Genomic DNA, 144,179 nt, shown 5'->3' with positions numbered 1-144,179 from the left:
CACCATCATCAGTGCCTGAGCTTCTGCCATGATGAACCCTGATGAGGTCAAAGATAAATTTTATGAAAACCTGGAGACCTTCATCATCAATGGGTCAAAAGAGGACAAGCTGAAAATTCTTGGTGACTTTAATGCTAGAGTAGGTTCAGGCTACCAGACATGACAAGGAGTCCTTGGGAGGAATGGAATTGGAAACACCAACAACAATGTTCACTTACTACTGAAGACCTGTGCATCTCATGACCTCATCACTAACATTGTCTTCCATTTACCTAAATGCAATAAAAATTCATGGATGCACACTCAGCAAACATTGGCATTTAATAGACTATGTGGGGGCAGCTAGGTGGCGCAGTGGATAAAGCACTGACCCTGGAGTCAGGAGTACCTGAGTTCAAATCCGGCCTCAGGCACTTAACACTTACTAGCTGTGTGACCCTGGGCAAGTCACTTAACCCCAATTGCCTCACTTAAAAAAACAAAAAAACAAAAAACAAAAAAACAAAAAAAAATAGACTATGTGATTGTAAGGGGAAGAGACAGACTGAATGTGAGAGTGACAAAGGCAATGTGGGGTGCAGAGTACTGCAGTCATCAAAGACATCCTCTCCAAGCTAAATATTCACATTCAACAAAAGCAGTGGTACCAGTCAACAATGACTACCAGAAAACAATGCCAACAGATTAGAGCCCTTCTGTGAGAGGGAACAGTTTGTTGCTAACTGGGAGGGTGAGTTGAGCCAACACACAGTTGGCAACGGTGGAGCAGAAAAGGAGTGGGCGCTGTTCAGAGATTTGGTGTCCAGCACTGCATTTGCTCATCTGGGTCACAAACACTAAGTCTGGTTTGATGAAAATGATGGGGAAATTCAGACGCTGCTGAATGAAAAATGAGAACTCCAGCTCCATAAGGAATTGCTGCCCTTTGAATTGTCTTAGGATGCTTCTGAAGATCATCTGGCAGGATTTCCACTCTCAAACTAAACTGTCAATCACTCAGACTCTACTGAACAGAACACAACTCTGATAGGCCAGCCACAGTGTTTGAGTGCCAAAGGTAAGCTTACCTAAAAGCCTATTTTATGGAGAACTCACACAGGACAAATGCTGACATGGTGGTCAGAAAAAGTGATACAAGGACACTTTCAAGGTCTCTCTTAAGAACTTTGTAATTGATTGCATGACATGGGAGATGCTGGCACAGGGCTGCCCAGCATGGCATGCTCTCATCAGAGAAGGTGCTGTGCTCTGTTAACCAAGCAGAATGGAAGTAGCTCAAAATAAATGTGAAATGTACAAATTTAGAGAATGCAACCCAAATGTGCACATGGATTATTTGTGCCCAAACTGTGGTAGAGCACTCCAAGTTCACATTGGTCTTATGAGCCTCAGTTAGATACACTGTAACTTGACTCTCACATAGTGATGTCATTTTGGTCCTCTTCAAGAATGAAGGACAACAGGGGCAACTAGGTGGTGCAGTGGATAAAGCACCCATCCTGGATTCAGGAGAACCTGAGTTCAAATCTGACTTCAGACACTTGACACTTACTAGCTGTGTGACCCTGGGCAAGTCACTTAACCCTTGTTGCCCTGAAAAAAAAAAGAATGAAGGATAACAACTAACCATCTGCACCCAAACTGTTGTTCTTTCACTTCCTTTTCCCTCTTCCCAGCAAAGCAGGACTGACCCATATCACCATTCTCATGGGGTGTGGCTTAGGAGATAGAGGGAAAGGAAAGTCAAGAAGCTACAATGTGCTGAAAGCCAATGACCCAAGTAAGTAAGAGCTACACAAATAATAATCCAAATCCTGATTTGTGTGGTGTTTGACAAAGCAATTTCCTTAACCCAAGATCACAGAGTAGGTGGGATAGTATTTTGTCCCCATCTTACACAGGAGGAAAGGAAACCTTAGAGAGGTGGTGACTTGCTGAGAGTCACAGCTACTACTCTGTTCCCTCTATTATGTTGCCTCCAGGGATGGAGTCTGACCATGGACAAGATTTAGAACTGGAAGGGGCTATAAAGAGATTCTCTAGGCATAGTCTTCCTCATTTTACAGAGGAAGAAACTGAGGCCAGAAAGGGAAAAGAACTTTCCTATGGTCATAGAAGTAGCAAGTCAGGATTTAAATCTATTCTTCTTTTGCTTGCATCATGCACCTCCAACCTTAGGGCTGTTTGGATCAGGGAAGCTTGGACACAACTGGGGGAAATCACAATTTCCCCCATAAACCTCTGAGTGCCTGTTCAGCTCCAATCCCTTTTTCCTTTCCCAGGGGCACCTTGGAGAAGAGCAAGGGAGAATAACTAACTCCTGGCTTTGGGATTTTCTGCTGGTATCTACATTCTCACCTCATCTACCTAGCCAAAAGAACCTCATTGGCTGGTCCCACCTTAGAGTGTGGCCCTACCAGAACCTATTCCTCACGATTTCCTCCTCTGAACCGACTGCCCACACATCCTGCTTGCCTTCAGTGTTACAGGACTTGGCAGGGCAGAGGCCAAAGAGAAGGCATCAGGGGCTAGTTATAGGAAAACAGGTAGAGGCTGGAAGGGGCTAAGAGAGGGTGGCAGATGGAGGGAGAGGGGGACAGGTACACAGAGGAATAGAGGGAGGACAAAAGATGACACACAGAGGGAGGAGGGAACAGAGTGGTACCCAGGGGGATAGAGGCAGGAGAGAAGGTGGCAGACAGGGATGGAGGCTGGAGTGACAGATGGGGCAAGAGGCATGCTGAATGGGTTGTAGAGGAGAGTACAGATGACGGAGGTCCTCAAGGGTCAGAAGGCAGAAGGCTGTAAGCCATGGGACAAAAGAGAGAACATGAGGGAACCCTACTCAGAAGCCCCTACTGCTGGGGGCAGCATCCCCATGTGCCTTAGATTGTTGGTTCCCTACCCCAGTGGAGCCCAAGGGCAGCCAAGAGCTGATTGATATCTCACCCAGAAAGAGGCCTCGGGGCAGAGTTGGCAGGACTGGTCTATTGCCAGGGAGGGTTAGGGACGGGATGGTCTCTTGATGGCTCTGAGAGGCGGGATCTGGATGTCCTCAGCAGGGGCAGCAGAAGCAAAAACAACAGGAAGTCAGAGTAAGTGATCTGAGGGGCAGGGCTCCCACTGACTGAGCCTTTATGTGGGGGCGGCGCCTAGGCAGGGCCCTCCCCTGCCCTAGTCCAATGGGGCTAGCCTCAATAGGGAACAAGACTCCCAGAAACCTGCTTGTCACCTAGCCCAGCACAAAGTACATACTCATCACCCTATGGACACAGAAACACCACATGGCACCAAATAGGGCACACACAGAGCAGCACATGTCATACAAAGACACAAGAGAGCACAAACCCATACATATCAACATACGCAAACTCTCTTTTCCTCTCTCCTCTTCTCTTTCACTGCCACAGACAGATAAACACAGGACACGCTCTCAAACAGAGACAAGCACAAGTCCCTGCCCATAGAAGAATGCCCATGAAAACACACAAGCGAGGACAGAAACAAGATATGTATTTAAGATTCTTGTTTTTCTCCAACAATTAAACATACACGAAGACACCCAGGAGAGGCAGACCTTTTCCAGATTGAGGAGCCCAACCTCACGATGCTTAATGCTTTCCTCACAATGCTTAACGCCCCCAAATTGGTGCTATAGCCTCTAATTTCTAAGTAACAAATCTATGATAAACCCCTGCTAATTTTCCCTAAAACTTGGGAAAATTAGAGGGTACCCCATAAATTTTTATTCGCCACATTGTGAACTACTCAGAGTTTGAATCTGGCATTGGAATGTAAATTCTCTGCTAGGCATTCATAGTCTTAGATGAACATTGTGAAAGCTGGGTTTGTTTGTTTTTTTAAGTAATTAGTGTTGGTGAAGGATCTCTTAATCTGTAAATTAACCCTTTAAATCCTACAAGGATGAGCTGCAGGACAACTAGCAAGGTGAGTTATTGTAGAACATCTTAGACATCTCCTAGTGCTATTCCAATTGAGGATTATTGAACTCTGAAACGTGCCCCTCCCTCTCAGCAGTAAGCCTTAAGTGTCTGCTTTCAAGGACTGCAGGAAAAGGGGAAAAAGCCTGCACAATTTGAACCCCAACTTACTCTGTATAAAGTATAAAAGCAAAAGCTCATGCAACTAAATTAAGAACATGTGGTTGGTAATTGATTGGTTTTGTTTCAAGTTTTTAAAAATTCCTAATTTTGTTTTTTTGTTTTTTTTTTAGGCAATGGGGGTTAAGTGACTTGCTCACGGTCACACAGCTAGTGTCAAGTGTCTGAGGCCGGATTTGAACTCAGTTCCTCCTGAATCCAGGGCCGGTGCTTTAACCACTGCGCCATCTAGCTGCCCCCCTAATTTCGTTTTAAGGTGCAATGTTTCTAAGTTTTCTTATAGTGTATAATGTGGTTATTGTTACAAAAGGTAATTAATGGGTTAGGAAGCTGTTGGTCTGCTGACCACGTGTTCTGTAGTGCTATAATTAAGAACTGAAACTGTTAACTAAAATCTTTGGAGTTACAGAAATATGTTTTGTTTTGTTTTTTTTGGGGGGTAGAAATACATTTTAAAAAGGGAAAAAAATCAGTCTTTCTTTTTCTTCTTTCTCTCCCTTCTTTTCTCAATGATGCTGACTCCAGCAGTATTAGGGGGTGGGTGAGAGAGAGAATAAGTGCAGAGAATTTTATGTCATTGGTAAAAAAGCATGTAGAAAGAAAGTGGTACCCTGTTTGCACTGACAGTGTGAACAGAGAACTTTAAATTATAGTAAAGGAGATATGAATGAATGAATGAATGAAAAGATAATTATTACTTCTGTATGGAGCAAACTGCCTCAGTTTACCCAAATAACTCGAGACCACCAAGTCAAGCAGAGACAGGTTTATTACATTCCCATAGGAATGGGCAAGCTCAATACCTGAACCTCGCCAGCTAATACATGCCTTGACCTTATATAGGAATGTTGGTCAGAGGGGAAGTCCCCACGCACACTAGGTCGAGCTCACAATCTAACATCCAATCCTGTCTCACCCAGGGTGCCTGTTCAGCTCGTGATCAATGTATGGAGACATGCATACGTGTTCCAGGAACAAGGGGGAAAAGGGGAGGGGGAACAAGGTCAAACCAAAGGAAGAGGAAACAGGGGAGTGACAGTCAGATGTTTCAGATCTCACAGTTCCCACTGACTCCCCTCTCCTGGCCCCTGTCTCTAAAGATATTCAACCTGAATAACAGGAAGAGTCACTCAGGTGCTTCAGCATTGTTCTGTAGTCGTGTTAATTCTAGAAGGATGACAGGTTAAAATTTATCTTCGGTTATGTTGGGAAGAAAAGAATAATCCATTGTTGGGACCCCAGGGCCAAGGGGATTCTGCTCTGGTCTCAACTCAATTGCTGCATCCTGTGCCGAGCCCCGTCCTTTCTTCTTGAGTCCCGAGTATTGAATTGGTGGGCAAACTCCCTGACCCACTGACTGGGGTTCTGACACATGATGGATTGCAGACAAAACTAATATGTAGCTGACAAGTGGGGAGACTGAGCAGAAGTAAAAATACTGTTAATTGGCAATAAAACTTAAAGGAGGGGGCGGCTAGGTGGCGCAATGGATAGAGCACCAGCCCTGGATTCAGGAGTCCCTGAGTTCAAATCTGGCCTCAGACACTTGACACTTACTAGCTGTGTGACCCTGGGCAAGTCACTTAACCCCCATTGCCCTGCAAAAAAAAAAAACAAAAAACCAAACCCCAAAAAACTTAAAGGAGACAGTGAGAATTTGACAAGCAATAAACTTCTAAACGAACTATACTGGGGCAGGGCTGGGTACCTTCCAGACCCCATCTTCAGAGTTTAATCTGACTCAAATCCATAATCATATCATACACTTCTATTCCAGGAACTGGGCTAAGGGTTGGGGATAGGATAACAAGCCAGCAGACAATCCCTTTCCTAAACTAGCTCACGTTCTAATTGGGAAAGACAACAGACAGAAAGGAGTGGTGATTAGGGAGGAGTGTTCTGGACTGGCAAGTCAGAGGGAATGGTGATTGGAGATATTGCCAAATGATTGACATGGTTTCCAGGAATAATTGTGTTGATTTGAGGGCAGCTAGGTACTTAGTGGATAAAGCACCTGGCCTGGAGACAGGAAGACCTTACTTCACACCTGAGTTTGATGTAGGAGATAAAGAAGGGGTTAACAGACAAACCTAAGACTCAAGATCTAATTTAGATCTGAGTTCTGAAAGGGATTAATGGATAATTTAAGACTTAGGCCCACATCAAAGTCAGGGCTTAGGTTCTTTTTAACTGGTACCTGGAGGTCTGGCTCCTATTAATTACCTCCATTAATCACCACTCATAACAAAAACATAAAGAGGCAGGTCATGGAGACTTTAACTACAACAAAAACATAAAGAGAAAGGTTATATAAATCCTAACTGATAAATGTTAATACACAGAAACTAGGCCTAAGAATGAAAAACACAGGGACACTCTGACTGTGGCAAGTTGAGGTAACATGCACAGAAGAAGCCAAATTTGTCCCCAGTTCACCTTATGACATGTAAACCAGGGGAAAAGGTATTGCCTCAGGGGTTGGCTTAGGACCCCAGGAAGTACAAATTAGAATAGGCCCTCCCCTGTACCTCCCCAAGGTGGAGACAATTTATCCATATTATAAATATAACTGTCTTCTCTTTCCTTATTTGAGAGATACCTTTCCATTTTTCTGGTACAGAAAATGTTGACTATGGTCAACAGTCAGTCTTTCAATAAAACTTGGGAAACTGAGTCATTGAGTCTTGTAATTCTTTTGGGATGACTCCCAATCAATTTGATCACCTTAATTCCATCCTACATGAAGTTCACACCTTAGTAAACTTATTAGCTGTGTGACCCTGGGCAAGTCATTTCACCCTGTTTGCCTCAGTTTCCTCATCTCTAAAATGATCTTGAGAGGAACATAGGGATATGACCCTCCACTGAGATGGAAAGTGCCCCTCCCTTCGGCCTAGTGATCTGATCTCAAAGTCTTAAAGCCCCTTAGAGCCCCCTATTTCTCTCTCTCTCTCTGTTTTTTCTCTAGAGAGAGGCAATAATGGGAAGCTACTATCCCCCTTTCTAAATATAGGCATATCATCTTAAAAATTGCTTCATAGGGTCTGCACTGAGATATTATATAGATATGATAGATTGTTGCTGAAACAGAAAACTTTGCAAAATAACCTACGGCTGAACCCCTGAGGATGGGGCACTCTGACCCAGGAGAGAGACTTATCACTGAACAGCCCAGGAGAGAGAGTCTTATCGCTGAACATCCCAGGAGAAAGATTTATTGCTGAACATATAGTATTAATCCAATTACCGCATTTTGCTCAAATTAGATGTCTGTAAAGAGTATAAGAACTGCTTGGTTTCCTAACCTCGGTGTGTCACACCTCCTGGTTATCCCAGTGAGTGTGGTACACCTTTCTTTTGGAAGAAATAAAATCAGTGCTTTGGCCTCCTTTCTCCTTGAGTCTCTATTACAGGGGTCAGTGGGTGTACTTCCCATCCCACTCAATCTGGAGAAGGAAGTGGGTTATCATTCCAGTATCATTTAAAAATAATAACCAAAAAAAACCTCAAACCCAAACAGGTTCATAGAAGAGTTGAATATGACAACACCAACAACACCAACAGTGTTGATTTGATTGCCTTTCTCAGAGATGGAGTTGGAAAAGGGAAAACAGCTGAAAAATCTGCATTAGCTGGCCTACCTGAAGAGAGAGGTGACTAAGGAGTTGTGTGGTTGCTAAAGCCCCGGTGAAATAAGGCAAAGGCTCACCAATCTGAGGACAGTCCCAGGATGAGCACCCAAGTTCTAGTGGGAGGCAGAGGCTTTGTAACAAAAAGGACCTACGTAGCTGTAGAACTGAAAGGAATTGACAGCTGGATCAACTTACCAAATCCGAAGAAGACTCTGACCCCTGAATGGCCAGCCAGACACACTACCAGGTATACCAAGGTTCATCTGACCAGGAAAAAGAAGTAGCCAACAGCAGGGCAGACCATTTTCCCAAGATGCCAGACGTGGCCTGAGAATCCTGTTTCATGCCCCAACACTATTTTTGCTCATCTACGAATTCCAGAATTTGTCTTGACCAAGAGGAGGAAATGATAATCACAAATTTACTGAGAACTGATCCCCAGTTTCAAATACATTGCCCTGATGTCAATCATATCTGGAGGCTAAAGACAGTTCTCCTAAAATAGCTTTAAGTGGCTCATTAATTAACTTTATTTGAGATAATGGGGTTTAGCCTTCCCATTTTACATGCTAAAACTGAGGCTCTAAGAGGGCAAGTGACTTTCCTGCAGTTACTTGAGTAGTAAACTTCCAAGCCTAGATTCAGGCTGGCTCCCCTGCTTCTAATCTCATTCCTTTTCTACAGAACCTCAATATCTCCCATCTCTTTTCTCTAGGCCCCTTTCCACTACAGAAGCAAGGATAGCATGAAGGCACTCCACCTTGCATCTTCTCTCAGATAGAGGCCTGAGCTGAGGGCCAAGAAAACTCAGATTCAAATCCTGGCTCTTCTGATTAGCTGTCTCACCTTAAGCAACTCTTATTCCCCTCCCTGGACCTCAGTTTGCTCATCTATAAAATGGTGGGGTTGGACTAGATAGGTCCTGGAACCCTGTGCTAAGTCCTTTTCCTATCCTCCCCAGGCTCTCCCCAGGCCTGCCCCAGTCCCCAGCCCTAGCAGAATTTTTCTAGCAGACAGATGAATGGGGAAGAGTTGGACAGGAGAGACCCAAGGGGCAGGAAACACCAAACACAGTTTATTCTATAGCTGAGCCCTGCAGAGTTTCCTGTTTGCTATTAACCCTGCTCAGGACTTCCCCAGCCTCCCCTCCTTGTCCCCCTCTCCCCTGCAAGGCTCTTTCCCTCTCTCCCTGCTCCCTCTCTCTTCTCTCCCCTCAATTTCCCCCACCTCTAACCAGGCCTGCACTCTCTATCCCCCAGCTGAGAACAGAAGCTCGGGCTGCTAGATTCCCAGCCTCCAGACAGACCTAGGTTGGCTGCCTCTTGTCCTCCCTCTATTTCATCCCTAGGAGAAACACTAAAATCCATAAAGTTTAGAACAAGAAGGGACCGCCTGGGTCAACTAATCCAACCCCATCATTTTGACCTTGGTCAAATCATTTGAGGATAATAAAAATAGCTCTCATTCACATAGCACATTAAGGTTTGCAAAGTGCTTTTGATATATTTTGCTCCTCAGGCAGCTAGGTGGCTCAGTGGATAAAGCACTGACCCTGGATTCAGGAGGGCCTGAGTTCAGATCCGACCTCAGACATTTGATATTTACTAGCTGTGTGACCCTGGGCAAGTCACTTAACCCTCACTGCCCGAAAAAGAAAAACAAAGAGGTAATTTGTTCCTCACACCAACACTGTAAGGTAGATGCCATTATTCCCATTTTACAGATGAGGAAACTGAAGCTGAAAAAGACTAGATGGATTGTTCTGGAACATAAAGCCAGACTCCAGGTCTTGACTTCAGGTCTTCCTGACTCCAAGGCAAGGCCAGAACTCTATCCACTGTACTACCTTGCCACCTGAACCTCAGTTTCTTCATCTGTCAAAGAAGGGGTTTGAACTAGATAATTTCCAAAGTTTCTTCCAGGCCTATAGCCTATATTCCTATGACCTGGATTCAAACCCCAGGTCTGCCACTAACTATTTAACCCAAGACAAATCATTACCTTTCTCTAGGCCTTAAGTTTCCCCAGTAAAATGGAATTAGACTAGTTGGTCTCATGGATCCCTGCCAGCTCTGATATCTTTTGATCTGGGATTATTCATCTCTCTAATTTGAGAAGTTCCTAATAATCTCATCATATATTCCAAGTGAAGAAAACAGAGCAGGGCTGGGGATGGGGACCCTAAATTCCTTGATGGCAGGGGCGATCTCATGTTCATCTTTGCATTGCCCTCATCTAGCATGGTGCATGGCACATAGTAGTGAGAAAGATGATTCAGTGAGGACCCCTACTCAAATTCTAATCAGCGTTAGTCAGTTCATTATGATTCTATAAGGGGCAAGGATTATTAGCAATTATTTCAATATATTCATCTAGTCCTACATATTTAGTCAGTAATAGAATCATAGGTATAAGAGCAAGCAATGTATTCATCCATGTTTTGTATAAGTTACATAGGAATATTGATTCTAATAGAAGGGGCCTATATTTGGCCACAAACTTTAAAGTAATGTTCACTACTTGTTTTCCATCTATGGAGCTTACTTGCATAACAACAAGAATGCTGAAACCAATATCTCCATCCTGTTTTGTTCAAATGCCATGAAATTGATTGCTTATATTAGCTTATGCATCATATGTCAACCAAAGGCATTCTGTATTTTGTATAGCCACCTTAGTATATTCAAGTAATAAGTCTGGGATTAAGCCTTATAAAAATAAGGCACTGGAAGGAAGTGGTATCTCAGGCCATGAGGAATGTCTGGGGTCCACTTCATTAGAGGGGGCCAGGTCCCTTTTTTTCCATAAAAGTATTTTATTATTTTCCAGTTACGTGTAGAGATAGTTTTCAACATTTGTTTTTATAAGATTTCTAGTTTCGAATTTTTCTCCCTCCCCCCTCCCCAAGACAGCAAGTAATCTGATATAGGTTATACATGTACAATCACATTAAACATATTTCTGCATTATTCATGCTGTGAAAGAAGAATCAGAGCAAAAAGAAAAACAATAACAACAAAAACAAAAACAATAGAAATAGCATGGTTCAATCTGCATCTAGCTTCCACAATTCTTTTTTTTTTTCTGGATTTGGAGAATATTTTCCATCATGAGTCCTTTGGAACTATCTTGGACCATTGTATTGCTGAGAAGAATCAAGTCTATCACAGTTGATCGACCCATAATGTAGATGATTGTGTGTACAATGTTCTCCTGGTTCTGCTCATCTCACTCAGCATCAGTTCATGTAAATCCTTCCAGGTTTCTCTGAAATCCACCAGATCCCTTTAATAAAGGGCTTTGGCTCAAAGTTCTGCCTCAGTTACTCTTTTAGTTGTTTGTATTCATTTTTGTCCCCACAGTAGGTGCTTAATAAATGCTTGGAGATTGATTTATTCTCTCCTTGACTGAGGGGGAATCAGAGGGGGCATCAGGTGTGCAGAAGGCACCAAGAGTACAAAATAGAAGTTGGTTAAGAAACCAGAATGCTGGGAAGCCAGGAGCAGGACACTTGGGTCTAAACACCCTTCCACACTCTTACCTACACTTGCTCAAAGCTTCACAACATTTCTTCTGCACTTGATTATAAATAGGCCTATTTACACCTGAGCTATTCCCCCCCAGGCTTTGTCCATTGCCTTCCCTCCCTTTCCTCAAGTCCCTCCGCACCATCAACAACTCCCCACCACCTCCCTGCCTGCTGCCCACATCACCTCAGCTCTAGGAACAAATAAGCTAAGACCTGTGAAAAAGGATAAGTGAGTTTCCAAGTGCTTGAGTTTGAGGAAAAGAGACCCTTGTCCTAATTTTGACCTGGTTTCTTAGAACATTGGCGGGTAAAAGTTCTGTTTATCTTAGCCACAGACCTATGGGGTGAGGGAGGGGTTGGGGAAGATGAGGTAGGTATGTAGTATTGTAATGAAACTCCCTGGAACTGGAAGACACCAGTTCAAATACTCTTCAGGCAGGGCAGCTAGGTGGCACAATGGATAAAGCACCCACCAACCCTGGATTCAGGAGGACCTGAGTTCAAGTCTGGCCTCAGACACTTGGCTGAGGGCTGTGTGACCTTGGGCAAGTCACTTAACCCTCACTGCCCCACAAAACATTTTTTAAAAAATACTCTTCACATATGAACTAGTGGACCTTGAGAAAGTTAATAAGTTTTCTGAGATACCATCGGCTCTACCAAAGATCACCCTGTGTGACCATGGGCACTTCTCCAGCCCTAACCCTCCCAGACTAGAGGCAGTTCCCTTGAAGAGGAAATGATAGGTCCTTGGCTTGTAGCATTTCTAAAGGTGCAAAGTAGAGAGTTTTGTAAAGTCCTTACTCACTAAGCAGCGCCAAGGGTGTCCAGGGTGTCCAGGGTGTCCAGGGTGTTGGGGGACAGTCAGGGAAGGTTTTCTGAAAGAGATGGCCTGGGACTTGGGCTTTAAAGGGGGAAGTAGGAGGATTTCATCAGGTGAAGGGACCAAGGGCACATTCCAGGCACAGAGTACAGCATAAGTAAAGGCAGGGAGGTAGGAGAACACAAAGGCCAGTTCCCCGAGAGTGGAGAGTTTGGGGAGGAGAGCTCTTACTCCAAGTTACATACATCTTGGGACATATGAACTAGCTCCTTGGTGTTATGTTTAAAAATCTAACTGTTATGACTAAAATCTAACGCGTGGTTGCCTTAAATTAGAAGCTTATAGCACCAGTCTTATACAAAATGACTAACACAGCAGTGTTTTACAGAATTGCACTTGTATTACCTGTATCTGACTGCTCACCACCTCAGGGAGGAGGCAGGGGAGGGAGGCAATAAGGGATAGAATTTACAACTCAAAACTTTAAAAATAAAAATGTTTATTATTATTATTATTAAGAACCAAGACAATTCAACCTTCCAAAAGAATGTTTCTTTGTAACAAATAAGTTCATTCAAGAAAAAATAAATCACCACATTGGTCATGTGTGGGGGAAAAAAGGTTTGTTCCTACCTTTATGACCCAAGCAGGCAGAAATGTGTTGGTATCTGTTTCATAAGGACCCTTCAGAAAAAGAAAATGCATTTGTGACACACTGCCCTCCACTGGGGCAGAGGTTGAGTGACCCAACCAGGGTCACTTCAGACCAGGGTACTTAAGACCAGATGTGAACTCAGATTTTTCTGATTCCAAGCCCAGCGCTCTACCTGCTGCTCACCCAACTGCTTAGCTCCTGCTGAGCTCCTTTAGCTACGTAGGTCCTTTTTGTTACAAAGCCTCTGCCTCCCACTAGAACTTGGGTGCTCATCCTGGGACTGTCCTCAGATTGGTGAGCCTTTGCCTTATTTCACCGGGGCTTTAGCAACCACACAACTCCTTAGTCACCTCTCTCTTCAGGTAGGCCAGCTAATGCAGATTTTTCAGCTGTTTTCCCTTTTCCAACTCCATCTCTGATAAAGGCAATCAAATCAACACTGTTGGTGTTGTTGGTGTTGTCATATTCAACTCTTCTATGAACCTGTTTGGGTTTGAGGGTTTTTTTGTTGTTATTTTTAAATGATACTGGAATGATAACCCACATACATGACCAATGTGGTGATTTATTTTTTCTTGAATGAACTTATTTATTACAAAGAAACATTCTTTTGGAAGGTTAAATAGTCTTGGTCCTTTAAAATAATAATAATGATAATAAACATTTTTATTTAAAGTTTCGAGTGGCAAATTCTATCCCTTATTGCCTCCCTCCCCTGCCTCCTCCCTGAGGTGGTGAGCAGTCAGATACAGGTTATACATGTGAAGTTCGGTAAAACACTGCCATGTTAGACATTTTGTATAAGAAAACTTGAATGAAAGAAAAAAATGAAATAAAGTGGAAAAATAGCATGCTTCTGTGGGTGTTCAATCACTATCAGCTCTTTCTTTGGAGGTGGATAGTATGCTTGATCATTAGTCCTTTGGGATTGTCATGGATCATTATATTGCTGAGAATAGTTAAGTCATTCACAGTTCTTCATGAAACAATATTGTTGTCACTGTGCACAATGTTCTCCTTCCTGTTTCTGCTCACTTCACTCTACAGCAGTTCACAAAAGTTTTTCCAGGCCTTTCTAAAATCATCCTATTTGTCCTTTCTCATAGCACAACACTATTCCATTACCATCCCATACCAGAGCTTGTTTAGCCATTCCCCTTTGATTTCCAATACAAATAAACTTCTAAAAACCTTTCTTTCTTTTCTGGTGGATAAAAAAATGGACCTAGAATTAGAAAGGTCTGAGTGAAAATCTGACCTCAGACACTTGCTAGCTGTGTGATGCTGGGCAAGTCATTTGACTGCTGCCCCACTTTCATCATATGTAAAATAGAGACAATAATAACATGTCTCCCAGGATGTTTTCCGGATCAAATGAGATAATACCTGCAAAGCACTTTGGCAACCTTCAATCAGTATAGTAAAGCTATTAGGGTCCTCATGATTATTATTATTCACTGCCTACCTCCTATTGTCATGGAAATGGATGGCAAGGGAGAGGGGAGTGGTTCTCTCCAGTGGGAACACCAAGTCCTTGCCCAGAGCTGGGGAAATCCAGGGGGCATTCTGAACAAGACAGAGCATGCCATGAGGCCTGGAACAGGAACAGCCCCAACCCCCAAATCACAGACAATGGCAGAGGAAGGGTCTCCAGGCTGGGAGGGCCAGCACCATCACAGGCTGCAGGAGGAATCGCTGCCCACTATTGTGAGTCCTGACAGGCATCCCAAGCCATAAAGAGAGAGAAGGAGGCTTGGTATGGTGGCCTTGGATTCTGAGGTTTGGAGTCCCAGATCCCCTACTGACCTGGAGGAGGTCACTTTTCTCTGAGCCTCAGTTTAGCTATGTGTAAAATAGAGGGGGTGTAAAACATGGGTCTCTTCCAGCTCTAACATTCCAGAACTTGCGTCCAGAGGCTGTGCCCCAGCACCATGTTGCATCCTCATTGCCCTGCTCCTCACCTGTGTTTTGGCACACAGATTCACTCCCTTAACCAGCTATTGTTTCCTTAAGTGTGGTGTTAATTCATCACAAATAGTTAACACCTCTAGACTACTCCCTTGGTACCTGCCTTCAGAAGTCTTCCATTGGGAGGCTGAAGTTCTCAAGTCAAGAAGCATTGAAGTATCTATTGTGTGTCAGGCAAGGTGTGAACTTATGACCAAGAGGAAAAAGGAAGAGTTGACAGGTGGGACCAGGGAAGTCAGATATATAAGGGCTTTTCTCCTTGGAGAGAAGCCTGCTCAGCTCAAGGGAACCAAGCTCCAGTGGAGAAGTTCCTCAAATAAGGCTCAGTGGAGGAGTTTTTGAATCAAGTCAGAGATAGAGCTGACAAGAGATAGAGGAGAAGAAACCTGATCTTCCACTTGACTGGTACACTGTGAGTTATAGGCAGTGTGCAGTCCCAAGGAAAGTTGGGGCAGCAACTACCATCAGAGAGGGGTCCTGGACTCCAGCAGTCCTAAAGTCTTGCCCTTTAAGGGGAAGAACACAGCCTGAAGACAGTATTATACATCTAGAGGACTGCATAGACCCTTGGGGAAGCTACAGCTCATTGAAAAGGTAAGGAGAACCCCTTTCTCAGTCCCTCTGTTACAACTCTTACCTCCCTCCCATTTCTCCTAACATCCATCTCTCCTCCCCTTTGGTCACCCTACTTGGTTCCTTTCTCTGGGTCTTCTCCAAAGTGTCTCTTTCATTTTTTCCTCTTCTCTCATCCAAAGCCTTCTGTCATCCCCCACCCTGCCTCCATATTCTAGGTTGGCTCTGCTTCCTTTCCCCCAGATCTCTCAGCCTCTTCTCTCCCTCTCCATTTCACATGTTCAATTCTTCAGCATTTTCCCTAGTTTCTTCCTTTCCCCTCATTCTCTTGTAGCAGTTGTCTCCCCCTTTCTGGTCTTCTCATCTTTCCCTCCTCCCAGGGGGTTATGTCTTTTATCTTCTTCCTTGCCTTCCCTCACAAGCCCTATAACACAATTCCTCTCTCCCTCTCTGACCCACACTTGCTGTCATCTTATGACTCTCTCCCACTTTCTTCTCTTTGACAACACTCTCTCATGGCTCTCTGTCTTCCCTTCCAGTTCTTTTGCCTCACTGGGACCATGTCTGTTACACCAGGTTGGAAGCAGCTCCTACCAGCCAGGATAAGAGAGGATGAGGATGCTGCTGGGGATGCAGAGCTGGCTGAGAGGGACCAAGTGGCCCAGAAACCAGTCCAGAAAAAGGGATTGTGGGATAGATTCCATAACTCGCCAGAAGTGCCAAGTGGGACAGCAGTCAGTGGCAGAACCAGATCTCTGGAACGAGGCTCTAGGTTTTCATGAGCATCTCTTCATCCACCAGGAGTGGCAGCAGCAGCAGCATTGGAAGGAGCAGCAGTGTGCAGACAAGCAGCTCACTGATCAGAGGCCACCTGTGGGTCAGGGACATATTTCAGGGGGAGTGGAAACCCAAGAGAAGAGACCTGTCCCAGCAGAGCCTGAGGAACAGTCATCTAGGAAGAGAGTCAAGAGAACAGAGGCTGAAACTAGAGGAGCCTGGCAAGAGGAGACTGGCAAGAGGAGACTGGCAAGAGGAGACTGGCAAGAGGAGACTGGCAAGAGGAGACTGGCAAGAGGAGACTGGCAAGAGGAGACTGGCAAGAGGAGACTGGCAAGAGGAGACTGGCAAGAGGAGACTGGCGGTAGGAGAAGTTGGAGAGTGTGAGAATCAGAGTGCCACCCCCCACCCCTGCTGAGAAAGCATGTGACTAGTGTTGGGAAATTACATCTATTCATAGAACCATTAGATCTATTCATAGAACCATCACATATATTCATAGAACTGCCTGTAAATCATGTTAATCAATGCTACCAGCCAATTAGCTTGGAGTTCTGTGTGTGGGCACTGTGCCTGGGTGGGTTGGCAGGGATCTTCTGCTTGGGGAGTATGAGGTGGGGTTTGGGGAGGGGTGTGAGGCGTGGTGGGTGCTCTCTCTGTTTTTGACTGGAGGTCCAGCTGGTGGCTGCAGTGTTAGAGGATCTAGGCTCTTTCTTTCTCCACCTGTTCTCTTTACTAACCCTTAATATACTTAGTAAATAATTAATGCCCAACGATTGGTGCTATATGCTTCTTTTTATAATAGTTTTAAAATTTTGTTTTATTATTTTATTTTATTTTTTGGTGAGGCAATTGGTGTTAAGTGACTTGCCCAGGGTCACTCAGCTAGTAAGTGTTAAATGTCTGAGGCTGTATTTGAACTCAGGTCCTCCTGACTCCAGGGCCAGTGCTCTATCCACTGGGCCACTTACCTGCCTGGGTGCTATAAGTTTCTAATTTAAGGTGACCACTCATTAGATTTTAAACATCGCAGTTAGATTTTAGACATCACAGTCATCCCTAGTTCTATTAATCTCACTTGTGTTTTAAATTTGTTCCCATTAACAAACCTGTTGTGCTTTTGAAACTGTCTGTTTCTTTTCTTACCCCAATACTGAGCTCTCAGTTAACCCTTCTCATATGAAATTTTGTCCTTACAAAAGGCAACACATTTTCAAACATCCAAATAAATAAAGCAAGAAATTTTGAACATCTAAGAAGAGAGAAAACTGAAAAAGCCATCATCCAATAAAGAAAATTAGATCTTTTTTTTTTGAAGAAACCCCAACATTCTAATAAAATGGACAGACTACTAGGTAATGTGATAAAAATGAGAGGAAAACCAAATTATCATTACTCACAAATGTAAAAGGATTCAAAACAGATGAAAAGAAAATGTAGTAAGAAATTATTTTGCTCAATTATATGCCAATAAAACTGATAATTTAAATGAAATGGTTGAATATTTGTAAAAATATAAAGAATAAGTTTATCAAAATAAGAAATAAAAAATAGAAATAAGCCATTTACACAAAAAGAAATGGAATAGGTTAGAAACAAATGCGTAAAGGGAAAAAACCCCACACTGGTCTATGAAAAATATGAAGAAAGATTAAATTCAATAATATAAAGTCTTTGCCAGAGATGAATGGATAGATAGATAGCTCTGTAAACAGACAGGTAGACAGACAGACAGATAGGTAGATAGATAGATAGATAGATTGATTGCTTGAAAGAAGACATTCTACCAAATTGCTTCTATGAGAAAAGTCTGCTTCTAATACATAAAACCTAAAGAGAAAGAAGAGAAATAAAATAAGTAGACCTCTAACAAGTATTGAGACAAAAATTTTACATAAAACAATGGCCAAGAATCCATGGCAACATAGTTTTAAAAATTATATACCATGGTCAGAAGGCATTTATCCTAGAAATACAAGCTTAATTCAATATTACAAAAACCACAAACAATTAGAAATTAAAATAGTAAAAATATATTATTTCAATACATGTAGAAAAAACTTCTGATTCATTGACATGGAAATCTTTATATACAAAAAACTATTTACAACAATCTTCTGTTATGATTCCAAAGATTTGGAAGCAAAGAAGAAGCACATTGATTGGAGTATGGCTGAGGAAAGTGTAGTACATGAATCTGATATGAACCGGTGCAGAGTGAGGTAAGCAGAGCCAAGGAAACAAGTCAACAACTACAACAATGGAAACAGAAAGGTAACAACAAAACAAAAGGGAATAGTACAATATTGCAGAGAACAAGCATGATTCCAAAGAAGACATTTGAGAAGATATTAAAATCTTTGGAATTCTTATCTCAATTCTTTGAATATCTAGGAGCTTGATGGGTGTGGCACATTGCCCATTATCTCAGACTTTATCTGTGTATGAGTTTTGTTGATTTTTCCCATCTCTTTAAAAATATTATTTGTTATATGGGATGTGTTAAGGGTTAAAATTCTAGCTAAACTGTCTAAAATATCTAATGAGTGGTCGCCAATAAATTATAAGCTTTAGCAAGAGTTAGACTTTTAAGCATTTATTAAGGAGAATAAGAATTTGGTAAAGAGAGAGAAAGGCCTAGATTCCTATCTATTAAAGGGAGAGCACATTTCTAGCTCCGCTCTCCACCAGAGTCCAAAGGAAAGAGCCCGAGACCGAGCGCCAGTCTCTTCCTTCCTCCTCCCACTCGTCTGCATCACTTCCTGATGCCTGGTCTTGCCCTCAAAGACCTTCGCTTCATGGGCAGAACTCCTCCACAGCAAGTCTCCAGCAGGTGGCGTCATTCCAATCGTTACAGTACCCCCTGTTGTTCCTCAAGAAACAAAATGTTTCCTTGACGGAACAGTAAAAACAATATAATAACTATTGCTAACTAATAATATGTGAACAACAATATAGAAAAGGAAGAGAGGAAAGTTTTGTCCAGAGGGGCGATTTTTTTTTTGTCCTCATGAACCGATGCTTTGACATTGGTCTTGCAAAGGGAGGGCCTCTGCAGAGAATACATGTTACAGATGGTGTATATTATAACAGAAAGAGAAAAAAAAACAACAAAAACAACAAATCAAAACTGTTCATTTAAAGTCTCTGAAAGTCTTTTCTTAGATGTCCTCTAGGTGTAGTCGTGGAATGGAAGTCTTTTCAGGGGTTGAGGTGTGGATGCTGGTAATCAGCCAGGAAAACTTCCTACAAAATTGAGCTTAACAGAACTTTAAAATAGCTTTGTCAATAATCAAATCAAACAATGAAAGTTCTCAAAAACATGTCTAAGGGAATTCAGAATCTTGGTTGTTACACATGAAACATATAATAAAACAAAAATTGAAACATTCTTTAAAATTATAATATTACTATAGTCCCCCCTTATGGAGGGTAATTGAGAAGACAATTGCTGCGATATTAATTATTAAAAATAATTTTTTATCTTTGTTTCATCACTTTTTGCATCATCTGCCTAATTATCCTCATGCCATTATGAGAAATTAAAAAATCTAATATAATTGGTAACAGGTGTCAAGGCCAAATTCAACACTGTATTTATCATGACACCTGAGATAATTATGGGGGTTACCATAAAAGAACAGAGAAATGATGGGATATGAGCATTCCCACACTTGAGCAATATATATTGCCCATACAGTATGCCAGGCTTAAAATAGGTGGATGGAATATACGTCCATGCCACCAAACATATTGGAGGAAACTGAGTCAGACTTAATTAGATCCATGGGATTAAGATGTCCATGGCATCAGGCATATAGGAGGGAGCATAGAAGCCAGGTGTAGAAGTGAGATGGGTGGGATGAATACTTCCAGCCATCTGTACAATATTGTGGGGAAAAATAAAATAGAATATTAAACCAAGAGAATCCAACCTCAACATTTGTCAAAAGCCGTTCTCTCGGCCATACCTTGACTTCATGCATGTCTCCCCTCATGTGACATTTCAGTGTCTGCTCTTGCATGTATTCCTCTTGTGACTGGATGGCACCTTGGACAACTGGCATCTGATAACTCAGAATAAAGGCAATTAATGTCTTAAATGATAAGTTCCCATAATCCAAGTCTCATATGGATTTAAAAATTGAGGATAATAAATGATTGCAAAAAATGTGAATACATCTTGACTCAGAACACAATATATAATTATGCAACAATTTCAAATAATACCCCCTTTTTTTTACTTAGTATACAATTACTTTTGTGAAAAATCTGAACATATTTAAATACAAGTTAAAGCACAACAGAATCTCAAAGAAAACTTTTTTTAAAAAAAGAAAACTTTTACAAATGTTCCCCTCTTTTTTTTTTTTTTTGGAATATACTTATCAAAAATAATACTTCTAGAATCAATTTACACTTGCCATGGCAAACAATTTGCTAGGGAAATGCTTTAAAGAGTTTGATCAAATAATCAGTTGAGAAAAATAACAAAAACAAATAACTCAGAATATGGGAGCACAATACTCCTAGAATTAACATTGTATTATGAAATCAAAACCATCTTGCAATGTTTCAAAATTAGATAGATGAATGAATAGAAGAAAATACACGTGGAACAATAAAAGACAATTAAATTCAAACTAAGGAAATCTAAATGAATATGAACTTAATATTAATAAGAGTATTATAAAATATAAACTTGATCGCATGACTATAAAAAGCTTTTACAAATATTCTCCTTGTTTTAGAAACTAAGTATAAGACACAATCTCAAAAGCATTAAAATCTCTATGAAAATAAACCTATACCATTAATTCCAAAATGTATATGTAATAGCATAGAAATCCTATGTAACCTCTGAACTGACATTAATAATCTGAGTGAAGTTAGAACACTTTTGATTCCGATATCTAAAATCCCCAATACTCATATCAATACCTTGCTGCTTACTTCTACATTTCTGTAAAATATATACCCTTCCATGGCAAAAGAAGCGGAGTCTTGAACTATGGTGATGATTGTCATTCTTATTCAGCTTAAGTTTTTCTTCTTTAACCCCTCTATATTGTCTGTCGGGCTTTTCACCATACAAATGCTTTATAAGATTACTAATTAAAGACAAAAGCAGGTTAGCAAAATTATGAACAAAACGAGCATATCTGGAATTTAAAGAGTTTTCTAAGATTGTTTCAAAAGCACAGTCAGGCCGGGGAAGGGCTGAGCCTGAAGCTGCAAATGAAGGTAGAAAAAGTTGAGCATGTGCATCAGATCTCTGGACTTCCCAGGCAGGGGAAGCTATGGGCTTGGCCATAGGAGGAGTAGAGGGTGGGGTCTGGAGAGGAGGGGAGGGACTAGAGCAATTTGAATGAGACTTGATTTTGAACTCAGGCCTGGATTCCTCTTCCCCCACTTTGCCTCCAGGTGCTAGGGGAGTAAAAGCTTCTAGAGGGTGGGTCATTGCCTCCAGGCATGCAAAATTAAAGCAACAATTACTGTTAGAACTGGGAAAAGCTGCGGGAATCTCTTCAGGTTTTTCTGAAAAAGCATGCTTGGGAGAGGGAGAGATATTTCCTTGTGTGAGTAAGTTGCTGGCTCTTTTAACAAAAATAAAAAGAAAAATAGAAAATCCACAAAAACAAAGCATTAACATGATCTTATCTCCCATTTGTCTGGTTAAACAGACTAAAATCAAAAATAGGATAATTAGGGAGTTTAAAAGGTCCATTCGAAAAAATTTAAAGGAAAACACAGCCAGTACACCAGTACTTAGCAGTTAAAGGGAGAGGGAGGGGAAATTTCTTACCCAACTAGAAGATCAGAAGAAGACTGAGGGTTAGCTTTCCTCTTCGTGGTCAGCCATCTGTTAAGGGTTAAAATTCTAGCTAAACTGTCTAAAATATCTAATGAGTGGTCGCCAATAAATTATAAGCTTTAGCAAGAGTTAGACTTTTAAGCATTTATTAAGGAGAATAAGAATTTGGTAAAGAGAGAGAAAGGCCTAGATTCCTATCTATTAAAGGGAGAGCACATTTCTAGCTCCGCTCTCCACCAGAGTCCAAAGGAACGAGCCCGAGACCGAGCGCCAGTCTCTTCCTTCCTCCTCCCACTCGTCCGCGTCACTTCCTGATGCCTGGTCTTGCCCTCAAAGACCTTCGCTTCATGGGCAGAACTCCTCCACAGCAAGTCTCCAGCAGGTGGCGTCATTCCAATCGTTACAGATGGCTCTTTGTGATGGGGAGGGGGAGAGATATTGAGAGAAATTTTGGCAATGTAAAAAAGAGAAAACAGTTATACAGAGACACATGTGGATATTATTTTATGAAAAGCCTTAGAGAAATACAATGTAAATTTACATGAAATAATTAAAAATGTAAGAATATAGTAAAATAATATCTCTTTGCAACCAATAGATGTTATATAGTGCTAGAAGACTTTCCATTATCATGATCTGATATGTAACTTCTTCCATGTTCCAGTCATTTCCTTAATTAAGCTTATATTTACCATTTATATCTAAACCATGGACCCATTTTGACCTATCTTGGAATATGGGGTGAGATGTTGGTCTCTGCCTACTTTGTACTGAACTGATTTCCACCTTTCCCAGAAATTTTTGTCATACAATGACATTTTTGCCCCCAAAGCTTGGATTTTGGGGTTTATTGAACACTAGATTACTATTGTCATTTGCTATTGTGTATTGTCCACCTAATCTGATCTAGCACACTATTTCTTAGCCAGTACCAGATTATTTTGCTGATCAATACTTTGTAATATAGTTTAAAATCAGGTGCTACTAGGTTTCCTTGCTTCACATTTTTCTTCAGTGATTCCATTGATATTCTTAACCTTTTGTTCTTCCAGAGTAATTTTGTTATTATTTTTTTTCTAGATCTATAATATAATTATTTGGTAGTTTGTTATGGCACTGAATAAGTAATTTAGATAGAATTCTCATTGTTATATTGGCTTGGCCTACCCAAGAGCACTTAATATTTTCCCAGTTGTTTATCATTGTGTTTTTTTGTTTTGTTTTGTTTTGGTTTGTGAGGCAATTGGGGTTAAGTGACTTGCCCGGGGTCACACAGCTAGTAAGTGTTAAGTGTCTGAGGCCTGTTTTGAAATCAGGTCCTCCTGAATCCAGGGCTGGTGCTCTATCCACTGCGCCACTTAGCTGCCCCTATCATTGTGTTTTTATACTTCCTGGGTTTGTCTTGGCAAATGTATTCTCATTTTATATTGTCTAAGATATTTCAAAGGGAATTTCCCTTTCTTCTCTTGCTGCTGTTTTGTTACTAAATATATAGAAATGTTCATGATTTATGTGGGTTTATTTTATACCCTGCAACTTTGCTAAAGTTATTATTTCTTTCAACTTGTTTTTTAGTTGATTTTGTAGGGTTCTCTAAGTATACCACTCTATCTTCTACAGAGTGATGTTTTTGTTTCTTCTTAGTTTATTTTTATTCCTTCATTTTTTCCTGTCTTGTTGCTATAGCTACCATTTCTAGTACAATATTGAACAATAGTGGTGATAATGGACATCCTTGCTTAAGATCAGGCTCTTATAGGGAAGGCTTCTAGGTTATCCTCATTATATAAATAATGCTTGCCCTTGGTCAACTTTTGACTTGTCAGTGTACTTTGCTAACTCAGGAGGAGAGAACAAGACAAATGACTACACAGCTCTGCCTCACTTAAATCCAATTCACAAGCAAGTCCAGACATCACTCTCACAATATTATTGTTCCTCTTCAAGAATGGATGAACAACAACAACAACAATAGATAGATACAACTTATCATTTTAAGAAAGTTTACATTCATTCCTATGATTCTTAGTGCTTTTAATAAGAATGGGTATTCTGACACCTATCAGATTGGCTAAAATGACAAAAAAGGAAAATAATAAATGTTGGAGAAGCTGTGGGAAAATTGGAACACTAATTCATTGTTGGTGGAGCTGTGAACTGATCCAACCATTCTGGAGAGCAATTTGGAATTATGCCCAAAGGGCAATAAAGCTGTGCATACCCTTTGACCCAGCAATACCACTTTGTGGTCTTTTTCCCAAGGAAATCATGGAAAGGGGAAAGGGACCCACGTGTCCAAAAATGTTTATAGCTGCTCTTTGCGTGGTGGGAGGGAATTGGAAGTTGAGGGGGTGCCCATCAATTGGGGAGTGGCTGGACAAGTTGTGGTATATGAATACAATGGAATACTATTGTGCTGTAAGAAATGATGAGCAGGAGGAGTTCAGAGAAACCTGGAGGGTCTTACGCGAGCCGATGATGAGTGAGATGAGCAGAACCAGAAGAACATTGTACACAGTATCATCAACATTGAGTGTTGACCTACTGTGATGGACTATATTCTTCTCACCAATGCAATGGTACAGAAGAGTTCCAGGGAACTCATGATAGAAGAGGATCTCCAAATCCAAGGAAAAAAAAAAAGGAACTGTGGAGTATAGATGCTGTATGAACCATACTATTTCTTTTGTTTTTGGTGCTGTTTTTTTTTTTTTTCTATTTTGAGGTTTTTCATCATTGCTCTGATTTTTTCTCTTATAACAGGACTAATGCAGAAATAGGATTAATGTTATTATGTGTATATATATCTATATGTATATGTATATGTATATAGATATATAGATATAACCTATATCAGATTACCTGCTGTCTAGGGGAGGGGGGAGGGAGGGAAGGGAGGGAGAAAAATCTGAAATTGTAAAGTTTGTATAAACAAAAGTTGAGAACTATCTTTACATGTAATGGAAAAAATAAAATACCTTATATGTAAAAAAAAAATAAGAATGGGTGTTGTATTTTGTCAAAAGCTTTCCAGCATTGATTGAGATAATCATATGAGAAGGGGCAGAGCTGAGATGGTGGAGGAAAGGCTGTGACTCCTCCAGTTCCCAACTAACCTGTCCACACACTCCAAAAATAATGCCACAAGACAACTCCCAGAGCAGCTTAACCCACTTAAGAACAGAGTGAGACTATTTTCCAGCCAAAGACAGCTTAGTTAGGTGACTGGGGTCACCTACTGTTTGGGCTGAGAGAGGAGCTTGGCACATGGTATGGACCCAGCCTAGGACAGACAGCGCCTCCAGGGCCTTGGAGTCTTCAGGGCCAGCAGCTTCTTCTGAGGCTCTGCTTGTGGACCTGTGATGGAGTTAAGTAGTTGGCCAGAGTGAAGTGTCTGTGGTCTCTGCTGGAGTTGGGGCAAAATGCCCAGTTTCTGAACCAGTGGGCTGACTTCAGTGGTGGCAGCTCAGTGGGTGATGGGTACAGGTATGCCAAGCTTCCAACCATAAAGAATCATATTTCAATCAGATGTCTACTTCTGGGTTGAGATGAGTAATCAAAGAATGCAGCAGACCATAGAAAGCTTTTTTTGGGCGGAAAGTGGACCAGAATACACCCTCTGAAGAAGGTAATAACAAAGTCAAAGCTCCAACATCCAAAGTTTCTACGAAAAATATGAATTGGTCTCAGGCCATGGAAGCATTCAAAAGGGACTTTGAAGAGAAAGTAGGAAAAATAGAAGGAAGATTTAGAGAGGTGGAGGAAAGAATGGAAAGGGAAATGATAGTAATGCAGGAAAGTTATGAGAAAAAAATCAACAAATTGAAAACCAAATGGAAAAGGAGATATACAAGCTCTCTGAAGAAAATAATTGCATAAGAATTAGGATTGAACAAATGTAAGATGGTGACTTTATGAGAAACCAAGATACAGTAACACAAATACAAATGAATAAAGAAATAAAGGACAATATGAAATTTCTCCTTGGAAAAACAGCTGACCTGTAACATAGATCCAGGAGAGATAATTTGAAAATCATTGGACTACCTGAAAATCATGATCAAAATAAGAGTTTAGACATAGTCTTCCAAGAAATTGTCAGGGAAAATTGCCCTGATATTATAGAAGCAGAAGGTAAAATAGAAATTGAAAGAATCTATTGATTACCTCCTGAAAGACATCTCAAAATGAAAACCTCTAGGAATATTATAGCCAAATTCCAGAGCTCCCAGGTTAAGGGGAAAATATTGCAAGCAGCTAGAAAAAAGGCATTCAAATACTGTGGAGCTACAGTAAGGATAATACAAGATCTAGCAGCATCTACATTAAAGAACTAGAGGGCATAGCATATGATATTCTGGAGGGTAAAGGAACTGGGACTACAACCAAAAATCACCTACGCAGCAGAACTGTGTATAATCTTTCAGAGGGAAAAATGGGACTTCAATGAAAAAGAGGACTTTTAGGCATTTGTGATGAAAACACCTGAACTGAATAGAAAATTAGAATTTCAAATAGAAGACCCTAGAGAAGCATAAAAAGGTAAACAGGAAAAAGAAACTATGCAGGATATCAAAAGATTAAACTGTTTATACTCCTACATAGGAAGATAATACTCCAACTCATAAGAACTTTCTCAGTATTAGGAATGCTGAAAGTAATATATTTAGACAGAGGGCACAGGCATGAATTGAATATGAAGGGATGATATCTGTAAAGCATTTATTTTTTGTTTATCCTTGTTTTTTTGTGGGGCAGGCAGGGTGGGGTGGTTTGTGTCTGGGGTCGGGTTTAGGCTCAGGGCCTCCTGGGTACAGGGCTGGTCCTTTGTCCACTGTGTCAACTAGCTGACTCCTGATGACATCTTTAAAATAAAATTAATGGGTAAGAGAAATGCACTGGAAGAAAGGGAAAGGGTGAGATGGAATGGGGAAAAGTAGCTCACATAAAAGAAACAAGAAAAGGCTTATGGAGTGGAGGGGAAGATGGGGAAGGAGTAGGGGAATAAGTGAACTTTGCTCTCATCATAATTGGCTCGAAGAGGGAATAATATGCAGTCAAGTGGGTATAGTAATATATTTTGCCCTGAAGGAAAGTGGGAGGGCAAGGAGATGGGGGTGGGTAGGGGAGGCAAAGGAAGGAAGGGCAGATTGGGGGAGGGGACAGTACAAAGCAAAAGACTTTTGAGGAGGGATAGAGTGAAGGAAGATAGAAAATAGAGTAAATATCAAGGGGAGGGAAGAGGATGGAGGATAATACAGTTAGCAATAGTAATTGTGAAAGAAATGATGAGCAGGATGAAGTCAGAAGGATGTATGAAAAAATACAAACCATCAAAAGAGGAAGAACTGATGGTATCTGAATACAGATTGAAGTAGAATTTTACTTGTTAGCTCCTCTTTATAAAGTTATTTTGTCTATTTTCTTTCACAACCTGACTAATGTAAAGATGTTTTGCATAACTACACTTGTATGACTTATATTGAATTGCTTGATTTCATAGGGAGGATTTTGGAGGGAGGGAGGAAGAAAATTTAGAACACAAAGTTTTGAAAAATAAATGTGAAAAAAAGATAATAATATGATTGTTTTGGGTCATTTTCCCTTCTGATATGGTCAACTATGCTTACTGTTTTTCTAACATGGTTCTGCACTTCTCTTATAAATCCCATTTGGTCATAGGGTATGATCTTTGTGATATATTGCTGTAATCCTCTTGCTAATATTCATTTAAAATGTTTGCACCAATATTTATTAGAGAAATTGGCCTATAGTTTTCTTTCTCAGTTTTTCCTCTCCCTGGTTTAGGTACCAAAACCAACAAATTTATTAGGACTCCTTTATCTGTGATTTCAGATAGTTTGTATAATATTGGAATTGTTCTTTAAATGCTTGGTACAATTCACTTGTAGGGGCAGCGAGGTGGTGCAGTGGATAAAGCACCGGCCCTGGATTCTGGAGGACCTGAGTTCAAATCCGGCCTCAGATACTTGATATTTACTAGCTGGGTGACCCTGGGCAAGTCCTCTGGTCCTGTGGATTTTTTCTCAGAGTTCAGTTATGGTTTGTTCAATTTATTTTTCTAAAACATGATTATTTAAATATTTTATTTCCTTTTCTGTTAATCTGGGAAATTTATATTTTTATAAATATTCATCCATTTCACTTAGAGCGTCAGGTTTTTTTGGGCACAGAACTGGGCAAAATTGCTCCCAATTTCTTTAATTTCATCTTCATTAGTAGTATAGTCACCATTTTAATTTTTGATACTGGCAGTTTTCTTTTTTCCTTTTTAATAAAATTAATCAATGGTTTATGTGTTTTATTGTTTTTTCATATAACCAGCTTCTAGTTTTATATTTTAGCTTGGTGGTTCATATTTTTTCCTTCCATCCTTCTTTTCTTCCTTCCTTCCTTCCTTCCTCTTAATTTTATTACCCCCCCCCCCTTTTTAGGATTTCTATTTTGTTGTTTATTTGGAGATTATAAATTAATTCTTTTTCTAATTTTTACCAAGTGCATGTCCAAATCATTGATTTCCTCTTTTTGTTTTTAAAAACTAATGCAACAGCATTGCCTACCACTCCCACCACCATTTCCCATTCCACTATAAATGTTCTTCTTTTCATGCCTCTTTTCTATAAGATAATTTCTCCCTTTTGTTCTTTCCCTTCCCCATTCTCCCAGTGTGTTCCTTAATTTTTTTGAGATTATCCCAACACAATTGACTCATACTCATGTCCTTTTCTATGTAGACTCCTTTTAATTGCTATAATAATGATAAAATACTTATAAATATAAAAAGTTTAACCTTTCTAAGTCCTTTATGATTTTTCTTTCTTGTTTACCTTTTTATGATTCTCTTGAGTCTTGCATTTGAATGCCCAAATTTCTATTCAGTTTTGGTCCTTTTATCAGGAATACTTGAAAGTCTCCTATTTCATGAAAATCCAATTATCCCCTTGAAGGATGATAATCAGTTTTATTGGGTCAGTTATTCTTGGTTGTAATACTAACTCCTTTACCTTTTGGAATATTATCTACCAAGGCCTCTGCTCCTTTAATGTGAAAGTTGCTAAATCTTGTGTAATCCTGAGTGTGGCTCCATGGGATTTAAATAATTGTTTTTGGGTTTCTTGCAATATTTTCTTCTTGACCTGAGAGCTCTGGATTTTGACTATAATATTCCTGGAAGTTTCCATTTCAGAATTATTTTCGGGAGGTGATCAGTGGATTCTTTTAATCTATCTTCAAAGATATTGGGGCTATTTTCCTTCATAATTTCTTCAAAAATAATAAGGTTCTAAGAAGACATAATAGGCATGGAACAAATGCTTGTTGGTTCAGTGAATGAATAGTGAATATAAAGAATCTCCTGGTGTATGTACTTTATTTTCTCTGAAAAAAAAATATGAAGGAAAAGGTCCTGCTGAGTTGGAGTGTGAAATACATCATGTAGGAGGATAGAGGAGAGGAAAGAAGGCCTGGAACAGACCTTTAGGAAGCACAACATTGAGTAAATCAGAAAAAAATAATTAGCAATTTGGCAAGCAGCAACCTGGGCCCACTAGAGATTAGATGACTGAAATCTATAGGAGAATCAGGATGGGTTGGCACATTTGCGTGACTTACTGCAGCAGTGCTAGGCACTATGCAAATGCTACTAAGGAGGGCTTGATTTATTGTCTGATTTTATTTTTCATTGTCTAGATTTGAGAAAATGTTAACTCTGCAGATTAAATTTAACATTCATTTTTTTTTTGGTGAGGCAATTGGGGTTAAGTGACTTGCCCAGGGTCACACAGCTAGTGATTGTCAAGCATCTGAAGCCGGATTTGAACTCAGGTACTCCTGACTCCAGGGCTGGTGCTTTATCCACTGTGCCACCTAGCTGTCCCTCGGATTAAATTTAAAATGTTCCCAGCAGACATTTCCAACCCCTGTCTAAATCTAGTTATTAAATAATTATCATCACACTGCTTGTTATACTCCTACTTCATTCTTATAATGTGAAGATCCATCCTATGAGACTCAGAAGATATAGCTGGATAAGTAGGAGAATGAAGAAAGAGCAGGGTCATAAAACCTCAAAGATGAGAGGTCATTTAGAAGCACCAGTACTGAGTCAGTGTTTGGGTTTGGCAAGGTGTGATCCTTTTGACTTCACTACCATGCCCAAGCTGCCTCTTCCTTCTGCCTCTTCTTCCATTGGTAGATTCTTCCCATAACCTTCTGTTCGAGGAAGGGCACAGAAGGATAAGAATACTTGTTACTCTTCTTCATGCCCCTTCTTCCTGAGGCCAGGCTGAAGGTAGTCCTGGGGTTCTATAGCTATCCTGCCCATAGCGACTGGGAAGTTTTCATATTTGATGCTTTCTTCTTGGTTCTCCTGGAAGAGATAAACAAAAAAAACCCCCAGAGATTGAAAGATGTAGGGATTTTGGGGAGAAAAGCCTAGAGCTGAGAGAATGAATAGCCCTCCAGTCTTAGCCAGACTGTAAGAATGGGTGAAATAACGCACTGCAGGAAGCATATCAGGAATTCTCTTGTCTAGCCCTGGTCTTATAGGAGGAGAAGGTCTAAAATAACAGAGATAATTAGATGGGACAGCTGAGGGAGCACTGGTCAGGAAGACCTGAGTCCAAGTACAGCTTCAGACACTTAATGTGTGACCCTGGGCAAGGCACTTAATCTCTCTGTTACAAGTTTCTTATCTTTTCTTGTTCAGTCGTTTTAGTCATTTCTGAATCTTTGTGACACCAGTTGGGGTTTTCTTGGCAAAGATATTGGAGTGGTTTGCCATTTCCTTCTCAGATAAGGAAACCGAGGTGAAAAAGTTAAAGTAACTTGCCCATGGTAATATATCTAGTGTCTGAGGCCAGATTTGAACTCACAAAGATGAGTCTTCCTGACTCCAGCCCTGGCACTCTAACCACTGTACCACCCTGCAATGGAGATCATAATAGTAGGTACCTATCAAGGAAAGTACTATGTGAAACTTGAACTGTGATATAAATACTAGTCATTATAATTCTTAGGCACAGAGATATAAGCCAGGATTTTAGGGATGGTGTTGCCTGCCCCAAAGCTGTCTTTTATCTCCACTCAGGATAGTGGAGGGAAGGAAGAGAGAAAATGGTGCCCATAAGGCCCTTTCTGAAGTACAGAGCTATTAGGAGAATAGCCAATGGCCACATGGCATGGTGAAGCCAGCCATGTGATCCTTACCATAGTTTGTCCTATGAGAAGACAGAGAGAATGCAAGGGATTAAGCAGCAAAGGCATAATGATAAGCAGGTATTACAAGGGCAGTGTATTTTCTTACTGAGTGGGTCTGGCTGGAGCCAGAGACAACCTTGCTTGAGAGCATGAGTGACTCAGAGTCAGATTTTTTTTGCCTGATTGTCATGAACCATCTTTTGTACTGTTCCCGAACCTGGAAAGCCAAAGGAGTCTCTGGGTGAGTTCACTGGGTGCAATGGGGGGGGGAGGGGGAGAAGAACTGAAAAAAGAACTCACCTGATAATTGAAGAGACAGTACACCAGGAAGATGAAGACTCCCTGCAGGCTGTTGATGATAGTGAAGAGATAGGCCATGATCTGAGCAGCTGAGCCAATCTGCAGAATGCCCAGACACCAGGTGCAGCCCAGGATGCACAACTGAGCCAGGGCTTTAAATGTCAGCAACCTACATAGGAGTGCAAGGAGACAATCTGTCATGTGCTCAGAGAGCATCTGCTTCTCAGCCCCCTGGACAGAAGTCCAAGCTTCTGCCTGAGTCTTATGAGAAGTTCCCTAGACTGAGTTCCATACACATAAATTCCTTGGTCTGAGTCTTCAGATGGAGGTTTGAGTTTTAGTCTTCATTCTCAGTGGCAGCTAGGTGGTGACATAGTGCTGGTCCTGGAGTCAGGAAGACTCACCTTCCTGAGTTCAAATCTGGCCTCAGACACTTCCTGGCTGTGTGACTCTTGGCAAGTCCCTTAAGCCCATTTGCCTCAGTTTCCTCAACTGCAAAACTTTGTTGGAGGAGGAAATGGCAAACCACTCTACTGTAAGAATACTCCAAATGGGTTCATAAAGAGTTGGACATGACTTAAAAACAATTCAGTGTCTTTGTTATAAAAGGAAATGGCAAACACTTTAGTATCTTTGCCAAGAAAACCCCAAATGGATTCACATAGAGTCAGATGTGATTGAAAAATAAATAACAAAAATGAAATCTCTGCAAATGAGACTCCCTTCCCCCCAAACCCTGGACAAAACCTAGAAGAACTTCAGCAAGATAGGGGAGAGGATGAAGAGAATAAAACTTCCTGAGTCTCTTGCCATTTAGATAGGCAAAGTATCTCCTTCTTAAGCCTAACTTCAGAGATAGGATTAAATCCTTCTTTTTATGAAGATCCAGCTCCAGTGTTTCAGGTGGGTTGAAGACCATAATTTTTATTTTGCTATCTTTACATAGTTAACACAGTGCTGATTTGGAGTCAGAGAGACTCAATTTGAGTCTTCTTTCTATCATTTACTACCTGTGTGTCCTTGGGCAAGTCACTTATTCTCTGGGTATTAATTTCCACCTAAGAGGGGATTTGGACTATTTGGCCTACAAGCTCCCTTCCAGGTCTAAATGTTTGATCCCACGAGCCTCTGAGGTACATGTAGACATGACATTAGAACCAATCAGGGAACATGGTTTTGACCACCAGAGACTGCCCAGGAAGGAAGCCTCTTTTGCTTTAGCTCACCTTGTGTCCTGGATAGTGGACACCTCACTGTTGAGGGAGGAAAGTTTGCTATGCAAAATCCAAAGAGCCAGAAGAATAAAAGTGAAGTTTACCTATGGGAACAATACAAAAGTCATTGGCTCAAGTGTTTCACCAGGAGCCTGAGTCCCACCTTGGTCATCTCCTTCCAAACCTGGTTGTTCTGAGTTTGGATTTAGCATTAATCACTGCATTGTGCACATGTGTACATGCACACACACATGCAAACAATACATGTCTCCACCACCACCAACCTGACCACCAGGATCACTGTTTCTTACTCCTGTTTCCTTGCTCAGCCCCTCTGGCTTCCTGGCAATTCTTTTATCTGGTGGCTAGAATTATAGTGTAATATATTCACTTACACAGAATATGGTACAGACTGGTCCAAGGAAAGCCCAGAGAAATCCCTTATCCGGCTTGAGCCAGCAGCTAAGATAAAGAAGGAAGAACAACCAGTAAGCCCTGGTGGCTGAGCACATCAACATGGATGGGTATGAAATCTTTCTTAATCCAGGGTGAGATGCAGACTTCCCCAACTTGGGTTTTGGATGATGTGAAAGGAATCCTGGGCTAGGTTGTCAGGTTTACCTAGTGACCTAAAAACTCTCATGTATATATCCATACCCATAGTCCCATAATACTACTCTGAGACTCAGTTTCTTCATCTGTACAATGGAGATAATGTCAGTGGTAGACACCTCACTGGGCTGTGAAGCTCAAATGAGATGATTCATGGAAAGTCTTTTACAAACTTGAAAATGCTACATAAACACATATTTGTTGCTATGATTTTGTCACTGTGGGTGCTGCTGGTATGGGATTTTAAGTGGTAGCTATTAATAATTATTGTTCTTGTCATTGTCTTAGGGAGTTGTTAGAGGCCATTAAAGAGAAGTTACTTCCCCTAATTATGGGGTTGGTAACTGACAGATTTTGATTCCAGGTCTTCTTATTCAATGTCCAGTATTCCATCCACTAGGTGATGCTACCCTTGCACCCAGGGGTTCCTACACTAGTTAAATGTGCAAAACAGGATCTGGTTGGTACCCAGAATTTCACTGGTGTAGGGAACTCTGAAGCAATGACATTCCCTCTCACAGGGCAGATTGAACTTTCTCAGGAAGTGATGCTCTTGGAGAGTAGCTTAGGACATCATGAAGTTTAATCATTTGTCCAGGGACATGGAATCAGTCTGTGTCAGGCAGGATTCAAATTCAGGTTTCTCTGGCTTCACGGTCAGTTGTCTATATAGTCTGCCAGATTCTTTTGTGTATAATAAAGACAGGAATTAGGACTAGCTTGATGAGAACATTCACCATGTCTTCCTAGTCTATGTTGTTGTTGTTCTGGATTAAATTGTTTTTTTTTAGCTGAGGCTAGGAAGATCTCAAGAATAAATAATTCTAAACTCTAAATTAGTCATCAGCAACAGAAGGATTTGATGTGTTATGCAGACATAAACATAAAAAGGGAAAGGCCTAATCTTAGACTAAGGGCACTCTTTCTGGCTTTTGTTAAGTAGATGTGGTGGTTATAATTATAGAACCATCAGCCTGTTTTCATTAGGGAGAGAGTTTGGCCACTATACCCTAGCTGACTGAAGTACAGGTGGCTTGGCTGGTCCTGAAGTGATGTGTAAGGAAGATAATAGCAAGGAGCAATATCTGATAGGGAGACATCGAGACAAGCAGAGCCACATGCCAATGAAGACTATGTATCTTGAGACCAGCATGGTGTTACAGAGCAGATGTATTGTGCCCAGAGAGCCCATGTAGGAAAGGTGAAACCATTAAGAAGCAAGCCCAGTATGTGCCCAGCAAAGTCACCAGACCCAGAGAAGAGCAGGCCAAGGGAGAGAGTCTTGATAATATCACCAGAAGATATCAAGGATTCTGTAACATTGGAGGTGTAAGTTCTTCCCATTCCCCAGCACATGTTCTTTAGTAGTGGAAAATCCCATTTTCTGTAGGAAGCTTTTCTCAGCCCCTCTTAATTCTAGTGCCTTCCTTCTCTTAATTATTTCCCATTTATCATGTATAGCTTGTTTATATATGTATATGTATATGTGTATATATATATATATATATATATATATATGTATATCTTCATTTGCATGTTGTAATCCTCCATTAGAATGAAAGCTCTTTGAGTGTAGGGATTGTCCTTTGTCTATTTTTGTAACCTCAGTGCTTACCACAGTTGCTGAGATGAAGCAAATGCTTAATAAAAGTTTATTGATTGATCCCTATTCCAAGACATTCCACATTGATGAAATGTATATTTGTATGATGGTATGCCCTATATTTATAGGGCAAAAGTTCTATTTCAAATCTTCTTCCAATGTGATTTCATCAACTGTTCTCTTTGAACCAGTTGTGTCCTCTGACTGACTGGAGAAAAAGTAACGATTGATGGAGTTTGTGAGCTATCTTTTTGCACAGATAAGGAATAACTTGAACCTGTGGCTACTATTTTTTAGGAATTCATGTGTGAGGTAGGGATGCCACAGCTGTTATATCTGGGTGTATGTATATATTTTTCTTATTTATCCAATTTGTATTATATGCATATATACTTATTTATATATTCATACACATAATATATGTTAATGCATATAAAGACCCCAGATTTGTGATAACTGACCCATTGATATGTCCAAGCTAACAGAAGTAACCCCATGTCAACCACAAATTAACCTGCCTACTTCCCAGGAAGTTCCTATGTACCCAATATTGGTTTGCTCTGCTACATTTAGACAAGGAATGTAAAGCCCTCCTGATCATAATAGATTCAGCAAATTTCATCTAATTTGGGTGTGCAAAATTAGCAAACTTTCCTAATTACAATGCCCTTCTGGTTGATAAGTGTGTGTATATGGGTCATAGTGCAGACCACCTGCTGATTGATGCCCTCCCCCCAAGATTCCCCTTCCACTCAGTCTCTGTGAATCTTTCCAGCAGCAATAATTAGATATAAAGTCAGAGACCCAAAGATCTGCTTCCCCTAGGCCTGTAGGAGTGAGGAACAGCCTGCTTATTTGCCAGTGAGTAATAAGCCAGCTGAATCATGATCCCTTGAGCACTTACTGGGAAGAAGTTCCATAGAGGCCTGCTCTTGATGCTGCAGAAATAGCCACAATCCCAGCTGGAATTCCATAGCCCAGAGGATACATGACCTTCTTCAGGGATTGGCTCACTCTGGAGTAATTGACAACCATCAGGTTCCGTGCAGTAAGAAAGAGATGCAGGCCTTCCAGCAGCATCCAGGTGAAAGAGGCCAGGTAGAAGTAATGTAATAACCCTGCAATGATGGAACACAGGACCTGGAGGGGTAGGGGGACAATGTCATTCAGAAGAGATTTGGGGCCCAGAGTGAAGTCCTTGGATAATCTTCCTTATTCAGTCATTCGACAAAGTGTCTGACTTGAAACTAAAGAGGCTGTTTGTTCAGAAGCAAGTACTGGCCTCCATGGATAATGCCCTCCCTCAGGAACCCGGGTCATTAACAAAACAGAGAACAGGACATTGCAATATCACAGGTAACAAGAATTCCACAATCCACTAGTTGCTCCCATTTCCTGGCAGGTGTATCTGGGATGGGGCAGGCAGGGGCCTTTGGGATGCCATTAATACCTGATTCTTGCTGTGCTTAATTCCTGTGAGGAAGATGAGGTTTGCCAGGAAGAGGCACAGAGAGAGCTGCAGGTGGAGGGAGGTGCTGGTGTTCTGAATGGTGCGGCATAGGAGGAAGGTGAGGGCAGCCAGAAAGAGACACAGCAGGGAGAGGCTCAGCCCCACATAAGTGATCACTGTCAGCACACAATCTTCTTCCTCCTAGGTTCCCAGAAAGGTGAAATGACGATCATATTTTCAGGTTCTTTGATTCTGGGATTGGAGAGGCTTCATGCCCATCTCATAATAAGTACTTGCTGACTTTACTTGATTTTGGTTTAAGGGAATGGGAAAATCCATCAGTCTGTATGCCTTAATTTCAATTGTGGCTTAATCACTTATGAGCTGTGTGAGTATTGGAAAATCACTAACCTCTCTGAGCTTTCATTTTCTCATCTAAAAACAGGTATTTCCAACACAACATGCCTGAGAAGTAGCCATCTAGCTTTTTTTTTGGAGGGGGGGCAATGAGGGTTAAGTGACTTGCCCAGGGTCACACAGCTAGTAAGTGTTAAGTGTCTGAGGCCGGATTTGAACTCTGGTCTTCCTGAATCCAAGTCCGGGGCTTTATCCACTGTACCACCTAGCTGCCCCAGCCATATAGCTTTTGATTGAAGACCTCCAATGACTGAGAGAGCCTTCTCTCTCCTTCACTCCCAATAACTAATCTTACTACGTCTTGTCAATTCAGTCTCTCATCTATCTTTGGTCCCATCATCTCTAACCCCATCTATACCTGGTTCTGTTCCCAGTGCACTGCCTAGATGGAGACAATAGCCCATCTTTTCACCATCCTTAAAAGATCCTCAACAGATCTCACCATTCCCACTAGGTACCATGCTAGATTTCTCATCCATTTCTGAGACAAACTACTTCAAAAAGTGCTCTGTACTTATTTTCTTCCTCTCCTTTCACTCTCTTCTAAAACCTCTGCAATCTGGCTTCTGACCTCATGAGTCAAATGGGACTGCCTTCTCCAAAAGGATTTCTTAGTTGCTAAATCCATTGGCCTTTTCATAATGTTGATCCTTCTGACACTGCTGACCACCCTCTCCTCTCCGTCCACTCTTAGTTCCTCTCCTGTGCATTGGCCCACTGCTTCTCATTCTCATCTCCCATATCATCATCTATGGCATGTCTCTAACTGTGATTGCCCCCTGCCTCTCTCTTGGATCCTATTTTCCTCTGTTTGTACACTATTACATGGTGACCTCATTAACACACAGAGGTTTGATCGTCATATCTCTATAAAAGGCTCCCAGATCAGCATATCCAGCCTTAATCTCCCCAAGCTACAGTCTTGTATACCTAATTGCCTATTGGGCATCTTGAACTGGATATCTTGTAGGTATCTCAAACTCAAGATGTCTAAAAGAGACCTCATTGTATTATCCCTCAAACTCACCCCTCTTCTGAATTTTGCTATTATTTTTGAGGGAACTGCCTTCCAGTCCCCTAGGTTTGTAATATTGCTATCATCCTTGAGCCCTTATTCTCCTTCAACCCATTCATCTAATCAGTTGCCAAATCTGTCCATTTTACCTTAATGACATTTTCAACATCCATCTGACTTTTTCTACCTCCTAGATCTCATTTAAACCCTCATCATCTCTTGCCTGGATGGTTTCAATGGCCTTCTAACTAGACTACCTGAATTCAAGTTTCCCCCCATTCCAATCTACCCTACACATGGCTTCTTAAGTGATTTTTTTCTAAGGGATATATTAAAATTTTTTTTTTATTTTTGCAGGGCAATGAGGGTTAAGTGACTTGTCCAGGGTCACACAGCTAGTGTCAGGTGTCTGAGGCTGGATTTGAACTCAGGTCCTCCTGAAGCCAGGGCTGGTGCTTTATCCACTGTGCCACCTAGCTGCCCCACTAAGGGATATATTTGACAGTAACATCTGCCTAGTATAAGAAGTCAATGTAAATGTGTCCACTTGTCATTCAAAGCTCTTTACATTACACAGCACTCCTCAGTCCAGCCAAACTGGGTCTTCTTGCTTTTGCTCATCTTTGTATCTTTCACTGGCTGTCCCTCTTCCCCCATTTCATGCCTCCGTCCCACTCATTCTTCTCTTGTCCCTCTTGAAATCTCTACTTTCCTTTAAGACTTAGCTCAAGGGGGCAGCTAGGTGGCACAGTGGATAAAGCACCGGCCCTGGATTCAGAAGGACCTGAGTTCAAATCTGGCCTCAGACACTTGACACTTACTAGCTGTGTGACCTTGGGCAATAAAAAGACTTAGCTCAAGTTCAACCTTGTGCATGTGGTTTTTCTGAGACACTCCAACTGCCCATGTTTTATGTGTCTTTTATCTAGGTTGTCTCCCTGATTAAAATGTAAATTCCCTGAGGGCAAGGCTTATTTTATTTCTGCTTTGTATCCACAATGGCTAGCACAGTGCCTGGGACTTAGTCAATGCATCTTGGTTTGATTGATTGATCTGTATCCAGATTGCACTAGAGATCTTTAAGCAAGAGTTTAATGAGCATGTATTGGCAATGTTGTGGTTGGGATTCTTTCTCAAGTGTAGGTAGGACTAAACCAGATGGTCTCATTCAACTCTGAGCTTCTGTGATTCTCTGAGATGACCCTGGGTCCCTGAAGTCCATGCTAGCAGAACTATCACTAGAGTGGGGTAAATGGGACTTTGACCTAGGGTGACAGCATTGATGTGTGTGGTTTTTTTGGGGGAATGGGGGGCATTTTTGCCACAAGGCTACTCTGCTTACTTTGATTCATTGTCCTTTGGTGGCTCAGGGCACAAGTACTCTCATGAGATTTTATGGTGGGGACATTGGGCAATACCTTTTTGGTACCCTGCACTGTGAAATCCTTGAGAGCAGGGGTAATTTTTTCCCCTTTCTTTGCCCCCCCACCCCAGCACTTAGACCAGTAGCTAGCATACAGTAATTGCTTCATAAATGCTTGCTGACTGGCTCTACTTCCCCCTCTAAATTACTGAACTCCTCTTCTAGTTCAACTGAATTTACCTCAAGTATAATTTTAGCTAGATATAACTACAGCAACAGAAAACATCTGGAAGTCAGTGCTACATTAGAAAGGCTTCGTGGGTGACTCAGTAATAGGCAATTTTTCTATCGTCAAGGGACTAGTCTTTTTTTTTTTCCTGGACTAGTCTTACTAAAGGAAGACAGTGCAACTCAGTGACTAGGTAATTAATCTTTTCTATTATAGCAGCTAGTAAAGTGTATCTGCTAAGTTACAGAGGAGTTATCAGCTTCATTGGTGCAGCATAATGGAAAGAGCAGTCTATCTAGACTCAGAAGATCCAGGTTCAAATCCTGCCTATGACAGTTACTATGTGTGTGTTTGGTTAAGTCATTGAACCTTCTCAGGCCTCATTTTCCTCACCTGTAAAATAGTTGGACTATGCTATCCCTATATTATCAATGTCAGATTGATTCTATGATCTCCATAGTTGAGGTCAGATCTTTGAAGAGCTCAAGTATTAGTAAGGTAAGCTGTCCAGTGGCCATATCCCTAAGTCATTTAGAACAGAGATTCTTAATCTTTTTTTTGAGTCTTGAACCCCTTTGGTGGTATGGTGAAGTGTATGGACCCCTTCTCAGAATGGTGTCTTGTTGCCGGCATTTATAATGGAAGTAAATGCTAAATTTCAGTTAGAGAGTATAAAATAATGTCACATTTTCCCCCTCATCCAAGTTCATGGACCCCTGAGACCTATGCTCTATATACACCAGATTAAGAATCCCTGGTTTAGATGGGAATGGAGATTTGGGGAGAAGCATCTGAAATACTGGGATGTTTGAAAAACAATATGGAAAAGTGATTGAAATTTTGATGATTCACCCAGGAGAAAAAAATGTAGGGATAATTTAATTACTGTTTTACCAGAAGTAGAAGAAGGCCATATATATTCTCTCAGTAGAATGATTATAAGTTCCTTAAAAGAAGCTAGTGTTTCATGTTTGTCCTTGCATCCCCAGCAATTAGAATAAAGACTGGAATGCTTGTTGCATTGGATTGAATCAAGACACCCAGAGGATGTTGATCAGTCATTCTTAATCTAGTAAAACTGGAGAAAGTATTAATGTTTAGCTTGAGATATTCAGTTTGGTTACACACACAGTGGGAATGGTTAAGTTTGGCATAGATTATTAAGGGAAAGCACAGAATCACCTTCACTTAAGAAACAGGGACATTTTTCACTTGTTAGAAACAGTGTCATCCCAGGGTTACCTGGTGACAGAGGGAAAGAACACAGGATCTCACTTTCCATGGACTTTCCCCATTAGGAGTCCATGATTCTGCCTCTATTAGATTTATTGGGAGGCTTTGGTTTGAATGGACATGCCATACGCACCTGAGGAATGGGAGCCATCAGGACAGCAAATGTAGACATGTGGGTGCAGTTGCAGCTGGTGTGCATTTCATTGGATTTTATGAGGTTGCAGCCTTTTGTGGACCATACACCTCCCTCCTCTAACTGTGCTTCCCAGTAAACACAGAGGGACATTTCTTCTTCTCTCTTTTTCTATAAGAGTGAGAGGATTTCATTTTACAGGTTTTGATTTGACAAATATTTCCAAGATCCCATATGAAATATTAAAATAAACTGATTTGAATGTATCAGCATTGAACCAAATTCATGTGTAGTCCCAGGCCCACTTGGTCATTTCTTCCTTTTTTTCCTCCTCTTCCTCTTTCATCTTGGTCACTACCATTGATTTGAACTCTCTTGCTACTTAATACATAGGAAATGGGGACTGGGTGGGTGGGATAGCTTGCCTTTAGCTATTGTGAGATTAAAATTGGATATTAGATCATAAATCTACCCTACTTAACCTTTCTCTTAATTTATCTCCCAGACTAGTAAATAGAAGAAGCTTCTGGTTTTCTAGATAGAGCCTTTATTGTATGGTAGTCACAAGGTGATGTTGATTAGAAGGATAGGAAAGTAGAAATACAATACAAATCGTCTTAAGTCTAGGCTTAGTCTATATTCTGTATAAAACTCACTGAAACCCAAGGCCACCTTTGGGGAGAGAGACCGAGTCAAGTGCGTGCTGTTAACCGAGAGCCGGGCCGAGTCAAACTCCAGTCCGCGTCCGTCTGTGCAGCACAGCCAGGAGACCAACGGAGCAGGAAAAAAAGCCCCACTTCCGTTCTCTCCTTGCCTTTTAAGCTCGCACCCTGGAAGTCGAGTGCTCAGCAGGCAATCTGGTGTGCGTCGAAGGTGGACTGGTGTGCGTAGCTCATGCTGTTGGTCTCCTCCCCAAAAGGGTGGTCTTAAAAAAAAACTGGCATCTCTCCATTATCTAACCGACTGTTAAAACTTTACCACATTATGTATCACCATTTAAAAAAATTTCTAATATTTGGTTACTTATATGTTTCTTTCTCTAGAGTTCTCTCATATCTTATTAGGTGTAGAGGTAACTATTGGTAATAAATTTGCAGAAAGAGAAGCATGAGCTCTTGGAGGTCCAACCAAGTTAGAAAAAACATTTGAGTATTGTCTCCATATGGTTAATGAAAGAAACAGTAGACCAGTAACAAAATAAGAGAGAACAACTGATGGGTGGCCAGTACACTCTACTGGTGTCCACACAATGTGAAGAGAACATGAGGAAGGTTCATAATTTATTGGATGGAACTTCTATAGTAAATTTATGGGAGGACATAGATGAGAATAATATAGAATGGTCAGGAATGGAAAGTTTGTTATCTCCATCCCTGAAAGAACTACCCACACCAGGGAGATTTCAGATGCACTGTGGGTATTGGCATGAGGCTATGATACTCTTTTATTTTTTCAAATATTTTATCTTATGCAATTATAAGTAAAATTTTTTAACATTTGCTTTTTAAAATCTTGAGTTACAAATTCTCTTACTCCCTCCCTTTCCTCTACCCTCATTGAAAAGATAAGTAATTTGATAGAATTTATACATGTGCAGTCACACAAAACATATTTCCTTATTAGTCATATTGTAAAAGAAAACACAGACCAAAAACCATCTTAAAAAAATAAAGTTAAAAAATATGCTTCAATCTGCATTCAGACTTTATCAGTTTTTTCTTTGGAGGTGGATTGCATTATTCATCATAATTCCTTTAGAATTGTCTTAGGTCATTGTATTGCTAAGAATAGCTAAGTCATTCACAGTTGATTATCATACAATAGTGTAGTTACTATGTACAATGCTCTCCTGGATCTACTCATTTCACTTTGTATCAGTTGATGTCTTTCTAGGTTTTTCTGAGAGCATCATGATTATCTTTTCTTATAGCACAACAGTATTCCATCACAATCACATACCACAACAACTTTTTCAGCCATTCTCCTTATATCTAAACAGAGAAATATTAATTGCTCGTGGGTAGACTGAGGTAATGTAATATAAAATGATAATTCTATATAAATTAATCTACTTCTTCAGTGCCATACTAATCAAACTACCAAAGAATTATATTATAGAGCTAAAAATATAATAATAAAATTTATTAGACTAAGCCTAGACTTAAGATGATTTGTATTGTATTTCTACTTTCCTATCCTTCTAATCAACATCACCTTGTGACTACCATACAATAAAGGCTCTATCTAGAAAACCAGAAGCTTCTTCTATTTACTAGTCTGGGAGATAAATTAAGAGAAAGGTTAAGTAGGGTAGATTTATGATCTAATATCCAATTTTAATCCAATTTATCTAATAAGGACATGCCTCAAATTTACAATTCTTTGCCACCACAAAAAAGTTGTTTTAAATATTTTTATATAAATAGATCATTTCCCTTTAAAAAATTTATTTGGTATGCAGACTTACTAGTATATTTACTGAGTCAAAGGGTATGCAGGGATTTATAGATTTTTGGGCATAGTTCCAATTTGTTTTCCAGAATGGCTGGATCAGTTCATAATTCCACCTACATTGCATTAGTGTTCTATTTTTTCCATATCCCCTACAACATTTGTCATTTTCCCTTTCTTTCATATTATCCAATGTGATAGGTTTGGGATGGTACTTCAAAGTTGTTTTGGTGTTCATTCTCTAATCTATAGTTATTAAGAGCCTTTTAAATATGATTATAGATAGTTTTGATTTCTTCACCTGAAAACTGCCTGTTCATATATTATTTGACCATTTTTTAATTAGGAAATGACTTGTATTCTTAAAATTTTACTCCATTCTCTTTATACTTGAGAAATGAGACCCTTATCAGAGAATCATGCTGTAAAATTCCTTAATCCCCCCGGTTTTCTTCTTTTCTTCTAATTTTGGCTGCATTGCTTTTGTTTGTACAAAAGCATATTAATTTAATGTAATAAAATTACCCATTTTAATTTTTAATGCTCTATATTTCTTGTTTGGTAATAAATTCTTCACTTATCAATAGATCTGACAGGTAAACTATTTCATGCTACTCTGATTTGCTTATGCTATCAACCTTCATGTCTAACTCATGTACCCATTTTGACCTTATCTTGTCAGGTGGTGTGAGATCTTGGTCTATATGTGGTTTCTGCCAAACATTTTTCCAGTTATCCCAGCAGTTTTTGTCAAATAGTGAGTTCTTTTCCCTAAAGTTTGGATCTTTGGGTTTATCAAACACTTGATTACTATAGATAGTCATTTATTCCTGTATATTGTTTATTTAATCTATTCCACTGATCGACCACTCTATTTCTTAGCCAGTACCAGATTGCTTTGATCATTCTCACTTGCAATACAGTTGGAGATCTGGTACAGCTAAGCCACCTTCCTTTCCATTTTTTTTGGCGGGGCAATGAGGATTAAGTGACTTGCCCAGGGTCACACAGCTAGTAAGTGTCAAGTGTCTGAGGCCAGATTTGAACTCAGGTTCTCCTGAATCTAGGGTGGTGCTTTATCCACTATGCCACATAGCTGCCCCCCACCCCTTTGCCATTTTTATTGATTCCCTTGATTTTCTTAACCTTTTGTTATTCCAGATAAATTTTATTATTATATTTTTAGCTCTATAATATAATTCTTTGGTAGTTTGATTAGTATGGCACTGAAGAAGTAGATTAATTTATATAGAATTATCATTTTATATTACATTACCTCAGTCTACCCACGAGCAATTAATATTTCTCTGTTTAGATATGACTTTCTTAGTATGAAAAGTGTATTCTCATTTTGTTTGTATAGTTCCATGGTTTGTCATGGCAGGTAGACTATGGTACTCTCTTTTTTAATGATTGTGAAAGTTGGTTGTAGTGTCACTATGATCATTTACCTGTCCAAATCAATTATTCAATCAGCAATCACTTATTTAGTACCTGCTGTGTTCTTGTTCTATGCTAGTTTCTAGAAATACCAATATAAAAGTGAAATAAGTTCAGTCTTGAGGTGTTTACAGTCTAGTTGGGGAAGACATATAGTACATATATGATTTTGTATGAAGGCACTAGTAGCTGGGATTCTGAGGATGGCCTTATAAGGAAGGCACTTAAGCCAGTCCTTCCTTGAAAGAAACTGAAGGGGCCCTTGGATGGAATTGAGGAAAGAATTTATTGTAGGCAAAGAGGACAGTAAATGCAAAGACACAAAGATTAGAGATGGAGGGTTGTGTTTGAGGAGCAGGAAGAGGTTCAGTTTGGTTGGGTTGTAGGACATGGGAAGTGGTGTGATATGTAATAAACCTGGGAAGGTATGTTGGGTCCAGGTTGTGAAGGCTTTAAAAGCTCAAAAGAGGAATTCATATTTTATTTTACACTTAATAGGGAACTACTAGTGTTTATTGAGGATGGAAGTGACATCATCAGACCCACACTTGAGGAAAATTTCCTTAATAACTCTGTGGGGGATGGATTTCCACAGAGAAAGATTTGAGGTAAGGACACCAAATAGGAAGTTATGCTGATGGTCCAGGTAAGAGTTAATTAGGGCTTAAATTAGGATTGAAGCTGAGTGGAGAAAGGGGAACAGATACAAGGTGTGCCTGGAGGTAGAATTGAAAAGATTCATCAACTGAGTGGATAACGTGGGATAAGGGATAGTGAAGAGAATGTTATTGAGGTCTCTACTATTGATAATGGTGGCGCTTTTGATAGGAACGGGGAAGTTTGAAAGAGTGGATGGGTTTCAGGGTTGGACACATTGGGTTTGAGATGCCTATGGGACATTATGGTTGAAATAGCAGTTGGTGATATAGGACTGGAGTCTAGAGAGAGGCTAGCGCTAGATATCTAGACCTGAAGATACATTCCCTGAAACTTATAAATAATTTTCATTTTTTCAAACAACCAGTACATTCCAGAAGCAGGGTTTAAATTCATTTTTTTTTATTCTGAGGGCAGCTTCATATCCAGTAAAACTCACGGTTTCTCTAATTAAATTCTTGTGTGCTGATGAGAGAGAGGCAGACAGACAGACAGAAAGAAAGAGAGAGAGGCAGAGACAGAGGCAGAGAGAGACACACACAGAGACACAGAGAGAGACAAGAGAGAGAGCAAGAGTGAGAGTGAGAGACAGAGAGACAGAGAGAGACAGAGAGAGAAGAAAAAAAGGATCCAGGGCAGAACTTTGGGGTGTATCCATAATTAGGAAGTATGATACAAATAACAAGCCAGGAAAGGAGAATGGGAAAGATCAGTCAGAAGATAGTAAGATTGGGCTTAGTACTAAAGCATAGGGAATGAAGTAATGATAGGAGATTATGATCAGAAACACTCATTCTTCTAAGAAATGTAGAGACCAACAGACCCTTAATTAGGAATTCTTGTGCCTGGACCTGTGGCCTGAAAATTATTTTCAGATGGTGAACAGGCTGGATTTGGGGAAGAATTCAAGAGGATGTTTGCCATTTGGTGTTAGCCTATTTATTTATTTATCTATTCACTCATTCATCCATCCATTCATTTTTTATTTATCCATTTGTTCATTTATTCATTCATTTATCTATCATATATTTATTTATTCATTCTTTACTCACCTATCAACCAATCAATCAACTAATTAGTTTGTTCATTTGGTTATTTATCTATTTATTATTTACCTATTCATTCATTCATCCATACATCATTTATTCATTTATTTGTTCATCTATCTGTTTGTTCATTCATTTATTTCTTTGTTTGTTTATCCATCCATCCATCCATTAATCCATTTATTTATTTATTTACCCACCCATTTATTTGTTTGTTTATTAATTTATCTATCTATCTATACTATTTTTCATAACTAACCAGGTTTTAAGTTCCAATGTTTCTGAAATATTGTCAGTACTCTATAAATTTCAGACCCAAGGGGAAAGTGTCTGTGGTCATTTCTTAGTTTTAATTCTGATGATAAGGATGTTATTTAAACTTGAATTTTATGGAAAATGTAGAAAGGAGGATAAACAGAGATTAATTTCTTGGTTGACTCATGAGAAGGAGAAAGTGAATGGTTCTATGATCCTGCTCTTGTGCTATCACACAAATCATTACTATGAACCAGGTAACTAGGTGGTACAGTGGTTAGAGTCCTGGGCCTGGAGTTAGGAAGACCTGAGTTCAAATCCAGAGTCAGACACTTAGTAGCTGTGTGACTCTGGGTAAATCATTTAATCTTTCTCAGTCTTACTTTCCATAAGTATAAACATAAGGAAAGTAGGAGTATCTACATGGCAGGGTTGTTGTGAAGATCAAATGAAATATTATATACAAGCACTTAGTACAGTGCCTGGCACATAGCAGGTATATACAAGGGCTTATTCCTTTTTTTTCCCAAGAATTGATCAAGAATTCTATCATGTGGGAGCATGGAAAGTTTTTCTCAAGGGAGGAGCCAAGATGGTAGATTAGAGGCAGCCACCCAGCTGAGCTCTGTCAACATTCTTCTCCAAACAACTTTAAAGTAAGACCTCAAATCAAAATTTGAAGTGGCAGAATCAACTAAAGGTCAGAATGAGACTTTTTCCAGCCTGAGGAATCATAGGAGGTCTACAGGCTATGTCTGTGACACTAGGGTGGAGGTCTGCTTTGAGTACATGTACATGGTGTCTGCAACAGCAATCATGGCAGCACTGCTCTCAGAGCCCCAAGATGGTAAGGGGTGTCAGATAAATGGGTAACAGCTGGCACTGATTGGCAAGTCTATTGCCCATATTTAGTTCTAGGTTGGAGTTCCAGGGAAGAGAGGAATACTTGTACTCAGTTATAAGGGACTAGGAGCCCTGGTCAAAGTCCCAGGGTCAAGAGGGATGTTGGTGCTTTCAGCTGAGGGAGAGAAAGGGCCATTCAAGGGTAAAGAGCAGAGAACAGACTGAGGAGAGCCATGACCACATCTCTCCCTTGTGAGAAAAATATTAATAATAGGGTATTTTGGGGTTCTATGAGACCTAGAGAGCCTGGCCAGATCTTTCTTGGGGCCAGCCCAGAGTCAGGAGAATTTCAAAGGAGATGTGGCTGGAACTTGGATTGAGAATAAGGGTTAAAACCACACCTACCTGAAGGCTTTTTCCCCTCAGAGGATCTCTGTACTCTGAGATCAGCCTCAAACCCAGCAAACCAATAGACTTGAATGATGCTGGCCAAGTAGCTTTGAGCAATGTGTAAGGATAGGCTCTCCTCCTGCCCTCAGCAAGCTTATATAGTGACTCGCTCTCTTGGCTCTGGGACACTCAAGGAGGCAGGACATGTCCATTTTGCTCTCTCTTCTCTTTCCTAGCTAGGCTTTCCTAACTTTCTGAGCCATGTGCTCTCTTTATTAATATTTAATATGCTTTAATAAATGCTTAATGCCCCCAAACTGGTGCAGTAGACTCTAATTTCTAAGTAACAAATATATAATAAACCCCAGCTACGTTCCCTAAACTTGGGACAATTATAGGGCAACCACATTTAATTTTACTCACCACACCCCATATTATACCACCTTTGTAGCACCAAAACTTGTAGGCTAGCTCTGAAAACAGTAGCATAAGAAAGCATGAAGTTTGGCACAGTGTTTGCCCATCTCTAGAAATAAGTTGGAAAATGAGCAAACAACAAAAGAGGACTTAATCATAAAAAGCTACCATAGGACAGAGTCATTACACACAGCAGCAGAAACAGCAGCAGAGGCACCACCGGCAGCAGCATGGCCAAGATGTGTGACTTCATGGAGGATCAGACTGCTGAGTTCAAGGAGGCCTTCCGACTGTTTGACTGAATGGGGCATGGAAAGATCTTATACAGCCAGTGTGGGGATGTGATGAGGGCCCTGGGCCAGAACCCCACCAATTCTGAGGTGCTCAAGGTCTTAGGGAATCCCAAAAGTGATGAGATGAATGTGAAGGCGCTGGACTTTGAACACTTTCTGCCAATGTTGCAGACTTTAGCAAAGAATAAAGACCAGGGCACCCATGAAGACTATGTAGAGGGACTTTGGGGGTTTGATAAAGAAGGGAATGGCACAATCATGAGGGCTGAAATATGGCATGTCCTCATCACTCTGGGTGAGAAGATGACAGGAAGAAGTGGAAGTGTTGGTGGCAGGGCATGAGGAGAGCAACAGTTGTATCAACTATGAAGAGCTAATCCAAATGGTGCTGAGTAGCTGAGAACAAAAGTCTCCTTTTCACAAAGAATCCCTGAACTTTCTCAGTGTGAAAATGATCCTCTTGCCCCTGAAGCAACTGACTACATTGTCAGTGTTACCAACATCCTTCCTTCCAATCCCCTCCACATGTCCTCTTCCACTTACTTGCTCTCTGCTTTCACCAAATAAACTTGCTAACTGCTCCGAAAAGAAAAAAAAGCTACTATAGTAGTAGGGAAGACCAAGTCACAAACTCAGAATAAGACAATAGGCAGAAACAGGTATAGCCAAAGTTGCAAAGAAAAATGCTAATTGTATATGTACACTAACAATTGCTGGCAGAGTGAAAGAAAAATATAATTGTAGGAAAAATAGATGAGAGTGAGGCAAGGAAATTATGAGTAGAGAATTAACAAAATGACAAAAGAGGCACAACAATATTGAACAAAATTACTCCTTAAAAACAGAATTGACTTAATGGTAAAGGAGGCACAACAATTCACTGAAGTAATTCACTAAATTCTTTAAAAAGAAGAATAGGCCAAATGGAGGAGGTGGAAAAATTCACTGAAGAAAAAATAATCTCCTTAAAGAACAGAATAGGTCAAATGGAAAAAAAAATACAAAAGCTTACCGAAGGAAATAATTTCTTAAAAATTAGAATTGGGCAAGTAGAAGCTAATGACTCCATGAGACATCAAAAACAATAAAACAAAGTCAAAGGAATGAAAAAAATATAGAGGAAAATGTGTAATATTTAATCAGAAACACAACTGACCTGAAAATTAAATCAAGGAAAGAAAATTTAAGATTTATTAGACTAGGGAGCAGCCAGGTGGTGCAATGGATAAAGCACTGGCCCTGGATTCAGGAGCACCTGAGTTCAAATCTGATCTTAGACACTTGACACTAGCTGTGCGACCTTGGGCAAGTCACTTAATCCTCATTGCCCTGCAAAAAAAGAAAAGAAAAGAAAAGGAGATTTATTAGACTACCAGAAAGCCATAATCAAAAAAGGAACCTAGACATCCTATTTCAAGAAACCAGAATCTGGCAGTGTATTGTTTACAAAAGACACACTTGAAACAGCCTCATGCAATTAAAATAAAATGGCTGGAACAGAATCTAACATGCTTCAGCTGAGGTAGAAAAAGCAGGAGTACCAATCATGTTCTCGGACAAAGCCAAAGCAAAACCAGAAATAATTAAAATGAATAATCAAGGAAACTACATTTTGCTAAAACTTACCATAGACAGTGAAACAATATAAAAAAATTATAGCAAGTTTCTGATAAAGGCCTCATTTCTCAACTGTATTGAGAACTGAGTCAAATTTATAAAAATAAGAGCCATTCCCAAATGATATGTAGTCAAATGAAATGAATAGACTTTTCAGAAGAAGAAATCAAAGCTATTTATAGTGAGATAAAAATGCACTATTGATTAAAGAAATGCAAATTAAAACCACTCTGGGGTACTAGCTCACATCTATCAGAAATGACAAATACTGGGTGGGATGAGGGAAAATAAGTACACTAATGAACAAGAGTAGTGAACTGGCCCAACCACTCTGGAGAAAAGTTTGGAACTATGCCCAAAGGTTTATAAAATTCCGCATATCTTTCGGCTCAGCAATACCACTACTATATATGTATCCCAAAGAGATAAAAGGAAAAGGACCTATAAAATATGTACAAAAATATTTATAGCAGGTCTTCTTGGAGTGCCAAAGAATTGGAAATCATAGGGATGCTCAACAACTGGGAACTGGATAAACAACTTGTGGCATATGATTGTGCTATAAGAAATAATGAAAGGGAGGGGGCAGATAGGTGGCACAGTGGATGGATTACTGGCCCTGGAGTCAGGAGGACCTGGGTTCAAATCTGGCCTCAGAAACTTGACACTTATTAGCTGTGTGACCCTGTGCAAGTCACTTAACTCTCATTGCCCTGCAAAAAAAAAAAAGAAAGAAAGAAAAAAGAAAAAGAATAAATAATGAGAGGGATAGTTTCAGAAAAATATGACAAGACTTATACAAACTCATGCAAAGTCAAGTGAGAAGAACCAAATCCTTGTACATAGTAATAGTCATATTTTAATGATGATTAACAGTGGAAGACTTGGCTACTCTGATTAATACAATTATCCAAGATAATTCTAAAGGATTCATGATGAAAAAATTACATCCACCTTTATAGAGAGAACTGATGAACTCTGAATGTAAATCGAAGTATAATTTATTACTTTTTTGCTTTGTTTTAAAAATATGGCTAATATAGAAATATATTTAGTATGATTTCACATGTATAATTGACATCATATTGCTTGCCTTCTCAGTGGGTGGGGGAGAGGGTAAGAGAGAATTTGAACAACAAAATTTAAAAAGAAAAGGATGTTAAAATTTAAAAAAAGACAATTAAAATAAAGAAAAAGGAAGAATTCTGGCATGTGAAAATTCTAACATTCTGAATCTCCATCCTATGTGACTAGTGCCCTACGCATTGCTCTGACCATGTGAAGGAGAAAGGAAACCATTTATGAAGTACCTACAATATACCAAGCACTGTGCTTATAGAGAACACCCTGGACTCAGTCCAGTAATTGGAACTCCATGGGTTAAGTTCCCCTCCCCCTTTACCCAGCTAAGCAAGGAGTACTTGGAACAACTTATCACAGGAGAACCTCTGCTAACATGTGTTCCCAAAACAAAGACTAGGCAAACATGGACAGCCGAGCCTGGGAAGTAGAAAAACATCGGTGTTCCCATGAGAATGTTTGAGATTTCTTGTTTTTGTGGTTTTTAGGGTATATAAGGTGTGTGAGAAAAAGCTTGGAGAGCTTGCCTGTCTGGCCTCCTTCACAGCCTGCTACTGAGTTACAATGTAATGCATAGGTTCAAGGGCTGTCTTTATGCCCTCTACTGTTATTATTAAAGCCTGTTATTGAACTGTTCCCTTTTCATCTGTCTCATTCACTCACACCCAGAGAGAAATCGCGAAATGTGCTCATTACAAATATTATTTCATTGAATCTTTTAGGCGGTATGGAACATATCTTTTAGCTGCCTTGCCCACTTCTATGAATATGTTGCCTCTGACTGTGGTTCATACCTACCTGCATATGCTGGAACTCTAGAATAACAGAAAGAGAGGAGGATTCTGATTGCTGTGGTCCTATAGCAGTACTGACTACTTGAGAGTTCAGGTAGATTCCATAACTCTCCTTCCCATGTCTCTCCTCAAAAAAGGATGCATTTATAATGGCTCCAAGGTAAGAATAGGAGAGAAAAGCAACTGCACTCAGACCTAAAAAATAAAAAAGGAACAATGTCCTCTAAGGCAAAAGGGCTAATTGAATCCCAAATATCCTCAGAAAGTTAGTAGAGAATAGAATAAAGTGGTTTATTGAGGTGGGGCAGCTAGGTGGCACAGTGGATAAAGCATCAACCCTGGATTCAGGAGGACCTAAGTTTTCAAAGCTGGCCTCAGAAACTTGTGTGACCCTGGACAAGTCACTTAACCCTCACTGCTCCACAAAAACCAAAGTGGTTCATTGAGGGAGCCAATATTGGAAAAGGAGGAGGTATAGCTGGAGTAGGGGTGATGACCTGGAATGGTACTAAAGAATGGACAGATTGGAGGTCATCATGAGCCCAAAGGGAAGGCTTGGGGGAGAGAGGAATAGGGAGAGAGAGAGAGAAAAAAGATTATGATAAGAATCCATAGGCTGTGAGCATGGAAGCCAAATTTTAGTTGGTGTTGGCAAGATGAAGATTCCAACTACTCCTGTGAGCAGCAGACGTGGAACTGCAGAGTTGGTTGTAGGAGTTGAGTTGTGAGTTTTGAGGAGTTGTGAGATTGCAGAATTGGGAAGTTAGGATATTTGAAGAACATCAAAATGTATGTTGCAGTGTCCTAGAATGAAGGAAGAATGTAGGGTGGAAATGGAGACTGTCAGGCACCAAACACAATGAGAAAGAAAGGGAGAATATATTGGGAGTCAGCAGATAATGGCTATCAGAATCTGAATTGGGTAATAAAATTTGGGTTTCATGAGACTCAGAGGAGAAGTTAACTGATGATGGTAAAGGGAGAGTCCAGATATGGTAATGGGAAGTAGAAGATATTAGGAGTTGCTGATCATGACTACTGGCCTCTTCTCAATCCTCATGTTTCTTGACCTCTGATGGATTTGATCCATGTGGTTACTTTCTCCTGCATACTATCTCTTCCTTGAGTTATCATGTCACTACTTTCTTCTGGTTCTCCTTCTTATCTGTCTGCTCCTTCATAGTCTCTTCTGTTCTATCTTCAGCCATGTCACATGCATTAACTCTTCTAGACTCTGAGAGGTCAAGTTTAGAGACCCATTAGCAGGAGATGCTCCTCATATTTCAAGAGCTCACCTGTGGCAGTATCATCTTTTCTTAAACAGACTGGTTTAACACTGCAGATAGTTGTGCAAATACTAGGTGTGAGCAGACCAGTTTGGTCTATTGGAATCATGAGTAAAGGGATTGTTTCTCAGTTAAGATAATGGGATCTAGTAGAATCTCAGCCCCTTGAAGCCTGACACTGTTTTATATATGTCTTTGGATATCAGGTATGAAGAATGGTGCACTGGAAATTGTGATTTCATCAGTGCAGGGAGCTTCTGGTGAGGAACATGAAATCATTTGCCAAGTATGTGGAAGTGGAAAGGACTTGAATTATCAGGTAGTCAGTCAATAAGAAATTATTCATTGCCTACTATGTTCCAGGCATCGTGCTATGTTTTAGAATTATAAAGAAGGCCAAAAGGCATTTTCTGTTCTCATAGAGTTCTCAGTCTAATGGGAGAAACTGCATAAAAATAACTATGTATAAGCAAGCGGTACATGGGAAAAATGGAGATAATCAACAGAGGGAAGGCAATAGAATAAGGGGAATGGGAAAATACTTGAGTAAGGCCACGGAAGCCAGGAAGTAGAGATGAGGAGGTAGAGCATTCCAGGCATGGAGGACAATCAGTGAAAATGCTCAGAGTAGAAAGATGGAGTTTGTTGTGTCAGGAACAGCAAGGAGGGTGGAAGGTATAAAGAGACTGGAAATGTTGGTGATAGGGTATGGGTTACAATGGGCTTTGAGTCCTGGAGGATTTTGTGCACTTTGGCAATAGGGAGCCACTGGAGTTTATTGAAAAGGGAGGCAGGGGGCAGCTAGGTGGCACAATGGATAGAGCACTAGCCCTGAATTCAGGAGGACCTGAGTTCAAATCCAGCCTCAGACCCTTGACACTTACTAGCTATGTGGCCCTGGGCAAGTCACTTAACCCCAATTGCCTTACCAAAAAAAAAAAAAAGAAAGAAAGAAAAGGGGGGAGGGCATGAAATAGCTAGACTTGCACTTTAGGAAGATCACTTTGACTTCAATTCATGCCTTACTGACTTAAAGGCCAGCTCTCTATCTATTGTACCAGGGCTTCTTAAACTTTTTCCACTTGTGACCCCTTTTCACCCAAGAAATTTTTATACAACTGCAAGCATATAGGTATATATAGGTATATAATAGGCATATAAAATAAAAAGAAAACTTCATTGTTGTCAAATTTTTTCACAACTCCCACATTGTTATGTCACCCCACATGGGGTGGCAAGTCACTGTTTAAGAAACTTTGTACTATTCCACATTGTCTTTCACTGATGTGCTCATAGTAGGCACTTAATAAGTACTAGTTGACTTGAATTGAATCTGAGTTTAACACTTACCAAAGGGAAGCTAAGTACCACAGTAGACAGGATATCAGGCCTGGCTTCAGGAAGACCTGAGTTCACATCTGGCCTCAGACCTTTATTAGCTGTGTGACCCTGAATAAATCACTTAACTGTTTGTTTTAGCTTCTTCCTCTGTGAAATGAGGTGGAGAAGGAAATGGCAAACCACTCCAGTCTTTGTCAAGAAAACCCCAAAAGGGTTCACGAAGAGCCACACACTACTGAAAATAACTAATAACAACAAATTAACAGTTACCAAAGCTTCCTCAGAAGCCCCTCCATCTACAATGACCAAGGGCAAGCCACTTAACCCTTCAGCACCCTGGTTCCAGATGCATTGGTGGATATGATCTATAAACTGGGAGTTTCCCACACTGATGAAATTATAGATCAGGATGGCAACAGAACAATAATTTGGCTTGTAGCAATCTAGTCAAATATGTAAAAAAAGAAAGAGAGAGAGACTAGGTTAATGGTATTTGTAATGGAAAGGAAGGGACAGCGTCCTTTCAGAAATTCAATGGGTTCACACTGTCAGGTAGCAAAGTATGGACATTGCCAAGAGGTCAATTTGTCTTTGAAGAAGGAGGATCTTGATCACAATTAATGCTAGCTCAAAATGGTAAGGGATGGCCAGGGATACAGCTTTTCTCATTGTACCTTTCCAAGCAGACACCTGGTGACGATTTGTTATTGAGGTCTGTGGCAGAAGGGGCTTTTGTTTAGAGAGATAAAGGTTGGGTGAGATAACTTCTAAGGTTTATTCTAAGTCACATACTTGGGAATTCTCTGACATAGAAGGATTTTGTGGCATTCCAGCCTGTTCTAGAAGAGTTCAGAGTCCATAAAGTGAGTGTACCTTGAGTATCTGAGTGGATTATATCCATGCAGAAAATCTTCATTGAGTTATTCTGAGCTTCCAGTTTAATGGTCCCATTTTCCTGGGAGCAGTTGCTGATTACATGCGTTTCAATAGCTGAGAACAATAATGAAACAAGTGAGCCTACTTGCCTTGCCTGCTTCTTAGCCAAGAAACTACCACCATTTGAAGCATCCTAGCCATTTCCCTAAATGAACCCATCTGACCTCCCAGGACATTGTGTGAAATGACAGTTGATTTTTGTCTTTTTGGGTACCACTGACACTTAGGGGAAGGATTCAGTTACTGGACCAATGGCAGGAATGCCAGAATGGCATTGTGTCCTTGTTATTTTAATGTAGATTTCATGAGTCTGAGGGATCCATATCAGATACACATCTCCATTGTGCCTTGGGGAGTGACATCCAAGATGGTCAACCATCATTAAAGGTGATCATTTAACTCAAGGGCTAGCCTACCCTATCTCCCCATTTTCCAATAGAATAAGCTCCCTTCTTTGATTCGACACTGACAAAGCTCTCAGGTGGAAGGAGTAGACTCAAATTCTTTGGTTCCAGGAGCAATGAATGGGTGGAAATTCTGCATTCTCTTGATATCAGGAAAACCTTCCTTGAAGAGCTACCCAGAAGCATAATGGGATGGCTCTCATTGGACACCTTCTACATCAGGGCTTCTTAAACTTTTTCCACTTGTGACCCCTTTTCACCCAAGAAATTTTTACATGACCCTAGGTATTTAGGCATATAAAATAGGTCTATAGAAACCTCTTCCTGTTGTCAATTTTTCTGTGATCCCCACATTCAGTTATGTCACCCCATTTGGAGTCATAACCACAGTTTAAGAAGCTTTGTTTTATGCAACCTGCATGGTCAAAACATTTATCCCTTGACCAGACAAGGTGATACTAGATTTTCTAAATTCAGCTAGGCTGGTCCCAGCAGAACTGTGACTAGGAATTCTAGCCCCTGGAGAAGATTAAGTCAAAGGAAGGTGGATTTATTTTCCCCTCCCTCATGAAAAGGGACAGTCTGCTACACAGTTCAGCCTGACCCTTTGTAGTCTGGCTATGAATGCTACCTGATTTCTGATCCCCACCCCCAGAATTGGGTGAGGCCAATGGAGTAGGAAGGAGAAGGTAGGGAGAAATACTGTCAGGAGGGAAGGCCTTAATCATGGTGAGGTTGGGTGATGGGATGAAGGTGATTTTGTTATATGGTATGAGCTGGAGGAAACCACCACTGGAAGGAAGTCCAGCTCTGAAAGTCAGCTTCCTTTCCTCAAAACCCATTCATCCATGGTCTATATTAAAAACCTGTCCAACTACTCAGTCAACAAAGATTTATCATATCCCTACTATGTGCCAATACCCACTATTCTAACCATGTGGATCACTGAATGCTATACATTCACTATGTAACAACCTGATTAGTTGACTTTTCTACTGGATTATTTGCTGCTTCACCGAGTAGACTGAATCCAGTGGTTGTTTGGGGTCCTGAAGACACAGCCATTATTTGTTATAATGGCCTCTACCATATGAGCTCACCTAGAACAGACTTATTCTGTACCATCTGTATCTTCCCATCAGGAGACCTGATAGCATCCTCCCATGCAGCTTGTTCTAGGTCCTGTAATAGGTTTGTCACTTTAGTTGCAATTGCTCTCTTGTTCTTAGCAGTCCAAAAGGCATGGGTGGCGGTAAATGATTCAAGGTGGTAAGAAAGATTCTCCAACTGATAAGAAAAATGAATGATCTCATAAAGTTAGAACACCTGTCCAAGACACTGCCATGGGACCTGGACTAAGCTAGGAGGAAAGATGCTAGAGTAGGGATGCTGGCCTTAGAATCAGGGAGATTGAGTTCAGATCCTACTAATGATTCTCAATGACTTTGTGACTGGATGATGTCAAGTAACTTCTCTGAGGCTTTTTACTTATATAAAAAATGGATAGAATAGCATATGCCTTACAGGATTGTTATGTAGCTGAAATGAAATAATATATGTATAGAACCTTGAAATACTCTATAATTGTCGCCCATTATTAGATGTAGATGCCTGTATCATTTTACTTGACTGTCATGGGCTCTTCTACCTTTGAACTCTTACTTTCTGGTTCTTGACCCTATGCCATCTTTGCCTGATTCCTACTCTCTCCTTGAGCCCATCTCATCTTTCTAGGATTCCACCTCTATTCTCTGTCATCCCATTTATCTTTTACTTAATTTTTTTACCTCTTCCCTTTGCTGGTATCACCTTTGCCTGATCAGTGTCTCTCCTCTCTCTGATAGGGTGGAAAGGGCAGCACAATTAAGGTCAGCAGACATTGATTCAAATCCTGCCTCTGACACTACCTATGTGATGGGACAAGTCATTTTACCTCACTGGCCTTCAGTTTCCTCATCAGGGAAATAAGCAGGTTGAACTAGATGACTTCTGATGCTTCTTCCAGGTATGAATCAAAGATCTTTCTCAGTTTTACTTGATCTCAATTACTTTTTCATGATCCTATCTTCTCTTTATTGAACTCCATCTCTCTGACCTCAACTACATTTACTTGCTTCCTATCTCACCTCTGTTTGATTCCACCTTACTGAGATTCAGTCAACACTCACCTTGTTGCTGCCTCCAGGGTTCAATGGTGATGTGGGAAAGGAGATATCTATAAGAGAGATGTGTAAGGCAAGATCATTAGGAAGATATGTTAAATGCAGGCCTTCTGTGAATCCCCCAAGGATTGTCTCAGGTTGACTTAAGATCATGCTGTTTTGCCTTTGTTAGTAAGGTGCTTCTGGATCCCATGGTTCTGTAGCTTCCCAGGTTGTTGGTGTGTATCCCAGAAATGTACTCATTCACATCTGGGGTCACAAAATCAGAAAGACCAGGGCCATTTGGGCAGTGATACGATGGTTTTTGTCTCTTAAACCAGCTTGAAATTTTCCTCTACTAGCTGACTCCTAGAAAGCCTTCTTGGCTAGTTCTGGAAAAAGAGAATCCAATTACTATCTTTGTGACCTTGGACAAATCATTTAAGGTTCCTGGTCTTCAGTTTTCTTATCTGTAAAAGGAAAGGGTAGGATCAGATGATCTCTGAGTTCCTCTTCAATTTTTGATTATTGATAGGGTGATTCAATGATTCTGTGAATCACAGTTCAATAGTGACATGTGACAAGTGCTGAACTTCCCTTTGCTTTCCATGGTCTGATCTCTTTGCCTCAATCTTTTTCATCAAAGACTCAAATTAAGGCATTTTTTTCCCCAGATGACTGGGATCTGGAAAGGATACATAATATAATGGATGGCAGAGTCAAGACCACCATTGAAGACAAGTGTTAAGGGCTAAAATTCTAGCTAGTCTGTCTAAAAGATCTAATGAGTGGTCGCCAATAAATTATAAGCTTTAGCAAGAGTTAGACTTTTAAGCATTTATTAAGGAGAATAAGAATTTGGTGAAGAGAGAGAGAAAGGCCTAGATTCATCTATCTGTTAAAGGGAGAGAGCATTCCTAGCTCCACTCTTCGCGCCAGAGTCCACACAAAAAAAGAGAGAGTCAGAGGGCCAGCCTCCCCCTTCTTCCTCCCACCAGCAAATGTCACTTCCTGACACCAAAGAAAAGATGCATGGCCTTGCCCTCAGAGACCTTATCCTCATGGTGGAACTTTCCTACAGTAAGTTTCTAGCAGGTGACATCATTCCAATTGTTACAGAAGGAAAGAAGGAAGGAAAGAAAGAAGAAAGAAAAAGAATATTGTCTAGCAGGGAAGGCCCAGTTAAAATCAGGCAACAGGAATTTGGGGCAGATCTAGGATATGGAATCACATATTTAGAGTTGGAGAGACCATCCTTATCTCCCTCTTTTACAGATTAAAAAAAAGGTAAGCTCATAGTGGGGAAGTGACTTGTCTAGGATCACACAGTCAGTAAGCAATCAGAGAAGGGATTTGATTCTCCCTCTTCTGATTCCCGAACTAATGCTCTTTTCATTATAGCACCTGGCCTGCTAGTGATAACATGACTTTCTTCAGCAGCTACTTACAACCTGCCTTAGGATAATCATTATAATTATAGCTAGCATTTATAAAGTGCCTTTAGGGTTTATAAGTGTTTTCCAAATATTTTCTCATTTTATCCTCTCAAGAACCGGGGAGGCAGGTGCTGTTGGTATCTTCAGTTTATAGTTTATGAATCTGAGGCAGGAAGAGGTCAAATGATTGCCCAGGGTCACAAAACATCTGAGGTTGGGTTTGAACTCAAGTCTTTCTGACTCCATGTCCAATATTGTATTCACTGCACCCAATAGCTACTTCAAATTACAAGTTCTTTGGGTTTTACTTTCTTTGGATTTTAATGTTTCACTAGTGATTTCAGAGAAGCAAGGATATTGTAGTGGAGAGATCTGGCCTTGGAGCCAGAAGACCTGGGCTGGCTGTGTGATACAGCATTGAGGTCCCCACAGAAGGTGCTAGAGAGGCCCATGGTGATGGGCCTAGAACCAATGAGGAGCTTCACAGAACAGGAGGAAAATGGTCATGAGGTAAGTGCATCATAGAAAAAATGTTTTTGGGGCCAGAGTCAATATGGCAGAGAAAAGGCCAAGTGACTCTCCTGAGTTCTCCCCCAAACCCCTCTAAAAACCTTTAAATAATGTTATAAGACAAGTCTTGGATCAATGGAACCCACAAAAAGACAGGGCAAAATAATTTTCCAGCCAGAGACAACTTAGAAGGATAGGAGGTGTGGGGAGTGTTAGCTAAGCGGCTTGCAGCAATATTGGGGCAAGGAAGGAGACCAGCAGCCTCCCTCAAGAACAAACTTAAACACACACCCACACCCACACCCACACCCACACCCACCCACACCCACACAAACAGGATCAGTAGGATCAAGGGAAAGGAAATAAAATGGGGAAAGGGAAATTATACAACCTGAAAAAATACCACCACCCAGGAATCAACTGAGAATATGCAGCAGAATGCCTGTTGCTTTCCAGTTTCCAGCTAGAATGCCCAATTCTCCTCCCCCAATCCCAGAAAACCCCATACGGCCCCAGCCAATGGGATGGACGCCCTGACAGTCACATGACTGCCCTCACTAGGCTTCCAATCATTATAATTTTGCCAGGCCCATGTAGGTGTCAGCCAGTGGTGATGATGTGAGTTGCCAGCACCATGGCAACGGCTACAACCAGTGGGTGGAGCACTGTACGGCTACAACCAGTGGGTGGAGCCCCAGGCCAGTGCACGCTGAGGCATAAAAATTTCAAATAACAATTAATTCTTTACAGAGGAAAGGTCTATTGTACCAGGGTGAGAGTGGAGCAAAGTCCAGTGTTGGCTGTGCCAGGGCCCCAGCAAAGCAGGAACCGGCCTGAGGAACCACTTAATCAGCAGCTGCATTGATTGCTTTTGGAACTCTCAGCTCACAGATGGCAAGGAGATAGAACAATTGGTCAGAAGGAGATTACAGGGGTCTCTTTGCTAGTACTGAGACAGGACTCTGTTGCTTTGCCCATACTCAGATCCAGGTCACAGTGTTGGGTGGCAGTCCCAGGATGAGGTGGAGTACGAGCACATCAGAGCTTGCAGCCACAGTGGAGCAAGGACCCTTATCACAGTTCCAGGGCAGAAAAGCATCTTTGTGGTCTCTCACAGACCACAGCACAGTCCAGGAGAGTAGTAAATATACCTCTTTTTAGATCATACAACCTTTGAAGAACTGAAAACTTACAGGTCCCTAGAAGAATCTCTGAAAACAGTTGCAAAAACCCCCTGAAGTTTGGGACAGTGAACCTCCTCCCTGGAAGCAGAGCCCTACTTTGACAGAGTTAAAGTCAAGAAAGAGGCTTGGAAAATGAAAAAAAAATATTCTCATCATAGAAAGTTACTATGGTGGCAAGGAAGATCAAAATATACTGTTATGGGCCTAGCATACCCCAGAAGTTCTCTGGGGGATAAATCAAAGAACCTTCTCCTTGAGAAACTAAACCAAAGGATAGACACACCTAAAGAGATAAGTGGCACCTGATCTGGACTGAGCTAGCTCCAGGAACACCACACTTCATTCCAGTCTCCCCCACCCCTGGGGAGATAGGATTAGGTGTGGCTGCTGCCTTTGTGGCATGAGGAGGAGAGATGGCTTGAGAGATCCATAGCCACCCCTCACCAAACTCCCCCAGCCACCACCAGTGGGGGATGCTCCTCTCCCAATAAGGGGACTTTCCACAGTCAGATGATCACTCACATCAGTCCCCTATAAAAGTATCTGCCCGTCTCCTGCTTGAGGAGATAAGTATCTCAGAGCCTAGCCTCTGTGCCATGCCTTCTCCCCATGAGAAGTCCAAGGATTTCTCTCTTGGTTTCCTTTCCCTAGCACCCTAAATAAATGATTATTTTATTCTAATTGAATTTATATGCAGAGGGTGTAATTCTTTAAAGAGGAATTCCTAGGAATCTCTACCCATAACCCCAAACCCCTACCCATATCCCCACCTATATTTCCATAACACATACCCTCAGAAGATAACAAAGTTAAAGCTCTGACATCCAAAGCCTCCAAGAAAAATATGAATTGGTCTTGGGCCATGGAAGGGCTCAAAAACAACTTTGAAAATCAAGTAAGAGAGGTAGAGGAAAAATTGGGTAGAAGAACAATCAGGAAGAGAAATGAGAATGATGCAAGATCATGAAAAAAGAGTCAGCAGATTGGTGAAGGAGACAAAAAAATACTGAAGAAAATAATACCTTAAAAACAGACTAGACCAAATGGTAAAAGAGATGTAAAAAAAGCAATGAGAAGGGGCAGCTAGGTGGCGCAGTGGGTAAAGCACCAGCCCTGGATTCAGGAGTTCCTGAGTTCAAATCTGGTCTCAGACACTTGACACTTACTAGCTGTGTGACCCTGGGCAAGTCACTTAACCCCCATTGCCCTGCAAAAAAAAAAAAAAAAGCAATGAGAAGAAAAATGCCTTGAAAAGTACTGTGAGAGTTGGAATGGCACCCCTGCTGGAGAGATACTGTAGGGAAGCTCTGCCATGAGGAGAAAGCATGTGATTTAGAGACCATGTGACTTTAGCATCCGGAAGTTATATCTATAGAACCACCTGTAGGACTTTTTGTTTGTTTGTTTGTTTTTTGCGGGGCAATGGGGGTTAAGTGACTTGCCCAGGGTCACATAGCTAGTAAGTGTCAAGTGTCTGAGACCAGATTTGAACTCACGTACTCCTGAATCCAGGGCTGGTGCTTTATCCACTGCACCACCTAGCTGCCCATGGACTTGTCAATCAGAGCTACCAGCCAATTAGCTTGGAGCTGTATGTTGGGACAGCCCTGCTTCCTGTTTTAGAGATGGCTTCTGGGAGAAGCCATTGAGGATCGGCCTCTTTTCGTCCAGGAAATGAGCATGGCTGCAGATAGAGAACAGGGCAGGATGGGGGTGGGGGTGGGGATGGGGAGGGAGCCTCTTAGTCGTTTGGACACCAGCATAGTGGTGAGAGATTTCACGTGGGCTGCTAGGAAAGGAAATTGCTTTCTTTCTCTCTGGCTATACCGAATTAGATCTGAGCTAGGATTTCCATGCTATAAAGAATCTGTTCTCAATCTCTCTCTCTCTTCACTAACTTATATATTTTAATAAATCTTTAAAAGCCTAAACTCTTGTTGAATTTACCAGTGATTTTAGCAAGCTTCCCCCCAAGACTGTGGGGGGGGGCAGATTAGAACCCACAATTTAGATTTTAAACAACACAGTAGGATTGGCCAAATGGAAATGAAGGGACTAAAGCTCACCAAAGAAAATAATTCCTTAAAAATTAGAATTAAGCAAATGGAAGCTAATGACTTTATGAGGAATAAAAAAAAAACCCCACAATCAAACAAAACCAAAAGAATGAAAAAATAGAAGATGATGTGAAATACTGGAAAAACAACTGACCTTGAAAATAGATCCAGGAGAGATAATTTAAAAATAATTTGACTACCTGAAAGCCATGATAAAAAAATCTATGCATCGTTTTACATGAAATTATCCAGGAAAATTGTCCTGATATTCTAGAACCAGAGGGTAAAATGGAAATTGAAAGAATCTACCAATCACCTCCTGAAATAGATCCCTAAATGAAAATTCCCAGTAATATTATAGCCAAATTTCAGAGCTCCTGGGTCGAGGAGAAAATGTCATAAGTAACCAGAAAGAAGCAATTCAAGTACTGGGAGCCACAGTCATTTTGATTGAAGATTGAACACCTTCTACATTAAAGGATAGGAGGACTTGGGATATGATATTCCAGAGGACAAAGGGAATGAGATTACAACCAAGAATCACCTATACAACAAAACTGAATATAACTCAGTGGGGGGGGGGGGGAATGGATATTCAATTAAAAAAGAGGACTTTCAGGCATTCTTGATGAAAAGACTAGAGCTGAATAAAAAATTTGTCTTTTGAATACGAGAAGTATAAAAAGGGAAACAAACAAAAAAAAGTAATCATAAAGGATTTTAAAAGGTCAAACTGTTTATATTCCTACCTGAGAAGATGATATTTGTAACTTATAAGAAATTTCTCATTATTAGGATAGTTGGAAGGAGTATATATGGACAGAGGACACAAGTGTGAGTTGAATATGATGTCGTGGTATCTAAAAAATAAAATTAAGGGATGAGAAAGGAATGCATTGGGAGAAAGGGAAAGGGAGAGGTGGGATGGGTAAATTACCTCATATAAAAGAAGCAAGCAAAAGCTTATACAGTGGAAGGGAAGATGGGGTAGGTGAAGGGGAGTGAGTGAACCTTACTCTTATTAGGATTGTCTCAAAGAGGGAATAACATACATACTCAAGTGGCTATGGAAGTCTATCTTACCCTATAGAAAAGTAAGAGGGGAGGGGAATAAGAGTGGGTGATATGCATGATAGAAAGGAGGGCAGATTGGGGGGCTAGTCAGGAGCAAAACACTTTTGAGGAGGGACAGGGTGAAAGAGGAGAGAGAATAGAATAAAGGGAGGGCACAGAATAGTAAGTGTGAAAAAATGTGAAGCAAGTTTCTCTGATAAAGGCCTCATTTCTTAAACATATAGAGAAGTGAGTCAAATTTATAAAAATAAGAGCCATTCCCCAATTGACAAATGATCAAATGATATAAACAGTTTTCAGATAAAATAATCAAATCTGTAGCAATATAAAAAATACTATAACACCATTGATTGCAGAGATGCAAATCAAAAGAATTCTGGGGTACTACCTCATACCTATTAGATTGGCCAATAGGACAGAAGAGGAAAATGACAAATACTGGAAGGGATGTGGGGGAAACAAGACATTAATGCACTGTTGGTGGGGTTGTAAACTGATTCAACCATTGTGTAGAGCATTTGGAACTATGCCCAAAGGACTGTGAAACTAGCAATACCACAACTAGGTCTGTATCCAAAAGGAGATAAAAAACCAAAAAGGTAAAGGACCTATAGGTACAAAACATTTTATAGCAGTTCTTTTTTAGTAGTAAAGAATTGGAAATTGAGGGGATGCCCATCAGTTAGGGAATTGCAGAACAAATTGTGGTATGTGATTATGATGGAATACCACTATTGTGCTATTAGAAATGATGAGCAGCAAAGGCTTTAATCTCATTAGAATTGGCTCAAGGAGGAAATAATATACACACTCAATTGGGTGGAGTAATCTCTCTAACCCTGCAGGAAAGTAGGAGGGGGAGGGGATAAAGAGAGAGGGGCAAAAGAAGGAAAGGCAGAGTGGGGGAGGGGACAGACAGAAGCAAATCCCTTTTGAAGAGTGATAAGATGGGGGCAGCTAGGTGGCGCAGTGGATAGAGCACCGGCCCTGGATTCAGGAGTACCTGAGTTCAAATCTGGCCTCAGACACTTAACACTTACTAGCTGTGTGACCCTGGGCAAGTCACTTAACCCCAATTGCCTCACTAAAAAAAAAAAAAAAAAAAAAAAAAAAGAAGAGTGATAGGATGAAAGAAGATGGATAATAGAATAAATATCATGGGGAAGGGAATAGGATGGAAGGGAAACAATTAACAATAGTAATCATGAAAAAGAGAAAAGAGGGAAAAATTGTACAAAAAATATTTATAGCAACTCTTGGTGGAGGTTAAGAATTGAGAATCAAGAGAATGTCCATCAATTGAGGAATGATGGAAAAAGCTGTGTTATATGATTGTAGTGGAATGGTCTTGTGCTACAGGAAATGACAAACAGGATGATCCCACCAAAACCTGGAAAGACTAATGAACATCGATGTATGGTGAAGTGAGCAGAGCTGGGAGAACACTGTGCATAGTGACAGCAATATTATTCGATGAACAATTGTGAATGACATAACTACTCTCAGCAGTGCAATGATTCAAGACAATCCCAAGGAACTAATGAGGAAGCTTACTATGCATCCCTATAGAAAGAACTGATAAAAAGAACACTTGTGGATTGTACATATATAACCTGATTGTGATCTTGTGGAGGGGGGAGGAAAGGGAGGAAGGGAGAAAAATTTGGAACTCTAAATCTTATGGAAATGAATGTTGAAGACTACCCTTACATCTAACTGGAAAATAAAATAAATGTTTGTTGCTAAAAAAAAAAAAGACTTAGCTCAAGGGGGCAGCTAGATGGCACAGTGGATAAAGTACTGGCCCTGGATTCAGGAGGACCTGAGTTCAAATTCGGACTCAGACACTTAACACTTACTAGCTGTGTGACCCTGGGCAAGTCACTTAACCCCAATTGCCTCACTAAAAATAAAATGATGAACAGGATGCTTTCAGAGAAATCCTGGACTCACATGAGTTGATGCAAAGTGGAATGTACTGTGTACAAAGTAACAGCAGTATTGTAAGATGATTAGCTGCGAACGACTTGGATACTCTCAGCAGTAAAATGATTCAATAGAACTCTGTAGGACTTAGGATGAAAAATGACATTCATCCACAGAGAAAGAACTGATGGTGTCTGCATAAAGATTGAAGGCTATTTTAACTATATTTTTCTTGCGTTTTTTGTCTCTTTTATTTTACAACATGACTAATATGAAATGTTTTGCATGACCACACAGGTATAACCTAGATTGAATTGCTTGCCTTCTCAAAGGTGAGAGGCGGAGGGAAGAAATGAAGAGGATTTGGAACTCAAATTTATAAAAATGGATGTTGAAAACTGTTTTTACATGTAATCTGGGAAAAACAAAATACTAAATAAAAAGAAAAAAAGATCATCCAGGGATAGGAAGAGGATGAGTGAAATCAGGGGGACCAGTCCAAGTGCTGTGTCACGGTTACAGAAGAATCATGGAGGAAGGTCCATTGGGGGGGACTTCCTGCGGCAAAGGGAAATCAGACAGGAAGGACAGTAACAACAGACCCATTTGTGTGGCACCTTAAGGCTCACAAAGCCTTTTTTTTAGCACACCCTTGGGAGGTGGGCTGGCAGGTCTATAGGTGAGCACCTTGAGGCTCAGAGGGAGTAAGCAACTTCTCTATGGTCCAAAAGGAGGCAGTGCCAGTGCATCAGAATCAGGAGGCCTATTCTGAAGGTAACTATTCTTCCCATCAAACAGACACTGGGTTGCATCAGTGCTCACAGGGTCTCCAAGGCTTCAGGGCATCTATCTGGTGCTGCACATGTTCTGTTCCATAGAGAACCTGGTTCCAAACTTCTTCCACCTGAGAGTTTCCTGGTTCTAATCTCATAGACTCATTTAGTACCTGAGTCCACTCCCCCAGCAGTCCCACAGGGTTTCAGGTCCTCCTGTTCCCTAAAGGCATACATACCTAAGCACTCAGGCTGTTTCTTACTGCTTTTGGTAAAGTCTGCTTTGCATGTGCACGTATAGCTTCCAACAGTATTCTCACAGATTCCATTTAGTTCACAGAGTGATTTGTCCTGACATTAATTTTTATCTTCAGAAGGAAGGGATTGGGGGTGATTAGTAACCCTAGTTTGGACACAACAGAGAGCTGGGTGGGACTTCTCAGTACCCTAGCATCTCTTGCCCCGTCTGACTGCTGGGGAGGATGAAAACTGGGCTGGACAGAAACATGCAAAGTCTTGGAGCCTCCAGATCTCTCCCTTCAGTCTCCATATCACTCCCTTGTCTGGACTTCCTGGGACAATGATCCCAGTGAAGCCAATTTCCTAATGAGGGAGGCAGAGTCAAGATGGCAGAGAGAAGGCAGTAAGCACTCAGAGCTCCTGAAACAATTACTCCAAAAAGCTCCAAACAAAGCCATAAAATAATTCCTGGAGCAGCAGAACCCACAAAAGGTTGGGCTGAGATAATTTTCCAGCCAAAGACAGCTTAGAAGTTTGACAGGAGGGGGCTGCTGTACTAGGGTAGGAGTAGAGCCCAACCCTGCAGTTTCACTGAGACAGATCTAACCCCTGGCAGGCGACACCAGAGAAATTTACCCTGAGCCTCGGAATCAAATGCAGTGCCAGTGTCTTCTGGAACTAAGCTCACAGTCTGGTGAAAGAGCTGAATGGCTGGCTGGGGCAGGGTGGGGAGAGACTACAGGGGTTTCTGTTGGAGCTGAGGAAGAATTCAGTTGTTATACCCCAGTGGGGAATCAGGAAGAGATCTTGAGTGGCAGTGGCCCGGGTAGTGGAGGGGCACAGGCTCAATGGAGCTATCAACTCAGATAAACCTTTATTTCCTGGTTGCATAGCAAGTTGACTTGGGGTTATTTATAGACCTGTGCACAGGCTTAGCTAGTGAAGAACCTGCCACACCTCAAATCATACCAGCTGTAACCCCCTGAAGCTTGGGACAGTGCAACCTAGAAACAGTGTTCCACTTTAAGGAGCTAAAAGTCAAGCAAAAGAAAGGCAAGATGAACAGGCAGAGAAAGGTGAAGACCATAGAAAGTTTATTTAGTGACAAAGAAGATTGAGGTGCACCCTCAGAAGAGGATAGAAATGGCAGGGCTCCTACATCCAAAGCTTCCAGAAAAATATGAATTGGTCTCAGGCCATAGAGGCAATCAAAAATGATTTTGAAGAGAAATTAAGAAAGGTAGAGGAAAAAATGGAAAGAGAAATGAAAGTGATGCAGGAAAGTCATGAGAAAAAGTCAACTGCTTGAAAAGCCTGTAATGATTGGAATGATGCCACCTGCTGGAGACTTACTGTAGCAAAGCTCCACCATGAGGAGAAGGCCTCTGAGGGCAAGCCATGTGGTCAAGGTCCTTAGTGTCAGGAAGTGATGTTTGCTTGTGGGTACTGTCTATCAAGGCTACCAGCCAATCAACTTGAGGAGCCTCCCATTTCTGGGAGGAGGACACAAAGTAGGAAGCAGATGCTGGCAGAGGAGTGCTGGCTCTTCTTTGGTTCCTGACCTCGCCATGGTGGGTCGGATGATAGGGTCTCTTAGAAATAGTTAGATTTTTTACCTTTCTCTCTGATCCTAATTCTCTTTAATAAATAAACACTTAAATGCTCTTTCTAAAGCTTATAATTTATTGGCGACCACTCATTAGCTTTTAGATGGTATAGCTAGAATTTTAGCCCTTACAAGCCAAATTGAAAAGCTCTCTGAAGAAAATAATTGCCTAAGAATTAGGATTGAACAAATGGAAGCTAGTGACTTTATGAGAAACCAAGACATAATAAAGCAAATACAAATGAATAAAAAAATAGAGGGCAATGTGAAATATCTTCTTGGAAAAACATCTGACCTGGAAATTAGATCCAGGAGAGATAATTTGAAAATTATTGGACTACTTGAAACCATGATCAAAATAAGAGCTTAGACATCATCTTCCAAGAGATTGTCAAGGAAAATTGCCCTGATATTCTAGAAATAGAGGGTAAAAGAGAAATTGAAAGAATCTACCAATCACTTACTGACAGAGATCCCCAAATGAAAACTCCCAGGAATATTATAGCCAAATTCCAGAGCTCCCAGGTCAAGGAGAAAATTGTAAGCAGGCAGAAAGAAACAATTCAAGTACTGTGGAGCCACAGTCATTACAGCACAGAATCTAGCAGCTTCTACATTAAAGGATAAGATGGCATGGGATATAATATTCAGGAGGGCAAAGGAATTGGTATTACAACCCCAAATCACCTACCCAGCAAAACTGTGTATGGGATTTCAATGATAAAGAGGACTTTCAGGCATTTATGATGAAAAGACCTGAACTTAATAGAAAATTTGACTTTCAAATACAAGACCCTAGAGAAGTATAAAAAAATAAACAGGAAAAAGAAATTAAGAAGGATGTTAAAAGGTTGAAATGTTTACATTCCTACATGGGAAGAAGATATGTCTAACTCATAAGAATTTTCTCAGTATTAGGGCAGATGATAGGAATAAATTTAGATAGAGGGCACAGGTGGGAATTGATTATGAAGGGATTATATCTGTAAAGAATTTATTTTTTGTTTATATTTTTTGTGGGGTGGTGGGGGTTGGGTGGCATGTCTGGAGTCACAGAGTTGGTGGGTGTCTTGTGTCTGAGGCTTGATTTGGGCTCGGGTCCTCCTTGGTCCAGGGTGGGTGCTTTATCCAGTGTGTCACCTAGCTGACTCATGATGACATCTTTAGGGAAAACTTGAGGGGTGAGAGAAATTCATTGGTGGAGGGGGAAGGGAAGAGGTAGAATGGGGTGAAATCTCACATGAAACAAGCAGGAAAGGGCTTATGGAGTAGGGGAAGAGATGGGGGAGGATTGGGGCAGTAAATGAGCCTTACACTCATCAGAATTGGCTTAAAAACCATAATCTCATCAGAGTTGGTCCAAGGAGAGACTAACATGCACACTCAATTGGGTGGAGTAATCTATCTAATCCTGCAGGGAACTAGGAGAGGAAGGGGATAAGGAGGAAGGGATGATGAAGGGAGGGCAGAGTGGGGGAGGGGGCAGTCAGAAGCAAAACGCTTTTGAGGAGGGACAGGGTAAAAGAAGATAGAAAACAGAGTAAATATCATGGGAAGGGAATAGGATGGAGGGAAACAGTTAATAATAGTAATTGTGAAAAAATTTTGAGGCAGAGGAAAGTGATGTAAGAAGGTGATGATGATTGATGGATTGATGATGATTGGAGGAAGATGAGGATTGCTAGATGAGGACTGATTGATAAGAAGGAGGATTGATTTATGATGATGGGGATTAATTGAGGACGATGATGATTGATGATTAATTGATAATGACAAACTATATGGTACTTTGCTGGGCTATTGTGAAGAAAATTCTTTGTCAGGTACTATATAAAGGTTATCTATTACTGTTGTTTCAATAATCAACCTCATGGGTTTATTGTAAGGAAATCTCTCTTTAAAGTACTTTATAAATGTAGTGTACTATAAAAAATGATGAGAAGGTTGCTATCAGAAAGACCTGGAAGGACCTGCATGAGCTGATGCAAAGTGAAATGTACTGTATGCAAAATAACAGCAATATTGTGAGATGATCTGCTGTGAATGATTCAGTTATTTTCATCAAATCAATGATTCAAGAAAACTCAGAAGGTCTTATGAAAAATGCAATTCATCTACAGAAAGAGAAGTGATGGTATTTGAATACAGATTGAAGCATAATTTTTTGTTAGTTCCTTTATCTAAAGTTTTGTCGTTATCTGTTTTCAATAACAACCTGGCTAATGTGGAAATGTTATGCATGACTGCTCATGTATAGTTTATATGTAATTGCTTTAATTCTTGGGGGAGGAGGGAGGGAGGAAGAGATTTTGGAACACAGTTTAAAAAATGATGGCAAAATTTGTATTTTATTTGTAATTTGGGAAAAAATAAAATTCTAAATAAATATAAAAAAGAAACTAATTTTCTTCTGCTCCCCTCTTTGGGTAAGATTGGTCCAAGCAGCATCCTTCTTCCTTCCTCCACCTTCCCTCTCCTTCCCTCTCTTCCTTTTTGTTACAAAATCCTAGAGCTGAAAGGAAACCTAGAGGTCATGTGGTCCAGCACCCAGATGTTAGAGGTGAAGACACTGAGGCCCAGAGAAGTATAGAGACCTGCTCAGGGTAGTAAGCATCAGAGGTGTAGTTTGAACTCCAGTCCCCTGACTACAGAGTCAGTGCTGCTGCCTCACCTCCACATAGGCTTTCAGTCACCATGTTATATCCTGACTCTGGCCAAGTCACAAGCTCTTTGGGATTCAGTCCCTTTGTTTTTAATTTTTTTCTCTCTTCTTTTTTTTTTTTTTTGCGGGGCAATGGGGGTTAAGTGACTTGCCCACGGTCACACAGATAGTAAGTGTCAAGTGTCTGAGGCCGGATTTGAACTCAGGTACTCCTGAATCCAGGGCTGGTGCTTTATCCACTGCGCCATCTAGCTGCCCCCCTCTCTTCTCTTAAAAAACAAACATCCAGGGCAGCTACGTGGTGCAGTAGATGAAGCACTGGCCCTGGATTCAGGAGGACCTGAGTTCAAATCCAGTCTTAGACACTTGATACTTACTAGCTGTGTGACCCTGGACAAGTCACTCAACCCTTATTGCCCCATTTAAAAAAACACCCAAAAATGAAAAATGAAAGAAAAACACCATCATTGCCACTGGCCAAGGAGTCATCCCTCCCCTTCCCTCCTCCCCACCCCAAATCCTCATTTTGTGACAAATATACACAGCCAAGGATAAGAAAATGATGTATTGTGGGTTTCAGTTTCCTCTTCTGTCTCAACCCATGCCTGGGTTGGACTAGATTCCCTCAAGGTCCCTTCCAGAACTGGATCTAGGATCCTGTACTTAACCAGGACTTCATTTCTTTCTTAAGTGTCATAAAGGGGATAAAGAGAGAAAATACCACCCCCAACACACTCATATACTTAGTTCCTCTACATTCTGCATTGGCAGAGAATTAAGCTATGTTAGACCTGAGTTCTTCCTTATCTCTGGGAGAAGATGAGAGAGTCTCTGTTTTAGATGTCATTGGGCTTAGTGACTCCTAATAATAGCTAACATTTTCATTGTACCTACTATGTGCCAGGCACTGTGCTATGCACTTAACACACATTATCTCATTTGAACCTCACAACTCTTGGTGGTAGATACATTTCTATCTCATCCTGTCATTCCCTGTCTCTATGCATTTGTTCAGTCACTGTTCAGTTGTGTCCAACAATTTGCAACCCCATTTGCAGTTTTCTTTGCAGAGATACTGGAGCACTTTGCCATTTCCTTCTTCAGCTCATTTTACAGATGAGGAAACTGAGGCAAACAGGGTGAAGTGACTTGCCCAGGGTCACACAGCTAGTAAGTGTCTGAGGCCAGATTTGAACTCAGAGAGATGAGTCTTTATCCACTGCTCCAAGGCCTCAGACTTCTGTTCCTTCTCATGTTTAAAATAGAAGTTTCTTGAGGGCAGGGGATTGTGTCCCCCTTTTTTTTTTTTGGGTGAGGCAGTTGGGGTTAAGTGACTTGCCCAGGGTCATACAGCTAGTAAGTGTTAAGTGTCTGAGGCCGGATTTGAACTCAGGTACTCCTGACTCCAGGGCCGGTGCTCTATCTACTGCGCCACCTAGCTGCCCCTGTCCCTTTTTTTTGTTTGTATCACCAACATTTACTGAGTTTCTGAGTGCATAGTAAGTGTGTCATAAATGCCTTTACTTTCTCATTCTGAGGAGTCCCACCTTCTTCTCCCTCAAGACCCAGATGTTCTGCCATCTTGATGTGGTGAGGCATGGCTCTGTGAGACCTTAGACAGGCTCATCCTTCTGGGGAGGGGAGGCCCCATCTTGTATCTGGCCATTCCCCCCAGTCTCTGCCCCACTGGTTGAGATCATGCCCTTTTCCTTGGACAGATTCTAATTATCCAAACAAACTAGGAGACCCCTGAGCCTCCAGACCTAGGAGAGAGAATGAAGGTCTGTCTTTCAGAGAAGGCAGCTTCTGGCTTGGTGTGAGGGGCAGGGAGTGGAATGCTGGGAGCAGGAAGGGAAGAGACCCTCAAAGATCTTCTCAGCCCCCTCCTCCTGGGGTGTGGCTCCTGTAAGCATCTATCTCCCTGTGATGCTGCATCAAAATGTGGCCCAGAGATTCCTGTAGGACCCCAATAAGCCATCTGGTCCTTAGGCTAATCTTCCAAAGCATCTGTTAATATCAGGGCATGACTTTCCTGATCCATATAAGAACAGGAATTGGGTTAAATGATGGCTAAGGCCTAGTCTTTCATAAGAGCTTGAATTTCTAGTTTCTTTGGTATCATCTCCAAAGGCTGTTGTCAGGAGAAAGTCCTGCATAAAACCTTCACTGCTCCTTCCCAGAGTCAACATACAGCACATTTTCTACAAGAAATGGACTAAGTTCATCTTCTACCCCTAAATGTCTATATTCCTGGGAAAGAGAAATATGGCAGATGGAAACCAGAGAGAGGGGGCTGGTCTGCTTAGCAGCTGCTGGGGAATGGAGGCTTGGGTCTGGATGGGGGCCTGGCACACAGGGAGGGAGGGGCCAACAGGGACAGGATTCTTAACCTTCCAGAACTACACATCCTTCATCAGAGGATCAAAAAACCCCTAGTATCTGCCTCAGTCAGTCAGTCTACAAGCATTTATTCATCATTTCCTATGTGCCAGGCCCAGTGCTAGGCACACTAGGTGGACAAAGAAAGGCAAAACCTCAGTCTCTGCACTTGAAAACATGCTCACAGTCTAAAGTGGGAGACATCATGCCACCAACTGTGTACAGACAAGATACATGCAGTGAAAATGGGAAGTAAAATCAGAGAGAAGGGAGAGCTTTGTACACCTTAAGTGCTATGGAAACAGAGCTCTTAATTCTGGTAATCCCTCCTCCCATCAAGTTGGGGTAGGCCTGTTGGTCTCTGCCAGGTTGAACCAAGAGAATGATCTCCCAGCATGGGGAAGATGGGGTTGGGCGGGGAGAAAGAAAGGACACATATAAGAAATTTAATAGCCCATGTAACAGAGGGCAAGGGGGAAGGTAAAGGCTATTGGATAAGAGAGGGAATGTAGCATAGTGGAGAGAGGGCCAGGACCAGAGTTAAGAAGATCTGGGTTCAAGTTTGTCCTCAGACCCACACTGGCTCAATGAGTCTCCAAGGCCCCCAGCCTCTCAGTGCCTCAGGTCCCTCTCTCTAAGGGTATAGAGAGCAGAGCATGGGTAGAGGGAAATCATTGACTAGGTCCCTCCAGAACAACGCTCCTCCTCCCTCTGTTTCCTAAATATCGGGTCCCACAAGGCAGACCCCCGTGACCTCACTTCCTTCTTCTGGGTAATAGCTTGGAATGAGATTTGAACCTCCCAGGCCTGAGCCAAAGCCCTTGGATGAGGCTTCCTGAGGGTGCCTGAGCAGACTAGGGAAAGGGCAGAGTTCCCAGGGTTTAGAAGTGGCTCATGTAGTGAGGAGTTAAAACACACAGAACAGAGAGAGCCAGAATCAAGGAGGGGGTGGGGGAAAGTCAGAGGTTCCCATGTGAGGAGGCAAAGGGCACTGGCTAGAGAGGACCCATACAGGGAGGGACATCTTTGCTCCCAGCCTCAGCAGAAAGAGTCTTCATTGATTCCCCTGCTAGCCAAAGGATGCCAGAGAGCTTTTTACCTTGCCATTCATTCCTATGGGCATTTGGGAATGTCTTCTCCCCAGAAGGAAGTGCATAGCCAGGGATGCAGGAGCAGTGGTAATCTCTCTATATATTAACACAGTTTGCATTAGGACCACAAGGGGTACTAATGGGTAATAGCCATTCATTAACATCAGCAAGAAAAGAAGAGGGAAAAAAAGAAGTGTAACATACATATTTGAATATGACCAATGTGGAGATTTGTTTCATTTGACTACAGAATGCACTCACTTTGTTGCCAGAACTTTCATTTTCCTTTTCCAAGGGGGACAAAAGGAAGAAGGAAAAAATGCTTATTGGTTGAAAAAATAAAAGAAAAAGGAAAGAGAGAAAAAAGAAAAGACCAATAAGGTAATGTAAGGGGGTGGGATCAGGGACAGTGTCAGGCTTCATCTGGGAGATTCCTGCTCTTTTCAGGACCCTGACAGTAAAAGAGAGAAAAGAGACAGGATGGTGACTTGAGGAGGTCAAGAGAGGGATTTCTAAGGATGGGGGAGATATGAGTGTTTGTGGGCAGCAGGGAAGGAACCTAGGGCTGAGATGATTTGGAGGGGGAAGGTCAGGGAATGGTCTCCAGGGCCAGCTGCTAGAAAGGTGAGAGGGGATGAGATGGAAAGCACAAGTAAAAGGGCTGGCCTTTGCAAGGAAAATAGCCATCTCCTCCCTAGAAACAGAAGAAAAGGAAAAGAGGATTGGCCTGGGAGTTGAGGTATGAGGTCCTAGAGGTGAGGGGGCTCTGGAAGGGCAGCCTTGACCTTGTCAGTTGAATAGGAAGCTGGGTCCTCTACTGAGATCCAAGAAAGCAGGCATCATGGCCAGGAGGATTTTAAAGAGACAGTGCATTGTTTTTAATGGCCACAGTTGAGGGGTAGAAACATTAAAAGTGTTACAGAGATAAAACTGTGGGAAAAGAAAAGGATAAGGGAGGGAGGTAACTCTGTAATTCCTGCTCTGTGAGGGGGAAGCTGGAGCTTGGACCCTCCCCATACTCATCCTGGGTGAGATGCTGCTGTGTGATGCTGCTGGCTGCTGCCACACCCACCCTGGGGGTTCCTGGTGTCCACTGCTGCCCAGAAGCATTTGTGGTGGAGCCACCAAGAAAGGTAGTGATCTCTAGAATTCTCGACATGATTGCTTCAAAAAACCTCCAAATAATGCCATAGGACAATTCCTGGAGCAGCAAAACCCACAGAGGAACATGCTGAGATCATTTTCCAGGCAAAGACAACTTGGAAGGTTGGAGGGAGGGAGCTGCTGTGCCTAGCCAGGAGTGGAGCCCAACCCCACAGTCACACTGACACAGATACAGTCCCAAGAAGGCCAAGCCAGAGGAAGAGACCCCCAGAGCCTCTGAATCAGCTGCAGTGCCAATGTCATCTGGAACTAAGCTCAAAGTCTGGTGAGAGGGCTGAGCACTTGACAGGGGGGAGATTACAGGATTCTCTGCTGATGCTGAGACAGAAATTGGGTTTTTCACCCCTGCTGGGATCCTGGAGGTAGGCTTGAGTAGCAGTGGCCCACAAAGGGGAAGGGCACAGGCTCATTGAAGTCGACAACCACAGCATAAAAAGTTTTGCTTCCTGGTTGATTAGCAAGTTGGCCTGGGGTTATCTACAGACCAGGGAACAGGCCAGGCAAGTGAAGAACCTGCCTCTCCTTAAATCATACCACCTGGGATCCCCTGAAACTTGGGACAGTGCAGCCTGGAAACAGTGCCCCACTTTAAGGAGCTAAAATTCAAATAAAAAAAAGCAAGATGAGAAGACAGAGAAAGGTTAGGACCATAGGAAGTTTCTTTATTGACAAGGAAGATTGAGGTGCACCCTCAGAGGAGGATGGCATCATCAGGGCTCCTATATCTAAAGCTTCCAAGAAAAATATGAATTGGTTTCAGACCATAGAGGTGCTCAAAAAGGACTTTGAAGATAAAGTTAGAGAGGTAGAGGAAAAAATGGAAAGAGAAACGAGGGTGATGTAGGAAAGACATGAGAAAAAAGTCAACATCTTGAAAAGCCAAATGGAAAAGGAGATACAAAAGCTCTCTGATGAAAATAATTGCCTAAAAATTAGGATTGAACAAATAGAAGCTAGTGACTTTATGAGAAACCAAGACACAATAAAGTAAATACAAATGAATAAAAAATAGAGGGCAATGTGAAATATCTTCTTGGAAAAACTGCTGACCTGGAAAATAGGTCCAGGAGAGATAATTTGAAAATTATTGGACCACCTGAAAACTATGATCAAGGAAAGAGCTTAGACATCATCTTCCAAGAAATTGTCAGGGAAGATTGTCCTGGTATTCTATAAGTAGAAGGTAAAATAAAAATTGAAAGAATCCAATGATCACTTCCTGAAAGAGATCCCCAAAGGAAAACTCTCAGCAATATTATAGCCAAATTCCAGAGCTCCCAGGTTAAGGAGAAAATATTGCAAGCTGCCAAAAAAGAAAGAATTCAAGTACTGTGGACCCTCAGTCAGGATAGCACAAGATCTAGCAGCTTCTACATTAAAGGACTGGAGGGCATGGAATATGATGTTCCAGAGGTCAAAGGAACTGGGACTATAGCCAAAAATCACATACCCAGCAAAACTTAGCATAATCTTTCAGAGGAAAAAATGGTACTTTTTTTTGGTGAGGCAATTGCGGTTAAGTGACTTGCCCAGGGTCACACAGCTAGTAAGTGTTAAGTGTCTGAGGCCAGATTTGAACTCAGGTCCTCCTGACTCCAGGGCCAGTGCTCTATCCACTGTGCCACCTACCTGCCCAAAAATGGGACCTTAATGAAAAAGAGGACTTTCACGTATTCGTGATGAAAAGACCTGAACTGAACGGCAAATTTGACGTTCAAATACAAGACCCCAGAGAACCATGAAAAAATTGGAGTTGGGGGACATACCTGGGGTCATGCAGACTTATAGAGCATGTTCATCATTATGTATATTTGGGACAGACAGTGCATATAGAAAGTGAATGGGCTCAAAATTAAACAGAGGAGGATAGCAGTTTAGAGTTCAAGAAATTGCCAGTCTCCTTTCATGAACCCTACCTTCTAGAAAGTAAAGGTGTATGTTTTCAACACCAACATTCCATTGGGGTTCCAGTGTCACTATGAGACTAGAACATCATGGAGGTCCCCATAGAGGGTAATAGAGAGGTCCATGGTGGTGGGAGCCCCTGTATCCTAGAACCAATGAGGATCTCCACAGAAGAGGAGGAAAACTGTCATGAGGGAAGTGCATGATAGAAAAGAGATGGTCCAGGAATAGGAAGAGGGTGAGGGGAGTCAGGGGGACTGGTCCAAAGGCTCTGTCAGGATACAGAAGAAACATGGAGGAAGGTGCATTGAGGGGACTCCCTGTGGAAAAGGGAAAGCTGACAGGAAGGACAATAACAACAGCTCCATTTCTGTGGCACCTTAAGGCTCACAAAGCCTTTCTTTACCACTCCTTTGGGAAGTGGGCTGGCAGGTCTATGAATGAGCACTGTAACGATTGGAATGACATCACCTGCTGGAGACTTACTGTAGAAAAGCTCCGCTATGAGGTGAACATCTCTGAGGGCAAGACCATGTGTCTTTTCTTTGGTGTCAGGAAGTGATGTTTGCTGGTGGGAGGAAGAAGGGGGAGCCTGGTGCTCTGTCTCACTTTTTTCCTGTGGACTCTGGCAGAGAGCAGAGCTAGAAATGTGCTATCCCTTTAATAAGTAAATGAACGTAGGTCTTTCTTTCTCTCTTTACCAAATTCTTATTCTCCTTAATAAATGCTTAAAAGCCTAACTCTTGCTAAAGCTTATAATTTATTGGCAACCACTCATTAGATATTTTAGACAGACTAGCTAGAATTTTTTTTTAATGTATAAGGTATTTTATTTTTTCCATTACATGTAAAGATAGTTCTCCACTTTTGTTTATACAAGCTTTACAGTTTCAGATTTTTCTCCCTCCCCCCTCCCCTAGACAGCAGGTAATCTGATATAGGTTATATCTGTATATCTCTATACATATAGATATAGATATAGATATATACACACACATATATATACACATAATAACATTAATCCTATTTCTGCATTAATCCTGTTACAAGAGAAAGAATCAGAGCAGTGATGCAAAACTTCAAAATAGAAAAAAAAAAAACAACAGCACCCAAAACAAAAGAAATAATATGGTTCAATCAGCATCTATACTCCACAGTTCTTTCTTTCTTTTTTTTTTTCTTGGATTTGGAGATCCTCTTCTATCATGAGTTCCCTGGAACTCTTCTGTACCATTGCATTGGTGAGAAGAATATAGTCCATCACAGTAGGTCAACACTCAATGTTGTACTGTGTACAATGTTCTTCTGGTTCTGCTCATCTCACTCATCATCAGCTCACGTAAGACCCTCCAGGTTTCTCTGAACTCTTCCTGCTCATCATTTCTTACAGCACAATAGTATTCCATTGTATTCATATACCACAACTTGTCCAGACATTCCTCAATTGATGGGCACCCCCTCAACTTCCAATTCCTTGCTACCACGTAAAGAGCAGCTATAAATATTTTTGTACATGTGGGTCCCTTTCCCCCTTCCATGATTTCTTTGGGCAAAAGACCTAAAAGTGGAATTGCTGGGTCAAAGGGTATGCACAGCTTTATTGCCCTTTGGAGACTAGCTAGAATTTTAGCCCTTAACAGCACCCTAAATATTTGGTCCCATGGGGCAGCATTATCAGGCTTGTCAGACCCCTGTGGCCTTGCTTCCTTCTTCTGGGTGTTAAGGGCTAAAATTCTAGCTAAACTATCTAAAATATCTAATGAGTGGTCGCCAATAAATTATAAGCTTTAGCAAGAGTTACGCTTTTAAGCATTTATTAAGGAGAATAAGAATTTGGTAAAGAGAGAGAGAAAGGCCTAGATTCATCTATCTATTAAAGGGAGAGCTCATTTCTAGCTCCGCTTTCCACCAGAGTCCCCAGGAAAGAGTGCCAGGCTCCCCCTTCTTCCTCCCACCAGCAAACGTCACTTCCTGACGCCAAAGAAAAGACGAATGGTCTTGCCCTCAAAGACCTTCAGCTCATGGCAGAGCTTTTCTACAGTAAGTCTCCAGCAGGTGGTGTCATTCCAATCGTTACATGGGTAATAGCTTGAAAAGAGATTTGAACCTCTGAGGCTTGAGCTAAGGTCTGGCCTGTAAAGAATTAATTGTTATTTGAGGTTTTTATGACCCCATCTTTTGGCTAGAATTTTTTTTTTGGGCGGGGCAATGGGGGTTAAGTGACTTGCCCAGGGTCACACAGCTAGTATGTGTCAAGTATGAGGCTGGGTTTGAACTCAGGTACTCCTGAATCCAGGGCTGGTGCTTTATCCACTCCGCCACCTAGCTGCCCCTTGGCTAGAATTAAAAAAAAATAAAAAACCTAGGCATGAGCACTGGCCTCTGGGGCTCCACAAACGGCAGAGTGCTCCACCTACAGGTTGTAGCCATCGCCATAGTGCTGGCACCTCATGTCATCACCACTTGCCGACGCCTACATGAGCCTGGCAAAATTATAATGATTGGAAGCCTAGTGATGGCAGTCGTGTGACTGTCAGAGTGGCCATCCAATTGGCTGGGGGCTGCCTGGGGTTTTCTGGGAAGAGGGAGGAGAATTCACCATTCTAGCTGGAAACTGGAAGGCGATAGGAGTGCTGCTGTGTATTCTCAGCTGATTCCTGGGTGGTGGTGTTTTTCAAGTTGTATAATTTTCCTTTCCCCATTTTATTTCCTTTCCCTTGATCCTACTGATCCTGTTTGTGTTTTTTTTTAAGTTTGTTCTTGTTAAATACATCCTGCTCTGTTTTGAGGGAGGCTGCTGGTCTCCTTCCTTGCCCCAATATTGCAGCGAGCTGCTTAGCTAATACTGCCCAGTTAAAAATTGGTCACCACAGGCCAAATACCTTGGATGAGGTTTCATGAGGGGGACTGAGGTGGGAGGGACAGAATGGGGGGAAAGGGCAGAGTTCCCAGGGTTTAGAGGTAACCCATGTAGTGAGGAGCTAAAGGGCACTGAACAGAGAAAGCCAGCGTCAGGGAGGGGGAAGGTCAGAGGTGCATATATGAGGAGGTAAAGGGCACTGAGCAGAGGGGGCCCATGCAGGGGGGGACTTTTCTGCTCTCAGCCTCAGCAGAAAAAGTCTTCATTGATTCCCCAGCTAGCCAAAGAATGCCAGAGAGCTTTTTACCTTGACAGTCGTTCATAGTGGCATTTGGGAATGTCTTCTCCCCAGAAGGAAGTTTGTATCCAGGGATGCAGGTGCAGTGGTAATCTCCATAGGTATTAACACAGGCTGCATTCTGACCACAAGAGATAGTACTGGGTGGTACACATTCATTAACATCTGCAACATGAGAAGAGAAGAAAAAAAGAAATGAAACATATTTTATATTTGACCAATGTGGGCATTTGTTTTATGTGACTACAGAATGTGATTTGTTACAGGGGCTTTCTTTTTCTTTTCCAAGGAGGGTGAGAGGAAGAGGAAAGAAATACTTGTTGATTGAAAAAAAGAAAAGGAAACTGAGAAGGAAAGAAAAGAAAATACTAGTGGGGCGGCTAGGTGGTACAGTGGATAAAGCACCGGCCCTGGATTCAGGAGTACCTGAGTTCAAATCCTGCCTCAGACACTTGACACTTACTAGCTGTGTGACCCTGGGCTAGTCACTTAACCCCCATTACCGCACAAAAACAAACAAACAAACAAACAAAAAAGAAAATACTAGTAAGGTAATGGAAGGGCCGTGGGTTCAAGGACAGTGTCCAGCCTCATCTCTGAATTCAATCTGGGAGATCCTGCTGACCTATAAGTACAGACAACTATTTTCAGGACTGACAGTAAAAGGGAGAAATGATATAGGATGGTGACTTGGGGAGGTCAAGAGAGGGGTTTCTAAGGATGGGGGAGATCTGAGTGTTTGTGGGCAGCAGGGAAGGAGCCCATTGGCTAAGGAGAGGGTGGTGATTTGGAGGGGGAGGGTCAGGGCATGGTCTCCAGGGCCAGCTGCTGGAGAGAGATGAGAGGGGATAAGATGGAAGGCACAAGCAAAGGGCTCATCTTGGAAAGGAAAAGAGCCATCTCCTCCCCAGAAACAGAGGAAAAGGAGAAGAGGAGGGGTCTGGGAGGTGAGCTATGAGGATCTGGAGGTGAGGGGGTCTTAGAAAGGGCAGCCTTGACCTTGTCAAGTAGGAGTAGGAAGCCAGGTCCTTGGGTGAGTCCCAAGGAAGCAGGGGTCATGGCCATGAGGGTTTTAGGGAGAAAGGGCAAGGTTTTGAATGGCCATATCAGAAGGTTGGAAGCTTTAGAAGTGTTACAGACATTAAATTGTGGAAAAGGAAAAGGATCAGGCCGAGAGGATGCCCTGTAATCCCTGCTCTGTGAGAGGGAGGCTGAGGGGGATCTCTTGAGCTCTGGAGATCTGAGCTGCAGGAGGGTTAAAGTCAGTGGAGTGTCTAGACCAAGTCTGGCCCCAATATAGTGAGTTCTTGGGAGGGGAGGGTGACCAGGCTGCCTCAGGATGGGGAAACTGGGCCAGGCTGGAAATGGAAGAGGACAAGACTCCCCTGACAATCAATCAGTAGTGGGATTGGGACCATGAGTGTCTGCTGCACTTCCAGCCTGGTGAGATAGGGAGACTGAGGAAGGAAGGAATTGAGGGAGCCAGGAGAGGAAGGATAGTTGGAAGGAAGGAAGGAAGAAAGAGAAGAGGAAAAAAAAGAAGAAAGAAAAAGGGAATATAAGAGTTATTTTCTAGCAGGGACAGGAATTTGATCCAGGATATGGGATCACATGTTTAGAGCCGGAGGGACCATCCTAATCTCCTCCTTTTACAGATAAAAAAGGGAAGCCCATAGTGGGGAAGTGACTTGTTCAGGTTCACACAACCAGTAAGTATCAAAGAAAACTTCAGATTTGATATAAAGATTTGATTTTCTCTCCTCTGACTCCTGAGCCAATGCTCTTTCCATTGTACCACCAGGCCTCCTATGGATCGTAATTATAATTATAGCTAGCATTTATATAGTGCAGTAGGGTTTATAAAGTGCGTTATAAATATTATCTCACTTGATTCTCACAACAACCTGGGAGTTAGGTGTTCTTATCATTCCCATTTTACAGTTTATGAAATTGAGGGAGCCAGAAGTTAAGTGACTTGCCCAGGGTCACACAGCATCTGAATCTAGATTTGAACTCAGGTCTTTCTGACTCTGAGTCCAATGCTCTATCCACTGTACTGACTAGCTACCTCAAAACACAAGCTCTTTGAGCTTCACTTTCCTCAGATTTTAAATGTTTCATTAGTGTTCTGAGAGAGTGTAGTGAACAGAGCTGGTCATTGGAGCCAGAAGACCCAGGTTCAAGTCCTGCCCCTGACACACGATGGCTGTGTGATCCAAGGAAAATTGCATAACCTCTCAGTGCTCTAAGCAACTCTCTAAGAATATGTGACTGAATATTTAATATTTATAAGAGGAAATAATTTTACAGAACAGGGAAACCCTGCTTTTTCTGTCATCCCCTGTCTATGCACATGCCCATGCTGTGCCTGGAGCACACTGCCTCCTCACCCCTGCCTATTAAGATCCTCTTCTGCTCAGTTCAAGTCAAGAGACACTCATTGATTGCCTACTGTGGGCCAGGCACCAAGGATACAAGGACAAAACCAGAGCAGTCCCCCATCCCCAAAGAGCCTGCATTCTACTGGAATCCTCCCTGATTCCCTTCCCTTTGCCCCAGTTCAAAGGAATCTCTCTCCTTGTTCCAATTTGCCCATACACAGTTTCTGCCTTCTTTTTTTGGATTGGGGTAGGGCATGGTGCTTACCACAGTCTATTTTTGTGTGTGTGGGGTAATAAGGATTAAGTGACTTGCCCAGGGTCACACAGCTAGTAAGTGTCAAGTGTCAGGCTGGATTTGAACTCAGGTCCTTCTGAATCCAGGGCAGTGCTTTATTCACTGTGACACCTAGCTGTCCCCACAATCTATTTTGTATTCTACTTATTTGTGTCATATCCTTTCTTGTCTATTATAAGCTACTTGAAGGCAGTTCTGTGGTATCCTTTTTCTTTGAATCTCCTCAATCCATAACCACTCAAAAGAGTTTAGTCTGACCATCCATACAGGAAATACAAAGTGGATGAAGAATGTCTACTGCCCAGATTATGACCTGCAGATGGATGGAAGACCTATAGAGCATGTTCATCATTATGTATATTTGGGACAGACAGTGCATATAGAAAGTGAATCAGGTTCAAAATTAAGCAGAGGAGGATAGCAGGTTAGAGTTCAAGAAATTGCTAATCTCTTCTAATGAACCCTACCTTCTAGAAAGTAAAGGTATATATTTGCTCTCTTTCTTTTTTTCTTTTTTTTTTTTTAGTGAGGCAATTGGGGTTAAGTGACTTGCCCAGGGTCACACAGCTAGCAAGTGTTAAGTGTCTGAGGCCAGATTTGAACTCAGGTACTCCTGACTCCAGGGCTGGTGCTCTATCCACTGTGCCACCTAGCTGTCCCAAAGGTGTATATTTTCAACACCAACATCCCATTGGGGTTCCAGTGTCACTGTGAGACATAGAACATCATGGAGATCCCCACAGAGGGTGATAGAGAGGTTCATGGTGGTGAGAGCCCCTGTATCCTAGAACCAATGAGGAGCTCCACAGAAGAGGTGGAAAACTGTCATGAGGGAAATACATGATAGAAAAGAGTTGGTCCAGGGATAGGAAGAGGGTGAGGGGAGTCAGGGGGACTGGTCCAAAGGCTCTGTCAGGATAGAGAAGAATTATGGAGGAAGGTGCATTGAGGGGACTCCCTGTGGCAAAGGGAAACCTGACAGGAAGGACAATAACAACAGCCCCATTTCTGTGGCACCGTAAGGCTCACAAAGTCTTTCTTTACCACACCTTTGGGAAGTGGGCTGGCAGGTCTATGGATGAGCACCCTGAGCTTCAGAGCGGGTAAGTCCATTGTCCCAAAGGAGGCAGTGCCAGTGCATCAGCCTCAGGGGTCCTATTCTGAAGGTAGCTGTTCATCCCACCAGATGAACACTAGGCTGCCTCAATGCTCACAGGGGCTCCAAGGCTTCAGGGTATCTAGTTGGTGCCCATGTTCTGTTCCATGGAGAACCTGGTTCCAGACTTCTTCTAGCTCAGAGGTTCCTGGTTCTAAGCCTTCCATAGGCTCTGTAGAGCAGCCTAAGTTCCCACTTGGGTGGCCCTGCCTTGGTTCCCTGGGCTCTGAGTCTGGGGGAAGCATCACCCTTTCCCATCCAAGATACTTCTTGTCTTGGTCTTAATCCTCAGTTGGCTCATTCAGGGGGCTTCTCATAGACTCATTTAGTGCCTTAGTCCATCCCCCCAGCCGTCCCACAGGGTTGTGGGTCCTCTTGTTCCCTAGAGGCATAGATACCTATGCTATGCACTCAGACTGGTTGGTAAAGCCTGATTTGCATGTGCACGTATAGCTTCCAACAATATTCTCAGAGATTCAGTTTGCTTCACAGAGTAATTTGTCCTGACATTCATCTTTATCTCCAGAAGAAAGGGAGAGGGGGCGATTAGCAACTCTCTTTGGACACAACAGAGACCTGGATGGGGCTTCTCAACACCCTGGCATCTCTTGCTCCTTTCTGACTGCTGGGGAGGATGGGAATTGGGCTGGAGAGAAAGATGCCAAGCCTTGGAGCCCCCGGATCTCTCCCTTCAGTCTCTGTATCACTCCCTGGCCTGGGAAACTACTTTTCTTCTGTTCCCCCCTTTGGGTGAGATTGGCCCAAGCAGGATCCTTCCCTCCCCCACCTTCCTTCTGCTCCTTTTCATTACAAAATCCTAGAGCTGGAAGGAGACCTAGAGGTCATGTGATCCAGTACCCAGATGTTACAGGTGAGGACACTGAGGCCCAGAGGGGGTGTAGACACCTGCTGAAGGTATTAAGCACCAGAGATGGGGGTTGAACCCCAGTCCCCTGAACACAGAGTCAGTGCTGCTGCCACACCTCCACACAGGCTCTCAGTCACCATGCGACGGCCCCCAGAAGCTACTTACTACACCCTAACCTTCCCTTGGCTAAGTGGCAAACTCTTTGGGATTTGGCTTCTTTTTTTTTGTTTGTTTGTTTTGTTTTTAACATTTTTTGTTCTTTTCGTTTAAAAAACAAAACATTACTGCCACATCCCCTCCCCTGCACCCCACCCCACATCCTCACTTTGTGAAAAATATACACAATCAAGGACAAGAAAATGATGTATTGTGGGTTTCAGTTTCCTCTCCTGTCAAATATGCGGGTTGGATTAGATGCCCTGGAGGTCCCTTCCCGAGCTGGATCCAGGATCCTATTCTTAACCCGGCCTTCCATTCTTTCTTCAGGTTCATGGGCAGATATTTCTTTCTTTCTTTTGAAATCTTATTTATTTATTTAAGTTTTCAACCTTTGTTTAGATAAGATTTCCATTTTTTTCTCCCTCCCTCCGCTCCCTACACCCCTCCCCTAGACAGCAGGTAATCTGATATATAACATTAAACGTATTTCTGCATTAGTCATGTTATACAAGAAGGATCAGAGCAAGAAGGAAAAACCTCAAAAAAGAAAAACAACAGCACCAAAACCAAAAGAGATAGTATGGTCCAATCAGCGCCCACATTCCACAGTTTCTTTTTTTTTCTTTCTGCATTTGGAGAGTCTTTTTCATCATGAGTCCTTTGGAACCTTCTTGTACCATTGGATTGGTGAGAAGTCACGGTTGATCAACACACAATATTGATGATACTGTGAACAATGTTCTCCTGGTTCTGCTCATCTCACTCATCATCAGCCCATGCAAGTCTGTCCAGGTTTCTCTGAACTCCTGCTCATCATTTCTTACAGCACAATAGTATTCCATTACATTTATATACCACAACTTGTCCAGCCATTCCCAATTGATGGGCATCCCCTCAATTTCCACTTCCTTGCCACCACAAAAAGAGTAGCTATAAATATTTTTGTACATGTGGGTCCTTTTCCCTTTTCCATGATGTCTTTGGGAAAAAGACTCCAAAGTGGTATTGCTGGGTCAAAGGGTATGCACAGCTTTATAGCCCTTTAGGCATGATTCCAAATTGCTCTTCAGAATGGTTGGATCAGTTCACAGATCCACCAACAATGCATTAGTGTTCCAATGTTTCCACAGCTTCTCCAACATTTATTATTTTCCTTTTTTTGTCATTTTAGCCAATCTGCTAAGTGTCAGGTGGTACCTCAGAGTTGGTTTTTTGTTGTTGTTGTTTTTTTAGTGAGGCAATTGGGGTTAAGTGACTTGCCCAGGGTCACACAGCTAGTAAGTGTTAAGTGTCTGAAGCCAGATTTGAACTCAGGTACTCCTGACTCCAGGGCCGGTGCTCTATCCACTGCACCATCTAGCTGCCCCTTCAGAGTTGTTTTAATTTGCATTTCTCTAATCAATAGTGACTTAGAACATTTTTTCATATGGGAATAGATAGTTTTGATTTCTTCATCAGAAAACTGCCTGTTCATATCCTTTGACCATTTCTCAATTGAGAAATGACTTGGATTCTTATAAATTTGATTTAGTTCCCTATATATTTTAGAAATGAGGCCATAAAAATTATTTCCCAGCTTTCTGCATCCCTTCTAATTTTGGATGCATTGCTTCTGCTTGTACAAAACCTTTTTAATTTAATGTAATCAAAATAATCCATTTTCCATTTCATAATATTCTCTCTCTCTTGTTTGGTCATAAACGTTTCCCCTTTCCAAAGATCTGAAAAGTAGACTATTCCTTCCTCTCCTAATTTACCTATGGTATCACCTCTTATGTCTAAATCATGAACCCATTTTGACCTTATTTTAGTATAAGGTGCAAGATGTTGGTCTATGCCTAATTTCTGCTATACTATCTTCCAGTTTTCCCAGCAGTTTTTGTCAAAATACTGAATTCCTATCCCAGAAGCTGGGGTCTTTGGGTTTATCAAGCAGTACATTCCTGAAGTCATTTACTACTGTGTCTCCTATGCCTAGACTATTCCATTGATCCTCCACTCTATTTCTTAGCCAGTACCAGATAGTTTTGATGACTGATGCTTTATAGTAAAGCTCCAGATTTGGTACAGCTAACCCACCTTCCTGTGAATTTTTTTTTCAATATTTCCATGGATATTCTTGATTTTTTGTTTTTCAAGATGAATTTTGTTATTATTTTTTCTAGCTCTATAAAATAATTTTTAGGTAGTCTGATTGGTATGGCCCTGAATAAGTAAATTAATTTAGGTAGAATTGTCATTTTTACTATATTAGCTCTGCCTATCCATGAGCAATTGATATCTTTCTAATTATTTAGATCTGATTTGATTTGTATGAAAAGTGTTTGGTAATTGTGTTCATAGAGTTCCTGGGTTTGTCATGGCAAGTAGACTTCCAAGTATCGTATATTATCTACCATTACTTTAAATGGAATTTCTCTTTCTATCTCTTGCTGCTGGACTTTGTTGGTCATGTATAGAAATGCTGATAATTTATGTGGATTTATTTTATGTCCTGCTACTTTGCTAAAGTTGTTCATTGTTTCAAGTAATTTTTGAGTTGATTCTCTAGGATTCTCTAAGTATACCATCATATCATCTGCAAAGAGTGATAGTTTTGTTTCCTCCTTGCCTATTCTAATTCCTTTAGTTCCCTTTTCTTCTCCAATTGCTAAAGCTAACATTTCTAGTACAATATTAAATAATAGAGGTGATAATGGACATTCCTGTTTTACCCCTGATCTTACTGGGAAGGTTTCTAATTTATCTCCATTACATATAATGCTTGCGGATGGTTTTAGGTAGATACTGCTTATTATTTTAACTAAAGCTCCACCTATTCCCAAGTTCTCTAGTGTTTTTATTAGGAATGGGTGCTGTATTTTGTCAAAAGCTTTCTCTGCATCTATTGAGATAATCATATGATTTTGGTTAGTTTTCTTATTGATGTGGTTGATTATGTTAATAGTCTTCCTAATGTTGAACCAGCCCTGCATTCCTGGTATAAATCCCACCTGGTCACAGTGTATTATCCTGGTGATCACTTGCTGTAATCTCCTTGCTAATATCTTATTTAAGATTTTAGCATCAATATTCATTAGGGAAATTGGTCTATAATTTTCTTTCTCTGTTTTTGCTTTGCCTGGTTTTGGTATCACCACCATATTTGTATCATAAAACGAATTTGGTAGAACTCCTTCTTCACCTATTTTTCCAAATAATTTGTATAATATTGGAATTAATTATTCTTTAAATGTTTGGTAAAATTCACCTGTAAACCCATCTGGCCCTGGGGATTTTTTCTTAGGGAGTTCCTTAATGGCTTGCTCAATTTCTTTTTCTAATATGGGCTTATTCAAGGATTTTATTTCTTCTTCAGTTAACCTGGGCAGTTTGTATTTTTGTAAATATTTATCCATTTCATTTAGATTGTCAAATTTATTGGCATACAGTTTGGAAAAATAATTCCTAATTATTGATTTAATCTCCACCTCATTGGTGGTAACAACACCCCTTTCATTTTTGATACTGGTAATTTTGTTTTCTTCTTTCTTTTTAAAATCAAATTAACCAATATTTTATCTATTTTATTGTTTTTTTTCATAAAATGAGCTCTTAGTTTTATTGATTAATTCTATAGTTTTCTTGCTTTCAATTTTGTTAATTTCTCCTTTAATTTTCAGGATCTCTAGTTTAGTATCTAATTGGGGATTTCTAATTTGTCCTTTTTCTAGCTTTTTAAGTTGCATGTCCAATTCATTAATCTCCTCTTTTTCTTTTTTATTCATGTAAGCAGTTAGAGCTATATTTTTTTCCCCTAAGCACTGCTTTAGCTGCATCCCATAGATTTTGGTATGTTGTCTCATTATTGTCATTCTCTTGGATAAAGTTATTGATTGTTTCTATGATTCGTTGTTTGACCCATCCATTCTTTAGCATGAAATTATTTAGTTTCCAATTGATTTTCAGTCTACTTTCCCATGGCTCTTTCTTATATGTAATTTTTATTGCATCATGATCTGAGAAGAATGAATTTACTATTTCTGCTTTTCTACATTTGACTATGAGGTTTTTGTGCCCTAATATATGGTCAATTTTTGAAAATGTCCCATGAACTGCTGAGAAAAACGTATGTTCCTTTCTATCCCCATTTAATTTTCTCCAGACATCTATCATGTCTAACTTTCCTAGTATTCTATTCACCTCTTTCACTTCCAGATATTTCTTAATAAGCAGTAATGGGAAGGGATAAGGAGAGAAAATACCTCCCCTTACACACCCTTAGTTCCTCTACATTCTGCACTGGCAGAGAACTAAGCTACACTTGACCTGTGCTCCTCCTCATTTGGTAGAAGATGAGATGTTTCAAATGTCATTGGACTCAGTGACTCCTAATAAGAGCTACCATTTCCATTGTACCTACTATGTACCAGGTACTATGCTAAGCACTTTACAAACATCTCATTTGATTGTTAGAACAACCCTCAGAAGTAGATGCTATTATTATCCTCATTTTACAGTTGAAGAAACTGAGGTTAAGTGACTTGTCCAAGGTCACCTAGCTAGTAAGTGTCTAAGGCTGGATATAACCTCAGGTCTTCCTGATTCCCAGACCAGCATTATATGTACTGTGTCACCTAAATGACTTTATCCCAACCCAGGCAAATATATCCATTCTAAATGGGCTCCTCTACCCAATTCAGTGTCTATGGCCAGCTCAGGATGAGGGAGAGGATGAAGCCAGGTAGCTGGGACTAGGGGGAGCAGGAAGAGGCAGGACTGTTGTTTTTTTTAATTTATGGGATGATGTAAGAATAGAAGTTGTATAGAGCAGGAAAATCATTCTGCTATGAGCCATGGTTGGGAAACCCTGCTTCTCCATCTCATCTTGTAGTCCCCTGCCTCTATGCATTGTTTCAGTCATGTTGTACCCTTTGTGACTCCATTTGGGATTTTCTTGGCAGAGATTCTGGAGTGATTGGCCATTTCCTTCTCCAGCTCATTTTATAGATGAGGAAACTGAGGCAAATAGGGTTAAGTGACTTGCCCAGGATCACACAGCTACTAAGTGTCTCAGGCCAGATTTCAACTCAGGAAGATGAGTCTTAGTGACTCCAAGCCCAGCACTCTATCCAGTGTGCCACCTAGCTGCCCAGGGTTGTTATGAGATTATATTTTAAAAGTGCTTAACATCATACTTATATAAATGCTTGTTTTCTTTTTTTTCCTTTCCTCCATACTCCTGTGCAGAAGGATGGATGTTCTATAAATGAACTCAGGCTGTGAAGGTGTAAGTGACCTGTCCGTGGTCCCATAGCAGGGAATGCCAATGGGTCAGACCCAAGAGTCCTGTCCCCAATGCCCCTGCCACCACCTCAGTGCCCACAGACTCCAGTGGTTGGTGCTGCCCACATTTTGTTTCCTACAGTCCTTGGGCCCAATCTTCCTCTCCCAGCTCAGAGGTTCCTGGTTTAGTTCTTTGTAGCTGACTCCCTGCTATAGGCTCAGGACAGCAGAACAAAGCCACCCCCCCCACCCCCACCCCACATGGCTCTTGCCTGGCACTCTTGGCTCTGACTTCTAGGGGAAGCATCACCCCTTCCCCAAACAAGCTGCTCCCTGCCTGTTCCTTGGATGGTACAACCAAAGGGCTTTTTATAGACACAGTGAGTGCCTCAGTGTATCCCTTGGCAGTCCCTGGGCTGCCTCCCACAGGGGCTTACCTATGCAATCCTCCAATTGGTTCTTGCTGCTTTTGGCAAAGCCAGGCTTGCATATGCATGTATAGTTTTGAAGCTCATTTTTACAGACCCCATTGGGTGCACAGAGTGAGCTATTGAGCTGACATTCATCCACATCTGTAAGAGGAAGGGAAAGGGGATGAGGAACAACCCTTGTTTGGACACAATAGAGGTTGGGGTGGGGGGACTTCCAGATACTCTGGCATCTCTTGTCAGTGTCTACCTCCTGAAGAGGATAGAACTGGGCTGGACAGAAACACCCCAAGCCCTTGGAGCCTCCAGATCTTTTTGTTACTTCCCTCTTTCCCTCCTTGGCCTGGGCCTTCTGAAGCAATGATCTCAGTGACACCAAGTTCCTTCTGTTCCCCTCTTTGGGTGAAATTGACCCAGGAAGCCGACCTCCTTTTTAGTACAGGTTTGTAGAGCTGAGCAGCTAGGTGACTGAGGGGAGAGAGTGCCGGGCCTGGAGTCTGGAAGTCTCATCTTCCAGGGTTCAAATCCAGCCTCAGACACTTAGTAGCTGTGTGACCCTGGGCAAGTCACTTCACCCTATTTGCATGAAGTCCTCATCTGAAAAATGGGCTGGAGAAGAAAATGGTAAATCACTACAGTGTTTCTGCCAAGAAAAACCCAAATGGAGTCACAGAAAGTCAGCCCCAACTGAAATGACTGAACAAAAAGAGTTGGTAATGAAACTAGAGGTCATGAGCACAACAGCCAAATGATGAAACTGAGGCCCAGGGAAGTTAAGTGAGCTAAGGTCATAAAGCTAGTTACAGGTCATTGGGTTTGGGGCTTAAGGCCCAGATTTCTATTCCCTCTCATGTGTGAAACAGAAGTTTCTTGAGGGCAGGGGACTGTCTCTTTTTTTTCTTTCTCTCTTTTTATTTGCATCTCCAATATTTAGTGAGTTTCTGGGTGCATAGTGAATGCTTCATAAATGCCTTCTCTTTCCCACAGCCTTCTCCCTAGTGACCCAGATGTTCTGCCCTCTTGATGTGTGAGGCACAGCTCTGTGTGGTCTTAGATGGGCATTATTAGATCCCCATCTGGGGAGGGGGAGGCCCCATATTGTATCTGGCTATTCTCCCCAGTCTCTGCCCCACTGGTTGAGGCCATGCCCTTTGCCTTGGACAGAGTCTAATTATCCAAACAAACTAAGAGATCCCAGAACCTCCAGACCTAGGAGAGCGAATGAAGTTCTATCTTTCAGAGAAGGCAGCTGCTGGCTTGGTGTGAGGGGCAGGGAGTGGCATGCTGGGAACAGGAAGGTCAGGACCCTCCATGATCTTCTCAGCCCCACCTCCCTGGGGGAGTGGCTCCTGCAAGCATCTATCTCCCTGTGGTGCTACATCAAAATGTAGCCCAGAGATTCCTGCAGGCCCCCAATAAGCCACCTGGTCCTTAGGCTGATCTCCCAAACATCAGTTAATACTATAAGCTCATCACTTTCCTGATCCATACAAGGACAGGAATTGGATTAGATAATGGCCAAGGCCTGGACTTTCATCAGACCTTGAATTTCTAGTTTCTTTGGTGTCTCCTCCAAAGACTGTTGTCAGAGGAAAGTCCTGCAAAAACCCTTCACTGCTCCTTCCCAGAGTCAACTTCCAGCACTCTTCCTCCAAGAAATGGACTAAGTTCATCTTCTATCCCTAAATGTCTGTATTGCTGAGAAAGAGAAATATGGCAGAAGGAAACCAGAGAGAGGGGGCTGGTCTGCTCAGCAGCTGCTGGGGAATGGAGGCTTGGGTCTGGCACAGAGGGAGGGAGGGGCCAACAGGGGCAGGTCTCTGCACCTCCTAGAACCTCACTTTCTTCATTAGAGGATCAAAAATGCCTATAGTATTATCTCCCTCAGTCAGTCAGTTCACAAGCATTTATCCACCACTTCCTATGTTCCAGGCCCTGTGCTAGGCACACTGGGGGGACAAAGAAAGGCAAAAACTCATCCTCTGCACTGGAAGACATGCTCGCAGTCTAACAGGGAGACAGCATGCCATCAACTCTGTACAGACAAGATACATGCAGTATAAATGGGAGGTAAAATCAGAGGGAAGGGAGGGCTTTGTACACCTGAAGTGCTATGGAAATAGAGCTCTTAATTCTCATAATTCTTCCTCCCATCAAGCTGGAGCAGCCCTTTTGGTCTCTGCCAGGCTGAGCCAAGAGGGAGTCCTCCCTAGGATGGGGAAGATGGGGGTGAGGGAGAGAAAGAAAGGACACAAGAAAATAAATGAAATAGCTCATGTAATAGGGGTGGTGGGGGAAGGTAAAGGGTATTGGATAAGAGAAGGAATGTGGCAGAGTGGAGAGAAGGCCAGACTTAGAGTTAAGAAGATCTGGGTTCAAGTTTCCCCTCAGACCCACACTGGCTCAATGAGTCTCCTAGGCCCCCAGCCTCTCAGGGCCTCAGGTACCTCTTTGTTTCTTTCTTTTTAACCTCTTTCTAAGAGCAGGGCATGGGTAGAGTGAAATCACTGTCTAGGTCCTTCCAGAATATCCCTCCTCTTCCCTCTGTCTCCTAACTATTGGGTTCCACAAGGCAGCATTGCCAGGCAGGTCAGACCCCTGTGGCCTCACTTCCTTCTTCTGGGTAATATCTTGGAAATAGATTTGAACCTCCCAGGCCTGAACCAAGGTCTTGCCAAGGCCCTTGGATGAGGTTTCCTGAGAGGACCTGAGCTGGGAGGGACAGAATGCGGGGAAAGGGCAGAGTTCCCAGGGTTTAGAGGTGGCTCATGTAGTGAGCAGCTGAAGGGCACTGAACAGAGAGAGCCAGAGTCAGAGAGGGGGAGGGGGAAGGTCAGAGGTGCCCACATGAGGAGGTAAAGGGCACTGGGCAGAGGTGGCCCAAGCAGGGAGGGAATTCTCTGCTCTCAGCCTCAGCAGAAAGAGTCTCCATTGATTCTGAGCTAGCCAAAGGTTGCCAGAGAGGTTTTTACCTTGACAGTTGTTCATAGTGGCATTTGGGAATATCTTCTCCCCAGAAGGAAGTGCATATCCAGAGATGCAAGTGCAGTGGTAACTTCCTTCTGTATTAACACAGTCTGCATTCTGACCACAAGAGACATCAGTGGGTGGTACACATTCATTAATATCTGCAACATAAGAAGAGAAGACAAAAGGAATGAAACATACATATTTGTACTTTGCCAATGTGGGAATTTTGTTTCATGCGACTACAGAATGCAATTTGTTACAGAGACTTTCTTTCTCTTTTTCTTTTCTTTTCTTTTTGGCGGGGCAATGAGAGGTAAGTGACTTGCCCAGAGTCACACAGCTAGTGTCAAGTGTCTGAGGCTGGATTTGAACTCAGGTCCTCCTGAATCCAGGGCTGGTGCTTTATCCATTGTGCTACCTAGCTGCCCCCTTTCTTTTTCTTTTCCAAGGAGGGTGAGAGGAAGAGGGAAAAAATGCTTGTTGGTTGAAAAAAAAAAGAAAATGGAAGAGAAGAAGCAAAAAAAAGAAAAGACCAGTAAGGTAATGGAAGGGGTTGGGATCAGGGACAGTGTCCAACCTCATCTCTGAATTCTATCTGGGAGATTCCTGCTGACATACAGACAGCTCCTTTCAGGACTCTGACAGTAAAAGGAAAAAAAAGATATAGGATGGTGATTTGAAGAAGTCAAGAGAGGGATTTCTAAGGATGGGGGAGATCTGGGTGTTTGTGGGCAGCAGGGAAGGAGCCCATTGGCTAAGGAGAGGCTGGTGATTTGGAGGGGGAGGGTCAGGGCATGGTCTCCAGGGCCAGCTGCTGGAGAGAGATGAGAGGGGATAAGATGGAAGGCCCAAGCAAAGGGCTCATCTTGGAAAGGAAAAGAGCCATCTCCTCCCCAGAAACAGAGGAAAAGGAGAAGAGGAGGGGTCTGGGAGGTGAGCTATGAGGATCTGGAGGTGAGGGGTCTTAGAAAGGGCAGCCTTGACCTTGTCAAGTAGGAGTAGGAAGCCAGGTCCTTGGGTGAGTCCCAAGGAAGCAGGGGACATGGCCATGAGGGTTTTAAGGAAACAGGGCAAGGTTTTGAATGGCCATATCAGAAGGTTGGAAGCTTTAGAAGTGTTACAGACATTAAATTGTGGAAAAGGAAAAGGATCAGGCCGAGAGGATGCCCTGTAATCCCTGCTCTGTGAGAGGGAGGCTGAGGGGGATCTCTTGAGCTCTGGAGTTCTGAGCTGCAGGAGGGTTAAAGTCAGTGGAGTGTCTAGACCAAGTCTGGCCCCAATATAGTGAGTTCTTGGGAGGGGAGGGTGACCAGGTTGCCTCAGGATGGAGAAACTGGGCCAGGCTGGAAATGGAAGAGGACAAGACTCCCCTGACAATAAATCAGTAGTGGGATTGGGATCATGAGTGGCTGCTGCACTTCTACCTTGGTGAGATTGGGAGACAGAGAAAGGAAGGCAGGAAGGAAGAAAGGAAGGAAGGAAGGAAAGAAAGAAAGAAGGAAGGGAGAGAGAGAGGGAGGAAAGAAGGAAAGAAACAAAGAAAGGACTATTGTCTAACAGGGAAGGCCCAGTTAAAATCAGGTAACAGGAGTTTGAAGCAGATCCAGAATATGGGATCACATGTTTAGAAATAGCAGGACCATCCTAATCTTCTTTTACAGGGAACTCCTAAGTGGGGAGGTGACTTGTCCCAGCTCACACAGCCAGTAAGTATCAAAGATGGGATTTGATTCTCCCTCCTCTGACTTGAGAGCCAATGCTCTTTTCATTGTACCACCTGATGTCCCAAAGATAACATGACCTTTTGCAGGAACTACTTACAACCTGCCTATGGCTAGTAAGTATAATTATAGCTAGCGCTTATATAGTGTGTTAGGATTTATAAAGTGCTTTATAAATATTATCTCACTTGATCCTCACAACCAACTTAGGAAGCAGGTGCTGTTATTATCTCTATTTTATAGTTTATGAAACTGAGGGAGGCAGAGGTTAAGTGACTTGCCCAGGGTCACACAACATCTGAGATTGAAATTGAACTCAGGTTTTTCTGACTCAGGGTCCAATGCTCTATCCACTGTGCCCACTAGCTACCTCAAATCACAAGCTCTTTGGGCTTCACTTTATTTGGATTTTAAATGTTTCGCTAGTGCTCTGAGAGAAGCAAGGATATTGTAGTGGATGGAGAGCTGTCCTTGGATCCAGAAGACCCAGGTTCAAGTTCTGCCCTTTGACACATGTTGGCTGTGTGATCCTGGGAAGATCACTTAACTTTTCAGTGCTCTAAGCAACTTTCTAATACTATAAGTGGATGTATATTAAAATTTTATAAGAGTAAATGTTCTGTAGAGTTGGAAAAGCATTCTGCCATAAGCCATGGTTGGGAAGCCCTGCTTCTCTTTCTTATGCTCTCATCCCCTGCCTCTATGCATTTGCCCAGGTTGTGCCCCCTGCCTGGAGCACACTGCCTCCTCACCCATCTATTAGGATCATTTTCTATTCAGTTCAATTCAACAAACACTAATTGAATGTCTAATGTATGCCAGGCACTGAGGACAAAACCAGAACAGTCATCTTATCCCCAAAGAGCTTACATTTTTCTGAAATCCTCCTTGATTCCTTCCCCCTTGACCAGTTCAAAGAAATTTCTCTCACTGTTCAAATTTATCCATACACAGTTTGTGGCCTTTTGAGGGGGAGGGACCCTATCACAGTCTACTTTGTTGTATTCTATTTATTTGTGTCATAGCTTTTTTACTTGACTGTAAACTCTTTTTTTTTTTAGAGAGGCAATTGAGGTTAAGTGACTTGCCCAGGGTCACACAGCTAGTAAGTGTTAAGTGTCTGAGGCCGGATTTGAACTCAGGTACTCCTGACTCCAGGGCCGGTGCTCTATCCACTGACTGTAAACTCTTGAAGGCAGGTTCTGTGGTATTCTTTTTTCCCCCAATCCATAACCACTCAAAAGAATTTGGCTTGACCATCCACATAGGAAAGACCAAGTGGATGAAACATGTCTGTTGCCAAGATTATGACCTACAGTTACATGGACAACCTATGGAACTCATCCATCAGTAAGTATATCTGAGACAGACACTACAAATGGACAATGAGTTGGGCCTAGAATTAAGTAGTAGGAGGAGAGCAGGCTGGATTTCCTTCAAGAAATATTAAATCTCCTTTAATGATCTCAATCTTTTCCCCTGAAGAAAAGTCCATCTTTCATAGGCTGATATTCTACCAGTTTAGTGGTTGGCTATAAGACAAGAACACAAGAATCTCAGAAGAATTTCAAATGTGTATCAGATACTGGGGAATCAGATACAGAGACATGGAGAGTTGCATGGTGGTGGTGGGGGAGGGAATAAGCATTTATATAGCACCTACTATCTACCAGGTTCTTTTTACAACTATTACCTCATTTGATTCTTATAGTAACCCTTTGATGTAGGTGCTATTATGATCTTTATTTTACAGTTGAGTAAAAGGAGACAAACAGAAGTGAAATGACTCGTCCAAGATCACATAGCTAGTAAATGTCAAAAGATGGCAGGTGAACAGTCAGAATGCTCCGGTCCTTTTCAGAAGAAAGTGAGGAAGGCCTTGAGCACCTTGGAGAGAACCATAAGTCTGTGTGTGTCACATTGAAGGACAGGATTTGGACAAGATAGTCTTACAGGGTGGGAAGGTATGGAAGGGTTGTGAACTGCTTTATTGGAGGGAATATCCAAATTGATGATATAACAGGCCCATTGGAGTTATCTCTTCAGTCACTAAGCATAGCATCCATTTACTGAATGGGGAAACTGAGGCACTGAGATGACCACAGCAAATTGGTGGGACGACAGTATGAGATCCTAAGGTCTCAGGGGTTCCTGGCTGCCGCTGAGGTCTACCAGCATCCTGACCCCATCACCACCAGGCCTCCCTTCTGCTGCTGCTGCTTCTCTTTCCCTCTTTCCTTCTCCCCTCATCTCATTCCCCCTCCACTTCCCCTCTCTTCAGAAAGCAGCCACTTGGTAGGGTTCCTTGCACCTCACTCCCCCTCACTCAGCTGCTCCCTCCCTATTCTTGTTCCCAACTCATATGGGTATGGTCTCTTTACCGTCACAGATCTCCAGAGGGTCACTGAAGTATTTCTTCCCAGTCGAAGAAGCAAATCCATTTTTGCAGGTGCAGTGGGTCCCATTGATACAAATGGCATGCTGGGGACACCGACGACGACATGGAGGATCTGGTCAGAGGAGTAAAACTGGTAGTCAAATCTGATTTCTATAAAGCTTTAAGGTTTATAAAGTGTATTTGCCACAACATCTCTATAAGGTATAGAGCAGAAAGATTATTATCCCCATTTCACAGAGAGGGAAACTGACAACTGATGCTCCAATGGGAAAAGCCCTTGTTATATTCTGTTAGCTTCATGTCTACCCCTGGTTGTGGGTGTGTGGAGGATTGGGGAGTCCATAGTTTAGGAACTCACCTAGCTGGCTAATCTGGGAATTTGGCAGATAAAAGGAAGGAGAAAAACAATAGCTTTTTTCCTCATCATTTAACTGGGGTGAAGAAGAAGTTGTGAGGCTAATAATATTTTTTTTTGTGGGCAATGGGGGTTAAGTGACTTGCCCAGGGTCACACTGCTAGTAAGTGTCAAGTGTCTGAGGCCGCATTAAAACTCAGGTCCTCCCGACTCCAGGGCCAGTGCTTTATTCACTGTGCCACTAATAATAATTTTTTAAAAGATAGCACACTGGGGCAGCTAGGTGGCCCCACTCTCCAGATCTGGCCTCTCCCTTCCCTGCTTGGGCTGTCAATCCCAGCAAGGCTTCCCTCAGTCCCCGGCTGTGAATGGGGTGGGCTCCAAGCACACTCACCTTTGGGGGTCTGGGCTGCAGCAGTTTCCAAAAGGACCAGAATGCAGAGGCCTGAAATAGAGAGAGGAGAACATGGGGCTTTAGTGACCATCTGATGCAAGTCCTTTGTTTTACAGAGGAGGAAACTAAGGCCCTGAGAAATCCCATGATGTGTTTGGTCCAGGTTTCACAGTGACTTAATCACGCAGGGATTCCAAGCCCTGAGTGCAAGGAAAGAAAGAAATAAAGGCCCAGGCATGTCACTTCCCTGCAGGCCAGGGAGTGTGAGGATACTGGCCTTCCTCAGGCTTGGGACTTTCCCCATCTATAAGAAGAGACTAGACCAATTGTAAAGTCCCAGCCAGTATGAATCTATGACCTAGTTAGCCCCTGGCCTGTGGCAACCTCCCTGTCATTATGGGATTTAGAGGTGGAAGGGACCTTAGAAATAATCTAGTGGAAACTTTGCTTTGAATAGTTTGGGAAACTGAGGCCCAGAGAGAAGGGAAGTGACTTGCTCAAGGTCACACAGTTAATACAGGCAGGGCCAGAATTCAAATCCAGATCTTCTAACTCCAAAGCCAGGGCTCTTTCCATGACAGCACACAGCCTTCCTTGGAGGCTTAAGAGTTTAATCAATCAATTAATAAACATTTATTAAGCACCTACTATGTGCCAGGCATTGTGCTAGGCACTGGAATATACAAAGAGGCAAAAGCCAGTCCCTTCCCTCAAGGAGCTTACAATTAATTTGTAAAAGCAGCAGCTGGGGGGCAGCTAGGTGGTGCAGTGGATAGAGCACTGGCCCTGGAGTCAGGAGTACCTGAGTTCAAATCCGATCTCAGACCTTAACACTTACTAGCTGTGTGACCCTGGGCAAGTTACTTAACCCCAATTGCCTCACCAAAAAAAAAAAAAAAGCAGCAGCTGAATTCCATTGGAAAGATGCCTGGACTGGCAGCTAGGAGGCCTGGGTTTGAAACAAGGAGAAATTGAAGAGGAGAGAAAGCATTCTGGACAGTAGAGCAGGAAAAGAAGGACACTGGAATGGGCATCAGGAGAGCGGGTTTGAGACCTATCTCCAAAGCTTATTGGCCAGATGACTTGGGGCAATTAATTTCTCCTCTCTGGGCCTCAGTTGCCCCTTCTGGGCAATGGGTAGCCTCCAAACCATGGTTCCACCTCTGGTTAGATGGATCACTCAGAGCCCAAGGGGTCAAACAATCTATTTAATGAAAAGGTCTTCAAATGCCCCAGGAAAGAACTCCCAAAATAAAGTCCCAGGAAGGAGTTTCCCTGCCACCCTCCTAGAAACTGCTTTTATGCTCCTCTTGCCCAAAGGTCCCCAGCTGGGGCCCGGCTCCACTGACCCAGCAAATGTACCTGCCCAAGTCTGCCCCACCTCCTCCTTGCTTGAAGCAGTCCTGGGGGACGACTGACCCACCCTGGTTCCACCAAATGCGGACCCACAAAAAGTGGGTGCCTGAGCCCATCTCAACAGTGCTTTATTAAGTGCTCCCCCTGTGCCAGGCCCTGTGCTATTCAGTGGGGAAACAGAAACAACAGCAATATCATCCTTTCCTCAAGGAGCTGATATTGTCACAGTGCTCTCTGTGGCCTGGGGCATACAACTGTGCATTTGTCCAATGGTGGATGTTGTTGTTGAGTCGTGTCTGACTCTACATGACCCTATTATGGGTTTTCTTGGCAGAGATACTGGAGTGTTTTGCCATTTCCTTCTCCAGCTCATTGTACAGATGAGGAAACTGAGATTTATCTCAGGGTTAAGTGACTTACCCAGGGTCACACAACTAGACAGGCATATGAGGCCAGATTTGAACTCAAGTGTTCCTGACTCCAGGTCTAGTGCTCTATACATTTGGCCACCTGATTCCCCAGTGGACCTCTGGCAAAAAGCTACCATCTGGGTGGTTTGTTGAAACTAAAACCCACTTTAGACTAAATGAAATTGCAGATCAAGAAGAAACCTTGAATCTAGGCCAAGGCTAAATGTTGGGAAGGAAAGAATTCATTGTATGGGGAGAGGGAGAGGTAGCTGGAGTGCCTCATCTCCTGCCCACTCTTCTTCCTCTACCTCCCCTCCTACTTCTCTCCAGAAATGCTTCCCTTCTGACCCCTTTTTCCTGTCTCACCTCTTCCACTGACCCTGGGCCCTTGGGGGAATCTTTCCCTCCCAGAGCTTTGGTTTACTCACTTGTAACTTTAGGGGATTGGTCTGAATGACCTCTAAGAGCCTTTCTACCTCTGATTCCTATAGTCTAGTGAAGCCCAGAGTTCCCTCCATCACCACTGCACCACAGTGTTGTGGATCCTGAACTGGAAAGGATGCTCAATCTCTTCTGTTCCAGCCTCCTCATTTTATAAGTCAGGAAGCTGAGGCCATGGGGTGAAGTGACTTGTTTAAGGTCACACCAGTGGTAAGGCACCGAGCCAAGACTTCACTCTGGATCTTCTAACTCCAAACCCAGCTTGCTTTCTTACCCTGCCCTGTATCTCTCCCCAGGGAAAGTGCAGTATGCTGGGAAGAGGGTGCCAGTTGGTAGGGAACTGGATACCAGAGGGAGGAAAGCAAGTGATGGGAAGTGATATGAACCCAGGTCCAAGTGAGTTCCATTCCTGTGTCTCAGCTACTCTCCTAGAAGTCATAAGACATGGATACTATGTTGTTTTAATTAAGGAGATGATTCTGACTTGATTGGCTTGATTGAGGCCCTCTTTTTATCCTTATTCCTTGGGAGGGTGAGGGAGGGGGTCTCTTTGTCCCAGGAATGTTCTCTCTCCTACCTAAGGACATATCTATTAGAAGTAGAATAGTACAGATGAAAGATCCAAAAAAGGAAGACCCTGGGTTTGAATCCTTGCTTTGCTACTTCTTATTTGTGTACCTGTATTGGGGCAGCTAGGTGGCACAGTGCATAGGGTGCCAGCCCTGGAGTCAAGAGTACCTGAGTTTAAATCTTGCATCAGGCATTTACTAGCTGTGTGATCCTGGGCAAGTCACATCATCCTGTTTGCCTCAGTTTCCTCATTTATAAAATGAGCTAGAGAAGGAAATGGCAAACCACTCTACTTTCTCTGCCAAGAAAACCCCAAGTGGGGTCATGGAGAGTGGGACATGAGTGAACAACCTCACCTTTGTAACCTTGGGAAAGTCATCTAACACATGTGAGATGGACTTCAGTTTCCCCATCGGTAAAATGGGTGAGTTTGCCCAGATGATGGACTTTAATTGCACTTGAATCTCCTGCTATTTTGTTCCTGAGTTCCATTAATACCTTGACTCTTTGGCTAGAAGCTGAGGAGATGGATAGTTTAGTGGGATGGGGTGGAAGGAGCAAGGTTGGAGTGGATAGACAGATGAAATACTTTGTTATGGGAGACTATCTTACCCGAAAGTTGAACAGACGTCCTCCAAGGATTGTGGGCTCTCCACCATTTGGGACAGTACTTAAGCATGGGTCAGATGACCCCTAGCTGTGTATTCTTTAGAGGGCATATTCTCATGCAGGCTGGGCTGAACCCAGGGCCCTCTGAGGTCTCTTGGAGCTCTGAGGTTCTGTGAGTCTGCCAAGATTGGGCTGATCTGAACATCAGAATGAATCCATAGTCTGGAGAGGGCCCCCAACTGTCAGACCAGGGGAGGGAGAGAGAGAGAGCCTGAAGAATTAGATTAGGAGAAGGGGGTCATGGAGAAGTGGTGGAGTGGAGTGCAGGCACTGAGTCATTTCCTAGGCAGAATTGAATGGCTGAGTCACCCTTGGACTCTCTCAGCTTGAGCCCCTGATGGGTTTCAGGCTCCAAGGGGAATTCTGGGGGTAGAGCTTCAGAGCCAGGAGGGCTACAACAGAGCTCAATACTTCAAGGTTGGGTGGTAGGCAGAGACTTAGGGCTAGGTGACATGGTGAGAAAAGCTCTGGCTTTATGGGAAAAATACTGGCTTTAAAGTTGGAGGACCTGAGTTAGAATGTCAGTCTTGCTATATTAGGTGTGTGACCTTGGGCACATTAGTTCCTTTCTCTGAACCTCAGTTTACTTCTTTGTAAAGTGAGAGCATTGACCTCAATGATCACTATGGGCCCTTTGAACACTAATGCTATTCTAAGACCAATGGACTTTCATGGTGAGGCTGACCCTGTCTCCTAGCCATCTGTCTAAGGATGAGGAGTTGGGGAGAAGAGCTTGGGATGGAGTTGGGAACTTGGGTCTTTAGATTCTACCCCCAGCACTACCAGCACACACAGACATCACCAACAATACAGTCCTGACAAGTAGTGGGGCTTCCTCTCTCTAGTCTGGCTCCTGGGGATGGCCCTCCTTCTGTCATCCACTGTCCCTTCACCTAGGCTTTGTAGTTGTGGCACATCTGGTGGGGGCTCCATCCTGGGTCTCTCACTCTTTCTGGTGGGGACGGTAAAAGAGAAGGCAGGGGCAGACCTTGGGGGAGGGGGAAAGGAGGGAGGAGTGGTGATGCTGGGAGAGGCCATTTTGGGAATGGATTGGAAGGGAAGGATAGAAGCTGGTATGTCCCAGATTCCATGCCCTTAATCCCCACTTCATATCTGAATGATCCTCTAGTCTCCATCTGGAAAAGGAGTTGGAAATTCCACATCAGAAGCTGGGACAGGAGCTGATCTCTGGCTCCCAGTCTCCCCACCTATCCCCTCTGGTAGAATTTTCCTCCCTGCAGACCAGAAACCTACTGCTTCCCTCCCCCACTTCCACCCCTGGCTGACTGGGGCTGGGGTTACCTCTTGGGCCCACTGGAGCCTCATTGATTTCTCTGCCCCCATCCCTATCTCTACTTTCAGGGCCAGGGCACCATGTATGGGCTCCAGGCATCATCAGAAGACCCACTGGGGAAAAATGTCACTTCACATCATCTCTCTCTCTCTCTCTCTCTCTCTCTCTCTCTCTCTCTCTCTCTCTCTCTCATCTTTCTTCTGAGGATCTCAAAGCACTTTATAAATTCTAAGAGGGAAGCAATATGGTATGATGGAGACAGTATTATACCAGTAATTGGTATGCTTCACATATTTGTGTGTCATCCTTGCACAGGGGCCATGCTAATCTTCTCTGTATTGTTCCAATTTTAGTATATGTGCTGCCAAAGTGAACACTATACCAGTAATTGGAAGATCTGAGTTCTATCCCCAACTCTGTTCCCATCTACCTATGTGACCTAATTCTGATCCCAGCATCACAGAAGTTCTGAGGTGTGAGGGATTGCAGAAGTCATCTCTTCTCATACCTGTAATCCTTGCTACTGAGGGAGGTTAAGCTGGGTAGTTCACTTGAGTTCAGAAGTTCTGAGCTATAGTCAGACTAAAGCTGATCAGGTGCCTACACTAAGTGTAGCAGAAATATGGCAGAACCCCAGGTTGCCGAAGTAGGGGTGACCCTCCCCAGGTCAGAAAAAGTTAACAAATTAAAGCATTTGTGCCAATCAGTGGTGGGATTGGATTTTAGTGGCCACTATACTTCTAGCCTGGGCAAGATAGTGATGAGAGAGAGAGAGAGAGAGAGAGAGAGAGAGAGAGAGAGAGAGAGAGAGAGAGAGAGAGAGAGAGAGAGAGAGAGAGAGAGAGAAGGGAAGGGTTAGAAGGAAGAAAGAAAGAAGGAAGGAGGAAAGAAAGAAAGGAAACAGAAAGGAAGGAAGGAAGGAAGGAGGGAAGGAAGGAAGGAAGGAAGGAAGGAAGGAAGGAAGGAAGGAAGGAAGGAAGGAAGGAAGGAAGGAAGGAAGGAAGAAGGAAGCAAGAAAATTACTGCAGCTGATGCCAGCAACAAATCAGTTATCCTCTCTGGACTTCAGTTTCCATCTCTGTAAAGTGGGGATATTACCTGTTCTATTTATTTCATGTGGCTGTTGAGAAGAGAAAATGAATGATGAATATAAAGCACTTTCCTCATTTGTAAAATGTTGAAGTTGGGATCCTTTTGGATGGTCCCTTCCAACTCTATCAACCTATGAATCTCAGGGACAAAGCATCCTGAGCTTCTAGTCACATATGCCAACAACATTGGCTCCCCTTTTGGCTCTGGACCCAGAGAGATCATAATGATAACAATAGTTTCTGTGGGACTTTGAGGTTTGCAAATTGTTTTACAAATATTATTTTATTTGAACCTCATAACAACTCTGGGAGGTAGGTAGTATCATTATCCCCATTTTATAGATGGAGAAATGGAGGCAAATAGAGGTTAAGTGACTTACCCAGGGTTACACAACTAGTAAGCATCTTATTCTGCATTTGAACTCAGGTGTTATTCAGAACCTGAGTCTAGCACTCTATCCACTGAACTACCTATCTACCTCATAGAATGTGTGAGGTGGAAGGGTAATTAGAGATTACATAGTTCTCCAAATAAAGTTTGAAAAACTTGAGACCCAGAGAGGAATTTGCACTTGGAAATTCTGACTTAAATTCCTGTACTGGTTCTCATCTACCATACAAAACTGAAATCAGAAACATGTGCCACAGATGTGGGGAGTAAAGCTGTGGGGAGGGAGAGGAGGTGGCTTGATGTGCCTCTCTCTGGGTTGTAGGGTGTGTTCAGGGAAGGCTAGTGCCTCTGGTGTGAGGTCTGCCAAGCCTTTTTAAGGGCTGCTTTCCACATTTGGTGTCTACCCAATTCATCCAACTCTCTCCTGTGGCTCCAAGAGACTGCAGTATGGGCAGTGGCCACAATCTGGTAAACTATTTGAGCAGATGGTGTAAACCAGTTTGAGGGTAACCAAAGGATCTCAACCCCACCAGTGAGTTATGGGGTTGTCTACCCAAGCATGTAGAGCCTTCCCCTGGTGGAATGGGTTAATGAGAACAATATGTTCCAGTGGCCATAAAGGCAGCTGCAGCAAGTGCTATGGAGTGCCTAGAGCTTAGTTAGACACAGAAGATGCTAAAGTCATCAATTGCATCTCAAGCCATCACCAGTCATCTTGACTGTCCTGCCAGTGGACTGTGATGACTCTGGAAGGGAGTGAGACCAATGACTTCGTGCAACTCTGTCTCACTTAAACCCAATTTGTGCATGAGTCAAAAGATATCACCCATACAATTTTACCATTTTTACTTATCTCAGAGTCCTGAGGTGACAGGCAAGTGCTGAAGCGGCAAGTGCAGATACAATGAGAGCTGTAGTCATAACCCTGAACACAGGTGGGCCAGGTCACAGGGTTATCTTCTTATTGGAAGCAACAGTGGGAATCGGCAGATCTCTGGATATCTGAGCAGTTTTAAGAACCCTATTGCTCATCTGGTGTGAATAAGGGGCTAGAAAAGGTGCCCTAAAAATTGTCTATTTACCCAACCCTGATTACAGTGGCAGGTGGGGATACTACCCTGTGGCCAAAGCAAAAAAATGCACAAAAAACTTCTTCAAAGATTTTTCAACTCAACACTGATACATGGAGCATGCATATACTTAGAGACAATGTAAAATCCAGTAAACCTAAAAGATGAACAGCTCTTGTTGTGAGAGAACTCACCAGATATCACATCCAAATAGCAGCCCTGAGTGCCTTGTTTCACTCAGGCTGCTACTTGGATGTGATATTTGCTGCATTTAACAAGGCTGGTAAATGAAGGCCATCTTACTGAAGCTGGAGCTGGATACACATTTTTCTGGAGTGGCCACAGTGAAGGGAAGCACTGTTAAGCTGGTGTAGGTTTTGCAAACAAGACTAATCTAGACAGGGGACAGCTAGGTAGCACAGTAGATAAAGCACCAGCCCTGGATTCAGGAGGACCTGAGTTCAAATCTGGTCTCAGACACATGACATTTCCTAGCTGTATGACCCTGTGCAACTCACTTAACCCTCATTGCCCTGCCCCCCCCAAAAGACCAATCTAGTCAATAAGCTTGTATGCCTACCAAAAGACCTGGAGACCCTCCTCATCAATGTATCAAAAGAGGACAAGCTTATAATTCTTGGTGACTTTAATGCTAGAGTAAGCTCAAACTACCAGATGTAGCAGGGAATCCTTGGGAGGAATGGAGTTGGAAATAGCAACAGCAATAGTCACTGAATACTGAAGACTTGTGCATCTCATGGCCTCATCACCAACACTGTCTTCCATTTATCTAAATGCAATAAAACTTTGTGGATGCACCCTCACTACAAACATTGGCATTTAGGTGGGGCCGTGAATTGATCCAACCATTCTGTAGAGCAATTGAAACTATGTCCTAAGGGCTATGGGACTGAACATACCCTTTGACCCAGTAATACCATTACTAGGTCTTATCCCAAAGAGATCATAGAAGAGGTAAAAGGACCCACATGGGGGCAGCTAGATGGCACAGTGGTTAAAGCACCGGCCTGGATTCAGGAGTACCTGAGTTCAAATCTGACCTCAGACACTTGACACTTACTAGCTGTATGATCCTGGGCAAGTCACTTAACCCCCATTTCCTACAAAAAAAAAAAAAGGACCCACATGTACAAAAATATTTATAGCAGCTCTTTTTTGTGGTGTTAAAGAATTAGAAATTGAGGGAATGCCCATAAAATGGGGAATGGCTAAACAAGTGTGTGAATGTAATGGAACACTATTGTGCTGTAAGAAATGATGAGCAGCTGATTCTTCTCTTATAGCATGACTGATGCAGAAATATGTTTAATGTTGTTATGTATGTGTATATGTATATATATATGTATGTGTGTATATATATCTATGTATATACATACAAACATACATACATACATAACACACATATATATACAAACATACATACATAACACACACACACACACATATATAAAACCTATATCGGCTTGCCTGCTGTCTGGGAAGGGGGGGGAGGGAGTGGAGGGAGGGAGAAAAATTTGAAATTAGAAATCTTATGTAAACAAATGCTGAAAGCTATCTTTATATGTAACTGGAAAATAAGAAAATAGTTTTATTTTTTAAAAAAAGAAATGATGAGCAGGAGCATTCAGAGAAATCTGGAAGGACTTACATGAACTAATGCTGAGCAGAACCAGGAGAACATTGTACATAGTAACAGCAACATTGTGTGATGGTCAACTGTGATAAACTTGGCTCTTCTCAGCAGCGCAATGATCCAAAATATTTTCAAAGAACTCACGATAGAAAATGTTCTCCACATCCAGAAAAAAACAACCTGTGGCTTCTGAATGCAGATTGACCCATACTGTTTCTACTTTTTGGTATTTTTTTCTCTTTTTTGAGGTTTTCCCCTTGTGTTCTGCTTCTTTCACAATATGACTAATGCAGAAATAGGTTTAATGTAATTGTACATATATAACCTATATCAGATTGCTTTCTTCTTGGGGGAGGGGGGAGGGAAGGGGGGGAGAAAAATATGGAACTAAAAATCCTATGGGGGCAGCTAGGTGGCACAGTGGATAAAGCACTGGCCTTGGATTCAGGAGGACCTGAGTTCAAATCCGATCTCAGACACAACACCAGCTGTATGACCCTGGGCAAGTCACTTAACCCCAATTGCCTCACGAAAAAAACAAAACAAAACAAAAACCCAAATCCTATGAAAACAAATGTTGAAAACTGTCTTTATGTGTAAGTGGAAAATAATAAAATACCTTTATGATTAAAAAAGAAAACTATTATTAAATAATATAATTGTTCTAATAATTTTCATATAATAGTCATTAAAAATGCTAGTAATACAAAAATGGCATTTAATAGACTATGATTATAAGGAGACAAGACAGACAGGATGTTAGAGTGACAAAGATAATGCGTTGTGCAGAGTGCTGCACTGATCACAGAATTATCTTCTCCAAGTTAAATATTCACAAAAGCAGTGGCCCCAAGTCAAAAGTGACTACCAGAAAACAATGTCAACAGATTAGAACTCTTCTCTGAGCAGGAACAGTTTGGTGCTAACTTTCAAAGAAAGTTGATCCAACACACAGTTAGCAACAGTGGAGCATAAAAGAGTGGAAAGCTTTCAGAGATTTGGTGTACAGCACTGAATTTGCTCATCTCAGTCAGAACACTCACAAACATCAAGCCAGGTTTGATGAAAATGATGGGGAAATTCAGATGCTACTAAATGAAAAATGAGAAATCCACAGAGTTTACCAGCAGGTCAGTTTGTCCATCCCTAAGAAGGTAGAATTTAACCACATCAAAAATAAAATATAAACAAAGCTTAGAGAGATGCAGGAATTTTGGCTCAGTAAGAAGGCAGATAAAATTCAATTTTGTGCTGATGTACTGACATTCTAAAGCACTTTTAGGATGTCTTGAAGGCTATTCATTTGAAGTAGAGAGATACACACAGAGTAAAGGTAAAAGGCTGGAGCAGAATATATTATGCTTCAGCTGAAGTAAAAAAAAATTAGGGATAGCAATTCTTATCTCAGACAAAGCAAAAGGAAACATACATCTAATTAAAGGAGATAAGGAAAGAAACTACATCTTGCTAAAAGGTACCATATACAGTGAAGTAATATCAATGCTAAACATATGTGCCCTAAGTGGTATAGCATCCAAATTCTTATAGAAGTTAAATGAGTTACAAAAAGAAAGAGACAGCAAAACTATACAGTGGGGAACCTCAATCTCTGAAGAAAACTGAATGGAGATAGAAAGGAATATACCTTTCCTCAGTGGTACATGGTACCTATAGAAAAATTGACCACATTTTAGGGTATATAAACCTTGCAATCAAATGCAGAAAGGCAGAAAAATAAATGTATCCTTCTCAGATCATGGTGCAAAAAAATTATGTGTAATAAAAGGTCATGTTAAGATAGACTGAAAGTTAATTGGAAACTAAATAATCTCATCCTAAAGAATGGATCAAACCACAAATCATAGAAACAATCAATAATTTCATCAAAGAGAATGACAATAATGAGACAACATTCCAAAACCTATGGGATACAGCCAAAACAGTCATTAAGGGAAATTTTATATCTCTAAATGCCTACATGAATAAAAGAGAGAAAGAAGAGATCAATGAATTGGGCATGCAACTAAAAAAGCTAGAAAAAGAACAAATTAAAATTCCCCAATTAAATACCAAATTAGAAATTCTGAACATCAAAGGAGAAATGAATAAAATTGAAAGTAAGAAAATTATAGAATTAATAAATCAAACTAAGAGCTTGTTTCATGAAAAAAAAACCTGATAAAATAGAGAAACCTTTAGTTAATTTCATTTAAAAAGAGAAAGAACTGCCTAATAATAATAATAATAATAATAATAATAATAATAATAATAATAATAAGGCAGCTAGGTGGCATAGTGGATAAAGCACTGGCCCTGGACTCAGGAGGACCTGAATTCAAATCCAGTCTCAGACACTTGACACTTACTAGCTGTGTGATCCTGGACAAGTCACTTAGCCCTCTTTGCCCTACCAATAATAATAATAATTATAATAATAAAAAGAGAAAGAAAAACACCAAATTACCAGTATCAAAAATGAAAAGGGTGAATTTACCACCAATGAAGAAAGAATTAAAGCAATAATTAGCTACTTTTTTACCCAACTATATGCCAATAAATTTCACAATCAAAATGAAATGGATGAACATTTTATTGTGTGTGTGTGTGTGAGTCAATTGGGGTTAAGTGACTTGCCTATGGTCACACAGCTAGTAAATGTCAAATGTTCAAGGCTGAATTTGAACTCAGGTCCTCCTGACTCCAAGGCTGGTGCTCTATCCACTGTGCCACCTAGCTTCCCCTAATGGATGAACATTTACAAAAATATAAATTACCCAGATTAACAGAAGAGGAAATAAAATATTTAAATAAGCCAATTATTTAAAAAGAAATTGAACAAGCCATCAATGAACTCCCTAAGAAAAAAACTCCAGGGTCTTATGGATTTACCAAACATTTAAAGAACAATTAACTCCAATACTAAATAAAGTATTTGGAAAAATAGGAGTCCTATCAAATTCCTTTTCTGAGACAAATATGGTGTTGAAACCTAAATCAGGAAGAACCAAAACAGAGAAAGAAAATTATAGACCAATTTGCCTAATGAATATTGATTGATGCAATCATTCTAAATAAAATATTAGCAAAGAGATTACAGCAATTGATCACCAGAATAATACAATGTGACCAGGTGAGATTTGTACCAGGAATGTAGGGCTGGTTCAATATTAGGAAAATTATGAAACATAATCGACCACATCAATAACAAAACTGATCAAAATCAGATGATTATCTCAGTAAATGCAGAGAAAGCTTTTGACAAAATACAGCACCTATTCCTATTAAAAACACTAGAGAGCATAGGAATAAATGGAGCTTTCCTTAAAATGCTAGACAGTATCTGTCTAAAATCATCAGCAAGCAATATATGTAATGGGGATAAGTTAGAAGTGCTCCCAATAAGATCAGCGATGAAACAAGGATGTCTATTATCATCACTATTCTTCAATATTTTACTAGAAAAGTGATCTTTAGCAATAAGAGAATAAAATTTGAAAAGAAATGAGAAATTGAAGCAATTAGAATCAGTAAGTAAGAAACTGAACTATCACTCTTTGCAGATGATATAAAGCTATACTTGGAGAATCCTAAAGAATCAACTAAAAAACTACTTGAAATGATGAACAAGTTTAGCAAAGTTTAAGGATATAAAATAAACCCTTATAAATCATCATCATTTCTATATATGACCTACAAAGCCTAGCAGCAACATATAGAAAGCAAAATTCCATTTCAAATAACTGCAGACAATAGATAATATTTGGGAGTCTACCTGCCAAGGCAAACCCAGGAACTATATGAACACAATTACAAAACATTTTTCACAAAAATAAAGTCAGCTCTAAACAAATGGAAAAATATCAATTGCTCATGGGTAGGCCTATCTAATATATTAAATATGACAATTCTATCAAAATTAATTGACTAATTCAGTGTCATACCAACCAACTACCAAAAATTATTTTATAGAGGTAGAAAAAATAATAACGAAATTCATGTGGAAGAACAACGGAATAGGAAAAAATGCAAAGGAAGGTGGCCTAGCTGTACCAGATCTAAAATTATATTATAAAGTAGCAATCATCAAAACTATTTGGTTCTGGCTAAGAAATAGTGGTGGATCAGTTGAATAGTTTAGGCACACAAAACAGATCAGGAAATTAATATAGCAATTTCCTGTTTGATAAACCCCAAGACTCCAGCTTCTGGAATAAAAACTCACTATTTGACAAAAACTGCTGGGAAAGCTAGAAAATAGTATGGCAAAATTTAGGCATAGACCAACATCTTACACTGTTTATCAAAGTAAAGTCAAAGAGATATGTGATTTAAACATATAGACTGATATCATAGACAAATTAAATGAAGAAGGAATAGTTTACCTGTCAGATCTATGGGAATGGGAAGAATTTATAACCAAAGATTTATAATCAAAAATGAGATAGAGAACATTATGAAATGCAAAATGGATAATTTTGATTACATTAACTTTTTAAAAATTGCACAAACAAAAACCAAGGCACCCAAAATTAGAAAGTAAGCAGAAAGCTAGGAAATAACTTTTACAGCTAGTGTTTCTGATAAAGGTCTCATCTCTCAAATATGTAGAGAAATGAATCAAATTTATAAGACTACAAGTCATTCCCCAGTTGAGAAATGGTCAAAGGATATGAATGGGCAGTTTCGAGATGAAGACATTAAAGCTATCTATAGTCATATAAAAAAATGTTCTCAGCTACTATGGATTAAAGAAATGCAAACTAAAACTACTCAACCTCACACCTATTAGATTGGATAATGTGACAGATAAAAAGGTAAATGATAAATGTTGCAGAAGATGTGGGAAAATTGGAACACCAATGCATTGTTGGTAGAGTTGTGAACTGATCCAACTATTCTGGAGAGCAATTTGGAATTATGCCCCAAAGGCTATAAAACTATGCATACCCTTTGACCCATAAATGCCACCATTAGATCTTTATCTCAAAGAGATCATAAAAAAGAGAAAAGGACCCACATGTACAAAAATATTTATTACTGCTCTTTTTGTGATGACTGAGAATTGGAAACTGAGGGGATGCTTATCAATTGTGGAATGGCTAAACAAGTTGTGGTATATGAATGTAATGGAAGACTATTGTGCAGGCAGATTTCAGAAAAACCTGGAAAGACTTACATGAACTGATGCTCAGTGAAGTGAGCAGAACAAAGAGAATATGTTACACAGTGGCAGCAACACAGTGTGATGGTCAACTGTGAAAGACTTAATTAGTTTCAGCAATACAATGATCCAAGACTCATGGTGGAAAATGCTCTCCACATCCAGAAAAAGAACTAAGTAGTCTGAATGCATACTGAAGCATACTATTTTCACTTTTGTTGTTGTTGCTGTTTTTGTTTGTTTGTTTGGTTTTTCTTTTTTTGGCTTTTCCCTTTTTTTTCTGATCCTTCTCTCAGAATTTGACTAATGTGGTCATATGTTTAACATGAGCGTGATGTATAACCTATATCAGATTGCATGCTGGCTTTGGGAGGTGAAGGGAAGGGAGGGATTGAGAAAAATTTGGAAGGCAAAAATCTATAAAAATTAATATTCAAGGGGCGGCTAGGTGGCGCAGTGGATAGAGCATTGGCCCTGGAGTCAGGAGTACCTGAGTTCAAATCTGGCCTCAGACACTTAACACTTACTAGCTGTGTGACCCAGGGCAAGTCACATAACCCCAGTTGCCTCACACACAAAAAAAAAAGTTTTAAAAAAATGAATGTTTAAAGCTATCTTTGCATGTAATTGGAAAAAATAATATAAAATACTATTTGAAAAATGCAAGATGTGAAAATTTAAAGAATACAAATATTCACATGAGCTGTTTATGCCTAACCCTTGGTAGATCATTCCAAACTCACATTGGTCTGAGCAGCCACAGTCAGATACACTGTATCTTGACTCTCACATGGTGATGTCATTTTGGTCCTCTTCAAGAATGAAGGACCAAAACCAACCATCTGCACCCAAACTACTGTTCTTTCACTCACTTTGTTTTCTCACTTCCTAGGGAAGTAGGGCTGACTCACATCACAGTTCTAATGGAGGGGGGCCTCAGGAGTTAGAAGGAATGGGGAAGTCAAGAAGCCACAATGTGCTGAAGGCCAATGACTTGAGCATGCAAGAGCTGCACAAAGAACGGTCTAAATTCTTTTTTTCTGTGGTGTTTGACAAAGCATTTTCCTTAACACAAAGTCCCAGAGTAGGCAGGATAGCATTTTTGTCCCCATCTTACACAAGAGGAAAGTACAGCTTAGAGAGGTGGTGACTTGCTGAGAGTCACAGCTACTACTCTGTTCCCTTTATCACGTTGCCTCCAGGGATGGAGTCTGACCATGGACAAGATTTAGAACTGGAAGAGGCCATGAAGAGATCCTGTGGCACAGTCTTTCTCATTTTACAGAGGAAGAAACTGAGGCCAGAGAGGGAAAAGAACTTTCCTATGGTCATAGAAGTAGCAAGTTAGGATTAGAATCCAGGACCTCTAAGCACAAACCCACTTGTCTTTTACTTGCATCATGCACCTCCAGCCACAAACCTCCAGTTTGGATCAGAGGAGCTTGGACAAAACTGGGGGAAAGACAATTTCCCCATAAACCTCTTCTTCCTCCCCACAAAGAACCTCATTGGCTGTTCCCACCCTAGGATGTGGCTCTGCCAGCACCTGTTCTTCATGATTTTCTCCTCTAACCTGACTCCCAAAAGGTACTGCTTGCCTTCAGTGTTACAGGACTTGGCAGGGCAGAGGCCAAAGGGAAGGGGTCAGGGGCTAGTTATAGAATAACAGGTAGAAGCTGGGAGAGGCTAAAAGACAGAGGGTGGCAGATGGAAAGATGGAGGTTGGAGGACAGAGGGTAGCAGATGGGGGGGGGGAGGACAGGTACACAGAGGGATAAAGGGAGCAGGACAGAAGGTGGCACACAGAGGGAGGAGGGGACAAAGAGTGACACCCAGGGGGATAGAGGCAGGAGAGAAGGTGGAAGACAGGGATGGAGGCTGGAGTGACAGATGGGGGCAGGAGGGGCATGGAATAGGTTCTAGGAGCAGAGTACAGATGGGGGAAGACCCCAGAGGTCAGAAGGCAGAAAGGCAGAAGGCTGTAGTCATGGGACAGAGGACAGAACATGAGGAAACCCCACCCAGGACCTCCTGCTGCTGGGCCAGCCTCCCCAGTTGCCTTAGACTGTTGATCCCCCACCACCCCTCCTGATGGAGCCCAAGGGCATCCAGGAGCTGACTGTCTCACCCAGAAAGAGGCCTCGGGTCAGGGTTGGCATGACTCGACCACTGCGCAGGAGGGAAGGGGCAGGAGTGGTTTATTGCTGGCTCCCAGAGGACTGAGTTGGCAATGGCAGTACCAACTGGAAGAGCTGGAATGGGTGATCTGAGGGGCAGGGCTCCCACTGGCTGAGCCTTTTATGTGGGGGTGGCTCCTAGGCAGGACCCTCCCCTGAACTCATCCAATAGGGTCAGTTTCAGGAGGGAATGAGACTCCTAGAAACCAGTTCGTCACTCAGCCTAGCCCAAAGTACACACTCATAACAGAGAAACACCACATGGCAGTGAATAGGGCATGCACACACACAGAGCAGCACAAGGAACACAAAGATACAGGCTAGCACAAACCCAGAGACACGCTTGCAGATGCTGGACAGTGCACACATATAAACAGGACACTGCCACAGACAGAGATAAACACAGGACACATGCTCTCAATAGAGACAAGCACAGGCCCCTGCCCATGGAAGAATGCCCGTGAAAACACAAGCAAGGACAGAGGTAAGTAATTAAGTCTCTTGTTTTTCTACAACAATTAAATACACACATAGACAGCCAGCTGCTTCTGGGGAGTTTGCACCTTTGTGTTTGCTGATATTTTCACATGAATCCTTAGTGAATGTCCATACATGGATGTCTGTTTTAGAACAAACCATTCTTTCCCCTGACAATCTATAAGTCAGAGGCAGTGTGGTATAATTGTTAGAGAGCTGCCCTTGAAGCCAGGATGATACAGTCAGGTCCAGAAACCTGATCACTGGCCAAGTCATCTAGCTTCTTATAAAAGAGGCCACTCTTGCTCTTCTTCTTAGCGCCATCTTGCTGACTTCCACTGCACCATGAGAGCCAAGTGGAGGAAGAAGTGGATGTGTAGGCTGAAACGCAAGAGGAGAAAGATGAGGCAGAGGTCTAAGTAATCTGACTGTGCTGAGCACTGAGGCCACAGGAGCAGAGATGGAATGACCCTTGGTGACATTCTCAGGAAGGCAGAACCCTGGAAACATCACTCCCTACAAAGCACTGTGCTGGGGCAGTTGGGAGGCACAGTGGATAGAGCACTGGCCCTGGATTCCAGAGGACCTGAGTTCAAATCCACTCTCAGACACTTGATACTTACTAGCTGTGTGATCCTGGGCAAGTCATTTAACCCACATTGTTCCGAAAAACAACAACAACAAAAATAAATAAACAAAGCACTGTGCTGCTAACTCTACCATATGAAAAAGGACTGTCACCACCATTTGATACCTCCCTGACAAAAGGACATGCCACCTCTTAATGCAGATTCCACCTACCTGCTTCTTGATTTTACGCCATGGGACTCCTATCATTCCGGACTGATTGTTCCTTGTGGCTTAGTGTAGCGCACCTGTACAATAAATCCTTGCTACTTTCTTGTTTAAAAAAAAAAAAGAACCCACTCTTTTCAAGAGAAAATATTGAGATAGTAAGTTTCCTCACATGATAATCCCCTTTTCCAATGGAGCCACAGTTCAGTCCTCTACAATAATATTTAAATCAGAAAGAGAAGGACATTAGAAGAGGGTCAAAGAAAGGGTTTCTCAGATCCTGGAAGGAGCATTTATATTGTGTGTTTTGGGTGGGAAGGGGAATGGACAGAGAGAAGAGGAGAGAGGAAAAGAGAATTTGTGTATGTTGATGTGTATGAGATCAATGATACACAAAGGTGTGGAATGGAATACTGGGTACTGAATGAGACATATATTTTCAGACTTGATCAATGCCTTGAGACTTATTGCACTTGACTAATTTGTTCCAAGGGAAGGCTCCCTCCAAGTGGAAGCGGCAGGGGCAGGGACAGTGATGGTGAGCTAGTAGGTAGTGATAGAGATGCAAAAATAAAACCCATTTAAAGAGAGAAAAGCAAGAAAACGAAAACAAAAATACAGGGAAGGAAACAAAATGTTCCAAAGAGGATACAAGCTAACAGGGCAATTTTGTTGCTACCTTGTTGAAGTGAATTGTTTTTTGTTGAGCCATTTTTCAGTTGTGTCCAACTCTGCCATGACGCCCTTTGGGGTTTTCTTAGCAAAGATACTGGAGTGATTGGTAATTTCCTTCTCCAACTCATTTTATAGATGAGGAACTGAGGCAAGTAGAGTTAAGTGACTTGCCAAGGGTCACACAGCTAGTAAGTGTTTGAAGCTGGATTTGAACTCAGACCTTCCTGACTCCTGGCTCAACGTTCTATCCATAGTGGCTGTCTGTTGAAGTAGATAAAAACTTTTAAAAATCACCTCTCAAGATTCCAGTCTCGTGGGTAATCATCCTTTCTGTTTTAATTTGTGTATTGAAATATTTATATTTGTTGGGGGTTGTTAAATTCATAATAAAATAGGAAAGATGAAAGAACACTGGGGTTTGGAGTCACAGTGACTCTGACACTTAGTATTTGTGTGACCTTGAGTAAGTCACATAGCCTTTCAGCTAAGGTTTCCTCCTCTGTAAAATGTCAGGGTTGGACTAGATGACCTCTCTAGTAATCTCTATGAGGTCATTTAACCTCTGTGTGTTTCCATTTCTTTTTAATTTTTATTGATATCTTTCATTTTTACTTAACTTTCATGTTTCCAATATATCCCTCCAACTTTCTCCTATTCAGTAAACTGTCTCTTGAAACAAAGTATTTAAAAGAGAATAGCAATTATGCAAAATTAACCAATACATTATATTGTCTGACAGTACATGCAATACACCCCTACTCACCTCCTCCTCCTCCTCCTCCTCCTCCTCCTCCTCCTCTTCTTCTTCTTCTTCTTCTTTTTCTTCTTTTTCACCATATGAGGCCATTGAGTGACACCCCTGATGAATCTTGTTCATTAGAGGCAGAATTTGACTTTAGATATCTCCATGTATCCTGTTCCCCACCCTATTCCTGCTTACAAAGCTGCACCTGGAAAAATGTCCTATTTATAGGGGAGATGTCTGAGTGGATATCATGGCCCCAGGAACTATGAGAATTCAGTGGGAAAGCTTTGGCCCCCTGGCTCAGGAAATGGACTGGAAAGGTCCCAGCCTCAAACAGTCAGAAGGAATGAAAGGTTATGGGGAGTGGGGTGGGGGGAGGGGATTCCCCTGCCCAAAGGCCCTCCTCTTGCTGCCAGGAGCAGATTTGGAAATCTGGGCCATTGGGCTAGAGTTTTGATGATGAGCTGGAGGCTGAGTAAGTCAACCAGTTACAGTTATTTTTAAACTCATTGAGTGAGGCAGCTTCAGAGAAAGCAGCTTTCCAGAGGCATGGGCCTTGCCAGAGGCAGTTGGTCCCAGCTCTGTTTCCCCGCTGAGCTCTGTGGGAAGATGTATCATGTGATCTCAGTAATCTCCAGAGCAGCTGGTTTCTTTGCCCAACCCCTGCCCTAACCTGTGGGCTTCCCTGCACCACTGTCCTTGGGTTTCTTTTTCCCTTCCAAACTATTCCTCCTCTCCTCATCTGGCAGATGTGCTCCTGTCTCCCCTTCTCGATGCTAGGCCTTGTTGGAGCCCAGGATAGACTCTCCCCATCTCCTTGCTTTGTGCAGACACATAGCCTCTGTTTGGGAATTGTTTGAATGGGGTCTTGTCCACCACCAAGTACTCAGCATACTCTCAGTCTTCCAGGCAGCAAGAGCTGGGGCTGGGGTATGGGATTTGGAGAACCTTTTACTTTCAAACTCTGTCTTCAGTTTAAAGATTAATCATCTATTGTATGGAACCTGAAATATCTCCTCGTGCTATCCAAATTGAGAACCAGCCTCATCCTCTCAGCATTCAGCCAAGTTCTTTATCTATAGGCCACAAAAGTCTTGGGCCAGAAAATTTGGCTGTAAGGAAAGGACTAACTTTAGCTTGTTCTCTGATAAGTTTCTAATATAGCTGCAGAAGTCCTTAGATAAAGGAGGAAACATTTTTTTTACATTGCAGAGGAATCAGTCGGCACTATGTATCTTTCACAAAGGTATTATATGAATTTTATAAATGCAGAATACTAGGCCATAGAATTAAAATGTTACTGATGTGGGATGGAATTTAGGGTCAAATTGATTATGAGTTTTCCCAAAAGAATTACAAGACTCAGTGACTCAGTTTCCCAAGTTTTATTGCAATACTGTGAATGATCACAGGGAGAGAACCAGAATAGTGGAAAGGTATCTCTTGAATAGGGAAAGAAAAGAAGACACAAGGCTTTAGAAACAGGTTCCATTTGAAAGAGGTCAGAAATCTTGGTAGGGGTAGGGAATGAGTTAAGAACCAGAATCTCAGTAATCAGATTGATGTGGGGTAAAATTAGGGTCAAATTGATTGTGAATTGTCCCAAAAGAATTACAAGACTCAGTGACTCAGTTTCCCAAGTTTTATTGCAATACTGTGGGTGACCACAGGGAGAGAACCAGAATATTGGAAAGGTATCTCTCAAATAAGGAAAGGAAGGACAGTTATATTTATAGTATGGATAAATTGATTATCAGTCTCATTATAATAATCTCTACTTTAGGGAGGTACAGGGGAGGGCCTGTCCTACTCATTATAATAATCTCCACATTTGGGAGGTACAGGGGCGGGCCTATCCTAATTTGGAGTAGCTGGGGTCCTAAACCAACCCCTGAGGCAAGTACCTTTTTCTGTGGAGGTGTGTTTTGGGGGTTTACTTGTCATAAGGTGAATTTGGGGACAAATTTGGCCTTTTCTGCACATGTCACTTTCTGGTTCCCATGACTAGTTTCAAAATATCTTCATTTTTCATTTATTCCTAGTTTGAGTTTCTATAGCCTGGCAATGTATCATTGTTATAGTCTTAGGCCTTCATGGCCTAGCTCCCTCTGTTCCTGTTATGGGTACTAATTACTGTGGGTAAGAGAACTTGGCATCCTGACTTGTAAGTTATCCATTAACTGGGGTCTGAATCCTTCTTAGAGCTCATATCTGAATTAGAGCTTGGGTCTTGGGTTTTTCTATTAACCCCTTTTTTGCCTCCTACATCATTACCAGTAGTTATTATAAACCCATAGTTGCTTGGATTTAACCCAAAATCTGCCCTAAAAGAAACAATGTGGTCTGAATGTGTGCTCTTCTATCAGGATTATTATGGTAAATTAGGAAGATATGGCGTTAAGAAAGCTTACCTCCCAGGGTTGTGAGGATCACATGATTGTAAAGTCCTTAACATAGGGAGAGTGTTCTATAAATGATTTTCTGTGTAAAGCAGAGAGCAAAAATGTTATGGGGAAAATTGGTATAGGGGTTCTGAGAAATTCCTCTTTGAAGAATTGCACTCTCTTGCATACAAATCCAATTGGAGTGAAATAATGGTTTATTGGGGTGGGGGAGGAAGCCAGGAGAGAGGTCCCTGAATTTCTTCTCATAGAGAGAATGGTGAGGAGGCGTGGCTCTCTGGGATGCCTTTCTCCCTGAGTGGGAGAGGAGCAGTTATTTGTGTGTGTGTGTGTGTGTGTGTGTGTGTGTGTGTGTATGGTGGTGGTCCAGTGGGGTCATCATCATCTGACTATGAAGGGTTCCCTTGTTGGGGAAGGACCATCCCCCACTGGTGATGTCTGAGGAGGACTGGGTGAGGGGCAGGTCCAGATCCCTTGGGCCATCTCTCTCCCCCTGGCACAGGGGCAGCAATCACACCTGATCTTGTCTCCCTGAGGGGTGGATTGGCAATTGATGGATTTTGTTACAAGTTTTAAAAAATTCCTAATGCTTTAAGGTATTATGTTTCTTGATTTTCTTATAGTGCATAAATTGGTAAACGATGGTATCAGTTGTTACGTGAAACCTCTTATATGTGTGTGTTTTCTGGTAAAAATTTTATTTCTTATTGCGATTAGAAGATATGAGCAGAATGCAAGTATGGAAGATTTTGTTGTTTTCAGTCTAATGGTGTGATTAGCTTTTAGGAAAAAGGAGAGAGATTTAGCATGTTAAGAGCATTTTATCTCATGAAGATTTGGTAAATATTTCTTGTTAACATCAGTACAAATTTAAAGCTGTTTCTTATATATATATATATATATATATATAATCCCCCCCCCCAGGATATAATGTGTGCATGTTCAATTAACACTTGTGTGATTTAGAAGGCCTGCTATTTTATTTGCAAGCTAATTTGTTGCAAAGACAATTTGATATTGATAGCAATTATGTCCAAAGCTACTGTAATTTGTGAGATTTTAATGAGGGTTAAGTAACTTGCCCAGGGTCACACAGCTAGTAAGTGTCAAGTGTCTGAGGCTGGGATTTGAACTCAGGAAATCCTGAATCCAGGGCCAGTGCTTTAACCACTGCGCCACCTAGCTGCCCCCCTATGGGTTTATTTTCATAGAGATTTTCATGCTTTTAAGATTGTGTTTTATACTTAGCTTAAAAAAAAGGGGGTAGAATATTTGTAAAAGCTTTTTATAGTCATGTGATCAAGTTTATATTTTGTAATACTCTTATTAATATTAAGTTCATATTCATTTACATTTCCCTAGTTTGAATTTCATTGTCTTGTATTCTTCCATGTGTATTTTCTTCTATTCATTCATTTATCTAATTTTGAAACAATACAAGATGATTTTGATTTCATAATACAATGTTAATTCCCGGGGTATTGTGCTCCCATATTCTGAGTTGTTTGTTTTTGTTATTTTTTTCTCTCAACTGATTATTTGATTGAACTCTATAAAGCATTTCCCTGGCAAATTGGTTGCCATGGCAAGTGTAAATTGATTCTAGAAGTATTATTTTTGATAACCAATATTCCAAAAAAAAGGGGGAACATTTGTAAAAGTTTTTTTTTCAAAACCAATATTCTAAAAAAAAACAGGGGGGAACATTTGTAAAAGTTTTTTTTTTTTTCAAAAAAAGGTTTTCTTTAAGATTGTGCTGTGTAGGGGACAGCTAGGTGGTGCAGTGGATAAAACACTGTCCCTGGATTCAGGAGGACCTGAGTTCAAATCCAGCCTCAGACACTTGACACTTATTAACTGGGCAAGTCACTTAACCCTCATTACCCCGCAAAAAAAAAAAAAGATTGTTTTGTGTTTTAACTTGTATTTAAATATGTTCTGATTTTCACAAAAGTAGTTGTATACTTAGTAAAAAAGCTATTATTTGAAATTATTGCATAATTGTATATTATATTCTGAGTCAAAGTACATTCACATTTTTGGGGAACATTAGTATCTTCAATTTTTAAATCCATATGAGACTTGGATTATGGGAACTTATCATTTAAGACATTAATTGCCTTCATTATAAGTTATCAGATGCCAGTTGGCCAAGATGCCATCCAGTCACAAGAGGAATACATACAAGAGCAGACACTGAACTGTCACACGAGGGGAGACATGCATGAAGTCAAGGTATGGCCAAGGGAACGGCTTTGGACAAATGTTGAGGTTGGTTTCTCTTGGTTTAATTTTTCCTCAAAATATTGTACAGATGGCTGGAAGTTTTCGTCCCACCCATCTCATTCTACACCTGACTTCTATACCCCCTCCTATATGCCTGATGCCATGGATGTCTCAATCCCATGTATCTGATTAAGTCTGACTCAGTTTCTTCCAATATGTTTGGTGGTATGGACATATATCCCATCCACCTATTTTAAGCCTGGCATACTGCATGGGCAGTATATATTGCAGGGACAATCTGACCTTGGGAAGTTGAGGTAACATGCACAGAAGTGGTCAAATTTGTCCCCAGTTCACCATATGATAAGTAAACCCCAAAAACACACCTCCAGGGAAAAAGGTACCCACCTCAGGGGTTGGCTTAGGACCTTAGGAAGTCCAAATTAGGATAGGCCCTCCCCTGTACCTCCCTAACATGGAGATTATTATAATGAGACTGATAATAAATTTATCCATACTACAAATATAACTGTCTTCTCTTTCCCTTTTTGAGAAATACCTTTCCATTTTTCTGGTACTGTCCTTGTGGTCAAAAGTCTTTCAATAAAACTTGGGAAACTGAGTCACTGAGTCTTGTAATTATTTTGGGATGGCTAACACACAATCAATTTGATCACCTTAATTCCATCCTACATGAAGTTCACACCTGAGTAAACTTACTAGCTGTGTCACCCTGGGCAAGTCACTTCACCTTGTTTGCCTCAGTTTCCTCATCTCTAAAATGATATGGAGAAGAAAATAGCATATCATTCCAGTATCTTTTCCCAAAAACAAACAAACAAAGAAACAAACCAAAACTCAAACAGGTTCATAGAAGAGTTGGATATGACTTAATACCAACAACACCAACAGTGTTGATTAGACTGCCTTTCTCAGAGATGGAGTCAGAAAAGGGAAAACAGCTAAAAAATCTGCATTAGTTGACATGCCAGGAGAGAGAGAGATGACTAGGCAGTTGTGTGGTTGCTGAAGACCCTGTGAAATGAGGCAAAGGCTCACCAATCAGAGAATAGAGTCAGAGGATGAGTACCCAAGTTCTAGCGGGAGGCAGAGGCTTTGTAACAAAAAGGACCTAAGGGGGCAGCTAGGTGGTGCAGTGGATAGAGCACCGGCCCTGGAGTCAGGAGTATCTGGGTTCAAATCCAGCCTCAGACACTTGACACTTACTAGCTGTGTGACCCTGGGCAAGTCACTTAACCCCAATTGCCTCGCTAAAAAAACAAAAACAAAAACAAAAAGAACCGAAGGAGTTAAAGGAGCTCAGCAGGAGCCAAGTAATTGGGTGAGCAGTAGGTAGAGTACTGGGCTTGGAATCAGAAAAATCTGAGTTCACATCTAGTCTTAAGTACCCTGGTCTGAAGTGACCCTGGTTGGGTCACTCACCCTCTGCCTGAGTGGAGGGCAGTGTGTCACAAATGCGTTTTCTTTTTCTGAAGGGTACTTATTAAAGTTACCAGCACATTTCTGCCTGCTTGGGTCAGAAGGTAGGAACAAACTTTTTCCCCCACACATGACTAATGTGGTGCTTTATTTTTTCTTGAATGAATTTATTTGTTACCAAGAAACATTCTTTTGGAAGGTTTAATGGTCTTGGTTCTTTAAAATAATAATAATAAACATTTTTATTTAAAGTTTTGAGTTGCAAATTCTATCATTATTGCCTCCTTCCCCTGCCTCTTCCCTGAGGTGGTGAGCAGTCAGAAACAGGTTATAAAAGTGCAATTCTATAAAACACAGCCGTGTTAGTCATTTTGTATAAAAAAACGTGAATAAAAGGGAAAAAAATGAAATCAAGTGGAAAATAGCATGCTTCCGTGTGATTTCAATTACTATCAGTTCTTTCTTTGGAGGTAGATGGTATGCTTGATCATTAGTCCTTTGGGACTGCCATGGATCATTATTTTGCCGAGAATAGTGAAGTCATTCATAATTCTTCAGCAAACAATATTGTTGTCATTGTGCACAATGTTCTCCTGGTTCTGCTCACTTCACTCTGTATCAGTTCACACATGTCTTTCTGGCCTTTCTGAAATCATCCTTTTTGTCATTTCTCATAGCACAATAATATTCCATTGCCATCCCATACCACAGCTTGATTAGCCATTCCCCAATTGATGGGCATTCCTTTGATTTGCAATACAAATAAACATCTAAAAACCATTCTTTCTTTTCTGGTGGATAAAAAAAATGGACCTAGAATTAGAAAGGCCTGAGTGAAAATCTGACCTCAGACACTTGCTAGCTGTGTGATGCTGGGCAAGTCATTCGACTGCTGCCCCACTTTCACCATTTGTAAAATAGAGACCATAATAACATCTGTCTCCCAGGGTTGTTCTCAGGATCAAATGAGAGAATACCTGCAAAGCACTTTGGCAACCTTCAATCAGTATAGTAAAGCTATTAGGGTCCTCATGATTATTATTATTCACTGCCTACCTCCTTCTATTGTCATGGAAATGGATGGCAAGGGAGAGGGGAGTGGTTCTCTCCAGTGGGAACACCAAGTCCTTGCCCAGAGCTGGGGAAATCCAGGGGGCATTCTGAACAAGACAGAGCATGCCATGAGGCCTGGAACAGGAACAGCCCCAACCCCCAAATCACAGACAATGGCAGAGGAAGGGTCTCCAGGCTGGGAGGGCCAGCACCATCAGAGGCTCCAGGAGGAATCGCTGCCCACTATTGTGAGTCCTGACAGGCATCCCAAGCCATAAAGAGAGAGAAGGAAGCTGGGTATGGTGGCCTTGGATTCTGAGGTTTGGAGTCCCAGATCCCCCACTGACCTGGAGGAGGTCACTTTTCTCTGAGCCTCAATTTAGCTATGTGTAAAATAGAGGGGGTGTAAAACATAGGTCCCTTGCAGCTCTAACATTCCAGAACTTGTGTCCAGAGGCTGTGCCCCAGCACCATGTTGCATCCTCATTGCCCTGCTCCTCACCTGTGTTTTGGCACACAGATTCACTCCCTTAACCAGCTATTGTTTCCTTAAGTGTGGTGTTAATTCATCACAAATAGTTAACACCTCTAGACTACTCCCTTGGGACCTGCCTTCAGAAGTCTTCCATTGGGAGGCTGAAGTTCTCAAGTCAAGAAGCATTGAAGTACCTATTGTGTGGCAGGCAAGGTGTGAGCTCATGACCAAGAGAAAAAGGAAGAGTTGACAGGTGGGACCAGGGAAGCCAGATATATAAGGGCTTTTCTCCTTGGAGAGAAGCCTGCTCAGCTCAAGGGAACCAAGCTCCAGTGGAGAAGTTCCTCAAGTAAGGCTCAGTGGAGGAGTTTCTGAATCAAGTCAGAGGTAGAGCTGACAAGAGATAGAGGAGAAGAAACCTGATCTTCCACTTGACTGGTACACTGTGAGTTATAGGCAGTGTGCAGTCCCAAGGAAAGTTGGGGCAGCAACTACCATCAGAGAGGGGTCCTGGACTCTAGCAGTGCTAAAGTCTTGCCCTTTAAGGGGAAGAACACAGCCCGAAGACAGTATTATCCATCTGGGGGACTACATAGACCCTTGGGGAAGCTACAGCTCATTGAAAAGGTAAGGAGAACCCCTTTCTCAGTCCCTCTGTTACAACTCTTACCTCCCTCCCATTTCTCCTAACATCCATCTCTCCTCCCCTTTGGTCACCCTACTTGGTTCCTTTCCCTGGTTCTTCTCCAAAGTGTCTCTTTCATTTTTTCCTCTTCTCTCATCTAAAGCCTTCTGTCATCCCCCACCCTGCCTCCATATTCTAGGTTGGCTTTGTTTCCTTTCCCCCAGATCTCTCAGCCTCTTCTCTCCCTCTCCATTTAACATGTTCAATCCTTCAGCATTTCCCCTAGTTTCTTCCTTTCCCCTCATTCTCTTGTAGCAGTTGTCTCCCCCTTTCTGGTCTTCTCATCTTTCCCTCCTCCCAGGGGGTTATGTCTTTTGCCTTCTTCCTTGCCTTCCCTCACAAGCCCTATAACACAATTCCTCTCACCCTCTCTGACCCACACTTGCTGTCATCTTATGACTCTCTCCCACTTTCTTCTCTTTGACAACACTCTCTCATGGCTCTCTGTCTTCCCTTCCAGTTCTTTTGCCTCACTTGGACCATGGCTGTTACACCAGGTTGGAAGCAGCTCCTACCAGCCAGGAGAAGAGAGGATGAGGATGCTGCTGGGGAAGCAGAGCTGGCTGAGAGAGACCAAGTGGCCCAGAAACCAGTCCAGCAAAGGGGATTGTGGGATAGATTCCATAACTCGCCAGAGGTACCAGTGGCAGAACCAGATCTTTGGAACGAGGCTCTAGGTTTCCCTGAGGATCATTTTATCCACAAGGTGTGGCAGCAGCAGCAGAAGCAGAAGAAGAAAAAGCAGAAGGAGGAGGAGGAGGAGAAGAAGAAGAAGGAGAAGGAGAGGGAGAGGGAGAGGGAGAGGGAGAGGGAGAAGGAGAGGGAGAGGCAGCTGTGGCAGCAGCCACTGAAGGAGCAGCAACATGCAGACAAGCAGCTCACTGATCAGAGGCCACCTGTGGGTCAGGTTCATATTTCAAGGGGTGTAGAAACCCAAGAGAAGAGACCTGGCCCAGCAGAGCCTGAGGAACAGTCTGCTATGAAGAGAGTCAAGAGAACAGAGGCTGAGCCTGGAGGAGGCTGGAAAGAGGAGGCTGGGGCAGCTGAATTTGGAGTGCAAAGCCTTAGGCTTGCAGAAGCTTTGGAATGGAGGCTAAACCTAAGGGAGGCTGAGGAGGAGAGTCCAAAACTATCAGAGTCACGGCAATGGGAGAAAGGCTTTGGGGAAGCTGGAGAACAAAGTGTGAATCCAGTAGAACCTCAAGAACAGACTTCTGGGGGCTCTGAAATGGGAGAATGTAGACTGAGCCTCGAAGAAGAAGGCAAAGGGAGCTCAGGGGAATCTGGGACAGAACAGAGACTAATGCAGAGGAAATCCAGGGAGAACTCAGGCCTTTTGGAGACACAGATGTGGAGCTCAGAGGTAATAGAGGCAGCAGAAATGAGACTGAACCCAGGAGAGGATGTGGAGAAGAGTTCTAGACAGCTGGAAGCACAGAAATGGAGCCTGAACTCTGGGAAAGCTCTAGATTGGAGCCTTGGGAGATCAGAGGCTCCAGAACAGAAGCCAGTGCCTTCTGACTCTGGAGATGACAAGTTGGACTTGCTTGGGGTAGAGGCTGGAGAAGGGAGGACAGAGGCTTCTGAAGAGGAAGCTGGAGATGAGGGCAGGCTGGTGAGCTCCCTTAGAAGCTACTGCTCTGTGACCACCCCCCTCCCAGCCAAGAAAGTTGGACCCAGAGCCTCAAAGCCTCAGCACTCCCTGCTTCCCTCAGTATCTTCCCTACCTCTTGCCCCAGCACCTCTTCAATCCACAGAGAACCAGCTGAGGAGTCTTATGTTCTGTGAGGTGAAATCTGGGGCTAGGGTAGGAACCTCCCACCACAATAGACACACCTTCACAGTTAAGCCGAGGTGCCCTAGGCCCCCTGTAACCCCTGTCCCACCTGAACCCCAAGTGCCTGACCCTGGGAAGAAGAAGTACCCCACTGCTAAGGAGATAGAGGTGATTGGGGGCTACCTCCATCTCAGCCGAAGCTGCCTGGCCAAGAAGTCCTCTGAGAGATGCCACAAACACCTCAAAATTTCCTTTAATGAGTCAGCCCTGGAGACCACCTATTATTACCCTTCTGAGAGGTCCGTATGTGGTCTGAAGCCTGAGTCTACCCCCCCCACACCCCCCTCCAATCAATAGGAAGATGAGGAGGGATCAACTTGGGGGAGGACTGCAGAACAAGGCCCTGCTGGGGAATGAGCCCGGTAGTGGGTGACCTTCCCAACTGGGAGGGTAGAGCTCATTTCCACTCTCAAGTGTTGATGTTAGATCCTCCAGCCTTCCTAGAAATGGTTGTGCTGAGAGACCCCCATTAAGTGAGCTGCCAGCAGGGAGAAATCCCACTTCTTTCTCTACTGCACCTTCTCTGGGCTCTATCAGGAGAAGACCTGCCCCCATCCCCTAAAAAGGAGGGGAGGGAGGCTTGACTGTTCAGAAGCTTGGATGTGAGTCTTTATGTTTTTTCTTGCTTGCTTAGGTTCAATAAAGTCTCTTCTTTGTTCCATGTCATGTTGTTCTGAGGGCCTACAGAGGAACTGAGGCCTCTTTTTAATTTTTTTAATGGTGACCTGGGTATGAGGCAGATTTGATTTGATTTAAGTCAAAAGCTGTCCTAAACTCAATAACTTGGTTTAAGTGTGTGCTCTCCTGTCAGGACTGTTATGGTAAAGTAGGACCTAAAATAAAATACATATTTGTTATTGGGCATCAAGAAATTTACTAACTGTATGGACCCAAGAACGTTCCATTTATCTCAGTTTCCTTTTCTGTAAGGGGATAATAATGAAACCTACCTCCTGGGTTGTTGTGAAGACCACGTGATTGTAAAGTGTAAGGTAAAATGGAAGCACATTCAACTAAATTAACACCAAATGATTGGTAATTAATTGGTTCTGTTTCAAGTTTTAAAACATAGAATATTCTTCAAGGTATTACTATTTTTAAAAATTTTCTTATAATATGTAATTTGGTCAACAATTGTATCACCTGTTAGAAAAGCAATTTCTCTTTTGAAAGGGGGCTTAGCATAAATCAGAGGAAGTTTCTTCTCTGAGAAACAAAAGCAAAGATGATCAGAAAACAGGATAGACATATAGAGGACTCAAGGGACTATTAAAGTTGAGATTGACCAGCTAGCTATCAGGCAGACACACATAAGAAGGGGGGAAGCAGGGAAGTCCATTAGGTGTGGCTCCTACCAAAGGTCAAGATCATCATTTCAAAAAATCCCCCTCAACTCTCAAGAATATGACAAGCATCCAGGCTTTCCCCACCCCACCCCCAAAAGGAACTTTCCACTTTCAGGTAGACACCCCACTATCCTGTATAAAAGCTTTTGCCTTCTGTGAGAATATTGTTACCAGGGCCCCATATTATTAACAGGACCCCCTGCTAAGCAATCTTGAGGTGACCTTTCTAAGGTCAAGTTAGGGTCTGGAAGTCACCTCACAATTCATGAACTGCCTTCAAGTCATGTCAATCAATGGACTTACATGCTACCAGCCAATTAGCTTGGAGCTCTATGGGGGGGACCGCCCCTTTTCCTGCCCTGCAGGGAGCTTCTGTTCAAGGACACTCAGGATCTTTGTCTTAGTTGCCTGAGTTGGCTAGGTAGAAGCAGATCTTATCTACTTAGCTGGCTTTCCTATGCTTTTAGAGACAAGTGTTCTCTTTGCTAACCTCTAACATACTTTAATAAATGCTTAATGCCTAAACTGTTGCTGAAGCTTTTAATTTATATGTAAATCCTAGCTAGCTGTCTCCGCACTAGGGACAGGTAAGGTGACCACACATATTTAGTTTTACCCATCACACTTCTCACTGTTAGAGGAGGGGGATTTTTCTAAGCCACTTTCTCTCCAAGGGTAAAATCTTAATTTGGCCACTTTCTCTAGTATCAAATAATTGACCACTTTAATTCTAATTGGACTGCATGCAGAGTGTAATTCTTTATTAAGGAAAACCTAAGGACCCCTAGTTTGCCTCCATGACATCTTCTAATCTAGATGTTATTTGATTAAGAATTATAATGTTAAAAAAAGAGATAGGGGCGGAACCAAGATGGCGGAGAGGAAGCAGCAAGCTGCCTGAGCTCTCCTTCTGTTCCCTCAAAAACAACATTAAATCAAGCCTCTGGATGGATTCTGAAACTACAGAACCTGCAAAGAGACAGAGAGACACAGTCCTCCAACCAGAGATAATTTAGAAGACTTCAGGAAAAGTTCGGTCTGACTCGACCAAAAGGGAGGCCCAGCGCAGGGCAGCAATCCAGCGCTGAGGGGGTCGGGGCAAGTCAGCAGGAGCTGTGGGCCACAGCTGAACAACTGAGGCCCCTGGAACCTGGTTCAAAAATCCGGTGGCCAAGAAGGACAGTGGAAAAAACTACCCACACCAGCCGAGAGGGCCATGAACAGATCAGGTGAGATCAGACGCCTAGATTGGGCGCCTGGCTGGCCTAGCGCAATCAGACAGGAAGTGCAGGGCAGGGGATCTCCACACACCATAAAGGCCTCAGAGTAAAAAGCCGGTCACGCAGCACCTGTACCCCTGCACAAGAAGCCCAAAACAGGGACCCTGGTGCCCCCAGAGCAGACCTCAACTTAAACAATAAATAAATAAACTGCAATAATGAGTAAGAAGCAAAAAAGAGCCCTCTCCATTGAGAGCTTCTGTATCAATAGGGAAGAAGCCAACACAAACTCAGATGAGGACAATAGCCTCAAATTTCCTACATCTGAAGCCTCACGAGGGAAGGTGAATTGGTCTCAAGAACAAAAAGCCTTCCTGGAAGAGCTCAAAAAGGATTTTAAAAATCAATTGAGAGAGGTAGAAGAAAAAATGGGAAGAGAAATGAAAGCAAAACAAGAAAACTATGAAAAAAGAATCAGCAGCTTGGAAAAGGAAGTACATAATTTCACTGAAGAAAACAAAGCCTTAAAAAATTCATTTGGCCAAATGGAAAAAAAAAGTGCATAATCTCACTGAAGAAAATAATACCTTAAAAAATTCATGTGGCCAAATGGAAAAAAAGGTGCATAATCTCATTGAAGAAAACACTGCCTTAAAAATTAAAATGGGACAGTTGGAAGATAAGGAATCCATGAGACACCGGGAATCAGTCAAGCAGAATTTAAAAAATGAAAAAATAGAAGAAAATATGAAATACCTCAATGGAAAGACAACTTATCTGGAAAACAGATCGAGGAGAGACAATTTGAGAATCATTGGACTGCCTGAAAGCCATGACCAGAAAAAGAATCTAGACACCATATTCCAGGAAATTATTAAGGAGAATTGCCCTGATATCATAGAATCAGAGGATAAAATCATCATTGAAAGAATCTACCGATCACCTCCTGAAAGAGACCCCAAAAGGAAAACTCCAAGGAATATTGTAGCCAAATTCCAGAATTATCAGGTGAAGGAGAAAATACTCCAAGCAGCCAGAAAGAAGGAATTTAAATATCATGGAGCCACAGTCAGGATTGCTCAAGACCTGGCAGCTTCAACATTAAAGAATTGCAAGGCTTGGAATATGATATTCCGGAAGGCAAAGGAGCTTGGATTACAGCCAAGAATCTATTACCCAGCAAAAATGTGCATTTTCTTTCAGGGAAAAAGATGGACATTTAATGACATTGGGGACTTTCAATCTTTCCTGGTGAAAAGACCAGAACTGAATAGAAAATTCAATCTCAACATACAAGACTCAAGAGAAGTTTAAAAAGGTAAACCAGGGGTGGGGGGGGGGGAGAAAGGTTACCCTATTAGGTTAAACTGTTTATATCCCTACACAGGAAGATAATACTCATAACTCTTAAGAACTGTAAATGTATTTGGGCAGAGAGAAGGACTTTACATAGAGGGTATAAATATAAATTGTCTTTGATGTGATGATACAAAAAAGAATTAAGGGGTTAAAAAGGGAGACTATGGGGAGGAGAGGAAAGGGGAGGTGGAATGGGATGAATTATGTCATATAAAGAGGTGAAAAAAAAACCTATTACAATAGATGGAAAGAAAGGAGGAGGGAACATTGTTTCAACCCTATTCTCATTAGATTTGATTCAAAGAGGGAATAACATATACGTTCGTTGGGATAAAGAAACTTAACTCATTCTTTAGAGAAGCAAAAGGGGAAGGGAAAGGGGGGGGGACTGATAGATGGGAGGACAAAAGCAAGGGAGAAAAGGGTAAAGAAAAGAAAGGGGGTGATAAAAAGGGAGGGCAGATCGGGGGAGGCAGGGGTAAGAAGTAAAACGCCGGTGAGGAGGAATAGGGTGAAAGAAGGGGGGGAAAGTACAAAGGGGGTAAATAGAATGGAGGGGAATAGACAGTCAGTAATAATAACTGTGAATGTGAATGGGATGAACTCTGCTATAAAACAGAAGCAAATTGCAGAGTGGATTAAAAACCAGAATCCTACAATATGCTGTTTACAAGAAACACATTTGAAGCAGAGAGATACACACAGAGTAAAGGTAAAAGGCTGGAGCAGAATATATTATGCTTTAGCTAAAGTAAAAAAAGCAGGGGTAGCAATCCTTATCTCAGACAAAGTGCAGGCAAAAATAGATCTCATTAAAAGAGATAAGGAAGGAAATTACATCTTGCTTAAAGGTATTATAGATAATGAAGTAATATCAATATTAAATACGTACCAAGTGCTATAGCATCCAGGTTCTTAGAGGAGAAGTTAAATGAGTTACAAGAGTAATTAGACAGTAATACTATACTAGTGGGGGATCTGAATCTCCCCCTCTCAGAATTAGATAAATCTAGCCAAAAAATAAATAAGAAAGAAGTAAAAGAGGTGAATAGATTACTAGAAAAGTTAGACATGATAGATGTCTGGAGAAAATTGAATGGGGATAGAAAGGAATATACCTTTTTCTCAGCAGTACATGGCACATTTTCAAAAATTGACCATGTATTAGGGCACAAAAACATCATAGTCAAATGTAGAAAGGCAGAAATAGTAAATGCATCCTTTTCAGATCATGATGCAATAAAAATTACATGTAAGAAAGAGCCAGGGAAAAGTAGAATGAAAATCAATTGGAAACTAAATAATTTCATTCTAAAGAATGAATGGGCCAAACAAGAAATCATAGAAACAATCAATAACTTTATCCAAGAGAATGACAATAATGAGACAACACACAAAAATCTATGGGATGCAGCCAAAGCCGTGCTTAGGGGAAAATTCATAGCTCTAAATGCTTACATTAATAAGAAAGAGAAAGAGGAGATTAATGAATTGGGCATGCAACTTAAAAAGCTAGAAAAAGAACAAATTAGAAATCCCCAATTAGACACTAAATTAGAGATCCTGAAAATTAAAGGAGAAATTAATAAGATTGAAAGCAAAAAAACTATAGAATTAATCAATAAAGCTAAGAGCTGGTTTTATGAAAAAACCAATAAAATAGATAAAATATTGGTTAATTTGATTAAAAAAAAGAAAGAAGAAAACCAAATTACTAGTATCAAAAATGAAAAGGGTGATGTTACCACCAATGATGTGGAAATTAAAGCAATAATTAGGAAATATTTTGCCCAACTGTATGCCAATAAATTTGACAATCTAAATGAAATGGATGAATATTTACAAAAATACAAACTGCCCAGGTTAACTGAAGAGGAAATAAAATCCTTAAATAAGCCCATATTAGAAAAAGAAATTGAACAAGCCATTAAGGAACTCCCTAAGAAAAAACCCCCAGGGCCAGATGGGTTTACGGGTGAATTTTACCAAACATTTAAAGAACAGTTAATTCCAATATTATACAAATTATTTGGAAAAATAGGTGAGGAAGGAGTTCTACCAAATTTGTTTTATGACACAAATATGATGGTGATACCAAAACCAGGCAAAGCAAAAACAGAGAAAGAAAATTATAGACCAATTTCCCTAATGAATATTGATGCTAAAATCTTAAATAAGATATTAGCAAGGAGATTACAGCAAGTGATCACCAGGATAATATACTATGACCAGGTGGGATTTCTACCAGGAATGCAGGGCTGATTCAACATTAGGAAAACTATTAACATAATCAACACATCAATAAGAAAACCAACCAAAATCATATGATTATCTCAATAGATGCAGAGAAAGCTTTTGACAAAGTACAACACCCATTCCTAATAAAAACACTAGAGAGTTTAGGAATAGGGGGAGCTTTCCTTAGAATAATAAACAGTATCTACCTAAAGCCATCAGCAAGTATTATATGCAATGGAGATAAATTAGAGGCCTTCCCAATAAGATCAGGAGTGAAACAGGGATGTCTAGTATTGCCCCTATTATTTAATATTGTCCTAGAAATGTTAGCTTTAGCAATCAGAGAAGAGAAAGGACTTAAAGGAATTAGAATAGGCAAGGAGGAAACAAAACTATCACTCTTTGCAGATGATATGATGGTATACTTAAAGAATCCTAGAGAATCAACTCAAAAATTACTTGAAACAATTAACAACTTTAGCAAAGCAGCAGGATATAAAATAAATCCACATAAATCATCAGCATTTCTATACATGACCAACAAAGTCCAGCGGCAAGAGATAGAAAGAGAAATTCCATTTAAAGTAACGGTAGATAATATAAAATACTTGGGAGTCTACTTGCCAAGACAAACCCAGGAACTCTATGAACACAACTACTAAACACTCTTCACACAAATCAAATCAGATCTAAATAATTGGAAAGATATCAATTGCTCATGGATAGGCAGAGCTAATATAGTAAAAATGACAATACTGCCTAAATTAATTTACTTATTCAGTGCCATACCAATCAGACTACCTAAAAATTATTTTATAGAGCTAGAAAAAATAATAACAAAATTCATCTAGAAAAACAAAAAAATCAAGAATATCCAGGGAAATAATGAAAAAAAAATTCACAGGAAGGTGGGTTAGCGGTACCAAACCTGGAGCTTTACTATAAAGCATCAGTCATCAAAACTATCTGGTACTGGCTAAAAATAGAGTGGTAGATCAATGGAATAGGCTAGGTTCAGGAAATGCAGTAGTAAATGACACTAGTAATGTAGTGTTTGATAAACCCAAAGACTCGAGCTTCTGGGATAGAAACTCAGTATTTGACAAAAACTGCTGGGAAAACTGGAAGATAGTATGGCAGAAATTAGGCATAGACCAACATCTCACACCTTATACTAAAATAAGGTCAAAATGGATACACGATTTAGACATAAGAGGTGATGCCATAGGTAAATTAGGAGAGAAAGGAATAGTCTACCTATCAGACCTCTGGAAAGGAAAACAGTTTATGACCAAACAAGAGATAGAGTATATTATAAAATGCAAAATGGATGATTTTGATTATATTAAATTAAAAAATTTTTGTACAAACGGAAGCAATGCATCCAAAATTAGAAGGGAGGCAGAAAGCTGGGAAACAATTTTTGAGGCCAGTACTTCTGATAAAGGCCTCATCTCTAAAATATATAGGGAACTAAATCAAATTTATAAGAATCCAAGTCATTCCCCAATTGAGAAATGGTCAAAGGATATGAACAGGCAGTTTTCTGATGAAGAAACCAAAGCTATCTATTCCCATATGAAAAAATGCTCTAAATCTCTAATGATTAGAGAGATGCAAATTGAAACAACTCTGAGGTACCACCTGAAACCTATCAGATTGGCTAAAATGACAAAAAAAGGAAATAATAAATGTGGGAGAAGCTGTGGGAAAATTGGAACACTAATCCATTGTTGGTGGAGCTGTGAACTGATCCAACCATTCTGGAGAGCAATTTGGAATTATGCCCAAAGGGGGAATAAAGCTGTGCATACCCTTTGACTCAGCAATACCACTTTTAGGTCTTTTCCCCAAAGAAATCATGGGAAGGGGAAAGGGGCCCACATGTACAAAAATATTTATAGCTGCTCTTTACATGGTGGCAAGGAATTGGAAGTTGAGGGGGTGCCCATCAATTGGGGAATGACTGGACAAGTTGTGGTATATGAATACAATGGAATACTATTGTGCTGTAAGAAATGATGAGCAGGAGGAATTCAGAGAAACCTGGAGGGTCTTGTGTGAGCTGATGATGAGTGAGATGAGCAGAACCAGAAGAACATTGTACACAGTATCATCAACATTGAGTGTTGATCTACTGTGATGGACTATATTCTTCTGACCAATGCAATGGTACAGAAGAATTCCAGGGAACTCGTGATAGAAGAGGATCTCCAAATCCAAGAAAAAAAAAATGAACTGTGGAGTATAGATGCTGAATGAACCATACTATTTCTTTTGTTTTTGGTGCTGTTGTGGTTTTTTTCTATTCTGAGGTTTTTCATCATTGCTCTGATTTTTTCTCTTATAACAGGACTAGTGCAGAAATAGGATTAATGTTATTATGTGTATATGTATATATATATGTGTGTGTGTGTGTGTGTATAGATATCTATATCTATATCTATATGTATATAGATACATAGATATAACCTATATCAGATTACCTGCTGTCTAGGGGAGGGGGGGCGGGAGGGGAGGGAGGGAGAAAAATCTGAAATTGTAAAGCTTGTATAAACAAAAGTTGAGAACTATCTTTACATGTAACGGAAAAAATAAAATACCTTATATGTAAAAAAAAAAAGAGAGAGGCAGAAGAGAGAGAGAGACAGAGAGAGAGTGAATGGGTTAAGAAGCTGTTAGGTCATTCCATGAGCCCAGCAGACCAAGTGTTCTGAATTACTGTGATTAAGAACTTAAATATTTCCAAGTTTTGTCTGTATTGAAGAGGAACTTGACTTAAAATTATTTGATTATCAGGTGTGGAAATTATGAAACTGTTAACTAAGTTATTGTATTCATATAGATAGTGTAACAATTGGAATGACGCCACCTGCTGGATACTTACTGTAGAAGAGTTCCGCCCATGAAGCGAAGGTCTTTGAGGGCAAGACCAGGAGTCTTTTCTTTGGCGTCAGGAAGTGACATTGGCTACTGGAAGGAAGAAGGAAGAGAGTGGCACTGGGTCTTGCTCTCTTTCCTGAGGACTCTGGTGGAGAGGGGAGCTAGAAATGCACTCTCCCTTTAATAGATAGGAATCTAGGCCTTTCTCTCTCTCTTTATCAAATTCTTATTCTCCTTAATAAATGCTTAAAAGTCTAATTCTTGCTAAAGCTTATAATTTATTGGCAACCGCTCATTAGATATTTTAGACAGTTTGGCTAGAATTTTAGCCCTTAACAATAGTTTTATTTTTTATTTAGTATTTTTCCCTCAGTTATATATAAAAATATTTTCAACCTCTATTTTTCAAAGTTGAAGTTTCAAATTCTTTCCCTTCCTCACCCCTGCCCCTTTTCAGAAGGCAGGAAATTCAATACAGGTGTATGGGATAGGTGGACTTGAGTCAGTTCAGATTCTGAGGATGGGGTCTGGAAAGTACCCAGCTCTAGTCTCTTTTACAGTCAGTTAATTTTGTTCATGTTTAATTCCATTGCTTATAACAGAAATCATGTGTTTTGCCTTGCTGAACCTGATGTACCCTGATACCCCTCCTTCCCCACCCCCCCACCCCTGCCTTGCCTACATTCCAAACCCCCAGTCCTTGTTATGGGTTAGTTATGCTGTTGCTATGACCAGGCAGAAGATGTCTCTTGCTAGCTCTAACCCCACCCAAATCTTACCTAGAACATGTACCTATACCCTGATCACAAGCTGAACATGCACCCTGGGTGAGACAGGATTGGATATTAGATTGTGAGCTCACCCTGTGCACGAGAGGACCCCCTCCCTCAAAATCTCTATAAAAACCCAAAGCATGAGCCCCTTATTGTGGATCTCATATCTGGCATGAGGTTGCCTGTTCTCATGAGAATGTAATAAATCTGCCTCTGCTTGACTTGGTGGTCTCTTCCAGTTATTTGGGTAAACTGAGGCAATTCTGTCCCAAACATAGGTTACACATGTGTACTCATGCAAAACATTTTTATATTAGTCTACATAGATATATTTAAAAGGGAAAATTGGTAATTGTATGAAGAAAATATCTTGTAAAATTTTGTTTGTAAATCTGTAAGTATTCTTAGGACCATCTATTCACAAACTCTTGAAAGAGTATCTCAGAGATGGAATGGGAAAAGGGAAAACAGCTGAAAAATCTGCATTAGTTGGCCTGCCTGGAGAGAGAGATGACTAAGCAGTTGTGTGGTTGCTAAAGCCCCGGTGAAATAAGGCAAAGGCTCACCAATCTGAGGACAGTCCCAAGATGAGCACCCAAGTTCTAGTGGGAGGCAGAGGCTTTGTAACAAAAAGGATCTAAGTAGCTAAAGGAGCTCAGCAGGAGCTAAGTTGTTGGGTGAGCAGTAGGTAGAGAGCTGGGCTTGGAATCAGAAAAATCAGAGTTCACAATCTGGTCTTAGGTACCCTGATCTGAAGGGACCTGATTGAGTCACTCACCCTCTGCCCCAGTGGAGGGCAGTGTGTCACAAATACATTTTCTTTTTCTGAAGGGTCCTTATTAAAGTTACCAGCACATTTCTGCCTGCTTGGGTCAGAAGGTAGGAACAAAATTTTTCCCCCATACATAACAATTTGGTGACTTATTTTTGATGGAATGAAATTATTTGTTACAAAGAAACATTCTTTTGGAAGGTTGAATTGTCTTCGTTCTTTAAAATAATAACAATAATGATAATAAACATTTTTATTTAAAGTTTTGAGTTGCAAATTCTATCCCTTATTGCCTCCCTCCCCTGCCTCCTCCCTGAGATACAGGTTATACATGTGAAGTTCGGTAAAACACTGCCATGTTAGTCATTTTGTATAATAAAACTTGAATGAAAGAAAAAAATGAAATAAAGTGGAAAAATAGCATGTTTTCAGTTTGTGTTCAATCACTATCAGCTCTTTCTTAGGAGGTGGATAGTATGCTTGATCATTAGACCTTTGGGATTGTCATGGATCATTATAATGCTGAGAATAGTTAAGTCATTCACAGTTCTTCATGAAACAATATTGTTGTCACTGTGCACAATGTTCTCCTTCCTGTTTCTGCTCACTTCACTCTGCAGCAGTTCATAAAAGTTTTTCCAGGTCTTTCTAAAATCATCCTGTTTGTCATTTCTCATAGCACAAGACTATTCCATTACCATCCCATACCACAGCTTGTTGAGCCATTCCCCTTTGATTTCCAATACAAATAAACATCTAAAAACCATTCTTTCTTTTCTGGTGGATAAAAAAATGGACCTAGAATTAGAAAGGCCTGAGTGAAAATCTGACCTCAGACACTTGCTAGCTGTGTGATGCTGGGCAAGTCATTCGACTGCTGCCCCACTTTCACCATTTGTAAAATAGAGACCATAATAACATCTGTCTCCCAGGGTTGTTCTCAGGATCAAATGAGAGAATACCTGCAAAGCACTTTGGCAACCTTCAATCAGTATAGTAAAGCTATTAGGGTCCTCATGATTATTATTATTCACTGCCTACCTCCTTCTATTGTCATGGAAATGGATGGCAAGGGAGAGGGGAGTGGTTCTCTCCAGTGGGAACACCAAGTCCTTGCCCAGAGCTGGGGAAATCCAGGGGGCATTCTGAACAAGACAGAGCATGCCATGAGGCCTGGAACAGGAACAGCCCCAACCCCCAAATCACAGACAATGGCAGAGGAAGGGTCTCCAGGCTGGGAGGGCCAGCACCATCAGAGGCTCCAGGAGGAATCGCTGCCCACTATTGTGAGTCCTGACAGGCATCCCAAGCCATAAAGAGAGAGAAGGAAGCTGGGTATGGTGGCCTTGGATTCTGAGGTTTGGTGTCCCAGATCCCCCACTGACCTGGAGGAGGTCACTTTTCTCTGAGCCTCAATTTAGCTATGTGTAAAATAGAGGGGGTGTAAAACATAGGTCCCTTGCAGCTCTAACATTCCAGAACTTGTGTCCAGAGGCTGTGCCCCAGCACCATGTTGCATCCTCATTGCCCTGCTCCTCACCTGTGTTTTGGCACACAGATTCACTCCCTTAACCAGCTATTGTTTCCTTAAGTGTGGTGTTAATTCATCACAAATAGTTAACACCTCTAGACTACTCCCTTGGGACCTGCCTTCAGAAGTCTTCCATTGGGAGGCTGAAGTTCTCAAGTCAAGAAGCATTGAAGTACCTATTGTGTGGCAGGCAAGGTGTGAGCTCATGACCAAGAGGAAAAAGGAAGAGTTGACAGGTGGGACCAGGGAAGCCAGATATATAAGGGCTTTTCTCCTTGGAGAGAAGCCTGCTCAGCTCAAGGGAACCAAGCTCCAGTGGAGAAGTTCCTCAAGTAAGGCTCAGTGGAGGAGTTTCTGAATCAAGTCAGAGGTAGAGCTGACAAGAGATAGAGGAGAAGAAACCTGATCTTCCACTTGACTGGTACACTGTGAGTTATAGGCAGTGTGCAGTCCCAAGGAAAGTTGGGGCAGCAACTACCATCAGAGAGGGGTCCTGGACTCTAGCAGTGCTAAAGTCTTGCCCTTTAAGGGGAAGAACACAGCCCGAAGACAGTATTATCCATCTGGGGGACTACATAGACCCTTGGGGAAGCTACAGCTCATTGAAAAGGTAAGGAGAACCCCTTTCTCAGTCCCTCTGTTACAACTCTTACCTCCCTCCCATTTCTCCTAACATCCATCTCTCCTCCCCTTTGGTCACCCTACTTGGTTCCTTTCCCTGGTTCTTCTCCAAAGTGTCTCTTTCATTTTTTCCTCTTCTCTCATCTAAAGCCTTTTGTCATCCCCCACCCTGCCTCCATATTCTAGGTTGGCTTTGCTTCCTTTCCCCCAGATCTCTCAGCCTCTTCTCTCCCTCTCCATTTAACATGTTCAATCCTTCAGCGTTTCCCCTAGTTTCTTCCTTTCCCCTCATTCTCTTGTAGCAGTTGTCTCCCCCTTTCTGGTCTTCTCACCTTTCCCTCCTCCCAGGGGGTTATGTCTTTTGCCTTCTTCCTTGCCTTCCCTCACAAGCCCTATAACACAATTCCTCTCACCCTCTCTGACCCACACTTGCTGTCATCTTATGACTCTCTCCCACTTTCTTCTCTTTGACAACACTCTCTCATGGCTCTCTGTCTTCCTTTCCAGTTCTTTTGCCTCACTTGGACCATGGCTGTTACACCAGGTTGGAAGCAGCTCCTACCAGCCAGGAGAAGAGAGGATGAGGATGCTGCTGGGGAAGCAGAGCTGGCTGAGAGAGACCAAGTGGCCCAGAAACCAGTCCAGAAAATGGGATTGTGGGATAGATTCCATAACTCGCCAGAGGTACCAGTGGCAGAACCAGATCTTTGGAACGAGGCTCTAGGTTTCCCTGAGGATCATTTTATCCACAAGGTGTGGCAGCAGCAGCAGAAGCAGAAGAAGAAAAAGCAGAAGGAGGAGGAGGAGGAGAAGAAGAAGAAGGAGAAGGAGAGGGAGAGGGAGAGGGAGAGGGAGAGGGAGAGGGAGAGGGAGAAGGAGAGGGAGAGGCAGCTGTGGCAGCAGCCACTGAAGGAGCAGCAACATGCAGACAAGCAGCTCACTGATCAGAGGCCACCTGTGGGTCAGGTTCATATTTCAAGGGGTGTAGAAACCCAAGAGAAGAGACCTGGCCCAGCAGAGCCTGAGGAACAGTCTGCTATGAAGAGAGTCAAGAGAACAGAGGCTGAGCCTGGAGGAGGCTGGAAAGAGGAGGCTGGGGCAGCTGAATTTGGAGTGCAAAGCCTTAGGCTTGCAGAAGCTTTGGAATGGAGGCTAAACCTAAGGGAGGCTGAGGAGGAGAGTCCAAAACTATCAGAGTCACGGCAATGGGAGAAAGGCTTTGGGGAAGCTGGAGAACAAAGTGTGAATCCAGTAGAACCTCAAGAACAGACTTCTGGGGGCTCTGAAATGGGAGAATGTAGACTGAGCCTCGAAGAAGAAGGCAAAGGGAGCTCAGGGGAATCTGGGACAGAACAGAGACTAATGCAGAGGAAATCCAGGGAGAACTCAGGCCTTTTGGAGACACAGATGTGGAGCTCAGAGGTAATAGAGGCAGCAGAAATGAGACTGAACCCAGGAGAGGATGTGGAGAAGAGTTCTAGACAGCTGGAAGCACAGAAATGGAGCCTGAACTCTGGGAAAGCTCTAGATTGGAGCCTTGGGAGATCAGAGGCTCCAGAACAGAAGCCAGTGCCTTCTGACTCTGGAGATGACAAGTTGGACTTGCTTGGGGCAGAGGCTGGAGAAGGGAGGACAGAGGCTTCTGAAGAGGAAGCTGGAGATGAGGGCAGGCTGGTGAGCTCCCTTAGAAGCTACTGCTCTGTGACCACCCCCCTCCCAGCCAAGAAAGTTGGACCCAGAGCCTCAAAGCCTCAGCACTCCCTGCTTCCCTCAGTATCTTCCCTACCTCTTGCCCCAGCACCTCTTCAATCCACAGAGAACCAGCTGAGGAGTCTTATGTTCTGTGAGGTGAAATCTGGGGCTAGGGTAGGAACCTCCCACCACAATAGACACACCTTCACAGTTAAGCCGAGGTGCCCTAGGCCCCCTGTAACCCCTGTCCCACCTGAACCCCAAGTGCCTGACCCTGGGAAGAAGAAGTACCCCACTGCTAAGGAGATAGAGGTGATTGGGGGCTACCTCCATCTCAGCCGAAGCTGCCTGGCCAAGAAGTCCTCTGAGAGATGCCACAAACACCTCAAAATTTCCTTTAATGAGTCAGCCCTGGAGACCACCTATTATTACCCTTCTGAGAGGTCCGTATGTGGTCTGAAGCCTGAGTCTACCCCCCCCCACACACCCCCCTCCAATCAATAGGAAGATGAGGAGGGATCAACTTGGGGGAGGACTGCAGAACAAGGCCCTGCTGGGGAATGAGCCCGGTAGTGGGTGACCTTCCCAACTGGGAGGGTAGAGCTCATTTCCACTCTCAAGTGTTGATGTTAGATCCTCCAGCCTTCCTAGAAATGGTTGTGCTGAGAGACCCCCATTAAGTGAGCTGCCAGCAGGGAGAAATCCCACTTCTTTCTCTACTGCACCTTCTCTGGGCTCTATCAGGAGAAGACCTGCCCCCATCCCCTAAAAAGGAGGGGAGGGAGGCTTGACTGTTCAGAAGCTTGGATGTGAGTCTTTATGTTTTTTCTTGCTTGCTTAGGTTCAATAAAGTCTCTTCTTTGTTCCATGTCATGTTGTTCTGAGGGCCTACAGAGGAACTGAGGCCTCTTTTTAATTTTTTTAATGGTGACCTGGGTATGAGGCAGATTTGATTTGATTTAAGTCAAAAGCTGTCCTAAACTCAATAACTTGGTTTAAGTGTGTGCTCTCCTGTCAGGACTG

The 144,179-nt window shown here is 41.9% G+C and overlaps 3 protein-coding genes, 1 non-coding gene and 1 pseudogene across 4 annotated transcripts; 3 read left to right on the top strand and 2 right to left on the bottom strand.

Moving 5' to 3' along the window:
- Positions 1-30,162: 30,162 nt before the first annotated feature.
- Positions 30,163-115,893, bottom strand: LOC122745514 (adhesion G protein-coupled receptor E3-like). The gene is made up of 19 exons (XM_043990853.1): positions 115,863-115,893; positions 99,628-99,678; positions 98,862-98,990; positions 94,762-94,917; positions 91,799-91,933; positions 85,560-85,589; positions 81,247-81,402; positions 58,100-58,146; positions 57,032-57,218; positions 55,465-55,581; positions 51,969-52,159; positions 40,682-40,852; positions 36,292-36,489; positions 35,746-35,981; positions 33,022-33,088; positions 32,639-32,730; positions 31,413-31,581; positions 31,219-31,329; positions 30,163-30,282 (listed from the first exon to the last, which is right to left on the bottom strand). Exons 1-19 carry the CDS (start codon positions 115,891-115,893, stop codon positions 30,163-30,165), a joined length of 2,394 nt encoding a protein of 797 aa, XP_043846788.1.
- LOC122734961 lies at positions 48,420-48,873 on the top strand (annotated as a pseudogene).
- LOC122737508 lies at positions 104,638-104,744 on the bottom strand. The gene has a single exon (XR_006354342.1). It is a non-coding gene; the product is annotated as a U6 spliceosomal RNA (small nuclear RNA).
- A 10,004-nt stretch (positions 115,894-125,897) lies between the features above and the next one.
- On the top strand, positions 125,898-129,018 carry LOC122745503 (phostensin-like). The gene is made up of 4 exons (XM_043990845.1): positions 125,898-125,972; positions 126,656-126,826; positions 127,345-127,521; positions 127,702-129,018. Exons 1-4 carry the CDS (start codon positions 125,898-125,900, stop codon positions 129,016-129,018), a joined length of 1,740 nt encoding a protein of 579 aa, XP_043846780.1.
- Positions 129,019-140,523: 11,505 nt separating this feature from the next.
- LOC122745497 (phostensin-like) lies at positions 140,524-143,660 on the top strand. Its single transcript, XM_043990833.1, has 4 exons — positions 140,524-140,598; positions 141,283-141,453; positions 141,972-142,148; positions 142,341-143,660. Exons 1-4 carry the CDS (start codon positions 140,524-140,526, stop codon positions 143,658-143,660), a joined length of 1,743 nt encoding a protein of 580 aa, XP_043846768.1.
- Positions 143,661-144,179: the final 519 nt, after the last annotated feature.

The sequence above is a fragment of the Dromiciops gliroides genome, chromosome 1 (genome assembly GCF_019393635.1).
Source record: "Dromiciops gliroides isolate mDroGli1 chromosome 1, mDroGli1.pri, whole genome shotgun sequence".
Lineage (NCBI taxonomy): Eukaryota > Metazoa > Chordata > Mammalia > Microbiotheria > Microbiotheriidae > Dromiciops > Dromiciops gliroides.
The sequence above is the reverse complement of the archived record's forward strand: the minus strand, read 5'-3'. Positions and strand labels throughout refer to the sequence as shown.

Bases quoted from the DNA above. Each gene is read 5' to 3' on its own strand.
- LOC122745514 (XM_043990853.1), bottom strand. From the start codon at position 115,893: ATGCCAACCCTGACCCGAGGCCTCTTTCTGG. The intron at 99,679-115,862 runs GTGAGACAGTCA...TCTCTATTTCAG, and splicing joins GACCCGAGGCCTCTTTCTGG to GCCTCTGCATTCTGGTCCTT. The intron at 94,918-98,861 runs GTAAAGAGACCA...CTTATGTTGCAG, and splicing joins CCCTCTGGAGATCTGTGACG to ATATTAATGAATGTGTACCA.
- LOC122745503 (XM_043990845.1), top strand. From the start codon at position 125,898: ATGGCAGAGGAAGGGTCTCCAGGCTGGGAGGGCCAGCACCATCAGAGG. The intron at 125,973-126,655 runs GTGAGTCCTGAC...TGTGAGTTATAG, and splicing joins AGGAATCGCTGCCCACTATT to GCAGTGTGCAGTCCCAAGGA. The intron at 127,522-127,701 runs GTACCAGTGGCA...GAGAGGGAGAAG, and splicing joins GATTCCATAACTCGCCAGAG to GAGAGGGAGAGGCAGCTGTG.
- LOC122745497 (XM_043990833.1), top strand. From the start codon at position 140,524: ATGGCAGAGGAAGGGTCTCCAGGCTGGGAGGGCCAGCACCATCAGAGG. The intron at 140,599-141,282 runs GTGAGTCCTGAC...TGTGAGTTATAG, and splicing joins AGGAATCGCTGCCCACTATT to GCAGTGTGCAGTCCCAAGGA. The intron at 142,149-142,340 runs GTACCAGTGGCA...GAGAGGGAGAAG, and splicing joins GATTCCATAACTCGCCAGAG to GAGAGGGAGAGGCAGCTGTG.